The sequence below is a fragment of the Hippopotamus amphibius genome, chromosome 7 (assembly GCF_030028045.1).
Source record: "Hippopotamus amphibius kiboko isolate mHipAmp2 chromosome 7, mHipAmp2.hap2, whole genome shotgun sequence".
In the NCBI taxonomy this organism is placed as follows: domain Eukaryota; kingdom Metazoa; phylum Chordata; class Mammalia; order Artiodactyla; family Hippopotamidae; genus Hippopotamus; species Hippopotamus amphibius.
The window spans coordinates 58717390-58861568 of record NC_080192.1 but is presented as its reverse complement, the minus strand read 5'-3'; the positions used below and the strand labels follow the sequence as shown (position 1 = coordinate 58861568).

The following is a 144179-nucleotide window of genomic DNA, read 5'->3' as shown; positions in this document are numbered from 1 at the left end:
TGTATGTTATTTCTAATCTTCATGATCACTCTATTGGTAGGTATTTATTACACCCATTTTGCAGATGAGTAAAGTGTGGCTCAGAAAAGTCACCAGTCCAGTGTCACACAGCTAGTTATTAGTGGATTTGGAATTCACACCCAGATCTTAGGACACTACAACTCATTCTCTTCCCATTATTCACATTGCCTCTCAAGAATAGTGTCCATCTTGGAAGATGGATGGCAAGGAGAAGGTGGCTGGGAATGGATCTTGCCATATTGCAGGATTCCTTGAGAGATTTCAAATTTACAAAAAATGATAGCTTTGCCTATGAGTCAACAATTAAAATTATTCTTATCTACCGTCCCTGGAAGAAAAAGTGGTGGAAGCCAAGGGCACAGAATAAATGTGAGCACTTCTTTTCCTAACACCTCTTGTTAATCTGGCATCCTCTTTCATGTCTCTGTGCCTTTGCCCCCACTGCTCCTCTGCCTGGAGTTACCTTCAAACCCCACCTTGCTTCATGTGGGGAAAAAGTCTCACTATCTCCTCTGCAGAAGAAGGCTTTCTTTTCCTGTTGGGGCCCCCAGTACACAGGTGCAGTTAGACACTCTCTCATCTGTGTCCCCATGGTTCCTGTGCAGGCACCAGTACAGCATTATTCAAATCACACTCATTGTTTAAGCCTTGGACTAAACATGATGGCAGGGGAGCTATTTTTTAGACAAGACAAAAGCAGATGCCAGGAATGCTCAGAGCTCCAACCAGTCAAGAACAGAGGGTTCTGAAGGGAGTCTGAATGGCCCAAAGGCAGCCATGGTTAGGGAGTGAAGCTGGGGCCAGGAGCCAGGAACCTGGAGAGCATGATGGAAGCAAGTGCTGGCATGCCAAACTGGAAGTGCAGCACCTAGTGTGGGGCCTGCATGTAGACAGTTGGTCCTCAGTAAGCAGGTGGGGAATTGGAGAGGAGCCAGAGAAGTATGATGAACAGCCTGTCTTAAACCAAACCTGAGGCTGTATTTGTTACAGGCAGTTGCTGGAGTCAGGATTGAAACCATAATCCTCCCAAGAACTCATCATGCTCCTGGAACCTCCCCTGTGTTTCCCAATGACTTCCCCACAGATTTGACCAAAGACCTGGGCCTCTTGAACTGGTAAACATACCAACCATCCTGGCCAGCCACACTCTGAGCAACACTTCCCTGTTTAGATGCCTGCTTGCAGATCTAGAATTAGCTGAACCCAAAATGACAGCTCAGGATAACTCAACCCCTTCATTTGGGAGCCAGCCTTTATTCCTGGCCATGAATCTAATTGTGTCCAATACCTCTTTGTTTTTCTCGGAGATGGGACTTTCCTCAAGCCTCAAGGTCTTCCCTATTTCTGCATTTAATGAGCTCATTTCTTTTTCACTTAACAGGTTTTAGGGCTGGTTAATGAGTGGTGGGGTTCTCTTTAACAGCCAAATTGGGCCAAGCTCAAGGCACTTTCCTTGCTATTTCCAGATCTCAAGTCCCCAGCATTGTAACAGGGAAGAGCCAAATTTGATTACATGTTGGATCTGTTTCTTTTACTTTAATCTTTGCTTCTCCTTTGCTTTTGTTCACTAAAAGGATGCTATCTATACATAATGGCCTGCCTCCAGGAACACTACATCTCTGCCTGAATGTTAAACCAAAGTACCTTTGTTCAGGGAAACATCCTGACTCTGTCCACCTGTGGGTGGCTGCAAGAAAGAAGAAATTAACACATCCCCTCCACAAGGCTGACATTCCAGGGGACATTTGCAAAACTTATGTCCAAAAAGGATTTCCTCATTCCCCTCCCCCTCTCTGTGCTATAAAAGAAACTGGCATAGAAACCCGGATAAGATGGTTATTTTGAGACACTAGTCTGACATCTTCTTGGTCTGCCAGCTTTCTGAATAAAGTCATATTCCTAGCCTCAATACCTTGTCTCTGATTTACTGGCCTGTCCTGCGGTGAGCAGAGCGAGCTTGGACTTAATAACAGCATCTCTTGCAATCTCTCCCCAACTCTGGCAATTGCCCTTTTCAGTACAGTTCCAATCTGTGAAAGTTTCTGGAGTGCAATGACTTATAGATCTCAAGGTTTTGTTTTGTTTATCCACATATCATCCCTGGGACAGTTGTTTCAAGATGAGCTTATACTTTTTAAAAAGAAGAAGCTGTTGAAGTATCAGGGAAAGAGATTGGTTTTTATTTTCTATTTATTTTTTGAGAGTTATATTTTTTTTGGCAGGAATTTTTAGTTCTTCAAGTCCCAGAGGCAACATTTCAACTAACCCTGAGAGAACTGCTCCAAGGAGGGGAGGAGAGGAGCCAGGTTATATAGAAGTTTTGCAACATAGAGTAGGTACTCAGAACATCAAAACATTACTGTTAATTAAAGAAAACCAGATATGGCAAGTTAAGGAAGATAAGAATGTGTGTATTCAGTAAAAAAGCTATGAGGAATGAAATTACACTTTATTGAGGGGAAACAAATTTCTGCATTTTTAGAGTTAACTAAATTTAGATTAAGTTAATTAAGTAAATGGATTTTGTTGTTTAGTAAGGTAATACAAGACTGGAATTTGATTTCTCTCTCTGTTAGTGTGCTCCTTTTTGATAACAGATTGTGTGAGTTTCTGGGCCCTTAAGTGATCTGTATTTAGTTGTTTTTTTTTTTTTAATCTTTTTGTGACTTTGGTTAAATGAATAAGTATTGTTTCATAGAGACCTACAATCCTGTTGTGTTTTCAAACATTTTTGATGTTTTTAACAAACTTCCCAAATGTCAAAATCTAACTAAAATTCTTTGAGATTTGTTTTTAAATAGAGTTTCTTCTCTGGATTTTGTCTGAAGCTTTTGGTCAATTTTGGGATGGGGGCTGGCTGTGAATTCCTAGGAAACTTGCCAGAGGCTGTTTCAGCTTCCTTTGTGGGAAGCATTGTAAAGAGCAGCCAGGAGGGAGCATTAATGAAAGGGAACTTGGAAGCCTTGCTGTGGTGATTGGCATCTGGGGAATTCTCAGCCTAGAGAGAATGATAAAGAGTGTAGGGTCCCTGTGGCAAAAACCAAAATCTACAGTGACTCAACAGCTGACTCAGTTCCTAGTAGCTCCTTGTGGTAATGACATCACAGCTGCTTTGTTGAATCATGTACCACAGAAAGTTTAGCTCAAAGAATCTCCTCATATGTTTGCCCATCCAACCATCCCTCTTCATCCATTGATCTTCCATCCATTGATCTTCTATCTGTCCAGCTATCTATCCATCCAATAAATGAAGACTGAGCACTTACTGTGAGGCAGGCACTGAGGTAGGTATGGGAGTGGCAGGAGGAATTGTTGGACATAGCCTAATGAATAACCACAGATCATCTTTGCACATTCCAGAGTGAGGATTCTTGTGTGGTAGAGGCCAAAAGACAGTAGGGAGCACTACAGCATAATTCACAGAAACCTCAGCATGCCATGCTCAGGTAGTTCACAGAGTGGCGGTCAACTCCTCATCTGAAGCTTGGACACAACAGTCCTCTCCTGAGCTCTGCTACCCCTGTGAAGTCCTGGCTTCCAGCCTGCTTCTGCATGGGGTCTAGGTTGTGGGTGGCCTCAGGGAGTTTGAGGTGCTTCCAGCCCAGGTGAGAGCAGAAAGATGAGCTCAGGTGGGGAGGCAGTCTGCCTTCATCTCTGCTGGGCTGCATATGTGTATTAGTTTGCTAAGGCTGATGTGACAGAGCACCACAATCTGGGTGGCTTAAACAACAAAAATTTATTTTCTCACAGTTCTGGAGGCTAGGAATCCAAGATCAAAGTGTCAGTAGGGTTGGTTCCTCCTGAGGGCTGTGAGGGAGAATCTGTTCCAGGCATTCATCTGGCTTCTGGTGGTTTGCTGACAACCTTTGGTTGTCCTTGGCTTTTAGAAGCAGCACCCCGATCTCTGCCTTCATTTTCACATGGCATTCTCTGTGTGTGTGTGTTTCTCAGTCTAAATTTTTATTTTTGGTAAGAACATCAGGGACTTCCCTGGTAGAGCAGTGGGTAAGACTCCATGTTCCCAATGCAGGGGGCCCAGGTTCCACCCCCAGTCAAGGAACTAGATCCCACACACATGCCATGATTAAAAGTTGGTATGCCACAACTAAGGAGCCTATGAGCTGCAACTAAGAAGCCCACCTGCTGCAAATAAGGAGCCCATGTGCCTCTACTAAGGAGCTGGTGAGCCACAACTAAGGCACCCTGAAGCCACAACTAAGGAGCCCACCTGCCACAATTAAGACCTGGCACAACTAAATAAATAAATAAATAAATAAATAAATATTAAAAAAAATAAGGATACTAGTCATATTGGATGAAGGCCCACTCTAATGACTTAACTAATTTTATTTATAACGACCCTATTTCCAAATAAGTCACATTCTAAGGTACTGGGGGTTAGACTTTAGTGTATAAATTTTAGGGGAACACAGTTCTACCCAGAGCATCGTGCTTCTGACTTTATCCTCTTCTTCCTGCCATCAGCAGTACTTATGAAAAGGAGGCCAGGGTGAATGTGTTGGAGAGCAGCACGGCCCACAGGCAACTGTAGAAATGTGGAGAAGCAGCTAAATGGGTGCCAGGGATGTGGTCCTCTATACTTTTGTGCTCAGAGACAGCAGGAACCTGAAGGGGAGGAAAATGCCAAGCATGTAGCCCTTTAGCCTGGGATAGAGTTACCAGAGGAGAGCAGGGGGCAGGTTGCCCCTAGGATCTGGGTGAGGCAGTCCCTGGGAGCATAGGGGTCAGGGCCCAAAGTTCTGTAAGACTTCAGGGGATCTTGTGGGCAGGATTTGGAGTATGAAACTGCTCACAGGGGCACCTGGGGTGACTGAGGCTGTGTAAATGACTTGGTGTTCACGTGTGCAGCTATCCAGGACCCACTGAGGTTCTCTTAACTACATCCTCTTTGAAACATAGATGCATTTAATTAAAATCATAATTATAGTGGAGCATTGTAATAGAGTACTTTTATTTAAAAAAAAAAATAGGGGACAGTTGCCGTACAAATATTAAAGTTTAAGATAAAGTTATTGTCATCTAAAGAATATGTTTTGGCACATGAATGAATTTCTCAATGGAATAGGCTAGATTTCAGAATTGGACACAGTATGTTTACATACTTAAAATTTAGTAAAGCTGATATTTCAACGCAGTGGGAAACTTATGATTGATTCAAGAAATGGTGTTGACCTGATTGGCCCTCCATCTGGGGGAAAATTTGAGGTAGACCCCATCTCATATTATATCCAACAATAAATCCAGATGGGTCTGGGTCCAAGAGCTAACTTAAGTAAATAGATAAACACATACATTAAATATTTGAAGAAAATTTAGTGGAAAGTTCATTTTTCAAATTTCTAAATTTGTATAGCTTTGCAGTATTTTTAATAATTTTTAATAAAAATAAAGTGATATTTTTATTAATTGTTGAAATAAAAAAAAACTGTGAAGGGAAAAAGAAAAGGATACATGTTCCTACATTTTTTTACAAATTTTAAGGAAAAAAGCCACCATAAAATCAAATGACAAATTTTAGATTCAGATAAACATTTGCAGAATGTATGAAAGGTTATTATCCCTAATTTATCCAAAGCTCACATAAATTGGTAATAAAACGACAAAAAACAATAGGACTATAGGTAAAAAAAAATATGAACAGGCAACTTACAGAAAAGGAAATGAAATTTCAAATGGAGTTAAGAATTAGTCAGGCAAAATCAAATTTAATTATTTAAGGAGTTCCCTGGTGGTCTAATGGTTAGGATTTAGTGCTTTCACTGCTGTGGCCTGCATTTACTCCCTGGTCGGGAACTGAGATCCCATAAGCTGCCTGGTGTGGCCAAAAAAAAATTAATTATTTATTCATCAGATTGGCCAAAATTAAAAAGACCAGTGACATCCTGTGCTAGAGAGAATGCAGGGAAATGAGCATTTTATACCTTGTTGGTAGGAGTGTGAGGTGTTGAAACCTCCAGGGAAAAATAATCTGGCAATGGTTATTAGAGTTCAAAATGCACACCATTGACTCAGCAATCCCATTTTTCTTTTACTTTAATCATTTAATACCATTAAATCCATTATGTACCTTTTAATTTTTTTATTGAAGTACAGTTGATTTACAATGTTGTGTTCATTTCAGGTGTAGAGCAAAGTGATTCAGTTTTATATATATATTCTTTTTCAGATTCTTTTCCCTTATAGGTTATTACAAAATATTGAGCATTGTTCTCTGTGTCATAGAGTAGATCCTCATTGGTTATTTATTTTATGTATAGTAGTGTGTATATGTTAATCCCGAACTCCTAATTTATCCATTCCCCCCTTCCCCTTTGGTAACCATAACTTTGTTTTCTATGTCTGTGGGTCTATTCTGTTTTGTATATAAGTTCATTTGTATCATTTTCTTTTTAAATTCCACATACAAGCAATATCATATAATATTTGTCTTTGTCTGGATTACTTTACTTAGTATGGTAATCTCTAGGTCCATACATGTTGCTGCAAATGACATTATTTTGTTCTTTTTTATGGTTGAGTAATATTCCTTTATATATTATAAAGGAATATATACCTTTAAACATACACACACCACATCTTCTTTATCCATTTATCTGTTGATGGCCATTTAGGTTGCTTCCCATGCCTTGGCTATTACAAGTAGTGCTGCAATAAACATTGGGTTGCAAGTATTTTTTCAAATTATGTTTTTCTCCGGATATATGCCCAGGAGTGGGATTGCAGGATCATATGGTAATTCTATTTTTAGTTTTTAAAGGAACCTCCGTAGTGTTCCCCATAGTGACTGAACAAATTTACATTCCCACCAACAAAGCAGGAGGGTTCCTTTTTCTCCACACCCTCTCCAGCATTTATCATTTGTAGATTTTTTGAGGATGGCCATTCTGACCTGTGTGCAGTGATAACTTATTGTGGTTTTGATTTGTGTTTCTCTAATAATTAGTAATGTTGAGCATCTTTTCATGTGCCTGTTAGCCATCTATATGTCTTCTTTGAAGAAAGTCTGTTTAGATCTTCTGCCCATTTTTTGATTTTTTTTTTTATATTGAGCTGTATGTTTGTATATTTTGGAGATCAATCCCTTGCATTGTTTCAGCAACCCCATTTTAAGCTGTCATTCCAGTAGATATAAAAGTACCAGAACCTAAGAATATATGACAGAGGTGTTCATGGAAGCACTGTTTGCTGTGGCAAAATATTGGGCAATGCACAATTATCTGTAAATGATCAAATAAACATGATGCCTCCATGCTATGGCATATCATCTAACTATCACAAAGAGTAAATAAGTTAGATCTATCAACATATTCACATAGAGAAATGTCAGTGTATTAAGTGCAAAAGCAAGTTGTTTCCAAATGTGCATACAATAAGTGCATTTTTGTAAAAAAGTTGAATAAGTAAATAAAACCCAATATTCATGTCTGTTCTGTGTTTCCATGTGTTTATAACAGCTTGGAGAAGCATGGCTTTAACAGCATGAGTTGCCTCAGGGAATAGGAATGAGAGGGAGTGGTTTTTAACTTAATGTTTCTATCCTTTTGGTTGTTTTGCTTTTTACGAGAATCATGCTTTTGCATTTTAAATTAAAAGCAATTGGTTAAAGGCAATTTTAAAAGAAAAAAAGGACAGCACTTAAATCATTTCTATGACTTATTGGGCCCTCAGGTTAAAGTCCACTCTCTTTAATGGACTCACAAGGCCCCTGGGATCTGATGTCTATATACAGCAGCAGCCTTTTCCCCCTTTATCCTGCTCTTTCTCCTCTGTTCCACAGTTGTACGGGATCAGGAGCATTCTTCCCTCCCCACACAGCTGGATCTCACTTCCCATGGGAATCCCTGAGACTGGGCAAAGTATACACCTAACTATTCCCGTAGTTCCTTGTGCCTATGTCCCTGATGGTATTGCTATAATTGACTGCTTATTTAGTTTTATCCACACTGGATGGTAAGTACCAAGAAGGGAGGAATAGCTTTTGTCATGGTGTCCCCAGTGCCTTGTCTAGTTCATTGTAGGTACTAAGTACAATAAATGTTTGTTGAATGAATAAAGGAAAGAAGAACAAAATGAATGAATGCCAACATTAGAGACACAAAGAAGAAAACGTAGTCTGTGTCCTCAAAATTGTGTGATGGAGAGACAGGCATTTAAACAGCCCAGTTATAAAAGAAAGAGATGATTATTGTCATAGGACAGAGGGAACATAAGCTACCTAAAATTACCTGGAGAAGGTCTGGAAGACTTCATAAGTGAGGAAACATTTAATCAGAGATTTGAAGGATAAATAGACATTCACCAGGAAAATAAGAGGGTGAGTGACGTTTCTGACACATGGACCAGCCCCTGCAAGGGCACAGAGGCATGAAAAAGCATAATATATTCTGAAAAATTTCAATGGATTTAGTATTGCTTAAGTGTAAGTTCAAGTTTGAGAAAAGCAGTATGTGAAAGGTCATAAATGGAAGCAGTTATATTGGAACCAAATCATTAATGATGGTCCCTGCTTGGCCATGCCCATTAGTTTAGAATTCACATGGGGAAACACTGAGGAAGATTTTAAGCAGGGGTGTGACATGAGAGGTTTTAGATCATACTGACAAGATGTGAAGTTTGGGAAAGGAGATGATTATCATATAAAGGAAGATTGACCAGGAGTACAACAGAAAGGAGGTTACTACAATCTTCTCCTGGAGAAGTAATCTGGGATGAACCACGACAGAGACTAGGCTTCAAAGAGGAGGGGCTGGTGAAGTACTAAGGATGTCAAGTTGACATGACTCAGTGCTTGATGGGCTGCAGTGGTCAAAAGTCAAAGTGACCCCTCAAATTTTTGGTTTGGCAACTTTGGAAATATCACCACAAGAAATATTAAAGGAGAAAGAAGTCTGAGAAAGGTAGAAAACAAACTCAGTCTGGGCCGTGTTGAGAGTATTCATTTCCTAGGGCTTAAGTTCCAAAAACTGCATGGCTCAAATCAACAGCAATTTATTCTTTCAGTTTTGGAGGCTGGAAGGTCAAAATCAAGATGTTAGCAGGGCCATGCTCCCTCTGAAGGCTATAGAGGAGAACCCTTCTTTTCTTCCTAGCTTCCTGGTGGTCATGCTCAATCTTCAGTGTTTCTTGGCTTGCATCTCCAATCTCTGCCTCTGTCACCACGTGAATTCTCCCCGTGTGTCTCTATCTCCATGTGGCATTTTCCTCTTTTTATAAGGGTTAGTCATATTTGATTAGGACCCACCCTACCAACCTCATCTTAACCTGATTATATCTGCAAAGACCCTATTTCCAAATAAGGTCACATACACAGGTACTGGGAGTTAAGACTTCAACATTATTTTGGGGAGATGCAATTCAATCCATTTCTGAGTTTAAAGGGTTGTGGGACCCTTGATGGAGGTGTCCAGGAGGCCTCTTGATGGAGGGCTCATGGGAGAAGCCTGGGCTGCATATCTTTAATTAGAATCTACCAGCAAAGAGATAGCATGGATTGATCACAGCAAATACATAAGTGGCCTGAGAAGAGAAATCTTGGGGAAGGTCAAGGTTACAGAGATGCAAGGGCAGGGGATCCCATACAAGAGATGACTGAGAAGGAAGGGCCAGAGTGTGAGTGTCTGCAAGAGACCCTTGTGGGTATGGCTGTAACAGAATGAATGGCCTGCGTCCATCCTCTGCTAACTGTCACCCACTGGAGCACCAGACTGTGTTTCCTGTTGCCTGTTTCTTTCATGTCTGAATCTCTTCCCCCATTTAACATAGCTTTTCTCTCTTATTCAGGAAGAATTGGAGCCCTGCAGCCACCTTCTGGAGTCAGCAGGGAATTTTTGGGGGCAGTCACCTTCCTAAACTCAGCACTACAGTATAGCATTGGCAGAATAAACAAGGCCAGCTTGTCTGTGTTTTGCATTTCTTCAGAAATAAGCTGGCAGTTTTGTAATAACATTGAGGAATTACACTTTATCATATCACCAAAATATTCCAACATGGTCATAAAAGTGTTGTCAGGGTGTACATGGTCTTTCCCTTTCAATTACACTCCTCCACCCCTAAGAGAGGGGGCGAAGCGAGCTTTCAGTCATCAGAGAAAGCTTCAGATTCTATAAAGTGAGACTGAAGGTAAGGGCAGACCAGAATAACTCACCCAAAGTCTGACCAGCAATGTTCACCTGATGTAGAACTCCCACCCTCATGCTAAGTGAGCAGGAGTGCTTGCAGCACTGGTCTTTTCTTTTCCTTTGTGGGGACAGCAGTTGTCAATGGTCAGACCTACTGCAGGTTGGCAATTCTGAGCCAAATCTTGCTTGCTCCAGCAAGATTCATTTTCTCTGGCTCTAGAAACTGTTGCATTTTTTACAAAATTAATTTTATTATTTTTATTTATTTATTTTTGGCTGCATTGGATCTTAGTTGCTGTGTGTAGGCTTTCTCTAGTTGTGGCAAGCAGGGACTACTCTTCGTTGTGGTGCTGGGGCTTCTCATTGTGGTGGCTTCTCTTGTTGCAGAGCACGGGCCCTAGGCACATGGGCTCCAGTAGTTGTGGTACTCAGGCTCAGTAGTTGTGGCTCACTGGCTCTAGAACACAGGCTCAGTAGTTGTGGTACACTGGCTTGGTTGCTCTGCGACATGTCAGATCTTACCACGCCAGGGATCGAAACTGTGTCCCCTGCAGGTGGATTCTTAACCACTGCACCATCAGGAAAGTCCCAGTATTCTTGAGGCCCACCCTAGTTGTATATTGAATTATAATCCTTAAGTGTGTGAGGTTTCTAATTTTTAAAGCTTCTCAGGTGATTCTGATGATCAGCCAGCTTTGGAAACCATCAGTCATGATTTATGTGTGAGCAACTTGCAGAAAAGTCCCAACATCACTGACATGTGCAGATTATCCTAAAGTAGACATTTCTCAAATTTTTCCACTGTGTTAGGGTTCCTGGACAGAATGAGTTATTTCTACTTCCTGGTTAAGCCAGTCTGGGGCCAAGTTCTTAGCACAGTTACCCTTCATTTAACTTGGTGTTGGCCTAGAATCTTCAGTGTAGATTATTACTGATGACCCTGAACCAGGCTAATGTGTGTATCTTTTTTTTTTTTTGGCACACGGGCTTAGTTGCTCCGCTGCATGTGGGATCTTCCTGGAGCTGGGATCGAACCCATGACCTCTGCATTGGCAGGCGGATTCATAACCACTGCGCCACCTAGGAAGCCCCAGGCTAATGTGTGTAAATAAAAGGAAGGCACTCAATAGTCATTAGTGTTGTTTGCCAAATATTTATTTGAAGAGGCTCTCTCTTTTTCTTGGCATATAATAGGATTGCTTTTCCTGGCCCCTGCAATTGAGTAGAACCAAATAAGCAACGCTGGCCGATGAACAGAAGTGATGTGTGTCACTTTTGCGCCAGCACATTTTATTACAAGTCCAAGACCCCCCAGAATTCTCTTTTTGTATGCATTATGAGTAGCAATGTTCCAGATGGTGCTTGTTCTATCAGCATGGGCTCCTGAGTGACAGTGATGCACAGGGCTTCCTTGTTTAACCTACAAAGGACACACAGTATTAGCAAAAAAGGAAGTTTAATTGTTTGAAGCCATTGAAATTTGGGAGATGTTTGTTATTGTAGCATAATCCAGGCTAGTTTGACTGACACAGCTAGAAATGGTAGACTTATCTCTCTGAAGCCTCCTTTCTCTTCTATGTTCACTGGTTAGAAGCATACTCTATAACCAATTTGAATTTTTATGTTTTTCCACTTTAAACACTTATTGATTACAAAGTTCTATTCCCATTCTTGCATGAACAAACACTTTTCCTCCCAGCAAACTTGTCAGGGGCCTGTCTGTATTCTCAGAACAGACAGTAAGTATGGAGAACTTGATGTTACCCATTTATGGCTTTTGTTTACCTATTACATGGGACTGATTATTATGAATGCTGGGGCATAACTTATAGAAAATTCTACTTAAGTGTTTCAAATGCTTTGTTGAATATTGTCTTTTTTAAAGGCTGTCTTACATGGCATGTTTCCTGATTTTTCTGTAAAGCTGGTTGTGTGAAATAATCTGTCAGTGAAATGAGTATAGGTTTTCTACACCCAGCAATGGTGTGCTGTATATTAAGATTTTAAGATGTCATTTTTCTCTCACATTGTGATAGAGAAATTGAGATCCCTGATATTCAAAAGGAGGAAGTGTTACTGTCTCCTGAGCCAGCATATAGGGCTGAATCCATGCAGCTGTGATTTGTCACTGATGATTATTCTTTTCCATAGAAGAACATAAAATGAGAGGTTACTTTCTTTCATCTTGTTTGCAAAAACAGTCACCAATGCTTTCTTATATCCTGGATGGTAGGTTTTCTTTATCATTTAACAAGTAATTAAGTCTCTCCCTACTTGATCTACACTTGAATTTAGCTTCTGAACTTGGAAGTTTTAACAATTTATTCAAGTAATGTGTATATATTCTGTTAATAATTCAAATATTGAGAATAATGCTGAAATCCCTCTTTGCCACATCCCAGTTTCCATTCTCCTTCCCAGGGTGGATTGCCATTACTGATTTTATGTGTACCTCTTTAAATTTTTATACACATATTTATATGTAATAAATGTACCTTCAAAATTATATAGTATTTTTGTGTTTTAATTTTCTTTACATACGTGGAATTTGTTGTACATACTGTCTGCAAATTGCTTTCTTCACTTAACATAGCTTGGGGGTTTTTCAAGTCAGTATAAATAGAGAAATCTTATTGTTTTCTGTTTGTTTTCTATAATGTGGATGTATCATGGTACATTTAATAATTTCCCTATTTAAAGACATTAAGATTATTTCCCAGATTTTGTATTACAAACAGTGTGACTTCAAGTATCTTTATATACGTGACTTTATGCACATACATGAATGTTGCCTTAGAGTTGATACAGAAAAATGTAATAGCGTTGTCAAAGCTTTCATTTTATTTTATTAAAAAATATTTTTTAAAATGTGGCAAAATACACATAATATAAAATTTACAATTTTAATCATTTTTAAGTGTATAGTTCAGTAGCATTAAACTCATTCACATACTGTTAAAACATCACCACAATCTAGCCATAGAAATTTTTTCATCTTGCAAAATCGAAACTCTGTACCTGTTACACATTAAACCCATTTCCCCTTACCCTAAGCCCCAGGCCACCGCCATTCTACTTTCTGACTCTGAATTTGACTACTTTAAGTACATCCTTTGGGTGGAATCATACAGTATTTGTCCTTTTGTTATTGGCTTATCTCACATGTCATAATGTCTTCAGTGTTCATCTGTGTTGTAGAATTTGTCAGAATTTCCTTCCTTTTTAAGGCTGAATAATATTTTGTCGTATGTATATACCTCATTTTGTTTTGGAACTTTCATCTTAATAGATTCTACTCAACCTCCCTCCAAGTGACTGGATCATTACATAAGAGCACCCATTTCCCCCTATTTTTGCCATCATTCTATATTAGAAAACTTTTATCTTGGAGATAAAAGTGGTATTTCATTTAAATTTGCATTTCTCCAATTAATAGTGAGATTAAACTCTTTTTATATTTTTATTTCTGTAAATTACTTCTTTACAATCTTTTCTCATTTTCTTATTGGATTATCTTTTTCTCATTGATTTATTGGAGTTTATATATTCTGCATACTCTCCTTTGTCTGTCATATTCATTGCAATTATTTTCTCTGAGCGTGTCTCTTTTAACTTTGTGGCTGTTTTTCTGCTTGCCCCTTTATCTCTGTTTTTCATTAGTCAAGTTCTTCTATTCCTTGAGTTTGGTGCTTCTTTTCAATGGTGTTAGCTTTCCTCAAATGTTTAATGATTTGTGATTGTGAGCGATTCTTTGTAATTTTTCCCTTTTAACTGGTATGCATACATTATTGTTTGCAAGCCTGCAAAGGATAGGTGAGAGGAAGGAGAGAGGGGCATTCCGTGCTGCTGTGCTTGTACTCTAGTGTGCATAAAGTGAGCCTAGGGAGAAGCAAATTGCTGCCAGGTGTGTTACTCTGATAGCCTCCTGGGCAGTAGAGCTCCTCATACTTGCAAGGGGTTGTGAGTTGCCCAAAGCAAGTCTGCTTTTCTATCCAAGCACACATGCTCATTGCTCATCTCTAACTGCAGACAGCTCTATTGTCTACTGCCTGATCCAAGCAGATCAGTTCAAGTAAGACAAAGTGGTGGGGGGGTGGGGAGGTGAGAGGGTGGAAGGAGAGGAAGGTTTCCACAAGCCTGTTGGCTCTTACTGTGGAACTTTAGATACTAACCCTGTCAGTGACTCCTGGACTCCTCCTTCTCTACCCTCCTGGTACACTGTGTCTTATCTTTGCTTCACTTTTTGTAGTTGCCTATGTGCATTTTGGTTGTGGTTTCCTTCTTCAATCCAATCCTAACTGTATCCCAGGTTTTAGTAATTTTTTTTCTGATATCTGGTCCACTGAGGGTACATATTGTTTTCCAGAGTGGATCCTCTTAAGAACTTAGGGTGGAAGGAGATGTTGCCATGTGAACTCTGTCAGCTATCTTGAATCAGAAGATCAAAAGTCATCCTACCTGATTTATATTGCAATATTTGGTCTGATATTTCTGAAATATTAAATGCTGCTCTTGAGCAAGAGAGAACAGAGGAAGATTGGAGGGTTTGCCTCATTAATGTAAATATCCTCATCTAGCGGTAGTTGTGCTAAACTATACAAGCTAGGGAGGGTAAATAAAAAGAAGAAACACAGACAGCATAGCAAAAATCTATCCTCAGATTTATCTCTGACAATACTGTCTACTTGAATTTCCCCAAGGCCCTATCCAGACTCACACGTGGCATATGCCAATTGTGTTTGAATGTAATGTACATATTCACATCCATAATATATTTATATTTCAAGTTGCAACATGTCTACAGCCCTTACTCACTAATAAGTGTTCTGGGAATGAAACTGTCTTCCACCAAAACTGGCTGAGTGAAGTAGAAACAGACCATAAATCTCATAGAGCAGCCTTGGCACATGGCTTGTGGCTCAGGGGCAGTATTTTTATAAGTTGTTCATGCTGATGACAAATGTGTGCCCTTGCAACTTCTGCTTGATCAGGCCTTGCTGCAGGTGGACAGGGGACATCCTGCTTATGGACTGTGGGCCTTGGCAAACAGCTCTTAATTTTTCCTCTCTCTCTTCCTCACTTTCAGGAACCCAGGCTTTCTATGAGAGCCAAGGGACCTATAAGAATAGCGAAGGATCAAAAAGATTAACTCATTTCAGTGAGTTTCAGTCAATGTGTTATTTAATCCTGGGGTGACATCTACTGCATTGAGCTCCTCTTTACCAATACACACAATACCTTGGAAAAATTTAGTTCACATGGGCCATTACAATGAAAAATAGAACTGGCATCTATATTTATGATAACAGAGAAGGTGGGTGCCCCCAGCTTCCATTAATCTCCTATCAGGAAACTTTCTCTTGTGAATGTTTATATCAGTTTTCTTACATGATAAGAAAAAATGAGCAAGGCTGAATTTCCTTTAAGACTACACGTTGAAAGATACTTAAATAAGTTGAAGCAGAGAATAGAAGTTTATATAATCAGAGGAGTTTTATGGACTTTGTTCTTGGATCCAGAATTTTGAGAAAAGAATATTACCCCTAAGATTTATCCATCTCTCAATGGCTAAGAGAATTTTTCATCCTTGGTGAAATGACATGACATCCAAACACATTAATCTTTAAATTGCAAGGGGGGAAAGTCAAGAGTACCTCTCATTTATTGAAGAAAGTGAAGGTATTCAGATTTAAACTAGATATATTTTCCTTTATAAAACTGCCCTGAGTTCAGTAGGAATACAGATGCATGGAAATTAAAAACATTTGATGGAAATGAATTCACAGTATTAGTCCTAGATTTTTTAATGCATACAAGTCATTTTTTAATGCATACAAGTTTCTTTAGCTGCTCGTAGAATGGAAACTTCAGGATCTTCAGAAATGATGAAGATTTGCTCTAACAGATTGACTGCTAAAAGTATGTTGTATCCACTGGGAAGAAGTCACAATCCTGGAGTTTTGGAGATAGAAATGCATACTAGACTAAACTATGAATATATTCCAAAGGCTTGATAACAACTTAGCCTGTTGATACCAGTTCTGTAATTAACAGGGCAAAAATTGAACTGATACCAGTAACAGACCTATAAATGTTTTACAGAAGCAACATTTATCAAAATGTGTTTTGATTTGCTTTGGTATTAGAGCTAAAAAGCCCATATTTTGGGCTAGCAGCAGACAGCAGACTATGAGTGAAATTTATAGTTTATACGTTTTTCCACTTCATTGGAAAAATGAAATGCCCAGCTGGATGGGGTGCCTTTGGAGGGTTACTGACCTATGGCTAGTCTGTGCAACAGTTTCTGGATTCCTGAATACCCAAGGATAGTTGTGCTCGATGGGCACAGGCACCAGCATCATCTGGCCAGACTACTTTTTCCCCAACATAAAAAGGATGATGCTCTCTTTCATCTTTCTGCATGAGATTGTTTTCATCAGCATTCTGTGAGGAGCCCTCATGGAGAGGGAATGACTGGCTCATCCAAACAAAATCTCTCCATGACACAGTGCAGTCCCTGTATACTTTGTGTTCAGTGTTTTATCTGTGGCATCTCAGTTCCCTAACTTGGATTTTCTGTGCTCTGTATTTGATGGTTGCATGAAGCATTTTTGGTAATGAAACTTGAATCTTTGTTCTGGGTAAATGTCGTCTGTAAGTATATGCTTTGTAGCTTGGATTACACAGCCTTATTTATTTTATGAACATTATGTACACTAAGATATAATGTTTTGTTTTTTTGTCCAGGGTCTGCGGCAGATTCTAATTCCTCTCTCTGTAGCTTGTTTTATGTCTTTGTGTACAGAACACTCATTTCCAGCTGAGATATCTTTGGCACACCCTTTTATCTTGTGGGCCCTCCTGCCTCTAAGCCATTTGTGACTGCTTAGAAGCACATAGACAATTTTTTTCCAGGTCTAATGGATTGCCATAGTTCATGTTTTAAAAAAAATCCTTGTAAGTTATTTTATGCTGTGCAATTTTCAGACTTTCATTCTCAGTCCTTTAACATTCTGTAGTCAGGCAAAGCCTGGAGGAGAGAGGAGAGAGGTTGACTTAGAGGTTGAAACTAGCTCAAATCTTATGAATATTTTATTACAAAAGTATTGTACATCTATTAGAGAAACCCAGAAAATAGAGAAAAGAATACACTATCCAGAGAAAATGTGCATTAGTGTTGAGAGTTTTTTTCCTAAAGTTTTTTCTATTCACTTAAATTGTATAGTAATTAGGGCTACAGCTCAGATTTGTACCCAGCTTTCAAATTTCATTTTACAATATAATTTCCTCATGTTAATACCAACTTCATAAACATCTGTAATGGCTTCAAGACAATTAATCATGGAGATGTGCCATAACTTAATAACTCCTACAGTGCTGAACACTTTGTTTCCAGATGTCCATGAGTGTACATCATCATGTAATGAACATCTTTGTGCAAGTGGCTTTTTAAAATTATTTTCTTAAGTTGGTAGTTTGCTGACCATAACTAGACTCAAAATTCCAGAAGTCCCTCCAATACAAAGTTCAAATGTTTAAAGAAGAAAAATGGGGAAATCTGAATAACCCTCTTATATAACCATGGTACATTTAACAAAACTAAGAATTTGACATAGGTGTCATACATTAACAAAGGTATAGACTTTTTCAGTATTTCCCCCATTTTTCACCCATGTCTTTTTTCTTTTTATTAATTTTATTTATTTATTTATTTATTTATTTATTTATTTATTTATTGTCGTATTGCGTCTTCCTTGCTGTGTGCAGGCTTTTCTCTAGTTGTGACAAATGGGTGCTACTCTTCATTGAGGTTTGTGGGCTTCTCAGTGCAGTGACTTCTCTTGTGGAGTGCAGGCTCTAGGTGCGCGAGGGCTTCAGTAGTTAAGGCACTCAGGCTCAGTAGTTGTGGCTCGTGGGCTCTAGAGCACAGGCTCAGTAGCTGTGGTGCACGGCTTGGTTGCTCCGTGGCATGTGGGATCTTCCTGGACCTGTGTCCCCTGCATTGGCAGGCGGATTCTTAACCACTGTGCCACCAGGGAAGTCCCACTCATGTCTTTTTTCTGTTGTACGATGCCATCCAGGATGCCATATTATTTTTAGGATTCAGCTTTTAGAAAATGGTGACAGTAGCTTATTCAGAAAGGGAGCTGAGTTATGCATTTTGTGGGTCCTTATTTAGCTAACGTCTTCCTCTTACTGAGTCATAAATGACAACCTTGTTGTGGGTGGGACTCTTGAGTCTTAGTTTTCCTCCTTTGAACATTTGAATATATTATCATGTTCCTTACACATTTGTTTTCCTTCAGTCTAGTCATTATGGGCCCTTGAGTTTCCCTTCTCTGATCTGGCTGTCTGTGTGAACTGGCTTCTCGTAGGACATTTGGCAAGGTTTCATAGCTCTGATTGCTTCAGCTGGTCAGAACCTCACTGTCACCTGCCTTCAGGAACTCGATCAATACTCAGCAAGTCTCACCAACATAAAGTATATTCCATCTTCAACACTTGGCTTTTGACACAGCCCACTATTATCATACATCCTTTAGCAGCTGTATTTTCTCCTTGACTGAATGTCTATTCAAATAAAATGTTAATACCAAATAAAAAGTTGGTTTTAATATGAGGAAATGCTTATGACATAATATGAATTTGAATATTCCCATTTCAAATGAAATAAAATGCATGGATTACTTACCCTAGTCTTAACCCATGCATTCTCAATGGGAGTAAGCAGTGAAAAAAGTCTCTGTTACAATGGTTGTGGTTTTCCAAAGTTCAGCCTTACCTAATAAAATCTTATTCCTCAGTATTTAATTTCTCTCAGGGAGAGATTAAATCAAATTAAAATGTTCTCTTTAAGGGGTGGTGATAATGAAAGTTATACAGTTATGATCTTCAACAAAATATAAATTGTCCCGATCTGATAAGACAATCTCAATTCTTTGGAGGCTTAAATGTATAACTGTCTTTATTATGAATTGATCCAAACCATCAATAAACAATAAACAAGGCAGCACTTTGGTCATAAACACTTTGGCTACCCTCAAGACTGACCTAAAGTTAGTGGCTTAGTCTGATTATTCACAGACCAAAGATTCCTCCTCAGAGATAACATGATATTATTTTGAATACAAACATTATGATATAATGAAAGACTCTGCCAAATGCTTAATAAAATGAAGACAAATTAGGGTTAATGATATTTCCTTGGTTTATTAACTTAATAACCCAAATTAAAAAGAACATGAAATTAGTCTGGAACAACTATTAACACATCTTTCATAGTCCCTAATGATCATTGCATTCTCCCTCACTGCTTAAAAATCACCATCCTCATCATCACCATCATAATCAGTATGATCACCTCTTTTTATTGAGCAACCGGTATGTGAAGGCTCAATGCTAAATGCCCTACATTCATTATCACCTTAGATACTGTTATTTTTTCCAATCAATCTGGAATTTATTTTTTTAATGGTGTTAAGTGGATAGTCAGTGGTATTTTCCAGATTTGGAAATTTCCATATGGAAATCAAGTTGTCTCAGTTCCACTTATTAAATAGCCCATCTTTCCCCCAATGATTTACAATGCCTTATCTACCTTTATACCAAGGACTCATTTATACTTGGGTCTATTTCTGGGCTCTTTATTTTCCATGGGTCTATTTGTCCATTTCTAGGCTGTTATTATCTTAACATTTTATTTGCTGTCTTACTTTTCAGTAAAGCTATATAGCTTGTGGGGCAAGTTCTTTGCTTAAGAATTATCTTGGCTACATCTTGACATCTTTGTGTGCTCTTGGTAAGTGAATTCTGATCTTTCTTCCTCTTCCTGTAAGGACACTAATCCCATGTGAGGACTCTACCCTCATGGCCTTATCTAAACCTAATTGCATCCCAAATATTCTACCTCCTAATGCCATCACATTGGGGATGAGGGCTTCAACACATGGATTTGGGGGAACACAAACATTCAGTCCCTAACATTTCTGAAGGAGTAGAATTTTAAACTTCTCTGCCAATTTCTGGACCCATAGGTTCATGGCTGTGGCCCCTGTTTAATCTCTTTCACAGAAATGTTTATCTTGTTTGTGAGCATGCTTTACCTTACTTAAAAACATTTTTTAACGGTTTTGTTTTTTTTTTTACTATCTTTTGGGCAGATTGGAGAATTTCAAGCCAAAATGCTTGAAATAGTACCATGCATGTATCATTGACTGAAACCTCCCTGAAGCCTCAGCTGGGTTGTCTGTGCTCAGCTCAGCATCTCCACCACCTGCATCCCTGCATTAAGAAAGAGAAGTTAGCAATGACATTCCCCAGAATCCCTTTCTCTCTGTGACTCCAGGGTAGCATCAGTCAATGAGAGGCATTTGCGTGAGACTGGAAGGCAGGGGAGTAGGTGGGGCCACATTCTCTGGAAGCAGTTGTGAGGCTCTCAGCAACTTCAGGGTACTCTTCCGAATGAATCTCTTGGGCACTGTGGGCCCTTGAGACAGCCAGTGGTAGCCTCTGGAGAGTCTCTCACTTCATAGTTGCTGGAGCAGATGCATGGTAGGAATATGTCAAAATTTTTGGATATTTGAAGCAGTGTCCAAATGAACGCTTCAGAACCTCTTATGATGGTGATGCAGGCTGAGATGGTCACAAAGAGCCTGCTTAACCTTTGCCCCCTAGTCCTGCAAACAGATGTGAAAGCCTGAAATACCCCACTTTAAAGCCTTTAGTCCTTGGAGTAGATCAAGCAATGTGTAATCAGCCTGCAAGATGGCCCCCAAAGATTGCCTGTGAACCCCCCCACCCCCCACCCCAGACTGTATCATGGATGGCTCTGTGCAACCCAGAGATTCAGGGGGAAGGGATGTTGTGTGACTTCTGAGGCTAGGTCAAGAAAGGTGTTGTGGCTTGCGTGTTGGCCTTTGGAAAGTTTGCTCTGGAGGAAGCCAGTTTTCAGTGCATGAGGACACTCACACAGCCCTGTGGAGAGGCCCACTGGAACAACTGAGGCCTCCCACTAACAACCAGCTCCAACCTGCCGGCCATGGAGTGACTTGCTTTGAATGGACCCTCTGGTTATAAGCAAATCTGCAGATGACTTAAACCCAGTCAAGTTCATGAGAGACAGCAAGATAGTATTTCCCAGTGGAGCCACCTCCAGATTCCTGGCCCATAGAAACAGATAATAAATTATTATTGTTATTATAAGCCACTAGCTTTTTTTTTGGGAAGGGGTGATTACACAGAAATAGATAACTAATGCAAGTGGTTTCCATCTTCCTGAATCCAAAGCTTATTTAAAAACTTGAACAAAAACTTATTTAAAAACTTCTCATTTTAATTCTTCTCAACTTATCTTATGTACCTATACAGTCACTGTGCAATGTGGGGTCAGATCCATTGTCATGTTCTTGCCTGGAATTAAGTCAAGGTGGCTTGTGTTTTTCAAACTGGTTGCCAGTTCCCAGCTGGAAGAGTTGTTTGCATCCCCCAAGATGCAACAATAAAGAAAGATGGCAGGTTTGAGAGCTGTCAGAATGTACCTGGTTCAATCCCATCTCTACTATTTTCTGGCTGTATAATCTTGAGCAAATTTCCAAAGATTTCTAAACTTTAGTTTTCTATCAAGTATGAATAATAATACCTACCACAAAAGTTTATAAACAGGTTAAGTTTTAAAAATATATTAAAAGTTTACAATATAGTGTGCGGCACATAGTGAGCATTTGATAACAGTCTTTTTGATGATGATGGTGACAGCCATGAGGATAATGATGAAGTGTGGACTCTGGTGTTCAGAGTACAAGGCCTCCCACAAGCCCCTTCCTGTGTCAAATTATTGTGTAACATACCACTTCTAAAATTTGCATCTAACAGCAGACCATTTTATTATCTCTTGCGATTCTACGGGTTGACTGGGATCAGCTGAGTGTACCATGGTTTTTTTGTCTTTTTTTAAATAAATTTATTTATTTATTGGCTGTGTTGGGTGTTTGTTGCTGTGCACCAGCATTCTCTAGTTACAGAGAGTGGCGGCTTCTCTTGTTGTGGAGCACAGGCTCTAAGCACAGAGGCTTCAATAGTTGAGGCACATGGGGTCAGTAGTTGTAGTTTACAGGCTCTAGAGCACAGGATCAGCAGTTGTGGTGCACGGGCTTAGTTGCTCCATGGCACGTGAGATCTTCCTGGACCAGGGTTTGAACTCGTGTACCCTGCATTGGCAGACGAACTCTTAACCACTGAACCACCAGGGAAATCCCGACCATGTAGCATTGACTGCAGTCATCTGGGGGCTTCACTGGGTTGGAATATGCAAGATGGCTCATTCACTTGGCTGGTCTTAATATTGTTTGTTGGCTGGGAGCCCAGTTGGGGCTTTGATAAAAGAACTTACACAGGGTTTCTCTATATGACTTGAGCTTCTCACAGCTTGGTGGCTGGATTCAAAGACACAGCATCTTATGAGAAAAAGTTCCAAGAAACAAGAAGTGAAAGCAATTTATTCTCTTAAAGCCTAGACCCCAAACTTGCATGGCATTATTTTTGCTACATTCAGTTTGTTAATCAGTCACAGAACCAGCTCAGACTCAAAATTAGGAGCAGCAAATTCTACCTCTGGATAGAGATAGAGACAAAGAATTTGCCTTCATCTTTAAGCCACCACATTCTCTAATTTCCATTCCAAATATCTCCCCAAATCACTCAAAATGATCCTATGAAGCAAGGTAAGTCTATTAGCTTTCAAAAATACATCTGGTTCGTTCGTTCTTCCTTCCTTCCTTCTTTCCTTCCTTCCTTCCTTGCTTCCTTCCTTTCTTTTTCTTTCTTTCTTTCACAGTGTTTATTTCATCTACATCTCACGCCCCCACACACATACCCACACACACAGGAACAACTACTTTTTAAGAATTTATTTATATGTATTTATTTATTGACTGCATTGGGTCTTTGTTGCTGTGTGCAGGCTTTCTCTAGTTGTGGCAAGCAGGAGCTACTCTTCGTTATGGTGTATGGGCTTTTCATTACAGTGGCTTCTCTTGTTGCAGAGCACAGGCTCCAGGCATACAGGCTTCAGTAGTTGTGGCACATGAGCTCAATAGTTGTGGCTCATGGGCTCTGGAGCACAGGCTTAATAGTTGTGGCACACGGGTTTAGTTGCTCCACAACATGTGAGATCTTCCTGGAGCAGGGATTGAACCCACGTCCCCTGCATTGGCAGGCAGATTCTTAACCTCTGCGCCACCACTGCACCACCAGGGAAGTTCCTTTCTGGTTCTTTTTTATCTCTCTGTTGAGCAAGACTATCCCTCTTCATAAAGTTTTCCTTCAGATACCTCTACTCTCTGGGGATCCTAAAACTGACTGTCAGGATTGGCCAATGATCAGTGCCTCCTGTGAAGTTTTCTGACAATACAGTCACCCATTGGTATCCTCAGGGGATTGGTTCCAGGACTCTTCACAGTTACCAAAATCTTAGGATGCTCGATTACCTTATATAAAATGGTGTAGTATTTCCATATGACCGTTGCATAGTCTCCTGTGTAATCTCTAGATTACTTAACACTTTCCAGATCTGAATACACATTTTGTATGTAGTTTCCCACTGAGTGGGGTTTATATGTGTTGGCTTTCAGTGTTGATTAGTTCTTAGTAAGTATTTTCTGATTTGACTGCTATATTGTGGAGAGGCAGTGGTAGAAGGGAATTGGTATTTATTGAACACTTAGAGCCAAGCACAATGCTAAGTTTACACATATTGTTTCACATGTTATTTTATTTTATTTTATTTTATTTCTTTAAGTTTTATTTTTTATTAAGGCATAGTTGATTAACAAGGTTGTGTTAGTTTCAGGTATACAGCAAAGTAATTCAGTTATACATATACATATATCAATTCTTTTTCAAATTCTTTTCCCATTTAGTTTATTACAGAATTTTTTTTTTACAATAAACTGCATATATTTAGAGTGTACAATTTGGTATCCCAATCTCCCAATTAATTCCCCTCAACCCTCCCCACTTTCGCCACTTGGTGTTGATATGTTTGTTTTCTACGTCTGTGTCTCTATTTCTGCCTTGCAAACCGGTTCATTTACACCATTTTTCTATAGTCCGCATATATGTGTTAATATATGATATTTGTTTTTCTCTTTCTGACTCATTTCACTCTGTATGACAGTCTCTAGGTCCATCCATGTCTCTAAAATTTTGCCAGTTTCATTGCTTTTTACAGCTGAGAAATATTCCATTGTATATATGTACCACATCTTTTTTATCCATTCATCTGTTGATGGACATTTAGGTTGCTTCCATGTCATGGCTATTGTAAATAGTGCTGCAATGAACACTGGAGTGCATGTGTGTTTTTGAATTATGGTGTTCTCTGGGTATATGCCCAGTAGTGGGATTGCTGGGTCATATGATGATGCCCATTCTAACTGGTGTGATGTGATACCTCATTGTCATTTTGATTTGCATTTCTCTAATAATTAGTGATGTTGAGCAGCTTTTCATGTGCCTCTTGGCCATCTGTATGTCTTCTTTGGAGAAATGCCTATTTAGGACTTCTGCCCATTTTTCAATTGGGTTGTTTGTTTTTTTGATATTGAGGTGGATGAACTGTTTATATATTTTGGAGATTAATCCTTTGCCTTCTGATTTGTTTGCAAATATTTCTCCCATTGTCTTTTCGTCTTGCTTATACTTTCCTTTGCTGTGCAGAAGCTTTGGTGTTTCATTAGGTCCCATTTATTTATTTTTGCTTTTATTTCCATTATTCTAGGGGGTGTATCAAAAAAGATCTTGCTGTTATTTACGTTGAAGAGTGTTCTTCCTATGATTACCTCTAGGAGTTTTATAGTGTCTGGCCTTACATTTAGGTCTTGAATCCATTTGGAGTTTATTTTTGTGTGTGGTGTTAAGGAATGTTCTAATTTCATTCTTTTACATGTAGCTGTCCAGTTTTCCCAGCACCGCTTATTGAAGAGGCTGCCTTTTCTCCATTGTATATCCCTGGCTCGTTTCTCATAGATTAGTTGACCATAGTTTATCTCTGGGCTTTCTATTCTGTTCCATTGATCTATATTTCTGTTTTTGTGCCAGTACCATACTGTCTTGATCACTGTAGCCTTGTAGTATAGCCTGAAGTCAGGAAGCCTGATTCCACCAACTCTGACTTTCCTTCTCAAGATTGCTTTGGCTATTCAGGGTCTTTTGCGTTTCAATACAAATCATAAAATTTCTTGTTCTAGTTCTGTGAAAAATGCCATTGGTAATTTGACGGGGATTGCATTGAATCTGTAAATTGCTTTTGGGAATATAGTCATTTTCACAATGTTGATTCTCCCAATCCAAGAACATTATATGTCTCTCCATCTGTTTGTGCCATCTTTGATTTCTTTCATTAGTGTCTTATAGTTTTCTGAGTACAGCTCTTTTACCTCCTTTTTTAGCTTTATTCCTAGGTATTTTATTATTTTTGATGTGATGGTAAATGAGATTGTTTCCTTAATTTCTCTTTCTGATCTCTCATTGTTAGTGTATAGAAATGCAAGAGATTTCTGTTAACATCAACTTTACCAAATTCATTGATTAGCTCAAGTATTTTTCTGGTGGCATCTTTAGGATTTTCTATGTAAAGTATCATGTCATCTATGAACAGTGACAGTTTTACTTCTTTTCCAATTTGGATCCCTTTTATTTCCTTTTCTTCTCTGATTGCTGTGGCTGAATAGTAGTGGTGAGAGTGGACATCCTTGTCTTGTTCCTGATCTTAGAGGGAATGCTTGCAATTTTTCACCATTGAGAATGATGTTTGCTGTGGGTTTGTCATATATGGCCTTTATTATGTTGAGGTAGATTCCCTCTATGCCCATCTTCTGAATAGTTTTTATCATAAATGGGTGTTGAATTTTGTCAAAAGCTTTTTCTGCATCTATTGAGATGATCATGTGGTTTTATCCTTCAGTTTGTTAATATGGTGTATCATGTTGAATGATTTGCGTATATTGAAGAATCCTTGCATTCCAGGGATAAACCCCACTTGATCATGGTGTATGATCCTTTGAATGTGTTGTTGGATTCTGTTGGCTAGTATTTTGTTAAGGATTTGTGCATCTAAATTCATCAGTGATATTGGTCTGTAGTTTTCTTTTTTTTGTAGTATCTTTGTCTGGTTTTGATATCAGGGTGATGGTGGCCTCATAAAATGAGTTTGGGAGTGTTCCTTCCTCTGCAATTTTTTTTGGAAGAGCTTGAGAAGGATGGGTGTTAGCTCTTCTCTAAATGTTTGATAAAATTCACCTGTGAATCCCTCTGGTCCTGGACTTCTGTTTGTTGGAAGATTTTTAATCACAGTTTCAATTTCTTTACTTGTGACTGTTCTGTTCATATTTTCTATGTCTTCCTGATTCAGTCTTGGAAGTTTATACCTTTCTAAGAATCTGTCCATTTCCTCCAGGTTGTCCATTTTATTGGCATGTAGTTGCTTGTAGTAGTCTCTTATGGTGCTTTTTATTTCTGCAGTGTCTGTTGTAACTTCTGCTGTTTCATTTCTAATTTTATTGATTTGAGTCCTCTCCCTCTTTTTCTTGATGAGTCTTGCTAGAGGTTTTTCAATTTTATTTATCTTCTCAAAGAACCAGCCTTTAGTTTTATTAATTTTTGCTATTGTTTTCTTTGTTTCTATTTCATTTATTTCTGCTCTGATCTTTATGATTTCTCTGCATCTACTAACTTTGGGTTTTGTTTGCTCTTCTTTCTCTAGTTTCTTTAGGTGTAAGGTTAGATTGTTTATTTGGGATGTTTCTTGTTTCTTAAGGTAGGATTGTATTGCTATAAGCTTCCCTCTTAGAACTGCCTTTGCTGCATCCCATAGGTTTTGGATCATTGTGTTTTCATTGTCATTTATCTCTAGGTATTTTTTGATTTCCTCTTTGATTTCTTCACTGATCAGTTGGTTATTTAGTAGTGTATTGTTTAGGCTCCATGTGTTTGTGTTTTTTACACTTTTTTTTTTCCTGTAATTGATTTCTAATTACATAGCATTCTGGTCAGAAAAGATGCCTGATATGATTTCAATTTTCTTGAATTTAGCAAGGGTTGATTTTTGACCCAAAATGTGATCTATCCTGAAGAATGTTCCATGTGCACTTGGGAAGAATGTGTAATCTGCTGTTTTTGGATGTAATGTCCTATAGATAACTGTTAAATCAAGCTGATTTATTGTGTCATTTAAAGCTTGTTTCCTTATTAATTTTCTGTGTGGATGATCTATCCATTGGTGTAAGTGGGGTGTTAAAGTCCCCCACTATGACTGTGTTACTCTCGATTTCCTCTTTCATAGTTGTTAGCATTTGCCTTATGTATTGTGGTGCTCCTACACTGGGTGCATATATATTAATAATTGTTTTCTCTTCTTCTTGGATTGATCCCTCAATCTTTATGTACTGTCCTTTCTTGTCTCTTGTAACATTTTTTATGTTAAAGTCTATTTTATCTGATATGAGTATCACTACTCCAGCTTTCTTTTGATTTCCATTTGCGTGGAATATATTTTTCCATCCCCTCAATTTCCATCTGTATGTGTCCCTGGGTCTGGAGTGGGTCTCTTGTAGACATCATATATGTGGGTCTTATTTTTGTATCCATTCAGCCAGTATGTGTCTTTTGGTTAGAGTATTTAGTCCTTTTACATTCAAGATAATTATTGATATGTATGTTCCTATTACCATTTTTGTAATTGTTTTGTTTTTGTTTTTGTAGGTCCTTTTCTTCTCCTATGTTTCCCACTTAGAGAAGTTCCTTTAGCATTTGTTGTAAGGCTGGTTTTGTGGTGCTGAATTCTCTTAGCTGTTGCTTGTCTGTGAAGCTTTAGATTTCTCCATCAAATCTGAATGAGATCCTTGCTGGGTAGAGTATTCTTGGTTGTAGGTTCTTCCCTTTCATCACTTTAAGTATATCATGCCAGTCCCTTCTGGCTTGCAGAGTTTCTGCTGAGAAATCAGCGGTTAACCTTATAGGAGTTCCCTTGTATGCTATTTGTCGTTTTTCTCTTGTTGCTTTTAAAAACTTTTTCCTGTCTTTAATTTTTATCAGTTTGACTACTATATGTCTTGGCATGTTTCTCCTTGGGTTTATCCTGCCTGGGACTCTCTGCACTTCCTGGACTTGGGTAGCTATTTCCTTTCCCTTGTTAGGGAAGTTTTCAACTATAATCTCTTCCAGTATTTTCTCAGGTCCTTTCTCTCTCTCATCTCCTTCTGGGACCCCTATAATGCGAATGCTGGTGCATTTAACGTTGTCCAAGAGGTTTCTTAGGCTGTCTTCAGTTCTTTTCATTCTTTTTTCTTTATTCTTTTCTGCATCAGTGATTATCACCATTCTGTCTTCCAGCTCACTTATTCGCCCTTCTGCCTCAGTTAATCTGCTGTTGGTTCCTTCTAGTGTATTTTTCATTTCAGATATTGTGTTGCATATCTTTGTTTGTTTGGTCTTTAATTCTTCTAGGTCTTTGGTAAACTTTTCTTGCAACTTTTCGATCTTTGCATCCAGTCTTTTTTCAAAGTCCTGGATCATCTTCACCATCATTATTCTGAATTCTTTTTCTGGAAGGATGCCTATCTCCTCTTCATTTAGTTGTTTTTCTGGCATTTTATCTTGTCCCTTCATCTGGTACAAAGTCTTCTGCCTTTTCATTTTCTCTGTCTTTCTGTGGCTGTGGTTTTCAGTTCCACAAGATGTAATATTGCTGATACTGCTTGATAGTGCTGTCTGCCCTCTTGTGGAGGAAGCTATCTAGGAGGCTCATGGGTGCTTCCTGATGGGAGGGACTGATGGTGGGTTGGGCTGGGTGAGCAGAACTCAGTAAAACTTTAATCTGATTTGGTGAGTGGAGCTCAGTGACACTTTAATCTGTTTGTCTGCCCCGATGTGTGGGGCTGTCTTCCCACCTTGGTGGTCGTTTGCCCTGAGGGCACCCAGCACTGGAGCTTACAGGTTCTTTGGTAGGGCTAATGATGGACTCTGGGAGAGGTCATGCCAATGAGCACTTATCAGAACCCCTGCTGCCAGTGCCCCTGTCTCCTCAGTGAGCCACAGCCGCCCCCCACCTCTGCAGGCAACCCTCCAACACCGGCAGGTAGGTCTGGTTCAGTCTCCTATGGAGTCACTGCTCCTTCCCCCTGGGTCCTGGTGAGCACACTTTTTATGTGCCCTCCAAGAGTGGAGTCTCCATTTCCCCCAGTCTTGTGGAGGTCCTGCAATCAAATCCCTTTCAAAGTCTGATTCTCTGCGGATTCCTCTTCCAGTTGCTGGACCCCTAGGTTAGGAAGCTTGATGTGAGTCTCAGAACCCTCAGGACTTCTGTGGTATAACTGTTCTCCAGCTTGTGAGTCACCCACCCAGCATTTATGGGATTTGATTTTAATGTGATTGCACCCCTCCTACCATCTCATTGTGGCTTCTCCTTTGTCTCTGGATGTGGAGTGTTTTTTTTTTTTTTTTTTGATGAGTTTCAGTGTCTTTCTGTTGATGATTTTTCAGCAGTTAGTTGTAATTCTGGCACTCTTGCAAGAGGGAGTGAGCACACTTCCTCCTACTTTGCCATCTTGATTCCTTCTTCCTTTCATATATTCTTGGTGATGATTCTATAAGGTAAGTATTATTATTCCCATCTGACAGACAAGGAAACCAAGCATGTACTTTGCTTTATTTCACAACCAGCAAGTGGAAAAACCAGAACTGAATGCAGATTTGTTTGAGGCCAAGGCCCTTGTCTTTCACTGGTATCGTCCTGCCTACAACTCCCTTGAAATGAAGCTGTCTGGGAAAAGAGGGTGAAACTATTTAAGTAGGAACTATGGGTTCTAGAACATTTGCACCATACACTCCCATGGTGAGGGCATGCTCTAGTAGTTTTATCTGCATACAGACATTTACAGCTGGCTCGGACTAAAAATAAACATTAACCCACTTGTGATCTGCTTTTTCTTTTACTTTTCAAACTCCCATGACTCTCAGTGGCCTTGTTCACAGACCTGTTCAGTTATTATTCCCTTTTAAACAGCTTCTGGGTGTCATGGTGGCATGTTTCAAAACCCCATGGCATATTTGTGGTGATTAAACTTCAATAAGTTGTCTGGATTCTAGGCTTCCACAGGCTTCTTGGCTCCAGCATTGCCTGGCAGCCCCTGTTTATGTCTCCATTTGAGGAATCTCAAGAGAGTGCTTGTGGCTCCTTCTCTCCAACCTCAGAGGGGAGAAAAATTGCTGGGTAGGCATTTCCAGAGGGCTTCAAGGGGATCAAAGAGAGAAAAGCAAACACTGAGGGAAAATGTGCTATTTTTTCTTGGAACAAAGTTACCTTGGCAGCTTGCTCCTTTCCAGTAATAATTGTTTTCCTGAAAGGATTATACATATGCTTGCTTCCTCGCATAGGATTTAACTACCACTCAGCTTGTGACCTGCAACTTCTATCTCTCACCCCCTCTCAACTGTTTTGAGTTTTCTCACTGGCTGGGCAAAATTTAAAAAGATTAAAATCAACCATGAGAGAAAGTGGGTTAATACAGCTGTGCAAATGCCCATGTCAGCAATCCAAGTCAGCAGCTTAAATTACCTTGGCCATGTGAGTGGTGTTCCTGTGCCATAGATGGGAGGACCCCAGAGATGTTAGACCTCCATCCCCAGGGAAGGAATGAAGAGGCTTAGACTAAGTGAGAAGGGCTGCTAAGTGGATGTGTCTTTCTTTGGGAGAGTGATTTCATTCACGTTTTTTTCATGGACGTTTCTGCCTTTAATTGATTGAACAAATTCATTGAGTGTATGTACAGGGTAATTTATTGAGAAATTCTTTTGTATCTTCTTCTCTTTGTTGTAAGTGCCCTTTTGTCTTCTGCCTCAAGAAGGTAGGAAGACTCTTGTCTTTGGGGGCTTTTTTGTTGCAAGGTTGAAAACAGACTTTCTAGTAGAAGAAGAAGCCCTTTGTCTTGGCTTTGTTTCAGTCACCTATGCTCATTGAGGGGCAGGAGTGGGAGTTTTGGATTTCTGAGGGTGCACATCCTGCCTGAAGGCTAAGGAAGTCCCTGAAAAGGAAAGAAAGAAGATGGTTACTGAGGATGTTCATGAACTCTGAATTCCTGGACTCTGCTTTCCCACAGCACCCACAATGAGCACTGCTGAAGGGCAGGAGGGGAAAGGGGTAGACGTTAGAGGCTGTGGCCTTGAGAACCCTTGTGAAAAAAGTCTCGAGTCTCAGGCTTCAGAAGTACCTGCCTTTTGGTTCCATGCAGGCTTGGAAAATAAGCCTGGGTGTGGTAATCAGTGTAGACAGAGGAGGGCCCTCTTTGCATGGTCTATATGGAACCAGTTGCCAGGGACCTACCCTGACCCTGGGAAGTACCTAATAATGACTGGGATTAAATTTCCCTATGGAAGGAGTAAAGAGCTCAGGGTGAATTAAATTCAATTTAGAGAAATAAGAGAAGTGTGATGGTTCTTGCATCCTAATCATGTGGTAGCAACTACTAGGTGCTAGGCACTGTGCAAATTCTGGAGACAAAGAGATGAACAAGCACCCATTGCCCTCACAGGTGAGGAAACACATAGCAGAGTTCACAATGAAGACACATCACAGACACCAGGGACACAGGAGGGAGCACTGCCTCTATTTGGGAGCAAGGAAGGCTTTCCAGAATTGCTCACCTTTGTTCTTAGTCTTAAAAGATGAGTTGGAATTCCTCAGTGGAGGATGGGGGTGTAGCTGAGAACATTCTGTACAAAGGTACAGAGTGTGGAATAGCATGATATGTTCGGGAGATGGTAAAGAAGCTGATGCAGCTGAAGCGTGACAAGTTGTCATAGAATGGGTGGGGCTGACCCTGAAGGGCTTTAATCCCTTGCTGAGAAGTCTAGACATTATCCTGTTCAAGATGGGGAACCTCCAAAGGTTGTCAGTAATGTGAACAAATGCAGTTATTGTAAATCAAAGCCAGTTAAGGGAGGTCGCAAAGGAGGAATGACCACAAAGGTAGGAAGGAATCTAGGAGATGGGGAAGTGCAGAACTGAAGGGAAAAGAGTTTATGAAGAAGAAAGTGGCCAACAGTGTACAATACTGCAGAGAGGTACCAACACAGCTCAGGGACAGCTACTGGATTTGGAAATTTGGAGGCTATTTTTGACTCCAACGAGGGCAGTTTCAGTGGTGTGTTGGAGTCAGAAACCAGACTACAGTGAGCTGATGACTCAACAGAGGTTGAGAAAGTGATAATAAATATTTGTTTGAGAAATTTTGGGAAAAATAAAGCTATGGAAAAATATCTATAAATTGGTAATTTATTTATGTGTTTCAAATGGTGAGGAGGGCTCAAGCATGTTCAAGATTTAGAGGAAGGAGCCAAGATCAAAGATAAGGGAAGAGAAAGTAGAGCAAGGAAGGAAAGTTTGGCAAGCAGGTGCTTGAAGCGTAGAGAAGACCCCCCTGTTGACCGACCAAACCTCCCACGTGCCAAAGGAGGTTGAGGTCACACATCTGTGTGGAAGCTCTTACTCTGTACGTCTCACTACAAGTAAACTGTACGTTTCTGAGAAGTATAGTAAACCATTTAAACATAAATGGGTCATACTGTAAATGCATTAATCAAACTTGTTAATTTAAAGGATTTTAAGTATGACCTTCTGTTGAAACAAATGAATCAGCTTTTCATTTATGATCCCTTCTTCTGTTAGGACCATAATCTTAAACTCCTTGTTCACATCCAAAGTAGATCCTCAACTCCATGAGCTGTGTCCGGACACAGGAGGCTGACTGTTTGCTGGATGCAGACATCAGTTTAGGAATCACTGGTGTAATGAACAGAGTGCCATCCATTTGGTTTGATTAGATATTGCACACCTGTGCATAAGGACACCATGTTCCAGAACTTGCTGCTTTGGAATCTATGAATTAGAGAACTGATTAAATTAATGCACTGCAGGGTTCAGGGTCACCTCAACCATCTGCTCTGTTTAGTGCACACTCTTCAAAGAAACAAATAGTTTGGTATATTTTGTCCTCTGTCCTGTGTTTTCCTATTTATCTTTCAGACCAAATCACTCTACTAATTTCTCAAGCTCACACCTTTCAGAGAGTTACAGTAAACAAGTCTTTTAGGAATTTGGAAAAGTTGTAGGCAGTCTTGAAAAGGAGTGCTGAAATAGGGCTCAGAGTTTAGTTCAGTCATGCTGTTAGGCTGAGCTACTGGAACAAATTTTATACTTTTATTTATTTTACTTTTTTGGCTGTGTTGGGTCTTCATTGCTGCACACAGGCTTTTTTTTCTCCAGTTGTGGTGAGTGGGGGCTACTCTTCATTGTGGTGTGCAGGCTTCTCATTGTGGTGGCTTCTCTTGTTGTGGAGCATGGGCTCTAGGCACGTGGGCTTTAGTAGTTGCAGTGTGTGGGCTCCGTAGCTGTGGCATGTGGGCTCTAGGGTAAGTGGGCTTCAGTAGTTGTAGTGCAGGCTCAGTAGTTGTGGCTTGTGGGCTCTGGAGAGCAGGCTCAGTAGTTGTGGCACACGGGATTAGTTGCTTTGGGGCATGTGAGATCTTCCTGGCCCAGGCATCGAACCCATGTTCCCTGCATTGGCAGGCAGATTCTTAACCACTGCACCCCAGGGAAGTCCTATACTTTATTTTGAACTCTACTAATTCTTATTCCTCTAAAAATGACTTTTAGTAGTTTGCTACATATGAAGTGTATTTTTTAATAGGTTGTGGGACTAAAATTACTTATAGCAGAATGTCTCAGTTTTATAATGAGTCAACAGTACTTTCAATATACAAAAAAACTTATAGACAACTTATAGACAATCAAAGACAACTGTTTAGGATTGTATATGTTGTGGATAGAGATATAACTTGCATTTTCTTAAAGCACAACTGTTAGCAATTTTACTAGGCATGTTTCGTGGTTCCAAAGTCTCATTTCTTATAATTAAAATATCTCAGTTTTACAGTGACTTCTTTTTGGTTAGAAAGAGAGTGTTTTGGGGCTTCCCTGGTGGTGCAGTGGTGAAGAATTCGCCTGGCAATACAGGGGACATGGGTTCGAGCCCTGGTCGGGGAGGATCCCACATGCCAGCGGAGCAACTAAGCCCGTGCGCCACGACTACTGAGCCTGCGCGCTAGAGCCCATGAGTCACAACTACTGAGGCCACACGCCGTAACTACTGAAGCCCGAGTGCCTAGAGCCCACGCTCCGCAAGAGAAGCCACAGCAATGAGAAGCCTGCACACCACAACGAAGAGTAGCCCCCACTTTCTGCAGCTAGAGAAAGCCCGGGCGCGGCAACAAAGACCGAACACAGCCAATAAATAAAATAAATAAAAATAAATTTATATAAGGAAAGACAGTGTTTTGTATGAATGATTTATTAAAATTCTGCTTATGATTACTTAACCTTGTTAGCCACAATGCAAAATGTAAAGGGGGTCTCAGCCAAAGGATGAGACTCTCCCTATAGAAAATAAAGGGAATAAAAGAGAAGCAAAATGTACTCTCAGCTATGTTTATGGTTTAACTGGTGAATATGTTTTGGTTTAAAACCTATCATTAATCAGAGGTAATGTTGTATTGGGCAGCAGAGACCGGCTAGAGAAATGTTTTGATTTCTACTCTGTTACCTCAAGCAAGATAAAGGGGTTGAGCGAAGAGAATTTAGATTTCTACTCTTCTGACTGGGCCCCGAGGAAACAACAATGAGAGACACGCTTCCACTTCATGGTGCAGTAAAGACGTGTTTAGTTGATGCTTGCTTCTCATCACTTCACCCCTTTTGGGCACATAACGTGTTAAGATGGAGGAGGTGATGAGAACACAGGGATCCACGGGGGAGGTGCCCGGCTGTGTGGCTCAGGCTCCCTGTGCTTTTTTAGTTTTATTACAACTGTTTTCACTAGTGCGTCCAGCACGCCCTTATACTCCGCTATACAGGGAAAACCGCACTTTCTGAAAAGGAAGCCAAGGCATGGGAACATGGACTTGGTGATCTCCCTCTGGAAGCTCAGGAGGCATAACTGTCAATATTGATTTATTTGGCAATTAAAGGCATCCATTAGACCTTGTAAAAAGTTGGTGAAAGGTCTGGCTGTAAATGTGTGGTGCTGCATTCTTCAACCTTTGGCGTTTAGGAGGTGTTAGTAGCTAATACTATCTATCGCACGACCAGTGTTGTTTCAGCGGGAAGTGGTGAGGTGAATGAATTCAAATGTCACTTGGGTAATGACTATCCATGGGCCTTAAGAGAATTCCTATTACTTTGCCAGGGAATGTAATGGCAAAGGTGAGAACATGGATTTAAACAAAAGGAGGAAAGGAGGGAGGAAGGAAAAAGGGAAGGAAGAAATGAAGAGAGAGACAGAAATTGTCCTGCTTCCCCTAATCTTTTAAACAATATTTTCAGTCTTATTTTTGTTAAGATGAATAAATATGAAATGATTGTAGGGTAGAACATTTAAAAAAAGTTTCTCAGCCTCCTTATTTTCCTAAAGTGACATCATGTGACACATTGATGTATCTGTCTGCATATCCATTAGCCTCTCATCAGGCCATGAGGCAATTTCCTCTGTCTTTCATTATTCAGTTTACGTGACTGCCTTGCTCTGACACTTCTGGAGATCATTTACTGCTTCTGGAATTCACAAGTGCTTGATGTTTGAATGCTTCTTGTAGATAGCACTGCTAGATCATTTTGGACCATGAGAAGGAATGGAAATTAGGCTGGTGCATTTTGCGGTTCCCTGAAGTTCTGCAAAAGATTTTAAATGACTTATGTAGATAGCACTGCTATCTACAAGAAGCATTCAAGGGATAAGAATTCTGTTTTCAGTCATTTGTACTTTCTTGGGATGGAACCAGATTTTCCACTCGTGATCATTTGGTGATGAACTCACCCACTCAAAGCTGAGAAATAATCCAGGGATTTTTGTTAGTTTGATATTATCTTAACATGCTTTGGTCAAGAGAGAAATTTTGATATTTTCCTTTTCCTGATGACTTTTGGCGACCATCCATTACTAAACTGAGTGTCTTACTGTTTTGCAAACTCCTCATTTATTAGGACCTAGGCTCCGTCCCTGCATTTCCTACAGAAGTGGTTCTTAATCCTGACTGTACATTTTAATTACCTGCAGAGGTTAAAAAAAAGGGCCCTACCCCTAGAGATTCTGATTCTGGACTAGATCCTAGGTTAGGGTTGAGTGTAATGTGTAGCAAGGTTGCCTACAGTGTTTCGGACGATTCCTTGTAAAGGGCAGGTGGTCTCCAGGAAATGGCAGTTCAATGGAACCTCACTGATAAACAGGCTACATAGGGCCAGGTGATTTTGGGCAAGGACATATCTGGACATACGTCACTGTGAGCATCATGTAGTACTTTAAGCAGCTCATCCTTTGGGGGTAAAACCACAGGGGCCTGACGGTCTCACCTTAGCTGAGTTGGTAGCTTGGTTTTGTTTTGTTGTCCCCCCCTTGGGTGCTGTGCCTTAGTTTCCTCATCAGTAAAATGGTAATAACCAAAGTTTGAGGTCATATTTTTGTTTGAGCCAAACACCAGTACCTATAAAAATTCACTACAATGAGCTTTGAGTAAAATCACCAAATTGCTGTCGTGCAAACACAGATGGATATTTGGGAAGTGGAAGCAGCAGAAATGCATCTGGGGTCCTTGTTAAAGTTGATCGATAGGGCTCAGCAATAATGTGGACTTAGGGATTCTCCTACCAAATTGCAGCATCACAGCATTAGTGTCGCTGAAGAAATGCCACAGCCTCCCCTGACTGAGAGTTAAAACTACCACTTCTCTTTTGTGTTAAATCAAGGGGCTCTGGGGATTAGACCTCTTCCATGAGTCAGATGTCCTGCTGCTGGCCAGGACACCAGTGTGCAGGATGGTGGAGCCCTGCTCTTACTACCAGCACCTTGGGAGCCCTGCATACTCTACAGGGAGGCCCAAGTATGCTGACACTCACATTAGCAAGCTCTTACACTGAGAGCTTAGTTCACAGCCTGGGCCTGGACCCAGACATGAAGCAATTACTTCAGATCCTGGTTTACTGGGATGAACACTTTTCCTAGTGTAACCCCCATCCCTGTCTGTACCTGGAGCTGCAGGCTGTACCTGTGCACACGGGCTCCTCCTGCATCTGCTCCTGCTCATCCTGTGGATCTCAACCCCAGATTGTGTTCCTGTCCACCTCAGCCTTAAGGCCAGTCCAGCAGGCCCATAACCAGGGGGAGTGTCATAAGATAGCCACTGAGCATCTGCCCTGGTCTAGCAGAGGACTCAGTGCCCCTCCTCACATCTGATCCAAAGTCTGAGATCCTATGTATAGCTATTCTTTAGCTATGTTCCCCTAGAGATGGAACATAGAGGGTTCCCTGTTTCATCATAGTTGAAGTGAAGTAGTGGACCCTCTCATGTTGGGATAAATCTCCCCAACACACTGGGTTTCTTGTAACAGTCTGTGGTTTGTCTCTCCTCGTCTCATCTCAGGCTGTGGAGGATGGAGCCACACACAGTGTCTTAGTCAAAGGGCAATCAAGGACATCTTATTTTACAAGTGGGAAAATGGGGCACAGAGAGTTTTGATGATATGTAACTGTAACAAGTGAATGGGACCTGAAATGAGGACTATCCTTTTTATTGAAGGGGTGGGGGGGTGGGGGGACAAAAGGGTGGTGGTGAATGCAGACAATCGTGGTAGTAAAGTGTACCACTTGAGAAACTTGGGTTGCAGGGACAAACAGATCTTCACTTCATGACATCTCCGTTTTCTCATTTATAAAATATGAGAACAAGAGTACTTAACATGTCAGGATGCTGTGAGGGTTAAGAGAAATATACGTGAAAAGGACTGGTGCAGGGTTTGGCTCTTGTAAGTAAATAAGGCAGTAAGTGCACACACATGCAACCAGGAAGTGGGTAGCTTTGAAGAGTCCCTTTCCAAGGCTTAACCATAGTCCAAAGGTCTCCTGAGATAGCTTCTGGGAACATCAGTTTCTATAGGACCCTGGAGCAGTCACTCCAAAGGCCTTCCCTCATGTTGGTCTCTATGCAAGGATTCTCTTTGGAGAATGACCCCTAAGACCCCCAAGAGGGCTCTCTGGCCACTTACGCCCAGTTGTACAACTAGAGGCAGGGGCTGCCTAGACTGCAGGTCTCATCCCTTTACATTGATGATTCCTGAAACCAAATGGACTGCAGAGGTTCAGCAGTATCTTCTGCCTTACAGTGAAATCAGGTGATCCTTAGCAGAGCATTTAGCCCAATGCCTGGTGTGTACTAAGCATTCAACAAATGTTAGTAGTTCTTAATAGCAGTAGTTTTAAATCCAAAGCTAGGTTCATGGGTCAGAGTGCTTCCAAATTCCAGAGTCCTTCCTTTAAATTAGGAAGCAAGTAAATACACTCTGGGTTAGGGCCAATACATGGAAAGTCTATGCCACCAACTGATATTTATTCATTCATATATATATTTAGTGCACATTTACTGAGCAACACTTATGTGCGCTGCCCTGCTTAGCACACAACTCTCTGATCGCCCGTGTTCATGCATGGCAGTTGCACTGGGCTGGTACAAATAGTGTTACACCAGGAAAACCCACTTCTCAATGTTACTTTTCTGTCTACCTGCTGATAAAGCTAGAGAGTTATGAGGAGCTCTGATCATGGCTCCTTACAAGCTGGGGTGTGAAATCTGGAGTTAGTCATGTGTGTATTTTACAGATAAGAAAACTGAGGCCTGAGAGGGGAGTACTTGCTCCAAGTCCAGACAGTACTTTAGCGGCCATCTGAGGCCAGAATCTGGTTCCCTGATAATTTTAGGAAACAAGGGCCATTTCCAGCAGACCAGTTTCCTCTGTAAGAGAGTGAGATAATCAGTCTTTACATTTTCATTTACATAATAGGTGTTCTTTTGCTTTCTGAAGAGGTGCGTTTCAAGGTTAAATGAAATAGCATTTGAATAAGTCTAGAACAGTGGTCCTTAACTCTGACTGTATTAGTTCATCTGAAAAGCATTTTAAATATACTGATTTTGAGCCCTATCCCAGACTAATTAAATAAGCATTTGTGGGAGCAGGGGCCTCATGTTTGCTTTTAAAACTCTCCAGGTGTTTCTAATGACAGTCAGGGCTCCACATTCTAATGTCCAGTCATTCTAGTACATCAGTGGTCCCCAGCCTTTCTGGCAGCAGGGACCGGTTTCCTGGAAGACAGTTTTTCCATGGACATGGGAGTGGGGGGGATGGTTCAGGTGGTAATGTGATCAATGGGGCGCAGAAGATGATGGCAGCCGCTCACCTCCTGCTGTGTGGCCTGGTTCCTAACAGTCTTGGGGACCCTGTAATACACAGTCAGTGGTCTAGAGATCAGTGCTTCCAAAATTCTAATGCACATTTGAATTATCTGGGGATCTGTTTAAAATTCAGACTCTGATTCAGTAGGTCAAGTGGGGCTGGAAAGTTCCCATTTCTAACAAGCTCCCAGTTCATGTTAATACTACCGGTCCTCAGACCACACTTAGAATAGCATCTCCAGAAGGTGTTCTGGGCTTGGAAATTATCTCTTTCCTTCATCCACCCATCTGCACTCTATCAGCTCGGTCACTAGTTCTTGTCAATTCCACCCCACTGTTCTCTGCAGCTCCTATCCTTTCTTGGTAGACTGGTCAACATTCCCTTCCATGTTCATCACTCCCCATTCTGGCTGTGTTCTCTGCTAGACCCCCTCCTGATGGGGCTTTTCCATTTCTTCTTGGCTCTGCATATGCCATTTTTACTCTGTAGAAAGCTCTTCCAGTCCTTGACCTAACTCTTAGGAGACCACAGAATCCCTGGACCTCTTCTCTGTCTGCACTAATTACATAAGACGATTGTCTAGTGGAACAACATGCCTTACTGGTTCTTTTCTAAGTTCCCAGAGCCCAGCTCAGCACCTATCAGGCTCTTAAATAAAATAGGTGTTGTATTTAAGATAGAAAACCCCAACTCTGAATGAGCAAGGTCAAAGATTTCAGCTGCTCTCCTTCGGATCAAAATGAACATTCCTTCTAGATTATGTATTAGGTTTGAAACTCCCCGGTTGGAAAAAAAAATGATCAAATTCAACAAAGTATTATTTCCTGCAGTTTAATAGGGGCTCAGGGACTTCCCTGGTGGTCCAGTGGTTAAGACTCCTCCCTGCCACTGCAGGGGGCACAGTTCGATCCCTCTGCGGGGAACTAAGATCCTGCATGCCCAAAACCAACCAACCAACCAACCAACCAAACAAACAAGGGGCTCAAAGCAGGCGAGGGGACAGGAAGGAGAGGATGGATACTGGAAGCAGTTTGGAGGTCTGATTTCAAGTCTGGGCTTGTCCCAGCAGGGGGAAAGGGAAGAGCTCCGGGACAGGGTGGAGACAGATTATGGAGAGCCTTCCAGGGCCCTGGGGGCTGTTAGAAAGGCGCGGGGGAGGCCGGAGTTCCGGAGCTTGAACTAACTTTACGCGGAGGGAGGCGCCGCATGCCACAGCCATTCAGTTTTCATGTTTTTCCAGCGCCCACATGGGCCGCTGGCTTGGGGAAGGGGGCGGGGGGAGGGCGGGCAGGTCCGGAGCAGAGTGGGTGGAGTGGAGGGGAAGACCGAAGGAAATGAGACAACCTTTTCCTTCCACTGGGTCGCGCTCCTCCAGCGTCTGCGGGGCTCACCACGGCTGCTCGGGAGCGCCGAGGCCGGGACCCCGCGGCCAGTGCCCCGCGCCTGCCCCGGCGTGTCTCCACTGGGATTTCTTTCCGAGGCGCCAGCGCGGCCCAAGCCCTGGCCACAGCTTTGTTGCGTCCTCTCCTTAGTGCTCGGCTCCCGGTCCCCGGGCTCGGGCTCCCGCACCCTGAGCCAGGACCCCGGAAGTGCGCGTCGGTGGCTCTGGCGAAGGTAAGCGGCGCTGGTGAGCGCGCGCACAGGGCGTTAGGGGCGCGTGGCATCCCCAGCGGGCCCTGGTTTGCCCGGAACACTCCTTTTTCTGAGACACCCAGAGCACTTCTGACCCGACCGAAGCCGCGGCTTTGTTCCTGACCTCCTGCCAGGTGTTGCCTCCTGGGTCCACCAGGGAACTTTGCTTCCCAGCGCTTGCTTTCTCTCTCTCTTCCACTGACTTTCCTGTTGCTCCTCGTCCTCCCCCCACGGTTCTTTTTCTGGATCCAACAACTCCCTGCGCCTTGCTTATGCAGCCGCCTGGCTTCGGAGAGCGAGCCCTTCCTCATCTCAGCGCCCCTCTCCTCCGCCTCTGGGACCAGGGGCTGAGCGTGTGGCCCGCGACAGTGGCTGGCCTTGACCCGGGCCTGCCGGCTGCGGATCTGTCCGAAATGTTCATGGCTCTCCTTAATCTTATTTACCCGCTCCTTTCGAGGCACTCAGGTGGCCTTGTGCTTTCGGCGACCCCCAGGACCCCGAAATCAAAGCGGGTGGGGAGTGAAGATGTCGTTGCCGCCCCCTAAATCCTCAGGAGGACGCTCTGCTCGTGAAGGGGGGCGCAGTCAGCTTCTTGCACCTCTGACTGGGGTTCCCAAGGATTGGGGTGAGGGTGGGGAGGAGCACTGGGTATGGGACGCACTTGGGGCCTGGAGGTAATGAGGCTGACTTGGAAGGAGAGGCGAGGAAACCACTTCATGCTGGTTTGCCGTTTTGCTCTTATTAACTGCCTAAGTTCTCACATCAAGCCTCTGAGTAGGGACTCCTATTCCTGTTTTACAAAGGGGCAAAATGAGATGCACGGAGGTTAAGGCCACGTAGCTGGGAAGGGGCCCAGCCAGGATTTGGGAATCAGCTGGTTTGTACCACACATCCCACATCCAGTGCTACAGAGAGTTCCTCTATCCATTCAGAGCAGAATCCCAACACCTACCGCTGCAGCATTCCGCGGGGACCAGGCTTTTTCCATTTTGAGCCAATACATCTTGATTCTATTCAAATCTGAATGATTTATTTAGTACCTGGTATCCTCACAATTCAGCGGCAAGCACTAAAGTTTCACCTTAGAACTTCACCCTTTCATCCTCTATCCGTCACCCAGTCTGTTACCAAATATGTGATTCTTCCCCAGAAGGCTGGCTTGAATCTCTCTCCCCAAAAGGCAGTTAGGTTGTTGGCTAACCCAGAGTTGGAGTGAGCCCACCGGCGTTTGAACCTGGGTGAGGCCTTTCTGTAGTTTTTTGGGACTGGATTTCCTCATCTGTAAAGTCGGGATGGGAGAATTTAAGGCAGTGGCTCTGCTCATTGCCTCCCAAGTGGCATCTGGCAATGTCTGGAAACATTTTTGGCTGTTAACATGTAAGTGTTGCCCACCCCCCCCCCCACCCCCCCTCAACAGAAGGGGTGGGAATCTGCATGTTTTACAAGCACCACAGGTAGGTCCTGTGCATATTACAGTTTGAGAATCACTGTCTTACAGAATAAAATGTAACTTTAGACATTGGTCTACATGCCTGTGCACAGTGGCCTCAACTTACCTTCCCAGCCTCACCTATGACACTTCCTGGGTGCACTTTCCATTCCACCCCACTCACTGTTCTTCTGGTATTCTAGGTCTTGACTTTTTGGAATGCTTTTCTACCTCCATGGCTGGCAAATTCCTCATTATTCTTTGAGACTAGAGCTCAAGTCCCCTGCTGGGTGAAGTATCATTCAGATCCTGCAGATGGTTTGGTTCTGTCCCTCCCTCCTCCCCCAGCCCCAGCCCTCCTCCCCTGCTTTTTCTTTCAGTGTGTCTCTTGTAGTGTTTACTGTTCTGCATAGAGATCTCTTGTTCACTCCCTGACTGGTCTCTGTGTACTTGCTGTCCTCATGCTGGTGGTGAAGCTTCCTAGTTCTGCTGCTTAACTCTGTGACCTTGAGCACATTAACTCAGTCTCTCAAAGCCTTATTAACAAAATAGGAAGAAATAGTCTGCCTTCTCAGCAGAGGAGTGTGATTAACTAATGGGATAATACTTGTTCATCTTAGTACTGAGGTCCCACTCTGTGCCAGGATGTGGCTCAGTTTTAGCATTTTATATTTTTATTCATTTAATTTTTATGAGGACCTTATTAAGTTACTACTGGTATTACCCTATTTTCTAGGTAAAGAAGTGGAGGCACAGAGAGGCTAAGTAGTTTGCCCAAAGTCACACAGCTAATGAGTGGTAGGCCAGGATTCACACAGACATCTGGACTGCAAAACACACACTCTTCACACTGTGCAGGCAAAGTGCTAAACCAGTGTTGCACATATAGTAAGTGCTCTGTAAACTTGAGCTGGAATTTGTTGTGTACATCGATAAGAGCCAAAGTACTTTGGGTTTTTCACCTGCACCACACTTGTGATCTAAGACTGTGCCATTATTTTTACAATTCCTTTTCCTTTCCTCTCCTTCTTGCCCCTAACTCAGTCTCAGAGGGACAGGACATTGGGTCAGTCTCGTGTCACAGTTCTAGGTCAGCACCAATGAACTTGATGCTAGATAGAGCTTTATGTGTGCCAGGTCGGGGTTAGAACACCATTAACTCTTTGGGGATGGGCCCTTGGAATCCACATGCCTGCCTTGAGGTGAGAGGTGCAGGCGAGGGGTCTGGAGCTACCTGACTCCAGCTTTGTCCTTTCTAAGCCTGTGCTCTTTGCAGTGTGCACCTGGCACATAAACACTGGGTTAACTCAATCAACAAATGTGGGATGGATGGACGAATGGTACCAGGCGGGTCTCCTACCTTACACTTGATGATGCAGAATGTGCTTTCTCTCCAGGTGTTACATATTAAAGGTAACACTTGTTAAGAGAATTTAATGACTCATATGGAGTTTTGGAGAACCAGGTTTGGAACCAGTCACTGACCCTCTATCTGAGTTACGTGTGACACTGGATCTAGGTTACAGCTGATCGCTTCACTAACTTGGTATCTTTTTCTCTGAGTGCAGCTCTGCCTTTGAAAGCTGAACTCCTTCCTTGCTAGTCCATTGGCCACTTGCTGTTTAGGCCAGACTGCTTTACACAAGTACCTGCACATTTGTGTACTCTGGCTTCTTCTACAGCTGACTCACACCTGTGATCCCCCGGAGTTTAATTGTTTTGGCAGGTTATCCCCCAAAGTTTCTTGGAATGAGGTTACCTGGGGTGTGCAAGGCCTTGAGGTTTTGTTAGGTGGTCACAGAAATACTCTAGTAAGGCTGCTTTTGAGGATGGAGCAGCGTGAGAACCTCCCAGTCCATCGACACAACAGAGACCACTCAGACCCCCTGTAGCACTTCCTTTCCCCTTCAGATAGCAGACTCCTACTGCCTCTGGCATGGTCCCCTCTCCTTGGTCACCGGATGGCTGATCTGAGACACAGATTCCCCTAGGATGCTAATGACTAGAGTAAAAGTCTGACTCAAGATTTTTGGGGCATCAGTTGCATTTTCACTGAAGTGTTTAAGGCCTGATGCAGAAGATTAACCCAGGAGGGGAATGTCAGGCCCAGCACTAGGTTTTCAGGCCTCTGATGTCACGGCTTGGCTGCCTCTTAACTGACCAGCAGGTAGATTCTTAACGAAGCTGGTTTCTGTTTGTGTGTCTGGTTCTAAGGAGAGACACCTCACCCTGCTGAGGTCTTGGGCTGTGTTCTGTGAAACGTACCTCCATTATTTGACTCTATGTGAAATCCTGTTTTGTTTTGTTTTTTAATAGGGGGAATTCAGTCTAGACTAGACTAGACTATACCGGTGACGCGATCTTGAGGAATTAGGGGGAGTTTGGAATCTAGGTGGGGTAAATAGCTCTGTGCTGGGTGACAGAGAGACAAACATGAGGAACACATGCTCCTTGTTGTCAAGGTCGTAGTTCATAATGTGTGATAGATACACAAACAGGTCATCAAAGTGTGTTAAGTGGAATAAAAGAGATCTGAGCAGAGAACTGGGAGCTCAAAGGAACCAGCCACTATCTCTGCTAAGGAAGTCAGGAAAGGCTTCAGGGAGAAGAGAATCCTTGAGCTGGGTCTTAATGGAGAAGTAGAAGCTTTCTGGGTTTGGGGGACTGGTTGGTAATTGTGGGTGTGACAGACAGGAAACTGTGTGTATGTGGTATAGAGCCACAGAAGGGCCTGGCAGTTGCACAGGTGTATGGTGATTGGCGGACTAGAGATGGGCCTGGGAGATGGGTCTGACTTTCCAGCAGCCCAGGAATTTGTTTCTGTATGTTGGGAGACAATGGAGTGGGCTCAGATGTGCTGAGCTCTTTGAATGGTGGCTCTGCCTCCTGTTTCCTCCTGGGGCAGTGGAATCAGAGCCCAGGGGCTGGGGAAGGGACACTCTGTCCAGTAAACAAAGAAGCCACAGTCACAAAGTGTGCTCAGTGGTTGTGGGTGGTGGTTTTGTTTTGATTTTTTTTTTTTTCAAAGCCCTGGCTGATGAGCTATGTGAATGGCTGCTCCCACGTCTGGGCTTTTGAACATTACCTTTAGAGCAGCCAGAAGTCTGTATGAATTGTAAGTAATTGCTAAGTTTCTCTGGACTTAGGGAGGAAGAAAGGAGGGGGAGAGGGTCTGTTTTACATAAAATCAAGCACGTGACCTAGCAGACCGACTGTCATGACTGATACATTTCCTGGAAATCATGTTCGTAGTTGCAGTCCTCTTCTTTTATCCCAAAGCCTTTTTGCCAAAGCTCACCACAGGTACATATGCTTGTTGATTGGACAGTTGATATAGGTGTTCTATAGGTCATTCCCAGACTTCCTTAATTTATTTATCACTTAGTGACCTCCCCTGGCATGTAGGAGACACTTAGTAAGTGATAAATTAGTGAATGAATGCCCTAGCATGAAGGTCACATCTTGCCCTTCAAGATGCTTATGGCCTGAATGGGGGGATAGACAAGAAAACTAGCACAGCACATGCAGAGGAAGACTCCATCCAGCCAGGGATCAGGGAATGGAGGCACAGGGAAGAGAGGTCTCTTTTGAGGAACATCCTTCCTCCATGGAAAGTGGTCCCATAGGTGGTTCCCAGTAGTCAGTTACAATAGGAGTACTTGGGGTAGGTGCCGGAACCCATGTTAAGGATTTTGTATGCCTTTATTGCATTGATCCTCACAACTGTCTTCTGAGGTTAGTATTAGAGGAGGAATCAGGATCCCACCCTTAGCTTAAAGGCAGACCTGGGGTCAGATCCAGGCCCCCGCACTCTAGCCCTCCACCATTGCTCCAGTCAGTGTTGGCATGGTCATATTATCATCAAAGACACTTTTAGAAAATCTGGTTTTCAAAAAAGAAAGTACAGGTGTGTGGGTGGCTGTGGTCCAGGTGTGAATGGCTTTTTCCTCCATGTTTTTCCCCTTTCCCTCTCCTCTGCCTGATGCCTGAGGCCTTGCCTTGTTAGATCTTAGAAGCAGTTAGAAGCTCTCTGCTCTGGGGATCAGCACCTCTCTTCCCCCTCTTGCCCCCGCTTTGATCACCTAGAAGTCTTGCACTTTGTCCTCCTAGGTGAGAAGAGGCAGAAATTCTGCTCAGCAGAGAAGTAAAGTAAACTTTTGAAGAAAAGAAGTCTTTTTACAAAAAACCTGCTGTAATTTAAGCCTTTCCCCTCTTGCCTGTGTCATGCAGATGGTCAGTAGCAGGAGGGAACTGACTTCAGGGGGTTCTGTTTCTACATAGGGACCCCCGATCAGAAGGGCTGCCTAAACCTGTCTTACCCTAAGGACCTACACAAAGAACAACCTGACTTGTCCTTTCACTCGCTCATCTCAGCAAGACAGGCCCCAGCAGCCCAGGAGAAGGGACTGAAGGGCCTCTTATTGGAACACACATGCAATTCTTTCCTGAAGTGCCTATCCTGTGTTCCACTTGGCTGAACAACCTCTGATACTATAGTTTCTTTCCTTGCTGGAGTGTACTTTGAGGACCTCATTAAAATACAGAAAACAATGACTTGGTCATATTAGAGTCTGGAAAAGACACACATGAAAGTGAAGAGTGTGTCTGTAGATGGCCTTGTGTGCTCACAGAGATACCTTGGTGGCCTTGGTTTGTCTCCTTAGCGCAAGCTGTGAGTGTTTACTGACACCCTTACGTGCCAGGCATTGTTTACTGACACTCTTACGTGCCAGGCATAGTTCTAAGCTCTGGGGACACAGAGATGAACAAGGAAGGTGAACTCTTCCTGCCCAAAGACCTCTGAAATCTAGTGTGCAGACAGGGGAATCAAAGATAGTAGTGAGGCATTTTGCTGCTCATCTCTCTCATTAAAGTAAGTTCTCTGAAAGCAAGGCATGTCTTATTGATTCCTAAGTCACTAGAGCTCACCACGAATTCTTGCATATTGTAGGTGCTCAATCAGTGATTGTTGCAGCACTCTAAAATTCAGTGCTAGAGGCAATGCAGAGTGCTGCAGTGTCCAGAGGAGGAACACCTAAACTCAGCTTGGACAGCACGTGGGCCCAAGAGCATCTAGGAGGCTGAGCTGGAGGCACATAGGCTGATGAGAAAGGCGGAGGGACTGGAGAGAAATACAGCATGGCCAGGTGAGTGTGCTCCGAGAAGGGAGGAGAGGTAGGTGTGGTTGGAGAGAAGGAAGGTGTATCTCTAAATGCGCGAAGTGGCGCACCAGGGAAAGCCTTGCTAAAGAATTTGAATTTTATTCTGAAGGTACTAGGGAGCTACTACAGGATATCACAGAGGAGAGACTAGGTCAGAGTTTCATTGTAAAAATAGACCCCTCTGGCAATAGATGTTGAAGAGGAATAAGACAGGTGGCATGAAGACCATGTTAGGACACCACTGCAGTTTATTTATTTATTTTTATTTTATTTTAATTTTTAGAATAAATTTATTTATTTATTTATTTATTTATTTATTTATTGGCTGTGTTGGGTCTTCGTTACTGAGCACGGGCTTTCTCTAGTTACAGGGAGCAGGGCTGCTCTTCATTGTGGTGTGCGGGCTTCTCGTTGCGGTGGCTTCTCCTGTTGCGGAGTGCAGGCTCTAGGCATGTGGGTTTCAGTAGCTATGGCACTTGGGCTCAATAGTTGTGGCTCGCAGCCTATAGAGCTCAGTAGTTGTGGTGCACAGGCTTAGTTGCTCCACGGTATGTGCGATCCTCCTGGGCCAGGGCTTGAACCCATGTCCCCTGCATTGGCAGGTGGATTCTTTTTTTTTTTTTTTTTTTTTTTGGCAGGTGGATTCTTAACCACTGCATCACCAGGGAAGCCCCACCATTGCAGTTTAGAGAGTAGAAAAGGCCTGGAGTTTGGAGTCAGACCAACTTCAGTATATAAACCAGCCCCCCACAACATCTTTGTGTAATTTAGGCTATTTATTAAGTGCCTCTGAGCTTCTGTCTTTCTCATCTAAAACAGGGGTGGATGATCTCTTCCTTCATGGATAGATGACTGTCGAGACTGGACAGTGAAGTTTGTGAAGTGTCTGCTGCAGTAATTGATCCATAATTGGCATGTGAAAATAGTGGTGAATATTATTATTATTATTTTTTTAAATTTATTTTAAAGTGTACAATTTGATTGTTTTTCTTTTTAGTAATGTATATATGGCAATCCCAATCTCCCAATTCATTCCTCCCCAGTGAATATTATTTTTAAATTATTGTTACTTATCCAGGTGAAAAAAATGAGGCTCTATCTAAGACACGGGTAATAGGAGTGGAGAATTGGGCACAGACTCAAGAAATATTTTGGCAATAAAGTCGACACAATTTGGTGACTGATTGTGAGTGGAGTTTGGGCCAGGGGCAGGCGTCTAGGACTGAGTGGGATTTTGGCCTGGGCAACCAAGAGTAAGGGTAGTGGAGCTACTCGTTGGGAGGGGTTATGGGTGAGGAGAAGCATTTGCAGGAAAAGTTGGTGGGCTCAGTTTCAGACAAACTGAATTTGAAGCATTTTAGGGACAGCCAGAGAGACATGTCTAGTGGGCAAAGGGTTTAATAGATTTGGCATCCATGAGAGAAGTCTTAAAGAAGATGCAAGGGCAAACTTCTCACAAGAGGTAAAGAAGTCATGGTGTTCAAGGAGAGCATAGAGCACGCGAAGAGGAATTATAATGGTCAGTGCTTACTAAGTGTATACTGTGTGCTCTAAATACTTTATGTGTGTTAATGCCCTGAATAACCATTGCCAGAGAAGACTGTTAGTATACCTACTTTACAAATGAATAAACTGAGACACGGGATAGCAAGAAACTTGCCCAAGGTCACACAACCATAAGTATTGGACCTAGGATTTTAGCCAAGGCAGTCAGGATTGGGGGCCTGTGCTGTTAATGTCTTTGCCAGGCTGTCTCTGAGAGTGGGGGCCTAGGGTGCAACACTGACCTCTGAGGAAGGGGAAGGAGAGGCTCTAGTGAAGGCAACAGGAGTAGGAACTGGGCAGAAAAGAGGAGGAAATGGAAGACTAGAGTATAGGAGAGTTTCCAGGAGGGAGGAATCAATAGCATTAAATTATCTGCAAATCCACCAAGAGAAGAAATATCCATGGATTTGGGAACAAGAAAGTTATTGATGCCTCAGTGAGGGGAATTTGATAGATGAGGTGGGTTGAGGAACAAATGTGAGGTGAGGAGCTAGAGAAACCAAGCATAGGCAATTCTTTCCAGAAGCTTGGCTGTAAAAGTGACAAGAGAGGGAAGATGGTAATTAGAGGTATTAGGTAGAGGGAACGTTTTAGAGATGGAAAAGACCTGTCAGTATATATGGGGAGGGACAGAGCCAGAGGAGGCCCCACGGAGTGGCCACAAACGCACTATGGACACTGGGAAAAGTATCTCTATGTTCACTTTTCTTTTTTATACAGATTTTTAATATTTCTCCCCATGTTCTGGACAGCTGCCATGTTGAAGGTTAGGACTCACTAAATAAGCCCCTGATAGCATGTTTCAGATCCTCAGCTTTTGTTAGGTGGAGTAGAGAAAATTTCTTTCATAGTGCCCGATGGTGAATCATCACCACATTGTTAAATCCAGACCATATCAAATTTATGTACAGTACATCATCTACTGAATTTATCTTTGAAATATTCTGTGAGAGAGCACAATGTCTTAGGGCTCCCTGTTATGCACTCAGAGTTGCTGTGTGGTCTGTAGACACCAGAGTAGTGAGAATGATGGGTGGCAGAAAGCCTGGAGAGGAAGGAAAGTGACTCAGAGCACAGGGGGTGGGAGGAAGGGAGGGGACACTGATTTTGAACTGGACATGTGACAATGTGATCCTGTGAACAGAGGGAAAGGTGATTGGAGATTAAGATAAATCTATAGAAGGAAACAGAGAGTTGCCTGGATTTTATAGGAAATGGAAGACATATTTTATAAGGTGGTTTGCTGGGGCGACAATCCTATGCTTAAAATGAATCTAGATGATTTGTAGATGATTTGGCTGCTGCCATTTAAGTTTTTTTTAAATTAATTAATGTATTTATTGGCTGCATTGGGTCTTCATTGCTGCACATGGGCTTTCTGTAGTTGCAGAGAATGGGGGCTACTCTTCGTTGTGGTGCATGGGCTTCTCATTGCGGTGGCTTCTCTTGTTGCAGAGCACAGTCTCTAGGTGCATGGGCTTCAGTAGTTGCGGCACATGGGCTCAATAGTTGTGGCTCACAGGCTCTAGAGAACAGGCTCAGTAGTTGTGGTGCACAGGCTTAGTTGTTCCACGGCATGTGGGATCTTCCCCGACCCAGGGTTTGAACCTGTGTCCCCTGCATTGGCAGGTGGATTCTTAACCACTGCACCACCAGGGAAGCCCCATTTAAGTTCTTAATAATGGGAAAGACTGACGTTTCCTTATGGATGCTTTGTTACCAAACTTAAAGGACAGGTCCAACAAGCTCTGAGAAGTGTTTATCTAGATCCAAAGACAATCTCTGTGTTTTAATACATAGGATTATTTTGTTGTTCAGACCAGAGGTAGATGCCATAGAGGGTTAAAAGCTTGACTTAAACAAGAAATTCAGCTTTGCCTCCATTCATGGAACTGATGTCCCTGAGGCCGCAGGCTAGAAATAGGGTTTTGCTTCCAACTTCATACATTTGCCTTTGTTGAAATGGTGTCTTTGCTCTTCTTGGAAACACCTCAGGGAAATGCACACACATCTCCACAGCAGGCCTTCATGGATGAGGCTCTCTTGCGAAGAGACACTGTCCAGGATCAGAAAGGCCACACAGGAAATGGCCTTGGGGTATTTTTTCCCCCCCACACGAAGCAGCAGCTCAGCTGAATTATTTGCTCGATCTTGAGCTTCAGTTATTAGGAAAAATGAACAGTACAACTTTCAAGAGTCACATCTTAAGGCTTGAAGATTCCCTCTCTATGAGTCAAGGAAGGATCATTCCAACCTAACTCCCTCCTTAACCCTTCCCGCCCAGGTCCCTGTCTGGGTGCGGGCATGGTGTAGGGAGCCGTTGGCTGGGTGTGGGTGTGATGCACAGACAGGACACTTCCTTATGGACAGGGGGAAGAAGTTTCAGTAGTCTTGCCCACCTTTCCTGAGTAGACAAGGAGTAGAAGATATCCTTCTCCAGAAGGGCATGGTCGGGATACTGTATGGTTCAGTGAAAATGTGCACTCAGTGGTATAAACTTACATGTGGCTTTATTCCAGTTTCATGGGGTCTGAATTTGCTCTCATGGAAAGAGCTATGTGAACGTTCCACACAGATTCCAAGCACGAGTGAATAGGGCTGTATACCTGCGCCAAATATCCACATCAAAGCTATTAGTGGTGCTTATACCTGTCCAGTCTTCTGGACCATGGCAGTGCCAGAGGGTCTGAGGGGCAATATCTGGCGTGCTCAGAAAGTAACAGCTGTGCAAGGCAGAAATAGAGACACAGATGTAGAGAACAAACATATGGACACCAAGTGGGGAAAGCGGGGAGCGTGGGGTGGGGGATGAATCGGGAGATTGGGATTGCCATATATACATTACTAAGAAAAAAATACCAAATTGTACACTAAATATATGCAGTTTATTGTCTGTTAACTGTATCTCAATAAAAGTTCTTAAAAAAAAAAAAAAGAAAGTAACAGCTATGATTCCTTACATTATTTCATTTGTATTTGGTTTATTAGTAAAATCTCTCTCTCTCTCTTTTTCCTTTCATTCATCCAGTCGTTTGTTCATTGAACAGACTGAATTACTCTGTGGCTGGCTCCAGGATATGTGACGGTGGTATGGTATGAATGCAGCAGTCCTAGCTCCTGTCTTCTTGGAGCTCACTGTTACTAGGGGACAGACATTAAAGGAATAAATGCACAAAGAAATATATGGTTACAAACTATGGTAAGTGCTGTGTCAGAAAAGAACAGGGTGCTCCAGGAGGGAAGGAGAGGAGACAGTTTAGCTTGGGGGTGTCTGGTGAAGAAGACAGGTATGCACACCCGTATCTACTGTGTATGACATACCATTTATTGGTGGGATACTGTTTCCAAGGAAGGAGTCCCTGACCCTTGAAAAGGGCTGAGGGGGCAATTCTAGAAGGCTTCATAAAGGAAGGGATATTTAAGAAGAATCTTGAAGAATAGGTAGAAGGTTTTTTTTTTCTCTAATGTGTAAAGGGAGTAGTGTTGTTCTAGGTGAAGAGAACCTGGTGTGTTTATAGGACCCTCATTCAGCAAGGAGTTTAGGCTGTAAGTAGGGGAGTAGTGAGAGATGAGCCAGGAAAGATTGGTAAGAGCCAAACTAACACAGCTGAGACTTTACCTTTTTATTTATTTATTTATTATTTATTTATTTATTGGCTGCATTGGGTCTTCATTGCTGCACGCAGGCTTTCTCTAGTTGCAACGAGTGGGGGCTACTCTTGGTTGCAGTGTGCAAGCTTCTCATTGCAGTGGCTTCTCTTGTTGCAGAGCATGGGCTCTAGGCGCGTGGGTTTCAGTAGTTGTGGCACAAGGGCTCAGTCGTTTTGGCACATGGGCTTAGTTGCTCCGTGGCACGTGGGATCTTCCTGGACCAGGGCTCGAACCCACGTCCCTTGCACTGGCAGGCGGATTCTTAACCACTGTGCCACCAGGGAAGTCCCAGCTTAGACTTTATCTTCGAAGCAAGTCACTGGAGGGAGTGATGAGTTACCGAGGGGAGTGTTCTAGAACAAGTTACCAAGGCTGCAGCAAACTTTTTCTGTAAAGGCCCAGATAGTAAATATTTTAAGCTTTGCAGGCCATCCAGTTTCTGCTGTAGCTACTCAGCTTTGCCAGTATAGTGCGAAAGCAGTTATAGATGATATGTAAACAAATGAGCATGGCTCTGTTGCAATAAAATTTTATTGACACAAACAGGCAGTGGGCTTGACTTATCTGTGAATTTACCAATCCCTGTTCTAGAATGATAACTCTAGGGGCTCACTGGAGATTGGACTGGAGCATGGGGAAAGAATGGAGGCAGGGAGGCCACTTATGAGCCACTGCTTTAATTCAGGGGAACTAAGAAGGAGGGACCGTGAAGAGAAATGGCATGTGACATGCTCCAAGCTAAAAATGACAGGATGACATAACCAATTTGATGGGAACATGTCTGGTTGTTTCTTTAATGCTCAGTGGACTGATTCTTCCAGTGAAGAAAAAAAAATTGTAGACATTCTGTACTTGTGACTCAGAATCATGTGCATATCCTGGGAGGCTGCCTGTTGGTCACAAGACACTATGCTGGGTGCATTATATAGATTATTAATGTCCAAGATCAACTAAATTATATCGTGGATACAGCAGCAGTGAGACCTGTTGGACAGTGTTGGATCGTGTGGTACACGGAATGGCAGAGAGGCCTCCATGACTGAAGTGAATCCATTGCATGGCCCATACCTTGGGCCACGGAGAATGGACACACAAGGTGGGGCTCTTGCAGCAGCAGGTAAGGAGGAGCACGTGTTGGAGACAAACACCAGGGCCTGCCACACTTGTGGATCTGTGTTGACCACCAGCCGGTGTTAGTTTCGTAGGGCTGCCATGACAAAGTGCTGCAAACCTGATGGCCTGTGACCACAGAAATCTACTGTCTCACAGTCAGGGAGGCCAGAAACGGTGTCAGCAGGGCCATGCTCCCTCTGAAGGTATTAGGGACGTGTCTCTGCCAGGTTTCTGCCCTGGCTTCTGGTAGCTTTAGGCATTTTTGTTTTCTCCCTGTGTCTCTTCACATTGTCTTCCCTCTGTGTATGTCTGCATCTAAATTTCCCCGTTTTATAAGGACACTGCTCATATGGAAGGGCCCACTCTAATGACCTCATTTTAACTTGGTTAAACCTGTAAAGATCCTACTTCCAAATAAGGTCACATTCTGAGACTTCACTATATCTTTTTTGAGGGACACCATTCCACCTATAACACTGCCCTTTCTCAGGGAGAGTTCAGGACTCCTTCCTCATACCAGGGTGACTGGGTGGGTCGACTCTAAGGTATCTTCATCTGTGGTCATTTTTCTGTTCACATCCTTTATATGCTGCTTAGAACATAGGGATTCTGTTTCTATTTACTCCTAGTTCATTATATTTCAGACGGTTTCTCAGCCTTTGCACTTGCTAGTGTTCTCTAGGCCAAACTCACTGCATTTGTCCTTCCAGCCTCTCCTTTTCTTATTTGAACTTTGTTCATTTATTTAGCAGTGAGTGTTCATATAACAGTAACTGCTGAGTTCCTATTGCATCCCAGGTACTGTGCTGAGCTTCGAGGATGTGAGGATGAAAAAGGTGAACAAGACAATTTCTGCTCTTGGAGTTCTCATTGGAGGCTACACAGGCAAACAGCGTGAAACGACTGAAGAGGGAGGTGTGTGTGCAGATTCTGAGCACTGTGCTGTCCCCAGCATAGTGTCTTCCTTGTCTCCCTAGTGCTGATGGGAGCGTCCCAAGTCACTTCAACAGCTTCATCTGTTTGCTGTTCCTTTCCTTTCACTTTGTGCTTCATCCACTTTGATCCACCAGCTTTTCCCCAACTATATAGGTTTCCATCTCAAATCTGGTCTTTCTATGTGAATGCTGTGTCTGTTTAATATGTTCCCCTCCCCCATCCTCAGCCATTATGTAGTTGACTAACTCCTGTTTCTTCTTTGAGACTCATCTCTGGGGTTTCCTCTTCCAGGGAGCTGACTATGCCCCCCTACCATCCTCTCTTCACTCCCTGTACTTCCCTTTGGAAACAGTACTACTTTCCCCCAAAGAGACACTGACCAAGGCTTGTTTGTCTTCATAACTCCATTACTAGCATCATTCCTGTGTTAATAGGTGATTTATCAATAAACAAGTGAATGAATGAATCATTGAATGATTCCTAGACTAGGCTTTGCTTCTGCTTTCCAGGCTGCATTTTTCCTTTGGCTTCCTTCCCTCAAAATCATGTCTAGTCACCACTGTTTTCCTACCACATGTCCAGAGCAGTAGCTCATGCCATTCTTTCCAATATGCTGACACCTCAGCTATGCTGGCCCTTATGGTCAGTGGATACATTTGGCTACCCATTGACCACCATCTCTTTGGTCTGTCCTGTTTCACACAAAGAAGCCCTACTTACTTGCCTGCAGGAAGATGGTTCTCATAGGAAAAGCAAAACTTTTTCCATGGTCTTCCCTGTTTCTCCATTTCTAAAGTTTCCACCTCTCCCAATTCTAGAAGTAAGGGACATATCATTCCTGCTACATTGATTCTTTCAACAAGTATTTTCTTGAGCCCCAAGTTTATATACCTGGGCTATGCTTGAAGCACATTAACTCTTATCTTGCTTCTGCCTTTCTAATAAAAAAGACCTGCTTCTTTAACTCCTTCCTGCTTAATATATTGGGTTTCTCCTATGTATTGAAGAACACAGTGATTTTCAGATTTTTTTTTTAGCATTAATACTCTTCAAATGAAATCTTATAATGGAATGTCAGTGAGTAAAAGAGAAGAAACCAAAATTTTATTGTATATATATAATTATTTTATTTGATAATTCTAGTTTATAACATATAGTTAACTAACGAAAACAATGCCTCATAGCCTCCTCACTCTTAATGCTTCCCTGTATTTTGCATTGGCTTTACAGCCTTGAGAAAATTATGACAGCCAGACATTCAAAGTGATAGCACTTTTAAACAGATACCTCGCAGATTCAGGTTATTCTGATTAAAATGATCCAGAAACTTGAAATAAGAATATAGAAAAGTTTGGTTTTAATGTTGACTTATTAATACTATGTAATACTGTTTGTATTATTTAATTATAAGGGATCTAATTGAAAGGAATAGATGAACAGGTTCTTCAACCAATTTTTGTCTTCCTTTGACAGAAAATACTTCCCCCAAACATACTGTGCCATTATGAGATGTTAATTATGTTATTAAAACTATTGTGAGAAACTTCAGTGCCTGTTTCTCTTTAGTAATCACTTAAAGCCTTTAACACAGCAAAAAATATTTAATTTGGCATGTTGAGGCCAAACTTCAGTTGTCATTTTCATCACTGACACTTTGGTTCTACATTGCTGAGTTGGTCTTATTTGGATTTATAAAAGCCTTTGAAGCACTCTAAGAATAAAACAAGCACTAAAGCTACCAATAATACCGCAGTGCAACAGGTACTGTGGTCACTTAGTACTGTACAGTTTACTGTTACATCTTTATGTGAGCATGCACTCAGTGGGTATCCCTGAGTCCTGCCTGACATTTAATTGAACACGGCACACTTGAGCCAGGGTGGTGATAGTGTACTTGCTTGTTCAGTGTTTAATTTAAAAAAGTTTAAAAAATTTTAAACTTGAAAAATTAAAAAAAATTTTTTTGAATATTTATTTATTTATTTATTTATTTATTGACTGCATTGGGTCTTTGTTGCTGCATGTGAGCTTTCTCTAGTTGTGGCAAGCAGGGGCTACTCTTCTTTGCATTGTGTGGGCTTCTCATTGCAGTGGCTTCTCTTGTGAAACATGGGCTCTAGGCATGCGGGCTTCAGTAGTTGTGGCTTGTGGGCTCAGTAGTTGTGGCTTATGGGGTCTAGAGCGCAGGCTCAGTAGTTGTGGTGCAGGGGCTTAGTTGCTTCTCACCATGTGGGATCTTCCTGGACCAGAACTTGAACCTGTGTTCCCTGCATTGGCAGGCGAATTCTTAACCACTGTGCCGCAACACCTTGCTTGTTCAGTTTTATAGCATGAGAAGACTTGTATGAATCTGAATCGTTTAAAGACATTTTCAGAACTACAGCTTTCCTAATTAATGACGTATCTAATGTGTTCAAACATATTCACTTTTTTGGCAGGAGAACCTTTATCCTGTGATTGTTCACATTTGGTCTATCACACACTGAATATATCTGTTTATAGCCTAAAAACTATTTTAAAAAACGTAATTTGAATCAAACATTTGTAGAAGCCTTGAAACAAATAGGTTGAACTCAAGTGTGTTGGAGTATGTGCAAGATAATGGTGGGTTCAAGGAAGCTGCAGAGCTGACATGAGAGGGCCTCTCTGTTAGCCTCAGGTGGATGTCTGCCAGCTCACGGCTGTGCGCCTCCCGGGTGCTCAGGAGTTTGTCTGTGCTGTGTTGAACTGAGTTGGTACAGAGTAGGTCCTCCAGAGGGGAGACATCTGGAAGGGCTCAGGGGAAGCTGCCCACCTTCTCAAGAATCCATACAGGTCCCCTACCTAGAATTTCCCTTTTCTCCAGCTTGCTGAGGGACTTCCCTGGGTTTTCAGACTCCACCTTGTTTTTGATCCACTCTTCTGATTTCCTCAGTGTCCCTGTACTTATGCTCTGGTTTTAATAATTATAATGGACCTAGAAGTCAGCTTGGGACTGGGAGGCCAGAATGGAAAAGAATCAGATGACCAGCAACACTTCTTGTTCCTGTTTGCATGTTCCTCGGCGAGGCATGATTTTTGTGCGTTATCCACATTTGCAGATGTCTCAGGTGTACTGGGCCCAGGAAGCCCCACTAGTGGCAGACTGGAGCCTTTGCTTGAGCAACACTGGCTGGGAATACAATGGCAAGTGGGTCACCTTTTTTAATGGCCTGGATTAAGGATCCAGAAGTCTGCCTTCTTGTTCTGTCCTACTTGTAATTCTAGAGAGAAAATCACACAGCATTTGGTTAGAATTATTCAAGCATGTGCTGGTTGGCTGACCGTGAGGGCTGAAATTCTTTTCCTTCCTGTTGTGGTTTGAGTGTTGTGATGCTGTTTGACTGCTTCCTGCCAGTCTCCATGACAGTTTCTTCTTTCTCCATCAAACACCGGCAAGATGGTTTTCTCAGGGTTCAGCCATGAACTTTTCCCGCTACCTTCGGTGTTCTTTCTCATTATTGCCTCATCTGTTTTCTTACTTCAGCTGATGACTCTCAAATGCCTTTAATTATCCTGGAGTGATAGTTAAAGTCACACCATGACTCTGCCAGATTTCCTTTAGGATGTTATTCCCCCAAACCCCTTTACATTTCTTACAAGCTGGCCAAATTCTATGTTCTTGGGTCTCCCAACACTTCCTTTATGAAGGAGAATCTGATGTAAGGTCCCTAATTTCATAGAACTTATAGCTTCATGCAAAAATATAGAAAACACATACTTTTACCATATGCAAAAGATTGGCACACAGGGTTACAGGGCTGCAAAAGAGGGAGCACTTATATATGGAGGGGAGAATCAGAGAACGTTCTTGCAGGAGGTGATGTGATCTGGATCTTGAAGGGTGGGTAGGACTCAGAAATGCATTAATATAGAGAAGTGCATTCAGCAGAGCAAAACCAGAGGTAGAGGGTGGGAAGTATATGAAGAAGAACGTGATTCCATTTGCTTGGACTTTGGCTGTGTTGGAAAGGTAGGTCGGGAAGAACCTACGAAGGGCCTTGATTTACAGGCTCACACTTGAATTGTAGTCCGCAGGTGATGATTTTAGAACAGAGGAGTGGCATTATTAGAACATTGTTTCTGAATGCTCAGTCTGGCACCAGTATATAATCTTGGGGTATGGGAAGAAGAAAAGGGAAGAACTCCTAAGTTAGGTGAGTAATAATGGGAACAAAAGAATTAAATGAGGTAGAATTTTCAGGGCAAGGGAGAGGAGGGGTGCAAGATGACTCCCAAGTGTAAGCATGAGTGATGGAGAGTCTCAGGATATTGTGAACACTGTGGGGAAATAGGAAGTAGGTATGTGGGGTGATGAACTTCAGACACATTGGGCTGGAGAGATCTCTGGGAAATCCAAGTGGAGACTCCCATCCTACCTTGTTCATCCTCAGTATTCCAGACTCCCCTTTCAGGTTAACATAGTCTGGCTCCCTGCCCTGCACCTTCCAGCTCAGGTCAGCCCTGCCTTGGTATGCCCAGGCCTATCTGACTTGAGGCAGTAAATGCTTCAGAGGGTCCCCTGACCCCCTTGGCATATATATTGGGGCATCATTCCTAATAGGCCAACCTAGGGCTGACCATGAGAACCTTGCAGACCATCTCCAACCCACGTGTTTCTCTTCACAGGACATGTTTTTGTTTGCCTCCTTTTCAAATTCTTGTCCCCTTTCTTATGTTCTCACCTATATAGGCCCTCCTGGGACAGAAACCCCTTCTCCCAGGCTAGTGCCAGGGTCCTGATATCCATGGACAGAACCCAGAGGCTGAAAGCTAGTCTTTAAAGATAACTTCCTGGATTTTGACCATTTTTAAGGCCCATAGGGTTGACTCAACCCTTCTGTCTACAAGGTAAAACCCTTAGTGCCTGTTTCATCATTAGGGATGGGCCCTGGTTCTCTCCCTACTCCCAGGTGCTACTTCAAGTCCAGCTACTTCAAGTCCACACTTCCCCAGTGACTTCCAGGAAATGTGAGGTGTCCCCCACATGCACGGCACACTCTGCATCCTGTATCTCTCTGGGACCTTTATGAAAGCATCTTGCATCTTGCCTCCCAAGTTTTGAACATTCCTTTAGATTCTCACTCCTCTCTCTATTCTGCCTTGGTTGTCCTCCCATGCAACTGCACACCTGACCTTCATGTTACACTGGAGGTCTTTGGATTGCTGCTGCTGCTATTTCCTGTATTGGTTGTTTCTGCTGCTGGTTGCCCCTTGGTTCTGACAGTGTCGTCATCCAATTTCATGGGCACTTCCTTTGTGTTTATGGTTTGGGGACTTCAGAAATAAGCCAAAACTGGGGAGGGTTCTGGGAGTATCCAGAGCCTTTGTGACTTAGTCAAACATCTTCAGTCACATTCTTCTCATTCTGAAGACTTCACATAATTAAAACCATTCCTGGCCAACACCAAATAAATTTTGCACATGCTGCTTGAATTACTATGCAATTTTAACCCAGTGTGGCTTTCTCAGAAATTAATATTTCACTGAAATTATTCCTCTGGGTAGGCTGAAGCCAGCAGCTGTGGAAATTCAACATTTGCCTTGTATAATGAAACTTTAGGGAAGGATTTTTTTCCCCCACATTTCTCAGATATGTAGCTCATTTGGAAAAAAACAAAAAACAAAAAAAAAAGAAGAAAAAACAAGCAGTCTTGGCAGAACCCATGTGGCATGAGCCAAGCATCGAAGCTCCTGTTTCTGTGTACTCAGACATAAACCGATGAGAAAATGCAGTTCTACATGCCCATCATAGAGCATTGGCATATAAAAGTTAGGATCACAATTTATTGAGTACCTACTGTGTGCCAGGCATCTTACCATGATCTGCATCCTCAAAAACGCCCTGTGAGTGTGCCAGACCTGGGCCTGTTGGCCTTCTGATCCACACTCTGCCCTGGATAGGAGGGACTAAACTGGAGGCTGCCTTTCTCAGGCTTAAGGGTGCTCTGGCTTCCTGCTAGGTTTGGCCAGTGGAGTCACCAGTGAGAGGTTGGAAGGTGAGGAAAGAAGGAACATGGAGTATTTCCTCCTTCTCTCTTTTCCTCAAGCATCTCCTCCAGTAGTGGCTGCATGTCCATCGATCCAGCTTCCACTCTTTGAGTCCTCCATGGTTCCAGATTCTTCCAGGTGCCCTTGGTTCCTGGGTAGCACTGCCTTCTCCCTTTGTCCCTTCAATTGCCTTCTGCTTCTTGTTGCTAATCTCTGGTTTACCTCATAGTCCCATCTCATACAATATTACTCCAACTAACTTCCTCTTTTTAAAGTTCATACCAATTTGAAAAGATCTTTAAATTTCTTGACTTTGTCATCTATTGTAGCAGTCTTCAACTTGGCTTCTCTGTCTCCTTCGATCTGTATTTCTGTCTTTATCACATGTAACCAATTTCCTGCATTAAATTTCTTTTGTTGTAAATACTTGAAGCAGTTTTTGTTTCTCTGGTTAGAAGCTGATTGATGGATTGAGGCAGGAATCATTAGCATCATTTTAAGGATGAGGAAACAGGATCAGAGAGGTTAACTAACTTGCTCAGTTAAGACAGGAAGTAGTAGAGCTCTGGTTTAAACTCAGGCCTGCTCAGTCCTGAAGCTTGTGCCCTTCTCCCTGCATACGCCTGCATTGTGTTTACTGTGACCACATGAATGTAGTCATTTATTTCTCCTATATAGTCCCTTCATATTCTGGAAAAACAAAACTCTCATAACCTCCTTCTTCAAGATTTCTCCATGTGTGAAGCTACTACAGAGCACAGGGAGACCAGCCTGATGCTTTGTGAAGACCTAAAGGGGTGGGATAGGGAGGGTGGGAGGAAGGCTTAAGAGGGAGGGGATATGGGGATAAACGCATACATGTGGCTGATTCACTTTGTTGTACAGCAGAAACTGACACAATACTGTAAAGCAATTATACTCCAATAAAGGTTAAAAAAAAGAAAAAGATTTCCCCAGTCTCTTCAACTGTTTCTCATGAAAAAAGAATTTTGAATTTCCCCTAACATCCTGGTTGAGTCCTCTAGATTAGTGCTTCTTAAACTTTAATGTGAAGATTATGATTCAGGGCAACTCTGGAGATCATACATTAAAATTTATTTAAGGTAGACTTTTTAAAATATAATTTTATATTTAGATGCAGTTGCAAGAAATAGTACAGAGATCCCATGTTCCATTTTACCAGTTTCCCCAAAGATAAATTCTTGCAAAACGATAGTACAATGTCACAGCCAGGATGTTGACATGATACAATCAAAATACAGAACATTTCCATCATCATAAGGATCCCACTGTACCCCTTTTATTGCCACACTCACTTCCCTTCTGACCATAACCCTTCCTTAATCTCTGAAACGACTAATTTATTTACCATTTCTATAGTTTTGAGATTTTAAGAATGTTATATAAATGAAGTCATACAATATGCAACGTTTTTGAATTGAGTTTTTCACTCAATATAATTTTTTTGGAGATTTATACAGGTTGTTGCGTATATTAAAAGTCTGTTCCCCTTTTCTTGCTGAGTAGTTTCCATGGCATGAAAATACCACAGTTTGTTTGAACATTCACTCCTTGAAGGAAATTCGGGTTGTTAACAGTTTTTGGATATTACAAATAAAACTGCTTTAAATATCTGAGTGGCAGAACTAGAACAAAAAATTATACAATTTATATGGAAACACAAAAGACCCTGAATAGCCAAAGTAATCTTGAGAAGAAAAAACGGAGTTGGAGGAATCAGGCTTCCTGACTCCAGACTATACTACAAAGCTACAATAATCAAGACAGTATGGTGCTGGCACAAAAGCAGAAATTTAGATCAATGGAACAGGATAGAAAGCCCAGAGATAAACCCATGTACATATGGTCACCTTATCTTTGAGAAAGGAGGCAAGAATATACAATGGAGAAAAGACAGCCTCCTCAGTAAATGGTGCTGGGAAAACTGGACAGCACTTGTTAAAGAATGAATTTAGGACATTTCCTAACACCATACACAAAAATAAACTCAAAATAGATTAAAGACCTAAATGTAAGACCTGAAACTGTAAAACTCTTAGAGGGAAACATAGGCAGAACACTCTGTGACATAAATGATAGCAATATCTTTTTTGACCCACCTCCTAGAGTAAAGGAAATAAAAACAAAAATAAACAAATGGGACCTAATGAAACAAAAGTTTTTGCACAGCAAAGGAAACCATAAATATGATGAAAAGACAACCCTCAGAGTGGGAGAAAATATTTGCCAATGAAGCAACTGTCAAAGGAGCAATCTCCAAAATATATAAGCAACTCATGCAGCTTAATATCAAAAAAACAAAAACCCCATCCAAAAATGGGTGGACGACCTAAACAGACATTTCTCCAAAGAAGACATACAGATGGCCAACAAACACATGAAAAGAAGTTCAGCATCACTAATCATTAGAGAAATGCAAATCAAAGCCACAATGAGGTATCACCTCCCACCAGTCAGATCGGCCATCATCAAAAAATCTAGGAACAATAAATGCTAGAGAGACTGTGGAGAAAAGGGAACCCTCCTGCACTGATGGTGGGACTGTAAAGTGATACAACCACTATGGAAAACAGTTTGGAGATTCTTCAAAAAGCTAAAAATAGAACTACCATATGACCAGCAGTCCCACTACTAGACATATACCTGGAGAAAACCATAATTCAAAAAGAAACATGTACCAAAATGTTCATTGCAGCATTATTTACAATAGCCAGGACATGGAAGCAACCTAAGTGTCCATCAACAGATGAATGGATGAAGATGTGGCACATATATACAATGAAATGTTACTCATCCATAAAAAGGAATGAAATTGAGTTATTTGTAGTGAGATGGATGGACCTAAAGTCTGTTATACAGAGTGAAGTAAGCCAGAAAGAGAAAAACAAATACTGTATGCTAACTTATATATATGGAATCTAAAAAAATGGTACTGATGGACCCAGTGGCAGAGGAAGAATAAAGATGCAAATGTAGAGAACAGACTTGAGGACACAGGGAGGGTGGGAAGGAGAAGCTGGGACAAAATGAAAGAGTAGTATTGACATTTATACACTACCAAATGTAAAATAGATAGCTAGTGGGAAGCAACTGCATAACACAGGGAAATCAACTCGATGATGGGTGATGACCTAGAGGGGTGGGATAGGGAGGGTGGTAGGGAGGCTCATGAGGGAGGGGATATGGGGATATATGTATAAATACAGCTGATTCACTTTGTTGTACAACAGAAACTAGCACAACAGTGTAGAGCAATTATAGTCCAATAAAGATCAAAAGAAAGAAAAAAGTACTTATCAAAACACAGAAGACATTTTAAATGCCTCCTCTGCATAAACAAAAAACAGAATCCCCCAAAACTATTAAGACTGTGATACAAGCCAGTAGGCAGCAAAATACTCTGTTAATTTTGGTAGACTACCATATGTCAGAATATTGTTTTAATGGCTCTCTTAGCATACCCTCTAGTGTTTGAGTGTTGGATGACACAGCATCTTTCTGATGTAATTGTGCATTTCCTTGCTTCCTTTTGTTTTTGTCTGTCAAAATAGAAGTATTCTAATGTTATGCATATAAATATAAAAATTTAATAGTTAATAATGGAACAATTTCATCTGCTTCAGACATTTTTAAAACTCAAAGCAAAGCATACATAAAATATTGTAAATTTTTTCCATAGGCACCTCTAAAAACAGTTTTCTGTGTTAATAATTTATCTTCTAAATTAGATACAGGGAGAGAGGTTTTAAGATGGTTATTCAAACTATGTACAATGGGTAATTATTAAAATGGATGTAAAAAAATAGAAGTCACTAGCTCTGAAGAAATGAGTTAAATTATGTAAAAAATAATAGTAAATGGCATTAAATTGTTAACTTGTAAAACTGAGTACCATAAATGTTAAATGTACATTTATGATATCTTAACACAATAATTTGTATTTACTGAAAGTACTTTTCCTTGTGGAAAATATCTGAATAGTTGTGCTTTAATCATTTATAAATGCATACACTATATGCATTAAAAAAAGATCTGTGTGGGTTTTTGTGTGAATATAAGTCTTCACGTATTTGGAATAAATGCCTAGGAGTAATGCAATTGTTTGGTTATGTGATAGTTGCATGTCTAGTTTTTTGAGAAATTTCCAAACTGTTTTCCAGAGTGGCTGCTTCATTTTACATTCCCACTAGCAATGTATGAGTGATCCCATTTCTCCTTATCTTTGTCAATAATTGGTGTTGTCTCTTGTTTTTTAGTTTAGCCATGCTGGTAGAAGTGTAGTGATATCTCATTTTAATTTGCATTTTCCTAGTGAGTAATGATGTTGAATATCTTTTCATGTGCTTATTTGCTATTTCAGCATCTTTGGTGAAATGTCTCTTCATGACTTTATCCCTGTTCTGAATGGATTCTTTGCTTTTTTTTTTTAACTGTTGAGTTTTGAGGGTTCTTTATGTATTCTAGATACTAGGCCCTTTGCCATATATATGATTTGCACATTTTTCCCCACTCTCCAGTTTGTCTTTTCATCCTCTTAATACAGAGAAAATGTTTTTAATTTTGATGAAGGCCAGATTATCAATTTTTCCTGTGATTTTCATTGTGATTTTGATATCAAGTCTAAGAATTCTTTGCATAGTGCTAGATCCCCAAGATTTTCTATTTTTTTTTCTAAAAGTTTTGTAGTTTCATGTTTTACATTTGGTCTCTGGTCCATTCTGAGTAAATTTTTATAGAAGATGTGAAGCTTAGGTCAAGGCTCACTTTTTTGCCTATGGCTGTCCGGTTTCTACAGCACCATTTGTGAAAAGGCTCATTTCTCCATTGAATTGCAAAGCACCTTTGTCAAAAATTAGTTGGGCATATTTGCATGGGTCTATTTCTGGGTTATCTATTGATCTGTTTCTTCTTTCAGAAGTAACACACACCCTTGATTAATGTAGCTGTATGCTAATAAGCTTTGAAATTAGGTGGACTTATTCCTCCTACTTTATTCTTTTTCAAACTTGTTTTAAGCATTCTAATTCCATTGCATTTTGATAAAAATTTTAGCATAATCTTATTTATATCTATCAAAAATCTTGCTTTTTCTTTTTTTGATTAGTTGGGTTTTGTTTTTGTTTTGGCTGGGGTTTTAATAGGAATTGCGTTATACTTGCATATCACTTTGGGAGAATTAGTATCTTTACTATGTTGAGTCTTTCTGTCCACAGCCACAGTCCCCTTTCATTTATTTAGATCTTTTATTTCTCTCCATACCATTGTGTAGTTTTCAGCATTCGATTTCTGTACACGTTATGTTACATTTATATCTGTTCCATTTTTTGAGCAATTGTAAATGGTATTGTATTTTTAATTTCAGTGTCTACATGTTCATTACTAGCTTATAGAAATAAACTTGATTTCTGTATGTTTTGTCTATTTATCTTGCCTGTGACCTTACTGAACTCACTTATTAGTTTTAGGGGTTTGTTGTTTGCTTTCTTGTTTTTGTTTTGGGTTTTTAGGTTCCTTGGTATGGTCTATGTAGACCATCATGTCACCTGCAAATAGGGACAGTTCTGTTTCTTCTTTCTGATCTGTATTTGATCTATAGGTAAAGCTCAGTCTGCTTTCAAGATTTCTGTCTTCATTTTTAATTCTTAGAAGTTTAATTAAAATGTGTTTTGGCATGGCTTTTTTGATAATAGCTATTTTTATTTATTTATTGATGTTTAAATTTTTATTGGAGTATAGTTGATTTACAATGTTGTGTTAGTTTCAGTTGTACAGCAAAGTGAATCAGTTATACATATACATGTATCCACTCTTTTTTAGATTCTTTTCCCATGTAGACCATTAGAGTATTGAGTAGAGTTCCCTGTAATATACAGTAGATCATTATTAGTTATGTATTTTATATATAGTAATGTGTATATGTCGATCCCAGTCTCCCAATTTATCCCTCCCACTCTCTTCCCCCTAGTAACCATAAATTTGTTTTCTACATCTGTGACTCTATTACTGTTTTGTAAATAAGTTCATTTGTACCATTTTTTTTGATTCCACGTATAAGTGATATCATACAATATCTGTCTTTCTCTGTCTGACTCACTTCACTCAGTATGACAATCTCTATGTCCATCCATGTCTCTAAAAATGACCCAATTTCATTCCTTTTTATGTCTGAGTAATATTCCATTGTACCACATCTTCTTTATCCATTCCTCTGCTGATGGACATTCAGGTTGCGTCCATGTCCTGGCTATTGTAAATAGGGCTGCAATGAACATTGGGGTGCATGTGTCTTTTCAAATTATGGTTTTCTACACATATATGCCCAGTAGTGGGATTATTGGATCATATGGTAGCTCTGTTTTTTTTGTTTTTTTTTTTTAAGGAACTTCCATACTGTTCTTCATAGTGGCTGCACCAATTTACATTCCCACCAACAGTGTAGGAGGGTTCCCTTTCCTCCACACCCTCTCTGACATTGTTTGTAGATTTTCTGATGATGGTCATTTTGATTGGTATGAGGTGATACCTTAAGTAATTTTGATTTGCATTTCTCTAATAATTGGTGATTTTGAGCATCTTTTCATGTGCTTTTTGGCCATCTGTAAGTTTTCTTTTGAGAAATATCAATTTAGATCTTCCACCCATTTTTGGATTGGGTTGTTTGTTTTTTTTGATATTGAGTTGTATTAACTATTTTTATTTTTAAACAGACAATAAACAGCATATATTTAGAGTGTACAATTTGGTATCCCAATTTCCCAATTCATTCCCCCCCAACCCTCCCCACTTTCCCCACTTGTTGTCCATGTGTTTGTTCTCTACACCTGTGTCTCTTTTTCTGCCTTGCACTTCCTTTTCATAGTTGTTAGCATTTGCCTTATGTATTGAGGTGCTCCTATACTGGGTGCATATATATTTATAATTGTTATCTCCTCTTCTTGGATGGATCCCTTGATCTTTATGTAATGTCCTTTATTGTCTCTTGTAACATTTTTTATTTTAAAGTCTATTTTACCTGATATGAGTATTGCTACTCCAGCTTTCTTTTGATTTTCATTTGCGTGGAATATATTTTTCCATCCCCTCACTTTCAGTCTGTATGTGTGCCTAGGTCTGCAGTGGGTCTCTTTGAGACAGCATACATATGGGTCTTGTTTTTGCATCTATTTAGCCAGTCTGTGTGTTCTGGTTGATGCATTTAGTCCATTTACATTCAAGGTGATTATCGATATGTATGTTCCTATTACCATTTTCTTAATTGTTTTGTGTTTGTTTTTGTAGGTCCTTTTCTTCTCTTATGTTTCCCTCTTAGAGAAGTTCCTTTAGCATTTGTTGTAGGGCTGGTTTGGTGGTGCTGAGTTCTCTTAGCTGTTGCTTGTCTGGAAAGCTTTTGGTTTCTCAATTGAATCTGAATGAGATCCTTGCTGGGTAGAGTATTCTTGGTTGTAGGTTCTTCCCTGTCATCACTTGAAATATATCATGCCACTCCCTTCTGGCTTGCAGAGTTTCTGCTGAGAAATCAGCTGTTACCCTTATGGGAGTTCCCTTGTATGTTATTTGTCGTTTTTCCCTTGTTGCTTTTAATAACATTTCTCTGTCTTTAATTTTTGTCAGCTTGACTACTATATGTCTTGGCATGTTTCTCCTTGGGTTTATCCTGCCTGGGACTCTCTGCACTTCCTGGACTTGGGTAGCTATTTCCTTTCCCAGGTTAGGGAAGTTTTCAACTATAATCTCTTCCAGTATTTTCTCAGGTGCTTTCTCTCTCTCGTCTCCTTCTGGAACCCCTATAATGTGAATGTTGGTGCGTTTAACATTGTCCCAGAGGTCTCTTAGGCTGTCTTCAGTTCTTTTCATTCTTTTTTCTTTATTCTTTTCTGCATCATTGATTATCACCATTCTGTCTTCCAGGTCACTTATTTGCCCTTCTGCCTCCGTTAATCTGCTATTGGTTCTTTCTAGTGTATTTTTCATTTCAGTTATTGTGTTGCATATCTCTGTTTGTTTGGTCTTTAATTCTTCTAGGTCTTTGGTAAACTTTTCAATCTTTGCATCCAATCTTTTTTCAAAGTCCTGGATCATCTTCACCATCATTATTCTGAATTCTTTTTCTGGAAGGGTGCCTATCTCCTCTTCATTTAGTTGTTTTTCTGGGGCTTTATCCTGTCCCTTCATCTGGTACAAAGTCCTCTGCTTTTTCATTTTCTCTGTCTTTCTGTGGCTGTGGTTTTCAGTTTTGCAAGACGAAATACTGCTGATACTGCTTGATAGTGCTGTCTGCCCTCTTGTGGAGGAAGCTATCTAGGAGGCTGGTGGGTGCTTCCTGATGGGAGGGACTGATGGTGGGTAGGGCTGGGTGGGCGGAGCTCAGTAAAACTTTAATCTGCTTGTCTGCTAATGGGTGGGGCTGTGTTCACACCTTGTTGGTTGTTTGGCCTGAGGCTACCTAGCACTGGAGCCCAAAGAGTCTTTGGTGGGGCTAATGGTGGACTCTGGGAGGGCTCACACCAATGAGCATTTCCCAGAACCCCTGCTGCCAGTGCCCCTGTCTCCTCAGTGAGCCACAGCTGCCCCCCACCTCGGCAGGCAACCCTCCAACACCAGCAGGTAGGTCTGGTTCAGTCTCCTATGGGGTCACTGCTCCTTCCCCCTGGGTCCTGGTGAGCACAATTTTTGTGTGCGCTCCAAGAGTGGAGTCTCTGCTTCCACCAGTCCTGTGGAGGCCCTGCAATCAAATCCCGCTGGCTTTCAGGGTCTGATTCTCTGGGGATTTCTCCTCCTGTTGCTGGACTCCCAAGTTGGGAAGCCTGATGTGGGGCTCAGAACCCTCACTTTAGTGGGTGGACTTCTGCAGTATAACTGTTCTCCAGTTTGTGAGTCACCCACCCAGCATTTATGGGATTTGATTGTAACGCGATTTCGCCCCTCCTACTGTCTCATTGCAGCTTCTCCTTTGTCTCTGGATGTGGGGTGTCTTTTTTTGGTGAGCTCCAGTGTCTTTCTGTCGATGATTGTTCAGCAGTTGGTTGTAATTCTGGTGCTCTTACAAGAGGGAGTGAGTGCACGTCCTCCTACTCCACCATCTTAATCCTTCAGTGTGACTTATTAAAGGCTGTAAGATTTGACTGGTTGGAAATAAGGATAGGTTCTCTAGCTATTTTTATATTTTGGAGTTTAATGCCTTGCTGGTTCCTTCATTTGCAAATATTTTCTCCCATTCTGAAGGTTTTTTCATTTTGTTTATGGTTTCCTTTGCTGTGCAAAAACTTTTAAGCTTGCTTAGGCCCCATTTACTTATTTTTGTTTTTATATTCACTACTGTAGGAGGTGGATCAAAAAGGATCTTGCTGCAATTTCTGTCAGAGAGGTTTCTGTCTATGTTTTCCTCTAAGAGTTTTGTAGTATCTGGCCTTACATTTAGGTCTTTAATCCATTTTGAGTTTATTTTGGTGTATGGTGTTAGGGAGTGTTCTAATTTCATTTTTTTCCATGTAGCTGTCCAGTTTTCCCAGCACCACTTACTGAAGAGACTGTCTTTTCTCCATTGTACCTTCTTGCCTCTTTTGTCATAAATTAGGTGACCATAGTTGCATGGGTTTATCTCTGGACTTTCTATCCTGTCCCATTTATTTATATTTCTTTTCTTGTGCCAGTACCATAGTGTTTTGATGATTATAGCTTTGTAGTAGTCTGAAGTCAAGGAGCCTGATTCCTCCAGCTCCATTTTTCTTTCTCAAGATTTTTTTTTGGCTATTCAGGATCTTTTTTGTTTCCATACAAATTGTAAAAATTTTTCTTCTAATTCTGTGAAAAATACCATTGGCAATGTGATAGGGAAATTCAATTTGCATTGAATCTGTAGGTTGCTTTGGGTAGAGTAGTCATATTAACAATATTGATTCTTCCAACCCAAGAACATGGTATTCTCTCCATCTGTTTGTGTCATCTTTGATTTCTTTCATCTGTATCTTATAGTTTTCTAAGTGCAGGTCTTTTGTCTCCTTGGGTAGGTTTATTCCTAGGTATTTTATTCTTTTTGATGTGATGGTAAATGAGATTGTTTCCTTAATTTATTTTTCTGATGTTTTGTTGTTAGTGTGTAGGAATACAGGAGATGTCTGTGTATTAATTTTGTATCCTGAAAATTTACCAAATTCATTCATTAGCTGTAATAGCTTTCTGGTGGCATCTTTAGGATATTCTATATATAGTATCATGTCATCTGCAAGCAGTGACTGTTTTACTTCTTCTTTTCCAATTTGGATTCCTTTTATTTCTTTTTCTTTTCTGATTCATATGGATAGGAGTTCCAAAACTATGTTGAATAAAGATGGCGAGAGTGGAAACATCCTTGTCTTGTTTCTGACCTTAGTGGAAATGCTTTCAGTTTTTCACCATTGAGAATAATGTTTGCTGTGGGTTTGTCATATATGGACTTTATTACGTTGAGATAGGTTCCCTCTATGCCCACTTTCTGGAGGGTTTTGTTTTGTTTTTTTTTAATCACAAATGGATGTTGAATTTTGTCAAAAGCTTTTTATGCATCTATTGAGATGATCATACGGTTTTTATTCTTCATTTGTTCATGTGGAGTGTCACATTGATTGATTTGCATATATTGAAGAATCCTTGCATCCCTGGGATAAATCCCACTTGATCATGGTATATGATCCTTTTAATGTGTGGTTAGATTCAGTTTGCTAGTATTTTGTTGAGGATCTTTGCATCTATGTTCATCAGTGATACTGGCCTATAATTTTGTGTGTGTGTGTGATATCTTTGGTTTTGGTAACAGGGTAATGATGGCCTCATAAAATGAGCTTGGGAGTCTTCCTTTGCAATATTTTGGAAAAGTTTGAGAAGAATAGGTATTAACTATTCTGTGAATGTTTGATAGAATTCACCTGTGAAGCCATCTGGTCCTGGACTTTTGTTTGTTGGAGTTATTTAAAATAACAGTTTCAATTTCAGTACTTATGATTGCTCAGTTCATATTTTCTGCTTCTTCCTGGTTCATTCTTGGAAGGTTATACTTTTATAAGAATTTGTCCATTTTTTCTAGGTTGTCCATTTGATTGGCATATAGTTGCTTGTAGTACTCTCTTATCCTTTGTATTTCTTTTTTTTTTTCTAATAAAGTATTTTATTTTATTTTTTCTAAAAATTTATTTTTAATTTATTTACTTTTGGCTGTGTTGGGTCTTCGTCACTGCATGGGCTTTCTCTAGTTGCAGGGAGCGGGTGCTGCTCTTTGTTACAGTGCATAGGCTTCTCATTGCAATGGCTTCTCTTGATGCAGAGCATGGGCTCTTGGCACATGGGCTTCAGCAGTTGTGGCTCGAGGGCTCTAGAGCACAGGCTCGGTAGTTGTGTACGGGCTTAGTTGCTCCACTGCATGTGGGATCTTTCAGGACCAGGGCTCGAATCCGTGTCCCTTGCATTGCCAGGCGGATTCTTAACCACTGCACCACCAAGGAAGTCCTGATCCTTTGTATTTGTGTGGCGTCAGTTGTAACTGTTCCTTTTTCATTTCTAATTTTATTAATTTGAATCTTCTTCCTTTTTTCTTAATGAGTTTGGCTGAAGTTTTATCAATTTTGTTCATCTTCTTACAGAACTAGCTTTTATTTTCATTGATCTTTTCTCTTGTTTTCTTTATCTGTTTCATTTATTTCTGTTCTGATTTTTATGATTTCTTTCCTTCTAGTAACTTTGGGTTTTGTTTGTTCCTCTTCCTCTAGTTGCTTCAGGTGTAAGGTTTGGTTGTTTATTTGAGATTTTTCTTGTTTCTTGAGATGACATTGTATTGCTATAAACTTCTTTCCTAGAACTGCTTTTGCTGTGTCCCATAGATTTTGGATTGTCATGTTCTCATTATCATTTGTCTCTAGGTGTTTTTGGATTTTCTCTTTGATTCTCCAGTGATCCATTGGTTATTTAGTAACATATTGTTTAGCCTACATGTGTTTGTGTTTTTTACAGTTTTTTTTTTTCCCTGTAATTGATTTCTAATCTCATAGCGTTGTGTTTGGAAAAGATGCTTAATATGATTTCAATTTTCTTGAATTTACCAAGACTCAATTTGTGACCCAAGATGTGATCTATCCTGGAGAATGTTTTGTGTGCACTTGAGAAGAAAGTTTGTTCTGTTGCTTTTGGATGGAACGTTCTATAAATATCAATTAACTCTATCTGGTGTAATGTATCATTTAAGGCTTATTTTCCCTTACTCATTTTCTGTCTGGATGATCTGTCCTTTGGTATAAGTGCAGTTTAAAGTCCCTGACTGTTATTGTGTTACTGTTGATTTCCCCTTTTATGGCTGTTAGCATTTGGCTTATATATTGAGGTGCTTCTATGTTGGGTGCATAGATATTTACAATTGTTATATCTTATTGTATTGACCCCTTGATCATTATGTTGTGTCCTTCCTTGTCTCTTGTAACAGTCTTCATTTTAAAGTCTAATTTGTCTGATATGAGTATTGCTACCCCCCCTTTTCTTTGATTTCCATTTGCATGGAATATGTTTTTTCCATCTCCTCATTTTCAGTCTGTATGTGTCCTTAGGTCTGAAGTGGTACTCTTTTAGATAGCATACATACCAGTCTTATTTTTGCATCCATCCAGCCAGTTTGTGTCCTTTGGTTGGAGCATTTAATCCATTTACATTTACAGTAATTATCAATATGCATGTTCCTATTTCCATTTTCTTAATTGTTTGGGTTTGTTTTGGTAGGTCTTTTTTCTTCCCTTCCTCTTTTGTTCTCTTGTGGTTTGTTGACTATCTTCAGTGTTGTGTTTGTGTTACCTTTTCTTTTTTGTGTGTGTATCTTTTGTAGCCTTTTGGTTTGCATTTCCCATGTGGTTTTGATATAGCAGTCTGTAGAAATACAAGGTTATTTTAAGTTGCTGGTCTCTTAATTTCAAATGCAATTCCCATTTCCTGCATTTGTACTCACATCTTATGGTTGCTGGTTTTGATATCATATTTGTGTGTAGATGATTTCCTGTTTTTATTGTATGTTTGTTTTTACCAGTGAGCTTTCCCATTTGTGATTTTCTTGTTTCTAGTTGTGGCCTCTTTTTTTTCTTTTTTCTTTTTTTTTTTTTTAACCTCTTCTGCCTAGAGACATTCCTGTAGCAGTCATTGTAAAACTTGTTTGATGTTGCTGAATTCTCTTAGTTTTTTTCTCATCTGTAAAGCTTTTAATTTCCTCCTCAAACTTTAATGAGAGCCTTGCTGGATAGAGTATTTTTGGTTATAGGTTTTTCCCTTTCATCACTTTAAATATGTCATGCCACTGCTTTCTGGCCTGCAGAGTTTTTGCTGATAAATCAGCTGATAACCTTATGAGATTTCCCTTGTATGTTGTTGCTTTTCCCTTGTTCCTTTTAATATTTTTTTCTTTGTATTTAATTATTTTTCATTTGATTAATATGTGTCTTGGCATGTTTCTCCTTGAGTTTATCCTATATGGGACTCTCTGTGCTTCCTGGACTTTGGTGACTATTTCCTTTCCCGTGTTAAGGAAGTTTTTGGCTATAATCTCTTCAAATATTTTCTCAGGCTCTTCTTTCTCTCTTCTTCTGGGACCCCTATAATTCAAATGTTGGTGCATTTAATATTGTTCCAGAGGTCTTTGAGGGTATCTTCATTTCTTTTCATTCCTTTTTCTTTATTCTATTCCATGGCAGTGAATTCCTACTTTGTCTTCCTGCTCACTTATCTGTTCTTCTGCCTCAGTTATTCTGCTATGAAGTCCTTCTAGTGTATTTTTCATTGCAGTTATTATATTGTTCCTCTCTGTTTGTTTGTCCTTTATTTCTTCTAGGTCTTTGTTAAACATTTCTTTTATCTTGTTGATCCGTGCCTCCATTCTTTTTCTGAGATCTTGGATCATATTTACTGTCATTACTCTGAATTCTTTTTCAGGTAGATTGTCTATCTCCTCTTCATTTAGTTGTTCTTGTAGGTTTTTACCTTGCTCCTTCCTCTGCAACATATTCTTCTGTCATCTCATTTTATTTAACTTTTTGTGTTTGTGGTCTTTTTTCCACAGGTGGCAGGATAGTAGTTCCTCTTGCTTCTAGTGTCTGCCTCCTGGTTGGTGAGGTTGGTCCAGGGGCTTGTGCAGGCTTTCTGGTGAGAGGGCCAGGTTCCTGTCTCTGTTGGGTGGAGCTGGGTCTTGTCCCTCTTGTGGGCAGAGCCATGTCAAGAGGTGTGTATTGGGGTGTCTTTTAGCTTATTATCACTTTAGACAGCCTCTCTGCTGATGGGTGGGGCTGTGTTCCTGTCTTGGTGGTTGCTTGGCCTGAGTTGTTCCAGCAGTGGAGCCTTCAGGCTGTTGGGTGGGGCCCAGTCTTGGTGCTGAAATGGGGACCTCTGGGAGAGCACATGATGATTAACATTCCCTGGGCTTCTGCTACCAGTTCTCTTGCCCCACAGTGAGCTGCTGCCAATGCCTGCTCCCCAGGAGACCCTCCAAGAACCCTAGGTGGGTCTAGCCCAGGTTCCTATGGAGGTACTGCTTTATGTTGGGTCCCAGTGCATGTGAGACCTTGTGTGTGCCCTCTGAGGGTGGAGTCTCTGTTTCCCCAGCCCTGTGGAGCTCCTGCACTCAAGCCCCACTGACCTTCAAAGCTAAATGCTCTGGGGGTTCTCCCTGCAGATGCAAGACCCTCAGACTGTCTTGGAGGGCTATTTTTATGTGGGAAGTTCCCTATGTGGCCTGTGTGGGTTATACATGTATATAGAGGCTGTTTTTCTGGATGGATGGCTGCCACCTCTTTCGTCAGTAGTTGCTGGCCATCCTCCCCTTGATAGGGGGTTTGACTGGTGTATCATGACCAGAGCCTGGTCTGGATATTGAGCGGGGCCTGCCCTTTGCTTGGTGGTTGTCACTGTCCTGTCAGGGGCGTGGTCTGCTCCCTAGTTGTTGGAGTAGAGGCCCCCAGATCTGTTTCTTAGCTGTGTTTCTGATCTGCAGTGTGAGGTAGGTGGGATTGGGGCACTCCCACTGGGAGAGAAGCCACTGAGTGTTCCTCCTCTGGAGTTTTCACCTGTGAGTGCTCGGTTGTGTCCCCTTTCACTCATTGTGTGGGCTCACAAGGGACACTGTTTTTGGCACTGCTTTCGGTCCCACATTAACTGTGGATATGCCAGCACTTGGCCCTGGGGATTCTCAGACGTTGTTTCAGGCCTGGATTTCTCAGGCTACCATCAGAGATCTACTGAGGTCAGGTCTCAGGACTGCAGTAATTGTGTACCTGGACCTGCCATGGAGGCAGCTCAGACTCTGGCCCAGCCGAACTCCTGTGTGTACATGCCCACAAAGCCCACATCTGCTAAAGCGAGACCCGTCTCAGCTTTAGGAGCACTTGTACTTTTGGATATTCCACAGGGACTGAATTTAGGAAGCTATCTGTGGAGGTGTAACTCCACAGTTTGCACAGCAGCAAGGAGAGATTTCAGCTTTTTTTCCTTAGTCACACAGACCCTGGGGCTCAGCAGTGATTTCAGCCCCACCTCTGAGTGTGGGCCACCCACCAGCCTCTGCTCCTGAGGCTGCCAGAGGAACCTACCAGGAGGGAGGGAGCCAAGGTGGCGCTTCAGGGTGAGTGGGCCACCTAGGCGATTGGGGTGAGCAGGTTGCCCAGGCAGGGAGGGGACAGAGGGCCCAGGGACATGCGAGCCTGTTCCTGTGGGAGCCTTCCCTTGTGCCTCTGGAGGCAGGGGCTGGCGCATGAGGAGAGAGGCTGCAATGGTGGCCCTGCTGTTTGCATGTCACTCAGCAGTGGTGCTTTGCTTCTATCATGGTCTGGGTTTCCTCCAGGAGCATTCCTGGTTGTGGAGCTCCTCACTCCTATCCCCTCAGGCTGTCTTTTCATAGCCAACAGCCGTCGCCCCCCCACCCCCACCCCCCTGGTCTGCTCTCCAAACCCCATGTTTTAGCATCCAGGCCTCCATCCGCACTGGTGGACACATGTCTTAGGCTGGGTCACGTAGGCCTGTGGCACGGACCGTCTGTGTAGGTCTCACTCTGTCCTGCCTGCCACAGACTGGTGACTACGTTCTCCTCTGAGGACCCAAAGCTCCCCTTCTGTCCAGGTGATCTCCTCACCAGTGAGCGGGCTTCCTCGGATGCGGAAGCCTCTCCTTACCTTCAGCTCTGGCCCCAGGGGTGCAGGTCCCATCCTCCTTCCTCTCCTCTTCCTTTTCCCTTCTTTCTTTCATCCTACCTGGTTACATGGGGATTCTTTTTGTCTTTTTAGGTGTCTAAGATCCTCTGCTAGTGCTCGGCAGATGCTCTGTGAGAATTGTTCCATTTGTAGATATATCCTTGATACGTTTGTGGGAGAGAGAAACTCCACGTCCTTCCACCCCTCTGCCATCTTGACCCTTCCGATTGGCATGGATTTCTTTGAGTCTATCCTGTATGGGATTTGCTCAGCTTCTCAAATCTATAGATTTTTGCCTCTTCCTAAATTGGGGAATTTTACAGCCATTATTTCTTAATTTTTTAAAATACTTTTTCATTTCTCCTCTCCTTCTTTGATTCCAATGACACAAACATTAGAGCTTTTGTTATAGTCTCACAGGTCCCTAAGACTCTGTTCAGTTTTTTTTTTTTTAATCTGTTTTTTCTCTGTTGCCCAACTGAATAAGTTCTATTGTTCTATCTTCCAGTTCACTGATTCTTTCCTTTGTCCTTTCCATTCTACTGTTGATCTCATTTACTGAGTTTTTAATTTTGGATATATTTTCTCAATTCTAAAATTTTCACTTTTTTCTTTATATCTTCCATTTCTTTGCTGAGGCTTTCTATTTCTTTGCTGAGGCATTCCATTTTTTAAAATTCATTTCAAGCATATTCATTGTTGCTATTTGAAGTGTTTTTATCATGGCTGCTCTAGAATCCTTGTCAGATAATTCCAACATCTCTGTCATCTTGGTTTTGGCATCTGTTGACTTGCTTCTTATTACTGCTGTGTGAGAATGAGAGTTCTAGATCCCATGTGGTCTCCACTGACATGATGTTGGTGATGGTGGGGCTTGTAACCACTGGGGTTGGTGAAAGTCCTTACTCTTCACTGGGTCTCCTGTTATACTACTCCAGTAGGGAGGGAGAGGAGCATCTAGTTACTGCTGGGTGGGGGTGGAAGTCCAGGCTTTCTGTTTGTTCTCCACTGATACTGCCAGGAACAGTGGCTCATTATCAGCTGCCTGGGATGAAAGTTCCCTTTCCCTACTTGGTCTTGTCTAATGCCACTCTGAAGGAGATGTTAGGGTGTCTTGTTTTAGTCTCTCAAGGATGCACGTCTAGGCTCCCCACTCAGCCTTTGCTGGTATGGGTGTAAGCTGGGGTCACAGTTTTTTCTATGGTGTTTGACTGAGGTAGAGTAGTTATTGTGTAAGAGTTTTCTGTCTTGCTAGACTGCCCCTTAACTGGTCTTTTGAGTAGAGAGCATGCATTTGGTGGTTTTTTGGTTTTGTTTTGTTTTGGTCTGCACCTGTTGGGTTTGGTTTCTGGGTTGCTGACTTCTTCAGTAACTTCATCCCCATTTTATTTCAGCCATCTTTGTTTCAGGTACTTATCATCCTTTATCTGGCCTATTGAGTTAACCCCTAGTGAGTCTTTCAGCCTCCACTTTTGCCAGTGTTTTCTTCCTAGGAAGAAGAACTGACCATGTCACTCTTCTTCTTCTTTTCTTTTTTAATAAATTTATTTATTTATTTATTTATTTATTTTATTGGCTATGTTGGGTCTTTTTTGCTGTGCGCGGGCTTTCTTTTAGTTGCGGTGAGTGGGGGCTACTTTTCGTTGTGGTGCGTGAGCTCCTCATTGCCGTGGCTTCTCATTGCGGAGCATGGGCCCTAGGTGCGTGGGTTTCAGTAATTGCAGCACATGGGCTCAATAGTTGTGGCTCACGGGCTCTAAAGCACAGGCTCAATAGTTGTGGTGCATGGGCTCAGTTGCTTCGTGGCATGTGGGATCTTCCGGAAACAGGGATCAAACCCATGTCCCCTGCATTGGCAGGCGGATTCTTAACCACTGCACAGCCTAGGAAGCCCATGTCACTCTTCTTTTAATATCATCGTTCATAAAATAAAATTCCATCTCCTTTGGAAGGCACTGCAGATCCTCCAAGATCCAATTCCAGCTTTGCCTTTCCATCTTTAATTTCTAATAAGTCCTTCTGCTTACCTTTTTGCTCTAGACATGCCATATACTTTAGCTCACATTCTTCCTTTTGTCTCTAGTACCTTTCTCTACTCTGCAGAAGTATAGTTTAGAAGTTAAAAGCACTAGAGATGGGCTGCCTAAGTTTAAATTCCATCTCCAGTATTTTCTAGCTGAGTGATCTTGGACAGCGCTACCTCTCTGTGCCTCAATTTTCCCATCTGAAAAATGGGAATAATAATAGCACAGGGCTGTTATAAATTAATATTCTTAAATTAAATATTCTATATAAAGTGTTGCCTGGTTACAGAGGAAGGTCTCTATAAATATGAGCTGTTAGTATAATTTGTTATTAAATTAATACTCAGTAATTCAGGGTTCAATTTAAATCTTACCTCTCTGTGAAGTTTTTGAGTCCTGCCCACTGCTCTCCCATTATCGGAATTAGTTGCTTTTTCCCATCTGCACCCACACCACTTAATTTACATTGCTTTTATACTTCATTCTGTGTGCTTTGTAGGTAGCTAGGTTGCAGATCTCTCTCACTAACCATGTTTGTTCATTTTTAGATTCATGCAGTCAAAGGAAGCATTCACAATGAGCCAAGCACTGGATCACAGAGGTGGCTCAAACATTGACTTTTATCTCATTTCCATGACAGATTTATCTGAAAGAACTTATGTGCCAGACACTGTTCTAGGCAACATAAATGGAGAAGGATGGAACATGAGATCCCCAAGGATTGAATGATGGTAAAAAAAAAAAAAAGGAGAGAGGAAGTGTAAGTCTAGCAGGGAGGCTGAGCAAAGGGAAGGTCATTTAAGGGTGAGGGCAGTTAAGCAAATTTATTGTAAATAAGATCAGCAAATTGAAAGAAAGAGATTTTGAGAGTGATTAGGGAAAGAATGAGAAAATATTTGAAGGAAAAAGAAATATAGGTGTGTGTGTATACATACATGTATCTGTTCATATGTGCATGTGTTTTTGCATAAGCACATCTCAGTGTGTATATATATGTAAATATGTGACTTATATACATACCACACACACACACATACACAGGAAAGTGGGGGAGAGAAGGGAAGAAGAAAAGGAGAAACAGCAAGTTTGAGAGAGAGAATTGTACACATGTATAACCTCTCTTTCACTGCTTCTCCCTCTGTCTCTCTCTGTGTAGTATAGAAATCTATCTGTCCATCTTTCTTTTTTTTTTTTAAGCTCTTTATTGGAATATAATTGCTTTACATTCTTGTACCAGCTTTTGAGGTACACCAAAGTGCATCAGCTGTATTTATACATATATCCCCATATCCCTTCCTTCCCATGACTCCCTCCTGCTCTCCCTGTCCTGGCCCTCTAAAGCATCACGCATCATTGAGTGGATCTCCCTTCGCTATACAGCAACTTCCCACTAGCTATCCATTTTACAGTTGGTAGTTAGTGTATATAGGCCTATGCTACTCTCTCACTTCATCCCAGCTTCCCCTTCGCCCCCTGCCCGCCCAACCCCATGTCCTCCAGTCCATGCTCTGCATCTGCATCCTTTTTCTTGCCCTGTCACTGGGTTCATCAGAACTTTTTTTTTTTTTTTTTTTTAGATTCCGTATATATGAGTTAGCATACAGTATTTGTTTTTCTCTCTCTGGCCTACCCCACTCTGTATGACAGACTCCAGGTCCATCCACCTCATTACATATAGCTCCATTTCATTCCATTTTTTTTTTCTTCAGAAATTTTATTGAGGTATAGTTAACAGACAACAAACAACATACATTTAGAGTGTACAATTTGGTATCCCAATCTCCCAATTCGTCCCCACCCCCAATGCTCCCCGCTTTCCCCACTTGGTGTCCATGTGTTTGTTCTCTACAACTGTGTCTCTATTTCTGCCTTGCATTTCCTCTTTCAAAGTTGTTAGCATTTGCCTTGTGTATTGAGATCCTCCTATATTGGGTGCATATATATTTATAATTGTTATCTCCTCTTCTTGGATGGATCCCTTGATCTTTATGTTATGTCCTTTCTTGTCTCTTGTAACATTTTTTATTTTAAAGTCTATTTTATCTGATGTGACTATTGCTACTCCAGCTTTCTTTTTTTTTTATTATTTTTTTTGGGGGTACACCAAGTTCAATCATCTGTTTTTATACACATATCCCCGTATTCCCTCCCTTCCTTGACTCCCCCCCCCTCGAGTCCCCGCCACCCTCCCTGCCCCAGTCCTCTAAGGCATCTTCCATCCTCGAGTTGGACTCCCTTTGTTATACAACAACTTTCCACTGACTATTTTACAGTTGGTAGTATATATATGTCTGTGCTACTCTCTCCCTTCGTCTCAGTTTCCCCTTCACCCTCCGCCCCTTCCCATACCTCGAGTTCTCCAGTCCATTCTCTGTATCTGCATCCTTGTTCTTGTCACTGAGTTCATCAGTACCATTTTTAGATTCCATATATGTGAGTTAGCATACAATATTTGTCCTTCTCTTTCTGACTTACTTCACTCTGTATGACAGATTGTAGTTCTATCCACCTCATTACATATAGCTCCATCTCATCCCTTTTTATAGCTGAGTAATATTCCATTGTATGTATATGCCACATCTTCTTTATCCATTCATTTGTTGATGGGCATTTCGGTTGCTTCCATGTCCTGGCTATTGTAAATAGTGCTGCAATAAACATTATGGTACATGTTTCTTTTTGGATTATGGTGTTCTCTGGGTATATGCCCAGTAGTGGGATTATTGGATCATATGGTAGTTCTATTTGTAGTTTTTTAAGGAACCTCCAAACTGTTTTCCATAGTGGCTGTGCCAACTTACATTCCCACCAACAGTGCAGGAGAGTTCCCTTTTCTCCACACCCTCTCCAACATTTATTGTTTCTAGATTTTGTGATGATGGCCATTCTGATTGGTGTGAGGTGATACCTCATTGTGGCCTTGACTTGCATTTCTCTGATGATGAGTGATGTTGAGCATCTTTTCATGTGTGTGTTGGCCATCTGTATGTCTTCTTTGGAGAAATGTCTATTTAGGTCTTCCGCCCATTTGTGGATTGGGTTATTTGCTTTTTTGGTATTAAGCTGCATGAGCTGCTTGTATATTTTGGAGGTTAATCCTTTGTCCGTTGCTTCATTGGCAAGTATTTTCTCCCATTCTGAGGGTTGCCTTCTAGTCTTGTTTATGGTTTCTTTTGCTGTGCAAAAGCTTTTAAGTTTCATGAGGTCCCATTTGTTTATTCTTGATTTTATTTCCATGATTGTAGGAGGTGGGTCCAAAAGGATCTTGCTTTGATGTATGTCATAGAGTATTCTGCCTACGTTTTCCTCTAGGAGTTTAATACTGTCTGGCCTTACATTTATGTCTTTAATCTATTTTGAGTTTATTTTTGTGTGCAGTGTTAGGAAGTGTTCTAATTTCATTCTTTTACATGTTGCTGTCCAATTTTCTCAGCACCACTTATTGAAGAGGCTCTCTTTCTTCTATTGTGTATTCTTGCCTCCTTTGTCAAAGATAGGTTGCCCATATGTGCTTGGGTTTACCTCTGTGATCTCTATTCTATTCCATTGATCTTCCTTTCTGTTTTTGTGCCAGTACCATACTGTCTTGATCACTGTGGCCTTGTAGTATAATTTGAAGTCAGGAAGCCTCATTGCACCAACTCCATCTTTCTTTCTCAAGATTGCTTTGACTATTCGGGGTCTTTTATGTTTCCATACAAATCGTAAGATTTCTTGTTCTAGTTCTGTGAAAAATGCCATTGGTAATTTGATAGGGATTGCGTTGAATCTGTAAATTGCATTCGGTAATATAGTCATTTTCACAATGTTGATTCTTCCAATCCAGGAACATGGTATGTCTCTCCATCTGTGTGTATCAGCTTTGATTTCTTTCATCAGTGTCTTAAAGTTTTTTGCATACAGGTCTTTCACCTCCTTAAGCAGGTTTATTCCTAGGTATTTCATTCTTTTTGTTGCAATGGGTGATGGGGGAGTTTCCTTAATTTCTCTTTCTGCTTTTCATTGTCAGTGTGTGGGTATGCAAGAGATTTCTGTGCATTAATTTTGTATCCTGCTACTTGACTAAATCCATCAATTAATGCTAGCAATTTTCTGGTATAGTCTTTAGGGTTTTCTGTGTATAGTATGTCATCTGCAAAGAGTGACAATTTTACTTCTTCTTTTCCAATTTGGATTCCTTTTATTTCTTTTTCTTTTTTGATTGCTGTGGCTAAAAATTCCAAAACTATGTTGAATAATAATGGTGAGAGTGGACACCCTTGTCTTGTTCTGTTCTTAGAGGGAATTCTTTCAGTTTTTCACCATTTAGAACGATGTTAGCTTCTGGTTTTTCATATATGGCTTTTATTATGTTGAGGTAATTTCCTTCTATGCCCTTTCTGGATAATTTTTATCATAAATGGATGTTGAATTTTGTCAAAAGCTTTTTCTGAATCTATTGACATTATTATATGGTTTTTATCCTTCAATTTGTTGATCTGATGTATATCACATTGAGTGATTTGCATATATTGAAGAGTCGTTGCATCCCAGTGATAAACGCCCCTTGATCATGGTGTATGATCTTTCTAATGTGCTGTTGGATTCTGTTAGCTAGTATTTTGTTGAGGATTTTTGCATCTATCAGTTATATTGGCCTATAATGTTCTTTTTTTGTGATATCTTTGCCTGGTTTTGGTATCAGGGTGATGGTGGCCTCGTAGAATGAGTTTGGGAGTGTTCCTCCTTCTGCTATATTTTGGAAGAGTTTGAGGATAGGTGCTAGCTCTTCTCTAAATGTTTGATAGAATTCGCCTGTGAAGCTATCTGGCCCTGGGCTTTTGTTTGCCGGTAGATTTTTAATCACAGTCTCAATTTCCATACGTGTGATTGGTCTATTCATATTTTCTATTTCTTCCTCGTTTATCTGTCCATCTTTCTATCTGTCTACCTCTGTACAGACAGATGGAGATCAAACGAGAAGGTGAAATAAGGATGACTCACTGATGGAGTGAAATCTTATAGGAAGAAGGAGGAAATTATTTGATCAAAAGCACAAGAAAAAACTCCCTTAGAGATACGAGGGAGGAAGGTCAGCATCAGATGGAAGAGAAGGGAGTTATGGTTCATATAGGTTGGCCTCTGCTTGCTCTGGGGAGATGGGAAGCATATAGGGGTGAGGATAGAGAATGGGGCTAGAAGAAAGGGGTAGAGGTTTGGTACATTTTCTCTTGGAAATGTGAAAGGGTGATGCAGGGGGCCTGGAAATTTACCTAGTGACATAGGGGCCTCACTGAGGGTGTAATACAGATGAATTTTTTTTTTTCAGAAGTACTTAGCCTTTGGACAGGAAAGCTGGCAGGTGAGGGTTAGAGTTGTCTTGGGGTTAGGTCTGGGGGTGGGAGGGCAGCACAAAGGTCCTGGTAAGAGCCAAGAGTGCAGTTACAGTAGCCAGGCAGTGTGAGAAAAGGGAATGAGGATGAGACTGATAAACTGGGTCAGCTGGAGAGTATAAGAAGCTTGAAGTTCCAGAGAGGTTGGAGAGTACATTTACCTTGATTCTAGGGATAAGAGTAGTGGGAAGACAGAAAGATCTGGTTGAGGAGTGGGATTTCTGAGTGTGAGTCATTCCTCCAACAGTCAGTAAACATTGGCTTTGTCCATTTACAGCCAGAGGCTCTAGGAACAAAGGGAAGAATGGAGGCAAGGTGGTCCCTGCCCTTAAGAAGCTCACAGCCCAGACTTCAGAGGTGGTGCTTTTCTAAGTGAAACCAAAGTCCAGGATATGTCCTTGGAAGTGATTTGCTGCAGTGGGTTGGATGGGAAGGTTGGTGGAGCAAAGAAAGCCAAGCAGCTGGTTGGCTAGCATGTTGATGTGTCATCCTTAGGTGTTTATCTGTCCTGTAGAGAAAATCGGGGTTTCTCTTTGGGCAGTCATTTCTCCAGGGCCATGTGTATCCTCTTACCATCCTCTGAGGTGGGAGCTATTTTTTCTTCTCTTCTCTTCTCTTTTTTTTCTTTTCTGCTGTGTCACTTGGCTTCTGGGATCTTAGTTCCCTGACTAGAGATTGAACCTGTGCCCCCTGCAGTGGAAGTGAAAAGTCCTAACCACTAGATCACCAGGGAAGTCCCTAGGAGCTATTTTTTCATTCAAGCTTTTGCATCTCAGACTCCACATGACCACAATGGGGTCAGTCCTTGCTTGATTTTCTATAGTGTAGAATGGAGAGCGAGTGGGTCTCAAAGACCTGATTCCATGCTTTGGTGCACAAGTCTCTAAAATACTGATCTTGTGCTTTTTGGCCCTTACTTTCTTGCCCTTACCAGTGAAATGGAGATAGGAAGATGCCACAAATCCTTTGTGAGGCAGAGGCAGCTGGGATAAACAAGAAAAGTGGGATGCTGCAGGAGCTGGCAGGAGGAGTGACGACAAATGAATGAGTGTGTATGCATGGGGCAAGGGGCTGCTCAGTGCTCCGGGATCTCTGGGACTGATTTTGTTCTTTCTACACAATTCTAAACGAAACTGGCAACCTAAAGGTGCTGTGTGTGATATAGGTCTTTCAGAAACCCCCAGTGGCTTTTCTAGCTGGGTTGAGCAGAGGCCTTGAGATTTCTGGATGGAAGATACAGGCTGTGGGAATCTGCTTAGCAGCATGTCCAGGTTTTTTGTGCTCACAGAGCTGCATGAGACTTCATTTCATGAGCCATCTGGGCATTAATCTCTGGAAACTAAATTTCCTCCCTTCCCATTCCAGAGAGGCTGGCCTGCAAATGTCACTGTTGAAGGGCCACCCAGGGACGTCCCACTATAGCTGTTTTGTGGGTTTTGGCTGATAGGAGGGAAGAGGAAGCATACATCTTTCGATCTTTTACCCTTTGCTTCCCTTTTGCTATGACCTTGGGAGGTTGGTTTCTCTGGCTGTCTGGTTCAAATTCCAGATTAAAATCTGGCAATGGGCTTTATCCTCTCAGGGAATTCTATTTCATATCTTCAGGGGTCTGGACAAACACCACCAAGGTTTCTCTGCTAAGCAGTTCATAACAAATCAGGTCTAAGGTGTGATGTGATCTCTCAGCCATGTGATGGCTCTCTGATTTTTTTAATGCCATTTTTCTTTTTTTTCAGAGCTTGAGAAGCCAACTGAGACCAATCAAGTTTCAGAACCTCTACTATCTGACACCAGCATCTCCAAGGATGAACTGTTATAACCAGATACTCCCCTACTCTTGATGGTACACCTCTCCCCAGGTAGCTAAGGGGATAATACGATTTTTTGTTTGTTTGTTTGGCTGCACTGTGCAGCATGTGGGATCTTAGTTTCCTGACCAGGGATTGAACCCATGTCGCCTGCATTAGAACTGCAGAGTCTTAGCCACTGGACCACCAGGGAAGTCCCAATAATAAGAATTTTTTACGATCCTTTACACACTGCATAATGAAATAGTCATCTGCATGGTGGCTTAGGTACCAGGAACACTCACTGCTGCTACTGAAATATAAATATCACCAGGCATGCTTCATGTTGTATATCCAGTGGTTACACTCAATATAAGTGGGTAGACTCAAAGTTCCAGAGAATATGAACTTGCAGTACTGGGAAAGAGGTTATCTCTAATATGGAAACCAGTGAAAATGGTATACAGTGTATGTGATCAGCCGTTTGGTTTAAGAGATGGTCCTCTAAGCCAGCTTGTCAACTTCATCAAGACCAGCATGTGTTCAGGAAGACAAAATTCTGAGAGGTGGGTGATGGAAAGAAGCTGTCTCTTCAAGTATGCCACAGGTTGTCAGTAATTAGATGAAGGAGCTTTGGGTGATGGATGAAAGGACGCTGTCAAAGAGTAAGAAATATAAGAATTAGTAGGTGCTGTCCAAAGAAAGTGTGTGGCAGTGCTGGTTTATTGGCCCTAGAGTGTTCTCTAGACATCATTTTCCCCTAGAATGGTGTAGGGTTAATCCAATGGAGAATCACAGGGAGAAAACCCTGGCTTTGAAGATATATGGCTTCTTAGTTGTAATTATGCCCTAGCCAAGATAATCCCCAGGGTCAGCTTGTCTAGAAGAGAATCTGGTCTAGATCTTGTGCCAGATGGCTCTCCAGGTATGAATTAATAAACTGACATTGGTTGATGTTATATTTTCTGGAGGTTTTGGTTGATAAGACCTGTTGTCCAAGAGCTTATTCACTTCTGGTCATGGAACACTGAATTGCTGGCCTGGGGCTTGGACCTGTGGTGAGCCCTCTCTCTAACACCTTTCTCACCGTATTGGTGATATGCATGAGGTTCACAAACACTGAGAGTTTCTTAGGTTGCTCAGTGAGCTAATGATGTTTGTTTAGGACAGGGTTTCTCAACCTCGATGTATTAACATTTGGGGCCAGGTAGTTCTTTGTTGTGGGGGTGCTGTCCTATACACTGTAGGATTTTTAGCAGTATCTTTGCCTCCTACTAGATGCCAATATCAGCCCCCATTGCAGTTGTGACAACCAAACATTTCCCGGGGAGCACACTGCCCGAGGCTGAGAATTACTGTTTTAGGAACTAGCCAGTGATAAGGGACTTCCTTGAGGAATGAGCACAAAATTTCACTTGTAGGTGGATGAGTGCTTCATTCCCTTTACCTTTATATCAGTTAAGTATATTAGTCAGGGTTCTCCAGAGAAACAGAACTAGTAGGAGGTATATATATATATATCATATATATATATTACATAAATATATATCAATATATTACTATTATGAGGAATTGGCTCACACAATCATAGAGGCTGAGAAGTCCCATGATCTGCCACCCACAACCTTGCAACGTGGAGACACAGGAAAGCCAGCGATGTAGTTCAGTCCAAGTCCGAAGGCCTGAGAACCAGGGGAGCCAATGGTGTAAATCTCAGTCTGCGGTCAGAGATAAGATGATGAAATGCTCCCACTCAGAGTGAGGCAGGAAAAAAGAGCTGAGTTCCTCCTCCCTCCGCCTGTTGTTCTATTCAGGCTCTCAGTGGATTGGATAAGGCCATTCCTATTGGGGAGGGCAGTCTATTTTAGTGAATCTGCCTGTTAAAATGCTAATCTCATCTGGAAACACCTTCATAGACACACCTAGAAATAATGTTTAATCTGGACATCCCATGACCAGTCAAGTTGACTCATGAAATTAACTATCACAGTAGGAGATGCAGAAGTGTTTTAATTACAGGGCAAATTACAAGTTGAAAGTGTCTAGAACTACCTGGAATTGTTTCATCACTATTAAGGGAGGACTCAGGGAGAGGGTTTAGTAGTAGAGTCATCACTTACCTAACTTTTGCAGACCTTGTCTCATTGGCAGCTGCCCTGAACAGAACCTCATGTGCTGAGTCCTAGGGCTTGCCCTCCTACCCTAGACGAGATTTATAAAGGATGCATTAAGTGAAACTCTTCCTAAGCCTACGCTGTTGTTGTATCTGAGTGCTCAGACTGAAGGGGATCACAGAAGTCAGGGAGAGCATTTTACAGACTCTGTTGGATTTGATTCTGAAGGTCTGGGTGCCGAAGATTATGCAGATCTAGTAAGCTCCCAAGTGATGTCAATCCTGCTGGTCCTTGTCCCATCCTTTGGGTAGTAAGAATCCAAGCCAGAGAGCTGAAGACTACTATGGTCCGTGGGCCAAACTGGGCCCACCACCTATTTCTGAAGATAAGGTTTTATTGTAACAGACACACTCATTCATTTATGGATTGTTTGTGGTAGTTTTGACACCATGACGGCAAAAGTTGGGTAGTTGAGACAGAGCCCTGTAAATGGACCATAGAGGATTTTCTTGATCATCTTTAGGATGGCCCACCCAGCAGTTGTCTTTCCTGACCCTTGGCCTGCCTTCTTTGGCCCTCTTTCTCTTTCCTCTGGCTCCTGCAACCCTCTCCATTAGTGCCTGCGGCATGAGAGACTTGCGGGAAGAATTTCTGTGCCATGGTTAAGCTTCTGTCTTGCATGTGGTCCTCTCATAGTCCCGAGGAGTCACCCTGCTGGGTACCCCACTCAGTGCCAGTCAGCCCTGGTGTCCTTTCAGTCTTCAAAGTGGCTCACTCTAAGATCTGTTCAGAAATACTCTCTGAGACTTACTCATGCATACAAAACTCATGCCTAATTGCTCTTCCTGTTTTTCAGCCAGCCAGAATTTACTGAGAACCTCCTCTTATCAGGCACCATGCTAGTTACCAGGGTAGTAAGCACTTGTAAGATGTCTCTTCAGTAAGCCAATAATTCCAATTGCAATATCATAGGTGCAATATTAGAAAAATATTTGAGTACTTTGATAGACAAGAAGAGTCTGGAGGATTTGGAGCTTTACTGCATTAGACCTTTCTTTAAAAAAAAAAAATCATGAATTTTAAATGAATTTTTACACAAACCCATTTTTACATCCATTGACATGATATGTTTTTCTTCTTAATCTATAAATGTGATAGATTGCAATTATTTACATTTGATTTTTTATAAGTGAAATAATAACATCTTTTACTTAAAATTAAGCCATATTCACAATTTGATATAAATTAGAATTTTATTGACTTCAATTTTTTAAATCGAAGTGTAGTTCATGTACAATATTCTATAAATTACAGGTGTCACTATATAGTGATTCACTATATCACCCCTCCCTACTTCCCTCTCCCCACTGGTAAGCACTAGTTTGTTCTCTATATCTGTGAGTCAGCTTCTTTTTTGTTATATTCACTAGTTTGTTGTCTTTTTTAGATTATACATATAAGTGATATCACATAGTATTTTGACTTCAATTTTAATATCACTACAATTATACTACCATTCCTGTTAATTGAAAATCAATATTTGATTACAAGAATCAATCCCTAAAGAATCTTTAAAATTTAACCTTTAAAATTTAACATTTAAAATTTATTGTTGTACCCTATCAATGCCTTATATTTATTATTATTATTATTAATTAAAAAAATTGTGGTACAATACATATAACATGAACTTTGCTGTTTTAACTTGATGCCACAGCTCAGTGACATCAAGTACATTTACTTTGTTGTGCAACAGTTATCATTACCCATGCCCAGAACAGTCTTGCAAAACTGAAACTTTGTACTCTGTACCCATTAAACAATAATTTCCCATTCCTCCCTTCTCCTGACCCCTGACAACCACCATTCTGCCTTCTACCTATGAGTCTGACTATTCTAGGTACTGCATGTAAATAGAATCATACCATGTTTATTCTTTTGTGACTGCTTTATTGCACTTAGCATAATGTCCTCAAAGTTCATCCATGTTGTTGCATGTGTCAAAATTTCATTCCTTTTTAAGACTGTGAGTGATGTTTCATTGTCTGCATATACCACACTTTGTTTATACACTTGTGTGTGGATGGATACTTTTGACTTATCTTTAGACTGCCATAATAATGTTTCATCATAATTGGTGTACAATATCTGTTCAGGTCCCTGCTTTCAATTCTTTTGGGTATAGACCCAGAGGTAAATTGCTGAATCGTATGGTAATTCTATTTTTAATTTTTTGAGAAACTGCCACACTGTTTTGCATAGTGGCTCCACAGTTTACCTTCCCACCAACAGTATAAGGGTTCTTCTCCAATCCTCTACAACACTTGCAATTTTCTGTTTTGTTGTTGTTGTTGTTGTTGATAGTAGGCATCCTAATATCCTAATGGATGTGGGTGGTATCTCATTGTGTTTTTGATTTGTGTTTCGCTAATGATTAGTGACATTGAACATCTTTTCATATGCTTATTGGCCATTCATAAATCTTCCTTAGAGAAAGGTCTGGCAAGTCCTTTGCCCATTTTTTAATCAGGTTGTTTGTTTTTTGTTTTTGTTGAGTTGTAGGAGTTCTTTATATAATCTAGATATTAAGCCCTCATCGGATTTATGATTTGTAAATATTTTCTCCCATTCCATGGGTTACCTTTCACTCTGTTGGTTGTATCCTTGGATGCACAGAAGTTTTAAGTTTTGATGTAGTCCAACTTATCTATTTTTATTTTGCTGCCTGTGCTTTTGGTGTCAAATCCAAGAAATCATTGCCAAATCCAGTGTCATGAAACTTTTCCTCTATGTTTTCTTCTAAGAACTTTATAGTTTTAGATCTTCCATTTAAGTCTTCGACCTATTTTTAGTAATTTTTTTTTAATGTGGTGTAAGATAAGGGTTCAACTTCATTCTTTTGCATGTGCATATCCAGTTTTCTCAACAAGACTATTCTTTCCAAATTGAATGGTCTTGGCTCCCTTGTTGAAAATAATTTAACCATATATGTAAGGTTTTATTTCTAGGCTCTCTATTTTATTCAATTTATCCATATGCCTGTCCTTAATCAAGTCCTACACTGTTTTGATTCCTATAGCTTTGTAATACGTTTTGAAATCAGGAAGTGGGAGACTTCCAGCTTTTTTTTTTTAATTAAAGTTGTGTTGGTTGTTTGGATTGCTTGATATTCCATATGAATTTTAGTATGGATTTTTCTATTTCTGGAAAAAGGAAGTCTTTGGGATTTTGAGACTATGGTAGAACTTTTGAATTCTCTCTTAAAAGAAACATTAGCCAGACAGACAAGAGGAGGAGGGGCATTTAGGCAAAAGGAGCAGCACAACCAAAAGCATGAATAGATAAAAGAGCTTAGTATATTTGGGGAACTGAAAGTAATCTGGTGTGTTGAAGCATTAGGCATACTTGTATCTCTGTATGTATTTGTAAGAGTGTAGACTTGGGTAGGAGATGAATTAAGTGCTAAAACAGAGGTCAGATATTGTGAAAGTGGATGTGTGTTGTGTTGAGAAGTTTAATGGGGATTAGTTGAAGGGTTGGACTGTGGAATGAAGTTATTGGATTTGTACTTTATAAAGATAGCCTTGTTGGTGAGAGTGGGTGCTAGATTGAATAGGAGGAGGTATTGGCAGAAGCATCAGGTAGGAGACTTGGAAAATGCACAGAAATGAAATTATGAGACTTGCACTACAGTAGAATTAGTGGGAACAAAAAGGAGGGAATGGACCTGACACAGCTTTGTCCCACTACATACTCAGAAATATTCCAGTGGCTTCACTCTCTTCCTAGGTCCTGAAGTCCTCAGACCTGCAGAACAGTCTGAACTCAGGGTGGTGGTTCCAGGTCTTCACCTGTGTCATGTAGTTGTCATCTTTTAAGAACTCAGATGGCTCTCGAGGGCTCAGAGGTACAGGGGTCCCTCAGCAGTAGCTAGCCCCTTCTCAGAGCCCCAAGCTCCCACTCCTCATCCTGCCACTGTCTGAGCCTCTGGCTGCTTCAAGAACCTTGTGTTCATTTCTGTCTTACCTATGGGTTGGTCTGTCTTTTCTTGCTTTGGTCTTCTCTAAGCTCACTGGAATTCACCAGAGTGAGAGTTGTCTTATGTGTTGTGACCCATTCCATCCGCTTATGGAAGTACAGTTCTCCAGGCCCTCTAAATGTGATCAATGTTACCAGTGTCTGTGACCCACCTGAGAACCTGTTTTTTCTGCAAGGACCTGAGCTTTCTGCTTCTCTAGCTTTCCCAACCTGACATCCTTCCATACCCTGTGACTCAGTTCCCTGTCGTCAGCTAGAATGGCATTGAATAGGAGTCATTAAGATCTTTACCGCTTGAAATCCTCTGCTCACTGCCAGGGCTTCACTGAGTGTACTGGGTAATGATAATGCAGCAGCAGCTGGGGAAGGAATGTGCTCCCCCAGCCACAGGTTGAACACTGAATCCTGAGACCCCAAGTTCCTGGTCTGAACCCTGGTGATACAGTTCCTTTGATGGGCAGTTCGTGGCAGTACATGTGTGTTTGGTTGACCCATCACAGTCACAGGTGGAGTCATGGAGCTAGGGGCAGGTAGTGGGCTTGAGCTCCCAAGTTCTTGGGGGAATTTTAAAACTGGAACCACTTTGGCAGTTCTGAAATAGCCAGCTCTGACCCATTGCCAAGAATGCACATTTGGTGATATGTGGGATGAGGCAAACGGATCAAAGTACACAAGTGCCATCATCCGTACGGGGGAAAGCAGAGCCAGGTGAAGAGCAGGCTGTGGCTAGGGCTTAAAATGCAGTGATTAAAGTGATGATGGACTGCATCTCTTAGGCAAACCAGGGAGAATGCAATAAAAAGTATCAAGGAAAGGTGAGGGAGAAGTGATAAAATGGGAAATTGGGAGGAGGTGAGGATGAGAAAGGAAGGCCAGGAAAAAGAGATTTAAGGAGTTGCTGCTTCTTTGAAAGCCAAGAAGCTGTCAGAGCAGAGAGAACAAGATCTCAGATCTTTGCAGCCCCCTGGCTGGGGAGATTGGACTGGCTTTTATTCTTGAGCCCAGGCTACCTGGAACACAGCCTCAGGAAATCAGGACATGTTCTCATCACTCACTTTGTGTTCCCAAACAGAAGAGAAGAAAGGGAGGGTGGCCACCTTGATCCAGCTGAAGCATCTCCAGGAGGCCTTCTCTGGATGTCACATTGAGGCTGCCCTTCTGCCACAACACAGAGCTGGTGATCCCCAAGCGTGTGGACATGGCTTCGCTCAGCAACATCCTAGCGGCCTATTCCTTTGTCTCAGGTAGTTGTCCAGTCTCAGCTGGGTCAGGTCTGAGGCTTGGGGCTGGGCAGAGCCATCTCCTGGGTGGCCATCTCTGGCCTTATACTCAGGAGAGAAATGCTATGCAGTCAAAACAGAGGGGCTCTGTGGTACTGAGTTTTAAAATGAAAAGTCTTCTGGTTTGAAAGTTAAGCTTTCTCTAATTTGGAAAATGGGGGGTTCAAAGAGCTTAATCTTTATGAAAATGTTTGGTTTCCTTTTGAGCTGGAGTGAATGAAGTAGCCTAGGGCTCCTGTTGGCTTCTATCATTAAGCATTTAACTCTGATATGAAAGACCAGAATGCAGTATCCTCAGCCTGATTACTTCTATGCAGTGGTTCTCAACCCTACCCAGGGTGTATGTGTGTATGTGTGTGTGTGTGTCTGTATGTGTGGTCTGTGATGGGGGGCTGTGTGAGGAGTTTGATAACCTGCTGGGAGATATGGAGACAGAAAGTATGTGAATCTGGAAGAGTTTGATATTTGCCCCTTCCTTGGTTTAAAGTTGTTTTCTGTTAAGAAGATGGCTGACTTTCTCCTCAAGATTATTTCCTAAGAACAGGTGCTATTCATAAAAAAAGGAGTCATTTAAAAATATGTGAAACTATACCTCAATAAAGCTGAAATTTAAAAAAAAAATACATGAAAATGCTCAATGGTTTGAATGACCAAACTGATTTTCTGCTGCTTGAGTGCGTTTTTAAGGTTTTGGTAGTTTGCTTTTCTTTATTTTATTTTGCCTTATATCTCTGTTGTATAAAAGGAAGGGACTGAGGTTCTGATTAGATTTCCCCTGGGGGACTGGTTTTACTTTCTAGTTCTTTAGTCAGGGTTGATATGTGGTGACCTCAGAGTTCAGATGCAAAATCTGACATTTCTATTTACAATGACAAATCTGAGCCAGGGTTGAGGATAAAGGAATTTCATGGCGTTTTGTTGAGAGAGCATCTTGGATAGCATGCAATCTGATTTTAGAAAGTAGGACTTCGCAGGAGTCTGGCTGGCTCCTCTGTGGTTGGCAAGATGTGGCATGTAGTATTTATTTATTTAGTTAGTTTTATTTTTGGCTGTGTCGGGTCTTCGTTGCTGCACGTGGGCTTTCTCTAGTTGTGGTGAGTGGAGGCTTCTCTTTGTTGCAGTGCACAGGCTTCTCATTGTGGTGGCTTCTCTTCTAGAGCCTCTTTGTGGTGGCTTCTCTTCTAGAGCACAGGCTCTAGGCACATGGGCTTCAGCAGTTGTGGCACATGGGCTCAGTAGTTGTGGCACACGGGCTTAGTTGCTCCGCGGCATGTGGGATCTTCCTGGACCAGGGATCAACCTTTGTTCCCCGCATTGGCAGGTGAATTCTTAACCACTGCACCACGAGGGAAGCCCCGGCATGCAGTCTTCACTTGCCTCAAGTCCAGGCTTCTCCCTTCTCACATCAGCAAAGGCTCAGGTCATCAGTCAGTTCTTCACCTCCCAAAGGAAGTTTAGTCGTGGGGCCTCCTTACCTGGGCACCCACACATCAGAAGAAGCTCAGTTCTACTCTTTCTTCTAGGCTATTCTGGGGAGAAAGGACACTGGAGTTGGAAAAAAAATGTTTGAAACTCTGGTATCATGTTTTCACAAGCACCTGAATTGACAATCTCCTCAACTCTATAGCAGAGACACCCCAAAATGAAGTGGGGTATGGCAGGGAGGGTCTGGAGTTTCCAAGGCCTCAGATGACACTTGCAAATAGGCTGTTGTAAGAAAATATGTTGGGTGAGAGCAAACAGGCTACTGGACTTTGGAACTCTACTTAGCACAAGAAGTACCTGGCAGCTTTCCATTTTGGCCAGCATGACCCTGAATTGTGATCAGTGAACGTGGTAACTCAGTGAATGCCCTGGTATTTAACATGTGATCTTGGTAAAGTGAAAAGGGTACATGGCCCTGTTTTTCTCTCCCCTTCAACTGTTTTCCTTCCCACTCCATGTTCTGGAGTTAAATACTGCTTAGGATGCAAGAAGATAGTGCTGTGAGGAAATACAGGCTGAGATAGAAAGAGAAGGCAAGGAAATGGAGAGTAGTGTGGCTAAAATAAAACGCATTAGATCTAGCAAATAGACTTGGTGGCTAAAAATTCATTCCAGGTGTGATGCAGAACACTGCCTGACTATAAAGGAAATAAATTAAAAATTTAAAAATATGAAGGTGAATATAACAGCATCTAATCTCTCCTATTTTTTCCCAGTTTATCAGTTGCCTTGTCCATGTGGTCCATCATTTCGGCAACACACTTGCTAATACACATAACTCCCTTATTCCTTTGTCTAGTTTCTGATTAAACCAACAGGCAAAATCCCAACTCTTAAATACACCCTTCTTTCTCCCCTTTCTCCCTCTGTACTCAAGTAACTAAATACTGTTACAATTTTGCATATTGAAACCATTAGAAATTCATGGAATCCAGCCTTAGCTGATCCTTTATATTGCATCATTCTTTCTGTTCGCTTTTGGATACATCTTGTTCCCATTCTTCACAATAGCCATTTCAAACCTTGACCATTGCAGTGATTTAAAATATCTGTTTATCAAAATGTACCCTTAGTTGGCAAATGCAAGCTAGGAACAAAATGTAGCATTAGTGAAGAAGAGTTGAAGTTAATATACAAAGAGCTCTTACAAATCAATAAAAGATAAGTGTCTCAAAAGAAAAGTGGACAAAGGATAAGAATCGGCAGTTTGCCGAAGAAGAAATACAAATTGCTGGTAAAACATAAGCAGCTTAAGTTCTAGCAATTAAACAAATGTGAAATGAAAACAACAGTGAGGTTAACATTTTTATTTTATAAAATTCTCAAATATTTGAGGGATTATATTTATAATTTCAGTTTTGGAGAAAGTGTACGGAGATAAGTACTTGCACATATGCTGATCGGATTATAAATTGCTCCAGCCTCTCTAGAAAATGATTTGGGAACAACTGTCAAAAGCCTTAAAACCACATATACCATTTAGCCAGCAATTCCACAGCTAGGAATTTATCCTAGTGAAATAATTAGAAATATGAGTCAAAATTTTGCTGTGAAGACAGTTTATCTCAGAACTGTTTATAATGGTAAAAAAAAAAAATCATAAAAGTAGGTGAATATTAATTTAAGTAGAAAGATATTTCTGATGTGCTGTTAAGTAAACAAAGCCTGTTACCCCACAGCATATACAGTATAATCCCATTATGTGTACATATTCATATGGATATATAACCATATTTTACTACAAACTATATCTGGATGTGGGATTGTATGAGTATGTGTCTGTGTATTTTTAATTCTCTTTTGCTTAGCTGTATTTTAAAGTTTTCTATACTTCATTGATATTATTTTGCAATAAGTAATGTTATTTTATTGGAAATTAAAAATTTGAAATATATACCTATATATATATAAAATTACCACTGCCTTACTCTTTTCTGACTTCTCTAGCTGAGTATCTAAATGCTCTGAACATTACCACTTAGATGTGCCATAAGCATTTCAAATTGAACCTGGTCTGGAATGAAATATCATCCTCTTTAAATATGCTGCTTTTTAAAAAATTGAAGTATAGTTAATTTGTGTTAGTTTCAAGTGTACGGAAAAGTGATTCAGATTCTTTTCCATTATAGGTTATCACAAGATATTGAGTATAGTTCCCTGTGCTATACAGTAGGACCTTGTTGTTTACCTATTTTATATATAGTAGTGTGTATATGTTAATCCCAAATTCCTAATTTATCCCTCCCCCTCTTTCCCCTTTGGTAACCATAAGTTTGTTTTCTATGTCTGTGAGTCTATTTCTGTATTGTAAATAAGTTAATTTGTGTCATATTTTTAGATTCCATGTATAAGTGTTATCGTATGATATTTGTCTTTTTCTGATTTGCTTCACTTAGTATGATCATCTCTAGGTCCATCCATGTTGCTGCAAATGACATCATTTCATTCTTTTTTTTGTGGCTGAGTAATATTCCATTGTGTGTGTGTGTGTGTGTGTGTGTGTATACGTATACATACATACATATATATTAGAGTTTTCTCCAGATATATGCTGAGAGTGGTATGCCAGGATTATATGGTAACTCTATTTTTAGTTTTTTAAGGAACCTCTATACCGTTCTCCACAGTGACTGCACCAATTTACATTCCTATCAACAGTGTAGGAGGGTTCCCTTTTCTCCACACCCTCTCCAGCATTTATTATTTGCAGGCTTTCTAATGATGGCCATTCTGACTGATGTGAGGTGATACCTCATTAGAGTTTTGATTTGCATTTTTCTAATAATTAGCGATGTGGAGCATCTTTTCATGTGTCTGTTAGCCATCTGTATGTCTTCTTTGGAGAAATGTCTATTTAGGTCTTCTGCCCATTTTTTGATTGGGTTGTTTGTTTTTTTGTTATTAAGCTGTATGAGCTGTTTGTGTATTTTGGAAATTAATCCCTTGTCAGCAGCATCGTTTACAAATTGAATATGCTCCTTATTTTGTGTACCATCTAGGGCATCACCAGCACTAGAAACATGATGCCTTTGATGCATCTTCTTCACTGCCCATATCCAGTCACTACAGTCGGTCCATTTCGCCTTTCAATGTTCCTGAAATGCCTCCCTTCTACTTTATTCCCACTAGCACTGAGTTGGTTTAAGCTCATTCATGTTTCTTCCTGCTTTGCTATAATGGCATTTTCTATGGTCTACCAATCTCCAGACTGTTTTGTAGTGAAACAGTCTTTCTAAAATGTAGGTGTGATAATGGAATTCTTTTTACTTTTTAGAATCTTTTAGTGGATCCTCATTATATCTAGGATAAAATCCAAACACTTTTGTATGGTTTAACAGTTAGGATTGTTTTCAGCTGCAAATAACAGAAACCTTCAATTTGGTGGCCTAAACACATAGGAGTTACCTTACCCACATAACAAAAAGTCTGGAGGTAGGTGGTTGCTAGCATTAGCTCAAAAAGGTAGGGGCCAGCTTCTCTGTGATTCTCATGACCTTTCTTTTATGCTTATGATCTCGTGGCTGCAAAATGACTGCTGTTGCTCTTGCTTTTCAATTCAAGATTGAAAGAAGGATGAAGAAGGAGGTTCCAGTAGATTTCCTCTCATGTTTCATTCACTAGACCTGTGTCACACGGCCATTTCTAGCTGTAAGGGAGGCTGGAAAAATGAGAATTCTAGCCTTTTCAACCTCCAGACCAGTGTTTCATAATCAGGGGTGATTTTGCCCTATGGGGGGATTTTTGACAATGTCTGGAGACATTGTTGTTTGCAACAACAGGTGAGGGGGGATGCTACTGGCGTCTAGTGGGTGGGGAGACATACGGCAATGCATAGGACAACTGCTATGGCACGCCAAGGTTTAGAAGACATACTGGAATAGAGATAAGCAAGGGAGAAGGGACTTAGGGATGGTTTGAGGTACTCCAACCTGCAGTTTTTTATGTGGCTTACCAGGATTTTTAGTGTCTAACCTTGACTTCTCCATGCTCTTATTTAATTATAGTCCTCCCTGAGCAAGGCCTCACTTCGGTTATTCTAACCACCTGTCTGGCCTTTTCTCATCTCTTTGCTTTTGCACAGTCATTTCCTTTTCCAAGAATTCTCCCATTCAGTCTTGGACTGGCTGACTCCTTCCCAGTGGTTAGAACTCTCAGTCCTCTTCTCCTCTCACTCCTCACTGGCTTAGTGCCCAGCCACCTAAGAAACAGCCGTGGGTGGGGCTGTTTAGTTTACTCTATCTCAGCACTTGGATTGGAGCAGGAAACACTGCTTGTTTAAACTACTTGAAAGCAACTCTTGGGATCATAATATAATAATTTAAAACGAGGATAATCTCATTAATAATAATAACCTCATTAATAACTTCTAAGAGGGCTGTTAGAAAGATTAAGCTGAAAAAAAAAAGATTAAGCTGAAGATTGCTCTTTTTAATTTAATGTTTTGAATTGATCATGCATTCTCCAGCCTCACCCTTCCATTCTTTTTAGATTTTTTCTTAAAAATCACCTTCTTAGTGAGATTCCTTCTGGTCACTCTGTCTACCTCCTTCCCTCCAGCACACGTTATCTTCCTATTTTTTTTCTGTTTTCTTCTTTTCACCACCTAACATACCACCTATTTTATTTATTTATCTTGTTTATTATCTATCTCCTTACTAGTTTACTTGAATGTAAGCTCCTAGGAGCACAGAGATTTGTGTTTCTTTTATTGACTGCCATATCCTGGCATCTAGAATAGTGCCTGCACCTCTTAGATGCTCAACAAGGTAGTGAATGAATATTGCTCAAACAATATAAAAGGACATGTAGTAAGAGGTCTTACTCCAAAGCTACCTCCTTCTTCTAGTCCCCAAGTTTGATCCATTACCAGGCTTTTCTGCATCTTTCCAGAATTCTTTGTGCAGATGTAAGAAAATATGAGCATACAGTCTCATCCTCCCCACTTTTAGACACAGGCAGCATATCCTATATACTCTTCTGTACTTTGCTTTTTTCACTGAACAATATATTTTAAAAATATTGAATATTTATTATTAGTGTATAGAGTGCTTTCTCATTCTTTTAGACAACTACATACTGCTCCATTGTATAGAAGAATCATAGTTTAACCAGCCCTCTATTGATGGCCAGTGGTAATGGTTCAAATCTTTTTGAACAGGATAACAAACCTGCAGTAAATAACCATGGCATACATACGTGTTCAAGTGTATTTGTAGAATAAATTTTCAAAAGTAGAATTGCTGGGTCAGATGTATAATAATTACTACTTAAGTATTACCAAATTGTCATTTAAAGAGTTTCACAAATTTACTGCTTATAAAATGTGTGAGAAGACCCTATTGGAGTATTTTCAAACTGTTGGATTTTTGACAGTGTGATAGATAAAAAATAATATCTAAATGTCATTTAACTTTTGTTTCTCTAGGTCACAGGTCAGCAAACTTTTTCTTTAAAGAGCTAGATAGTAAATATTTTCAGCTTTGTAGGCCATACAGTCTCTATTCTAACTCTCAACTCTGTCTTGTAGCATGCAAGCAGACAGACAAAAAGTAAATGTATGGGCATGACTATGTGCCAATAACAAAACAGACAGCTGGCCAAATTTGGCTTATGAGCCACAGTGTGCCAACCCCTGTTTTCAGTGAGCAAGCATCTTTTCATATATTTAAGAGCCATTTAAACATATTTACTTTTCTGTGAACCATTAATATTTTTTCTCCATTTCCTTTATTGGTTGTCTTTTTCTTAATGCTCTTTTTAGGTGCTCTTTATATATTAGCTTTTTGTCTGTGTTGCATATTTCAAATATTTTTCCCAATTTGGCATTTGTTATTTAACTTTGCTTACAGTAATTTTTTCTTCAATCAATAAGTTTTGGGGGGTTATTTGTTTTTTTAATTGATCAGTATTCTTTGGATGTTTAACTGCCACTATAGCTGTGCAGATCATGTAGTATTTAACCAGAATTTGAATTACTTTTCCTATGAGATTGGCATGAGGGTGGTGGTCTCAGCAATGAGGGAGTGTAGCCCACCGTTACTCAATTGATAGTCACAAATTGGGGGATTTAAGAAAGTATTGTAATTTCTGTTTTCCATTATTCTCCTTTTTATGGGAATCTGGTGAGGGCTGAGAACCTTTATGTCTCGAGGCCAGAGGCATTGTAGAGTCACAGTAAATTTTTGTGGAATAAAGTAACCATTTATTGACTTATAAAATTAAAAAAAAATAGCGTTGGAATATCCCCTCTTGAAGAGTTGGGTGAAAGTGTTTCTTTCATACACAGCTGTTGGCAAGATAAATGTACCATTTTTGAACGTTCACTTAGCAATTTGTATCAATAGGTATAAAAATATATACTCTTTTGACATGAAGATTTCTATTCTGAGAATCCATTATAAAAGCAGTTAGTGAAATAAACAAGCAAAAAAGGAAGTAGTGTTAAGCACAAAAATGTTCCTTCCATCATTTTTTAATGAAAAAGAAATTTGCAACAACCTAAGTATGCAAAGGTAAGAAACTGTTCTTGTAACCTATGGTGCATTCACTGGGTAGAATACTGTGTAGCCATTGTTCAGTATCATTGATTGGAAGACTTCGAAGCAATGCAGAAAGATATTTACGTTATATGAAATGCATATCCTTGGGGATAAGAATGAATAGGTAGAGCACAGAGGATTTTTAGGGCAGTGAAAATACTGTGTAAGATGAATACATGTCATTATACATTTTTTGAAACTGATAGAAGGTATACCACCAAGAGTGAACCCTAATATAAACTCTGGATTTTGGGTTATTATGTGTCTATGTAGGTTCATGTAACAGATGTAAAAATTGTACCAAATTATACTAAATGTAGCAAATGTACTGCTCTGCTTGGAGATGTTGATAATGGGGGAAGCTATTGCATGTGTGGCGGTGGGAGGTATATGGGAAATCTTTGTACCTTCCTCTTAATTTTGCTTAAAAAAATCATCTTAAAAACAAACAAAAAGGACTTCCTAGGTGGCGCAGTGGTTAAGAATCTGCCTGACAATGCAGAGGTCATGGGTTCGATCCCAGCTCCAGGAAGATCCCACATGCCACGGAGCAACTAAGCCCGTGTGCCAAAAAAAAAAAAAAAAAACAAACAAAAAGTATATCCAGAGAAAAATATACAAGTTGTATATAAACTGACTATAACCAAGTGAATATAAATTTATATAAGAGAAAGAAAGAAGAAACTTCATTTTACTGCACTTCATAGTGTGTAGTTATTTTCAAGTTGTGAGATTATGGTGATTTGATAGATTTTTTCCTATTTCCTACTCTTTTAATATTGTACTATTATATATAAATCATTTGTCAGATATATATATATATATATATATATATATATATATATGTACTTGCCTATATTTATTTATCCACATATAATAACTGAACTTATGGAAATTGTATATCATGATTTAATTCAGTAAATACTTTTTTAAAATTTAATTTAATTTAATTTATTTATTGGCTGTGTTGGGTCTTTGTTGCTGTGTGCAGGCTTTCTCTAGTTATGGCGAGCGGGGGCTACACTTCGTGGTGGTATGCAGGCTTCTCATTGAGGTGGCTTCTCTTATTGCGGAGCATGGGCTTTAGGTGTGTGGGCTTCAGTAGTTGCGGCACACGGGCTCAATAGTTGTGGCTCGTGGGCTTCGTTACTCCTCAGCGTGTGGAATCTTCCTGGAGCAGGGATCGAATCCATGCCCCCTGCCCTGGCAGGCGGATTCTTAACCACTGAGCCACCAGGGAAGTCTCTTCAGTAAATACTTGAGAGATAGACATCACGAGAGCCAAGCACTGGCTGGAAGCTGTGAATATCCAAAGTGAATCCTATGGATTTTCTCTGTTGTGTGGGGAATATGATGGTTACATAACTAATTATAATACAACTATATAAAGTACTTCCTAGATTGGGGGAGCTAATTACATGCCTCCCTGCCATACTCAAGGAGCCAGGAAGCATCAGAATACAGTATAAACTTCCCCAGTAATTAAGCCAGATCAGAGTATGTGTTTCAGGGCCTTCTGCCTAGCTGCCCTTGAGTCCTGGGCTATAGGACAGCAGGTCTTTCCTGCTGCAGGTAAAGAAAAGTGAGTAGGGTGGATTAGGATGAGGTGGAATATGAAAGGCCTCTTCTGGGGTGCTTGTTTCCTGGGGGCAGGAGAGGGGGAGTAGGGAAAGAGGGGAGAAGCAGAAAGAGGTGAAAGCAAAGGAGTATATACCAGAGCCAGCCTAGTGAGCACAGTGATTCTTCGAGAAGGAAGCTTTCTCCAGCATTTCAGAGGAGGCAGAAGTGTTAATGGGAGTCTTTGTTTTTCTGTAGGGAGGGTCAGAATCCCACAAAGGGACATCCTTTGCAGTGCCTTAAGAGTTCAGAGAAAAGTTTGTGTTGAATACTCCCTGATTCTACACAAGCCCCACTGTTCTCTTTAAAGCCTATTTTAAAAACCTTTTCTTGTCCACTCAAGGGATTGCAGGCTGTAGGGCCAACAAGAAAGTCCAGGCAGGGAAAAGGTTATGTTTGCATGGACATCAGCTGAACTAGCCTGGACTGGTGTTACTGTCTCTACTACAGAGTGTTGGCCATGATCTGAACTCCAAGGGTGCAAATGAAATTAGCCCCAGGACCTCCCCATAGTGTCTCTTCCCGCCAGTGAAAACAATGCGGGAAGCAAGATATAGCAATACATTTATTTTTATTTATTGAGGGAAAGCAACCAACAATAGCCCCCCCTACTCTGCTTCTTGGGCGATTAACAGCTATCTGGCTCTTGTCAAGATGAGGGTCACTTCCTCATTGGCTAAGGGGAAGTGACCTGGAACAGAGAGAGAAAAAGCAGCCACAGTAGAGCTACAGTTTGATTTTTATAGAGGAATGATGAAGAGAAACAACACAAATTATATCAGCTGTGAAAGTCAGTCCTGAGTCACCTGCTCAGGGCCCAGTGAGCTCATTAGAAACTCCCTTGCCCTCTCTGGTTGCCTTTACTGGGCTTCTCTGAGAATCCATGTCTGAGACAACTGTAGGCTTTCTGATCTGGGAAATAAGACAGGACAGGATGGACTAGTTATGCTAGACGGAGAATAGTGGTTTCCAAGATTCAGTTCAGAAACCATCTTCAAAGTTAACTTATGTTATAGGTTGGGTGAGTGTGGGGTGTGAAAGAGAGACATACACTCACAAGGAAAGGAGGATAGGATGAGAAAAGAAAGGAAGGGAAGAAGAGAGAGAGGGAAAGAGGGAGGAAGACAGATTACATGAATAGAGGAATGCGGGAGAGGGAGGGGAAGGGAGATGGGAGAGAGAAAGGAGAAAGGGAAGGAAGGAAGGAAAGGAGGAAGGGAGGGAAGGAGGAAGGAAGGAAGGAAGAAAAAGAAAGAAGGAAAGAAAAGAAAGAAAGAAAGAGAGAGAGAGAAAGAAAGAAAGAGGAAGAAAATAAAGAGAGTGGGAGTGAGTTATCATTTATTGCCAGGATCTGGGATTATCCCTTTATGCTTGTCATCTGTCATACCTTTACCACAAGGTATTGGCAGTGTTTTCTTGTTTGAAAGATGAGTCTGAGATGAGGCTTCAAATACAGATCTCCCTGATGGTTCTGCACCGTGATAAAAGTTTGAATTTGTGCATCTTTTTTCAGATTCCCATATCTGAACTTAGCTTTTCCACTCGCCTTTGCATTTCCAGAAATCCTTCTTCATGTTTCTATAGTTGCACTTCCCTTTGGTACTACAATGGATAGGCCATCTTCCCTACTGGGCTGTTAAGCTCCTCAAGGTGGGAGCCCCCTCAGTCCTCTCAGTGTTTGCTGAATATCTGTTTGCTGAATGTTGGTTGGGCAGAGTTCAGTTTCAGCCTCCTGCTCTCTCCCTTTCTTTCTTTGCTTTCTCTCTCTGACTTGTTTCATTTAGCATAATGCCCTTGAGGTTCCATCCGTGTTATAAATGGCAGGATCTACTTTTTTATGGCTGAATAATATTGTAGTATATATCACATTGTCTTTCTCCATTCATCTGCTGATAGATACTTAGGTTGTTTCCATAATTTGGTTATTGTGAATAATGCTGCCATAAACATGGGAATATAGCTATGTCTTTAAGATGGTGATTTCATCTCATCTATTTCCTTGATCATCTTAATAGATGCAGAAAAAGCATTTGACAAAATACAACTTTCTTTAATGATAAACCCTCAACAAATTGGATATAAGAGGAATGTATCACAGTATAATGAAGGCACTATATGACAAGCCCACAGCTAACGTCATACTAATTAGTGAAAGATTGAAAGCTTTTTGATCACATAGAATGCCTCCACCCTTTTGCTCCCCTCTGCATTTTTGATGTCACGATTTACCTCTTTTTATATTGTGTAGTCTTTCACAGACTATAGTGGTTATAGTTATTTTTAACCACTATATTTACTCTTTTCCTGTTACCTTTATACTACAGTTAAGTGGTTAACACACCATCGTAGCACAGAATTAGAGTTTTCTAAATCTGAAACTGTATATTTACTGTATATTTACCTTTACCAGTGTGTTGTATACTTTAATATGTTTTCATGTCACTAATTAGCATATTTTCTCCTTCATACCTGAAAGATAATTTTGCCAGATAAAGTATTCTTGGGTGGAAATTTTTTTCTTTTTTTTTTCTCATTTTATTTATTATATTTTTTCGGGGTACACCAAGTTCAATCATCTGTTTTTATACACATATCCCTGTATTCCCTCCCTCCCTCGACTCCCCCTACCCTCCCCGTCCCAGTCCTCTAAGGCATCATCCGGAAATTTTTTTCTTTCAACAATTTGTCATTCCACTCTCTCCTTGCCTGTAGCATTTCTGCTGACAAATCCTCTGACAGCCAAATGAGGGTTCCTTTGTAAGTTTACTATCTTTTTTCCTCTGGCTTTTTTAGGATTCTTTCTTTTTCTTTGATTTGTGACAATTTCATTATAATGTTCTTGGTGGTCTTTTGCATTGAGATAGTGGGATGATCTATTAGTTCCGTAAACTTAGATGTCTAAGTCTCTCCCTAGGTTTGTGAAGTTCTCAACTTGTGTTTCTTTAAATGAACTTTCTGCCCCTCTCCTTCTGGAACTCCAGTTATACTGTATATTTGTATGTTTGATTGAATCCCATGGATCATGTGCACTTTCTTCTCTCTTTTTCATTCTTTTTTCTCTGTTCACCTCTGATTGGGTTATTTCAAAATTACTGTCTTTCTGGTTGCTCATTTTGTCTTCCATTTAATCTGCCCTCCTGCAGATTCTCTCTATTGCATTTTTCATTTTAATCATCAAATTCTTCAGCTCCAGAATTTCTGTTTGGTCCTTTTTTATGGTTTTTAATTTTTTTGCTAAATTTCCCATTTTGTACCTGTATTTTTTTCCTGATTTCATTGAATTGTCTTCTATGTTTCCTGTATCTCATTGTTTCCTCAAAACAGCTATCTTGAATTCTTTATTGGTTAGATAAGATTTTTTTGTTTTTGAGCTCAGTTATTGAAGGATTATTATCTTTTGGTGATGATATGTTTTCCTGGTTCTTCCTCTTTCTTGTAGTTCAGACACCTCCCCAAATCTTTACTAGTTGCCTTCAGATAGGGTATCCTGTTTGTTGATCTTGTTCTTTCTGGTGTTCTCTCTGACCTGGTATTTATACACCTGCCCTGCACTTCTTGCTCCCTCTTGTGGCAGAATTCTTAAGCTTTTATGTCTTCTGTGGTTCTTACAACTCACCTGGCTGGCTGCTAGAAATCTCTCTTGTTTTCCAGAAGGTAGCGCTATAGCTCAGGTTTGTGTTTTCTCACTTGCCCACAGATCCTGGTCTGTTTTTCTGATAGCACTCCATTTACTCTACTCACTCCTGCTGCCAATCTCCGAGTGCAAACAAGGAGCCACTGCAGATTGAGGCAAGCTGTGGATTTAGTACTTGGGGCATTGGGGGTAACCACCAACTGGAGGGGAGATCCTTGGCTGAAGTTCTCCCAGGGGCTCTTGGGTGGACTTCCTGATGAAGCCCTGAGCAGACAGCAGGAAGCATGTCCCTTTAATGCCTTTTGATATTCTTATTAGCCTTTCCTGATCTCTTCTCTTCCCCCAGTCATGGAGGTTCTGCTTCCAGTACTCTTAGTGTTGCTGGAGAAAAATGGGTTTCTCTTGCAGCACCCAGCATAGCTGGGGTAGCCAGACACTCACACACTACTCTCCTTTCCACCTGTGGAGAAGTCTGCACGGGATAGTTCAGTCTCTTATTGTGTCAACTTTTGGGGAGAGGCAGAGCTGAAAAAGTTCCTCTTTCCCTCTCCAGTGCATTCAGACATTCAAGCATGCGTGTGTTTTGTTTTTTCCCTACAGTGGTGTGCTTTAATCACCTCCAGGGGGCTGGAATTTTACAAATTCTCTCTCATCTGTGAGTATTTGCCTAAGTCAACACTCTCCAGGTTTTCCCCAATCATGGCAGGGAGTTGTTGGGGCAGATTTCCTCACTCTGCTGATTCTACAGCCCAAACCAAGGTTTGTCTGTCTATTAACAGATGAACAGGTAGGCAAGACTCCTCCTTGGTCCCTTGGTGTACGTCAGTTAGATCACACAATTCCCACAGAGGCACTCTTGTTTGTGGATAGATACCTCATTGGTATCTATGAGGTAGGTAGAAACCATCTGTTTTTTTTTTTTTAAGCTCTTTATTGGAATATAATTGCTTTACACTCTCATACCAGTTTTTGAAGTACACCCAAGTGAATCAGCTGTATTTATACATATATCCCCATATCTCCTCCCTCCCACGACTCCCTCCCACCCTCCCTGTCCTGATCCTCTAAGGCATCACCCATCATCCAGTTGATCTCCCTTTGTTATACAGCAACTTCCCACTAGCTACCTATTTTACAGTTGGTAGTGTATATATGTCTATGCTACTCTCTCACTTCGTCCCAGCTTCCCCTTCGCTCTGCCCCCCCCAAACCCCGTGTCCTCAAGTCCATTCTCTGCATCTGCATCTTTATTCTTGCCCTGTCACTGGCTTCATCAGTACCAATTTTTTTAGATTCCATATATATGAGTTAGCATATGGATGCCATCTACTTTTAAACAAAGCAGGAACAAAAAGTAAGGACATCTTACACGACCATGATGTTGATGTCACTCCCTTTTTAGTATGTTATATTGTTTGTCTACTACTCTTATGTTGACTGTTTGTGTTTTCTTTTTTTTTTAAAGTTTTTATTTCACATCGTCGCGCTTTGTATTCAGTCATATGCATACATTTCTTCCCTTGAAGTAAACATTGGACTATTCGTGTTTTCTGTTTTCTTTTCTATTCTTTTCTTTGTACCTATAATTTGTATCTATTTTATTCCCATCACTGTCATTTCAGTGGGGGTTTCAGAGAGAAGGAGGCATCATAAGCATATGTTCAGTATGCTGTGTTCGGATGGATGGAAACTTTTTTGGGTACAATTTGAAATGTATGAAACCTGAAAATGCTTAAGCCCTTTCATGCAGCTGTTCTGTTTCTAGGTTAAGCTGTAGAAATAATTCTGCATATGCATAAAGAGATATTATACAGGGACACAAAGATATTGACTCTGGTATTGATTGTAACAGTGAAAAACTGGAAACAGTTTTTATGCTATCAGCAAGGAAAAGGTTAAATAAACTTTGATGTCTATACTACAGAAAAATATGCAGCAGTCAAAAAGAATGCTATTGACATATGTTGAAATCTAAGAAATATTCTTTTTTTAATTATTTATTTTATTTATTTATTGGCTGCATTGGGTCTTCGTTGCTGCACACGGGCTTTCTCTAGTTGCTGCGAGCGGGGGCTACTCTTCATTGTGGTGTGCGGGGCTCCTCATTGTAGTGGCTTCTCTTGTTTTGGAGCACAGGCCCTAGGCGCGTGAGTTTCAATAGTTGCAGCACATGGGCTCAATAGTTGTGGCTCATGGGCTCTAGAGCACAGGCTCAATAGTTGTGGCGCATGGGCTTAGTTGCTCCGTGGCATGTGGAATCTTCCCAGGGCAGGGCTCGAACCCGTGTCCCCTGCATTGGTAGGCAGATTCTTTACCACTGCGCCACCTAGGAAGTCCTAAGAAATAGTCTTAAATTTAAAAAGCAAATATAAATCATGTGTGATCCCACTTATATTCTTTAAAAAAGCACAAAATAATATATATACATTTTTTGATTCATACTTACAAGTGAATATAGATTATGAATCTAATTTGCTGATGTCAATTGTGGATCCTGTCAGATTGCCCATGCCCTTGACTCAAGGCCAGGCATGTCCCAGTGTTCTCACACATAACTAGAAAGCGAGGGCTGTTCACTCAGAGGCTCTCACTCTGTTGAGCACATCATGTGGGGGTCATCACTGGGCCCACTAAATACATTGCTCATCAGCAGAACAATTATTTTCTTCTCTCACCAAGGAAGGGCTTAAATTACTCCACCACAAATTAACCTGATGAGATCATTCAAAGATGCCCACACTGGCCTTCAATCTGTGATTGTATAAGTTATCTATTGCTGCGCAACAAATTATAGATCTTCCTCTCTTACCCATTGTAAGTTGAAAATATCATGTCAAAAATGCATTAATTTAAAAAAAATATTTCATATTGGACTGTAGTTGATTTACCATATTGCATTAGATTTAGGTGTACAGCAAAGTGATTCAGTTATATACATACATATATCTATCCTTTTTCAAATTATTTTCCCATTTAGATTATTACACAATATTGCTCAGAGTTCCCTGTGCTACACAGTAGGTCCCTGTTGGTTATTATATATCTAGTAGTTTGTATATGTCAATCCCACACTCCTTATCCCTCCCCTCCAGCTTTCCCCTTTGGTAGCTGTATGTTTTTTTCTAAGTCTGTGAGTCTGTTTCTGTTTTGTAAATAAGCTCATTTGTATCATTTTTTTTTGGTTCTGCATATAAATGATATCATATGATATTTATCTTTCTCTATCTGACTTACTTCACTTAGTATGATAAACTCCAGGTCTGTCCATATTGCTGCAGATGGCATTATTTCATCCTTTTTAATGGTTGACTTATATTCCATTTTATATATATATGTATACATATATATCTATCCATCTGTCAATGGACATTTAGGTGGCTTCCAAGTCTTGTCTATTGTAAACAGTGCTGCAGTGATCATTGGGGTACATGTATCCTTTCGAACCATAATTTTCTCCAGATATATGCCCAGGAGTGGGATTGCTGAATCATATGTTAGCTCTATTTTTTAGTTTCTTTTTTTTTTAAATAAATTCATTTATTGATTGGCTGCATTGGGTCTTTGTTGCTGCACACGGGCTTTCTCTAGTTGTGGTGAGTGGGAGCTACTCTTCATTGTGGTGCATGGGCTTCTCATTGTGGTAGCTTCTCTTGTTGTGGAGCACAGGTTCTAGGCATGTGGGCTTCAGTAGTTGTGGCACATGGGCTCCATAGTTGTGGCTTGGAGGCTCTAGAGCACAGGCTCAGTAACCGTGGCACACGGGCTTTGTTGCTCGGCAGCATGTGGGATCTTCCTGGAGCAGGGATCAAACCCATGTCCTCTGCACTGGCAGGTGGATTCTTAACCATTGCACCACCAGGGAAGTCCTATTTTTTAGTTTCTTAAGGAACCTCCATACTGTTCTCCATAGTGGTTGTACCAATTTACATTCCCACCAACAGTGTAGGAGGGTTCCCTTTTATCCTCACTCTTCCCAGCATTTATTGTTTGTAGACTTTTTGATGATGGCCATTCTAACTGGTGTGAGGTGATATCTCAATGTAGTTTTGATTTACATTTCTCTCATAATGAGCGATGTTGAGCATCTTTTCACATGCTTCTTGGCCATCTGTATGTCTTCTTTGGAGAAATGTCTATTTAGGTCTTCTACCCATTTTTTGATTGGGTTGGGTTTTGTTTTGCTTTGTTTTGTTTCTTGATATTGACAGAAATGCATTTAATACACCTCACCTGCAGAACAGCATAGTTTAGCATAACCTACCTCAAAAGTGTTCAGAACACTTACATTAATCTGTAGTTGGGCAAAATCATTTAACACAAAGCCTATTTTATAATAAAGTGTTTAATCTCTCATATAATTTATTGATTACTGTACTGAAAGTGAAAAAGCGAATGGTTGTCTGGGTTCGGAATGGCTCTAAGTGGGAGTAACAGAATGGCTGAACAGTACAGCTCCCTGCCACTGCCCAACATCAGGAGGGAGTATTGTACTGCATATTGCTAGCACAGGGAAAGAACAAAATTCAAAATTAGAAGTACGATTTCTACTTGAATGCATATTGTTTTCACTCCATTGTGAAGTTAAAAAATTGTTAAGTCTAGCCATTGTAATTCAGGGACTATCTGTACCTCAAAGCAACACATATTATCTCTCTGTTCCTGTAAGTCAGGAATCTGTGATTGGCACAGCTAGATTCTCTGGTTCAATGTGTCCCATAAGGTTGCTGCATGGCCAGGATTGTAACCACCTCAATGCTCCACCAGGGTATGATTCACTTCAAAATTTTAAATTCCAGTAAAGTAACATTACTTATTACAAAAGTAATATCAATGAGTATAGAATACTTAAAAATACAGCTAAGCAGGGCTGATACTTTCCAAAAAAAAAAAAATACAGCTAAGCAAAAGAAAATTTAAAATACACAGACACATATTCATACACTTCCAAGCTCACTTACATGTCTGTTGTTTACAGTCCACTTCTTTGAAGGCTGTTAGAGGCCACCCTTAGTTCCTCACTCTGCAGGCCTCTCTGTACTACAGCTCATAGCATGGGAGTTGACTGCATCAGAGCAAGTGAGTGATAAAGTTAGAGAGAGAAAGAGTGAGAGCATGAGTAAATTGGAAGTCAGTTACCTAATCTCAAATTAGGTTACCTAATCTCTAGTCATCCATCACTTTTGTTAGAAGTAAATCACTAGGTCTAGTCCACTAGGTCCAGCCCTTGGAGAGAAGGGCTTGTGTAAGAGTATGAATACCAAGAGGTGGGGGTCATCTCAGAAGTTGCCTACAACTATGATTAAAAGGTAATTCAAGGAGTTGCAGGACCAAATTCAGAAGCAACAATTTTTCTGGTACAAGCAAGTGGCATCTAAGTACAGTTACTTGCTTCTAGTAAATGCTAAATAATATATTTGTATTAACTTTTCATTTTGAAATTTCAAAGTTAAAGTTACAAGAACAGTAAAACAATTTTGTCAAAAGCTTTTTCTGCATCTGTGGAATCTAGAAAAATGGTACTGATGAACCTAGTGGCAGGGCAAGAATAGAGATGCAGACGTAGAGAACGGACTTAAGGACACCAGGGGGCAGGGAAGCTGGGACCTAGTGAGAGAGTAGCACTGACATACACACACTACCAAGTGTAAAATAGATAGCTAGTGGGAAGCTGCTACAGAGCACAGGGAGATCAGCTTGATACTTTGTGAGGACTTAAAAGGGTGGGATAGGGAGGTTGGGAGGGAGGCTTAAGAGGGAGGGTATATGGGGTTATATGTATGCACACAGCTGATTCACTTTGTTGTACAGCAGAAACTAACATTACAGTATAACTGTAAAGCAATTATACTTCAATAAAGAAAAAAAATAGTAAAATAATTCCATGCACTCTTTACCCACATTCACCATTTGTTGAAAATTATATTTTGAATGCATTATTGCGATTTGTCATGTGGGAAGGCAATATTTGTAACCATCAAAGCTTTGGGGTCTGGTGAGAGGTGTATGTCCTGTGCTGGAATCATATTTTCTCTCTGCATGTGTAGTTGTTGTCTCTGAAATGTTCTCTTCTTCCTCTTCCTCCTCCAGAAAATCCTGAGCGAGCAGCTCTGTACTTTGTCTCTGGTGTGTGCATCGGGCTGGTTTTTACCCTAGCTGCCTTGGTGGTGAGGATCTCTTGCCACACAGACTGTCGGCAGCATCCTCAGAAGAAGTTCCTGCAGGACCAAGAAAGCAGCAGCAACAGCAGCGACAGTGAGAATGGCAGCTCGGACGCGGCATCAGACATCTCAGTCAGGAGACATCGCCGCTTTGAGAGGACTTTGAACAAGAACATCTTCACCTCAGCGGAGGAGCTGGAGCGCGCCCAGCGGCTAGAGGAGCGGGAACGCATCATCAGGGAGATTTGGATGAATGGTCAGCCTGAGGTTCCTTGCACCAGGAGCCTGAACCGCTACTACTAGAGGCAGGAGCTGGAACCCACACGCAGCTGTTGGCCGCCTGGGAGAGGAAGGGTCTGGGCACAAAGTGTTGAATGCAGTTCCGCTAATGTTATGGTGGCAGAGATAAGGACACTCCCATTTTCTAGCCAGGAGGACTGATTTCTCCCTTTTTACTAAATTTATGAAGTAGAAAAACCAAGCTGGTTCGTCAACCTTTTCAGTTCTTGGGATGCTGCTGAAAACCCTCTCCAAAAATGTGGATGGAGATTAGAGAAATGGAACTCGTGTTTTCTCTGATTACTGAGGATCTTGGAAGTTTCTGCAGACTTCATTGCTATGTGTTATTTCTTTACAAAAGGAAATATTATTATAGCATGAGGGCTAGGAAGAGCAGAGTTCACTTAACCCAGTAAATGCAAATATCTGAATGACTCCAGGCTATGGAGGTGATTTTGATCCAGACAGCATGATCCATGCTTATTATTTAAGGCCCAGTCTCTAAATCTTGTGTTGCAATGGCAACCTCAGGGATTAAAATCCTGTTTTTTATTATAGTTCCCACTTCACTCATGAAAATGAATAATGTGTCAGAAGATGTGTCAATGAACTAGAAAAATGTCAATAATCTCAAAGGATGACGGGTTTTATTTTAAATAGCTTATAAAGAGTATACTAACATGCAATTAATGTTGTGTGCATTTGAAAATGCAGCACAAGAATAAAAGCTGTGTTTTTCCCCCTTTTGAGAGAAGAAAATTTTATTGTAACTCTAGATAATCATGCCTTTAAACATTTTCTTTAAAAAAAAGTTTGGATTTCTAATAAAAGAATGGAAATGTGAGGTGAGGAATAAAGCCAAAATTAGGTTGGGATAAAAAAATAAATGTTACATAAAATCTTTTCTGTTTTCTGTTTATCTCTGTGGTTACACTTACCTTAAACAGCAGCCCTTTTATATAGGTGGGTATGGTCTTTTGCCAGGCTCTTCAAACAACTGGAGAATTGTGAGAAATGGAGAAACACAGAATGGAGAAATGGCCCCTGGTGACTTTTCATTTTCTGTATGTTTCTATTATGGTTACAGTACAGTTGAGTGATTATTAAGCTGCTAGAGGAATAGAAGACTTACCTAAGGCTAGAAATAATATGATGGACTCATACAGAGAGGGGAAGGTGGTAAGGAAGGAAGAGAGGCAAGACTGAGCCACGTTTAGAAATGGGTTTACAGAGGAAGAAGCAGCATCCTCCAGCCTGACAGTACTAATGCATTCTGTCTATCGAGTCCCTTCTCATGCGATGCAGTGGGTTGCTTAGTCAGCCTGTCTGGATGCTCCAGAGCCTTCCTACAGGATTTCTGCTGTTCATTGGCTTTGTCATCATACCTGAGAGGATGGTTGGGAGACTTCCTCTGCTGGACTGTCTATTACTTTGGAAACCCACTGTCTATGATAGGGGCTTGGAAGGCTGTCTTGAGAACTGAACAATTAAAAATATGTTTCCTAAGGGGGCAATAGTTTGCTTGAAACCTTCAGTGGCTGGCTTGGTTATACCTTTTTGAGTGACCTCATTGAAGTAACAACTGCCAAAAATTTTGTTAAATCAGTGTCTCTGAATCTGAGTTCTTAACCTTGTGGTTTCAGTCCTTTAGCAACAAGTATAGGAATCATCTTATTCCCCTGGGCTTTAGATTAACATTATCTATATTGGTTTGTGCCTCTTTTGTATTTTTATTGGAGTATAGTTGCTTTACAATGTTGTGTTACTTCCTTGCTGTACAGCAAAGGAACTAATCAGTCATACGTACACATATATCCACTCTTTTTTCAATTTCCTTCCCATTTAGGTTACCACAGAGCACTGAGTGGAGTTTCCTGTGCTATACAGTAGGTTCTCATTAGTTATCTATTTTATACATAGTATTGTATATATGTCACTCCAGTCTCCCAACCCCACCCCCTGCTTTGTAACCATAAATTCATTCTCTACATCTGACTCTATTTCTGCTTTGCAAATAAGTTCATCTCTACCATTTTTCTAGATTCCACCTATAAGTGATATTATACAATGTTCATTTTTCTCTTTTTGACTTATTTCACTCTGTATGACAGTCTCTAGGTCCATCCATGACTCTGCAAATGGCACTATTTCATTGCTTTTTATGACAGTAATATTCCACTGTATATATATACTGCAACCTCTTTATCCATCCCTCTGTCGATGGACATTTAGGTTGCTTCCATGTGCTGGCTATTGTAAATTGTGCTGCAATGAACATTGGGGTGCATGTATCCTTTCAAATTATGGTCTTCTCCGGATACATGGCTAGGAGTGGGATTCCTGGGTCATATTGTAGTTCTATTTTTAGGCTTTTAAGGAACCTCCATAGTGTTCTGCATAGTGTCTGTACCAATTTACATTCCCACCAAGAGTGCAGGAAGGTTCCCTTTTCTCCACACCCTCTCCAGCATTTATTGTTTGTAGAATTTTTGATGATGCCCATTCTGACCAATGTGAGGTGATACCTCACTGCAGTTTTGATTTGCATTTCTCTGATAATTAGTAATGTTGAGCATTTTTTCTTATGTTTGTTGACCATCTGTATGTCTTCTTTGGAGAAATGTCTATTTAGGTCTTCCTTTTTTTTTTTCTTTTTCTTTTGATCTTTATTGGAGTATAATAGCTTCACACTGTTGTGCCAATTTCCACTGTACAACAAAGCGAATCATCTGTATTTATATGTATATCCCCATTTCCACTTCCTCTTGAGACTCCCGCCCACTCTCCCTATCCTACCCCTCTAGGTCATCACCCATCATCGAGCTGATCTCCCTGTGTTATGCAGTTGCTTCCCACTAGCTATCTGTTTTACATTTGGTAGTGTATATATGGCAATACTACTCTTTCACTTTGTCCCAGCTTCTCCTTCCCACCCTCCCCACATCCTCAAGTCTATTCTCTACAACTGCGTCTTTATTCTTCCTCTGCCACTGAGTTCATCAGTACTGCGTTTTAGATTCCGTATATATGTGTTAGCATACGGTATTTGTTTTTCTCTTTCTGAGTTACTTCACTCTGTATGACAATCACTAGATCCATCCACCTCACTACAAATAACTCAATTTCATTCCTTTTTATGGCTGAGTAATAGTCCATTGTATGTATATGCAACATCTTCTTTATCCATTCATCTGTCAATGGACATTTAGGTTGCTTCCATGTCCTGGCTATTGTAAATAGTGCTGCAATAAACATTGTGGTACATGTTTCTTTTTAGATTATGGTTTTCTCAGGGTACATGCTCAGCAGTGGGATTGCTGGGTCATATGCTGGTTCTATTTTTAGTTTTTTGAAGAATCTCCATACTGTTCTCCATAGCGGCTGTATCACTTTACAGTCCCACCATCAGTACAGGAGGGTTCCCTTTTCTCCACAGCCCCTCCAGCATTTATGGTTCCTAGATTTTTTGATGGTGGCCAATCTGACTGGTGGGAAGTGATATCTCATTGTTTTGATTTGCATTTCTGTAATGATTAGTGATGTTAAGCATCTTTTCATGTATTTGTTGGCCATCTGTATGTCTTCTTTGGAAAAATATCTGTTTAGGTCTTCCACCCATTTTTGAATGGGGTTTTTGTTTTTTTGATATTGAGCTGCATGAGCTGCTTATATATTTTGGAGATTAATTTTTTGTCAGTTGCTTTGTTGGCAAATATTTTCTCCCACCCTGAGGGTTATCTTTTCATCATATTTACGGTTTCCTTTGCTGTGCAAAAACTGTTTAGTTTCATTAGGTCCCATTTGTTTATTTTTGTTTTTATTTCCTTTACTCTAGGAGGTGGGTCAAAAAGGATCTTGCTGTCATTTATGTTATAGAGTGTTCTGCCTATATTTCCCTCTAAGAGTTTTATAGTTTCAGGCCTTACATTTAGGTCTTTGATCCATTTTGAGTTTATTTTTGTGTATGGTGTTAAGGAATGTTCTAAATTCATTCTTTTACAAGTGGGCTGTCCAGTTTTCCCATTACCACTTATTGAAGAGGCTATCTTTTTCCCATTGTATATTTTTGCCTCCTTTGTTGAAGATAAGGTTCATCTCTGGGCTTTCTATCCTGTTCCATTGATCTATATTTCTGTTTTTGTGCCAGTACCATACTGTCTTCATTACTGTAGCTTTGTAGTATAGACTCAAGTCAGGAAGCCTGATTCCTCCAGCTCCGTTTTTTCTTCTCAAGATGGCTTTGGCTATACAGGGTCTTTTGTGTTTCCATATAATTGTATAATTTTTTGTTTTAATTCTGTGAAAAACGCCATTGGTAATTTGATAGGCATTGAATTGAATCTGTCGATTGTTTGGAGTATTACAGTCATTTTCACAATGTTGATTCTTCCAATCCAAGAACATGGTGTATCTCTCCATCTGTTTGTGTTGCCTTGATTTCTTTCATAAGTGTCTTATAATTTGCTGCATATGGGTCTTTTGCCTCCTTAGGTAGATTTATACCTAGGTATTTTATTCTTTTTGAGGAAATGGTAAATTGAATTGTTTCCATAATTTCTCTTTCTGATTTTTCATTGTTGATGTGTAGGAATGCAAGAGATTTCTGTGCATTAATTTTCTATCCTGCAACTTTACCAAATTCTGTGATTAACTCTAGTAGTTTTCTGGTAATATCATTAGGGTTTTGTATATATAGTATCATGTCATCTGCAGACAGTGACAGTTTTACTTCTTCTTTTCCAATTTGGACTCCTTTTATTTCCTTTTCTTCTCTGATTGCTGTGGCTAAAAATTCCAAAACTATGTTGAATAGTAGTGATGAGACTGGGCGCCTTTGTCTTTTTCCTGGTCTAGGAGGAAATGCTTTTGGTTTTTCACCATTGAGGATAATGTTGGCTGTGGGTTTATCATATACGACCCTTATTATGTTGTGGTAGGTTTCCTCTATTCCCACTTTCTGGAGAGTTTTTATCATAAATCAATGTTGAATGTTGTTGAAAGATTTCCCCACATCTATTGAGATGATCATATGGTTTTCATTCTTCAGTTTGTTGATGTGGTGTATCACATTGATTGATTTGCATATATTGAAGAATCTTTGCATCCTTTGGATACATCCCACTTGATCATTGTGTATTATCCTTTTAATGTGTTGTTGGATACAGTTTGCTAGCATTTTGTTGAGGATTTTTGCGTCTATGTTCATCAGTGATATTGGCCTGCAATTTTCTTTTTTGTGATATCTTTGTCTGGTTTTGGTATTAGGGTGATGGTGGCCTCATAGGATGAGCTTGGAAGTGTTCCTTCCTCTGTAATTTTTTGGAAGGATTTGAGGACAGGTGTTAGCTCTTCTCTAAATGTCTGAAAGAATTTGCCTGTGAAGCCATCTGGCTGTGTGCTTTTTTTTTTTGGGGGGGGGGGCTTCACTGGGTCTTAATTGTGGTGCATGGGCTTCTCTCTATTTGCAGTGTGCAGCCTTCTCTACTTGTGTGGGCTCCAGAGTGCACAGCTTCAATAATTGTGGCATGTGGGATCTCTAGTTGTGGCAAAGGGGCTCTAGAGCACATGGGTTCAGTAGTTGTGGCATATGAGCTTCTCTCTAGTTATGGTGCCTAGGCTTAGTTCCTCCACGGCATGTGGGAACTTAGTTCCCTGACCAGGGATTGAACCTGTGTCCCTTGCACTGGAAGATTGGTTCTCAACCACTGGACCACCAGGGACATCCTTGTTGGAAAATGTTTAATCACAGTTTCAATTTCAGTGCTTGTGATTTGTCTTAATATATTTTCTTTTTCTTCCTGGTTCAATCTTGGAAGGTTCTATCTTTCTAAGAATGTGTTCATTTCTTCTAGGTTCTCCATTTTATTGGCATATATTTGCTTGTAGTAATCTCTTATGATCCTTTGTATTTCTGTGCTGTCTACTGTAACTTCTCCTTTCTCCTTTCTCATTTTATTGATTTAAATCCTCTCCCCGTTTTTCTTGATGAGTGTGGCTAGTTTTATCAATTTTTTTTGAGGAACACCAAAGTGAATCAGCTGTATTTATACATATATCCCCATATCCCCTCCCTCCCGTGACTCCCTCCAACCTCCCTATCCCAGCCCTCAAAGTCATCACCCAGCATCGAATCAATCTCCTGATGTTATGCAGCAACTTCCCACTAGCTATCTATTTTACATTTGGTAGTGTATATATGTCAATGCTACTCTCTCACTTTGCCCCAGCTTCCCCTTCGGCCACCACCCCCACCCCATGTCCTCAAGTCCATTCTCTATATCTGCATCTTTATTCTTGCCCCATCACTGGGTTCATCAATACTATTTTTTAAAATTCTGTATATATGAGTCAGCATATCATATTTGTTTTTTCTCTTTCTGGCTTACTTGCTCTGTATGACACTCTCTAGGTCCATCCACCTAAATACAAATAACTCACTTTCATTCCTTTTTTGGCTGAGTAATACTCCATTGTATATATGTGCCACGTTTTCTTTATGCATTCATCTCTTGATGGGCATTTAGTTTGCTTCCATGTCCTGGCTATTGTAAATAGTGCTGCAATAAACATTATGGTACATGTTTATTTTTGCATTGTGGTTTTCTCTGGGTATATTCTCAGTAGTGGAATTGCTGGGTCATGTGGCAGTTCCATTTTTAGTTTTTTTAAGGAACCTCCAAACTGTTTTCCATAGTGGCTGTACCAACTTACATTCCCACCAGCAGTGCAGGAGGGTTCGCTTTTCTCTGTACCCTCTCTAGCATTTGTTGTTTCTAGATTGTTGGATGATGGCCATTCTGACTGGTGTGAGGTGATACCTCATTGTGGCTTTGACTTGCATTTCTCTAATGATTGGTGATGTTGAGCATCTTTTCATATGTTTGTTAGCCATCTGGATGTCTTCTTTGGAGAAATGTCTATTTAGGTCTTCCTCCCATTTGTGGATTGGGTTATTTGCTTTTTTGGTATTAAGCTGCATGAGCTGCTTGTGTATTTTGGAGATTAATCCTTTGTCAGTTGCTTCATAGGTAAGTATTTTCTCCCATTCTGAGAGTTGTCTTCTTGTCTTGTTTATGGTTATTTTGCTGTGCAAAACCTTTTACGTTTCCTTAGGTCCCATTTGTTTATTTTTGATTTTATTTCCATTATTCTAGGAGGAGGGTAAAAAAGAATCCTCCTTTGAGTTATGTCATAGAGTATTCTGCCTATGTTTTCCTCTAAGAGTTTTATCACTTCTGGCCTTACATTTAGGTCTTTAATCCATTTTGAGTCTATTTTTCTGTGCGATGTTAGAAAGTGTTCTAATTTCATTCTTTTACATGTAGCTGTCCAATTTTCCCAGCACCACATATTAAAGAGGCTGTCTTTTTTCCATTGTATATTCTTGCCTCTTTTGTAGGTGACCATATGTGCATTGGTTTATCTCTGGGCTCTCTATTGTAGTCCATTAATCTATATTTCTGTTTCTGTGCCAGTACCATACTGTCTTGATCACTGTAGCCTTGTAGTATAGTTTGAGGTCAGAAAGTCTAATTCCACCAACTCTGTCTTTCCTTCTCAAGATTGCTTTGGCTGTTCGGGGTCTTTTGCATTTTCATACAAATTGTAAAATTTCTTGTTCTAGTTCTGTGAAAAATGCCATTGGTAATTTGATATTGTGTTGAATATGTAAATAGCTTTGGGTAGGAGAGTCATTTTTGCAATGTTGATTCTTCCAGTCCAAGAACATGGTATGTCCCTCCATCTGTTTATATCATCTTTGATTTCTTTGATCAGAGTCTTATAGTTTTCTGAATAGAGGTCTTTTGCCTCCTTAGGCAGGTGTATTCCTAGGTATATTATTCTTTTTCTGCAGTAATAAATGGGAGTGTTTCCTTAATTTCTTTCTGCTCTTTCATTGTTAGTGCAAGAGATTTCTGTGCATTAATTTTGTATCCTGCTACTTTACTAAATTCATTGATTAGTGCTAGCAGTTGTCTGGAAGCTTCTTTAGGGTTTTCTATGTATAATATCATGTCATTTGCAAAGAGTGCCAATTTTACTTCTTCTTTTCCAGTTTGGATTCCTTTTATTTCATTTTCTTAACTGATTGTTGTGGCTAAAACTTCCAAAACTATGTTGAATAATGTGAGAGTGGGCACCTTGTCTTGTTCCTTTCAGTTTTTCACCATTTAGAATGATGTTGACTGTTGGTTTCTCATAGATGGCTTTTATTATGTTGAGGTAATTTCCTTCTATGCCCATATTCTGGAGAGTTTTTATCATAAATCGATGTTGAAATTTGTCAAAAACTTTTTCTGAATCTATTGAGATGATCATATGGTTTTTATCCTTCAACTTGTTAATGTGGTGTATCACATTTATTGATTTGCATATATTGAAGAATCCTTGCATTGCAGGGATAAACCCCCCTTGATCATGGTGTATGATCTTTTTAATGTGCTGTTGGATTCTGTTAGCTAGTATTTTGTTGAGAATTTTTACATCTATATTCATCAGTGATATTGGCCTGTAATTTTCTGTTTTTGTGACATCTTTGCCTAGTTTTGGTATCAGGCTGATGGTGGCCTCATAGAATGAGTTTGGGAATGTACCTCCTCCTGCTATATTTTGGAAGAATTTGAGAAGAATAGATGTTTTCTCTTCCCTAAATGTTTGATAGACTTCACCAGTTAAACCATCCATCCCTGGACTTTTGTTTGTTGGGAGACTTTTAATCACAGTCTCAATTTCAGTGCTTCTGATAGGTATCTTCATATTTTCTATTTCTTCCTGATTCAGTCTTGAAAGATTGTACTTTTCTAAGAATTTACCCATTTCTTCCTGGTTATCCAGTTTATTGGCATAGAGTTGCTTGCAGTAGTCTCTCATGATCTTTTGTATTCCTGCAGTGTCAGTTCTTACTCTCCTTTTTCATTTCTAATTCTGTTTATGTACATCTTCTCTCTTTTTTTCCTGATGAGTCTGGCTAATGGTTTATCAATTTTGTTTATCTTCTTAAAGAACCAGCTTTTAGTTTTATTTATCTTTGCTATTGTTTCTTTCATTCCTTTTTTGTTTATTTATGATATGATCTTTATGATTTCTTTCCTTCTGCTCACTTTGGGGTTTTTTTGTTCTTCTTTCTCTAATTTTTTTAGGTGTAAGGTTAGGTTGTTTATTCGATATTTTTCTTGTTTCCTGAGGTAGGACTGTATTGCTATAAACTTCCCTCTTAGGGCTGCTTTTGCTGCATCCCATAGGTTTTGGGTTGTTGTTTTCACTGTCATTTGTTTCTAGGTATTCTTTTTATTTCCTCTTTGAAATATTCAGTGATTTCTTCTTTGTAACATATTGCTTAGGCGCCATGTATTTGCATTTTTTACAGTTTTTTCCAGTAATTGATATCTAGTCTCATGGTATTGTGGTCAGAGAAGATGCTTGATATGATTTCAATTTTCTTGAATTTACTGAGGCTTGATTATTGACCCAAGATGTGATCTGTCCTGGGGAATATTCCATGTGCACTTGAGAAGAAAGTGTATTCTGTAGTTTTTGGATGGAATGTCTTATAAATATCAATTAAGCCGAGATAGTTTAATGTGTCATTTAAAGCTTGTGTTTATTTATTTTTTTTTCTGTTTGGATGATCTGTCCATTGGTGTAAGTGGGGTGTTAAAGTCTCCTACTGTTATTGTGTTACTGTTGATGTCCCCTTTTATGGCTGTTAGCATTTGCCTTATGTATTGAGGTGCCCCTATGTTGGGTGCATAGATATTTACAGTTATTATATGTTCTCCTTGGATTGATCCCTTGATCATTATGTAGTGTCCTTCCTTTGTCTCTTGGAATAGTCTTTACTTAAGTCAAATTTGTCTGATATGAGTATTGTTATTCCAGCTTTCTTTTGACTTCCATTGGCATGGAATATCTTTATCCATCCCTTTACTTTCAGTCTGTGTGTGTCCCTAGGTCTGAAGTGGGCTTCTTGTAGGCAACATATAGAAGGGTCTTGTTTTTGTATCCATTCAGCCAGTCTGTGTCTTTTGGTTGGAGCATTCAATACATTTACATTTAAGGTAATTATTGACATGTATGTGTATATTGCCATTTTCTTAATTGTTTTGGGTTTGTTTTTTAGGTCTTTTCTTTCTCTTGTGTTTCCTGCCTAGAGAATTTCCTTTAGCAATTGTTATAAGGCTGGTTTGGTGGTCCTGAATTCCCTTAACTTTTGCTTGTCTGTAAAGATTTTGATTTCTCCGTTGAATCTGAATGAGATTCTCCATGGGTCGAGTATTCTTGGCTGTAGGTTTTTCTCTTTCAAGACTTTAAGTATATCCTGCCACTCCCTTCTGGCCTGCAGAGTTTCTGCAGAAAGATCAGCTGTTATCCTTATGGGTTTTCCCTTTATACTATTTGTTGCTTCTCTCTTGCTGCTTTTAATATTTTTTCTGTGTGTTTAATTTTTATTATTTTGATTAATATGTGCCTCAGTGTATTTCTCCTTGGGTTTATTCTGTATGGGACTCTCTGCACTTCTTGGACTTCATTAATTATTTTCTTTCCCATGTTGGGAAATTTTTCCACTATAACCTCTTCAAATATTTTCTCAGACACTTTCCTTTTTTCTTCTTCTTCTGGGATACCTATAATTCAAATGTTGATGTGTTTAATGTTGTCACCAAGCTCTCTGAGACTGTCTTCCATTCTTTTTGTTCTTTTTTCCTTTCCCTGCTCTGTGGTAGTTTTTTTCCCCATTGTATCTTCCAACTCATGTACTCATTCTTCTGCCTCAGTTATTCTGCTGTTTATACCATCTAGAGTATTTTTAATTTCAGTTATTATGTTGTTCATTACTGTTTGTTTGCTCTTTAGTTCTTCTAGTTCCTTATTAAATGTTTCTTGTATTTTCTCTCTTTTGTTTTCAAAATTTTGGATCATCTTTACTATCATTACTCTGAATTCTTTTTCAGGCAATTTTCCTATTTCCTCTTCATTTATTTGGCCTTATGGATTTTTATCTTGCACCTTTGCCTGCATGGTGTTTCTTTGTTTTCTCATTTTGTCTAATTTATAGGATTTTCTGTCTCCTTTTCCTATGCTGCCTAGTAGTAATTCCTCTTGTTTCTCCTCTCTGCTCCCTGTGTTGGGATTGGTCCAGTGTCTTGAGTAGGCTTCCTGGTGAGAGGGTCTGGTGCCTGCTTTCTGGTATGTGGATCTGAGTCTTTTCTCTCTGATGAGCAGGACCATGTCAGGTGGTGTGTTTTAGGGTATCTGTGTGTTTAATATGGCTTTAGGTAGTGTGTGTGCTGATGGGTGGGTTAGTGTTCTTGTCTTCTTTGTAGTTTGGTGTGAGGCATCCAGCACTGGCAGCTGCAGGCAGTTGAGTGAAGCCAAGTCTTAGACTCTGATAGAGGGCTCCTTGAAAATTCTCTGCAGTTAATCTACCTTGGGGCTGAGGAATCTCTAGTGGTCTAGCATCCTAGATTCGGTGCTCCCTCCCCAGAGTCTCCAACTTGACTTCTGGTCAAGTAATCCAGACTTCAGAGGTCACTTGTCCTGGCAATAAAGCAGATTAAAGAAGACCACCCAAGCCCTAGACTACTAGTGGCAAAGGGTTAAGTCAAACAAATACTAAATCAAGGAAACATATGCATGCACAAGACACACAGACACTGAACCCAATAGAACATAAAGCACTAGAAAAACCTGACAGGAGAACCCCAGAATGCAATTAGACAGTCAAAGAGAAAACCAACAAAAATTCAAGACCAAAAAAGAAAAAAAGATACACACAAACACAAAACCAGGGAAATTGTGAAAACAAGGGTCAAATATAATAAAGAGCAAGAGAATCAGACAGACTGAAGATCTCCAAAATGAAATCAAACAATTATAATTAGAATTAAGATAAAGACAAAACATAATAAGAAGAACCAAAGCAGTGTGTCATCTGAAGAATAAAGCAAGAAAACAGAGCAGACCAATAATATTGATTAAAAGTATATTAAGTTAAAAAAGGATAGAAGACAGAGCAAAGGAGCGTAGTATGACTGGAAACATGAAAAGAAAAAGAAAAAAATAGAAATGTATAAAACATAAAGAAGAAAAGAGGATAGGAGAGATAAAGTCAGCACTACAAAAAACTTAGCTAGAAATAGAAATATATAAAAATGCTAAAAATAGAAATAGAAGAAAAAATGAATAAAAATATGTTATAAAACGTGTAGATCCCTTAGGACTAAGTCATAATAATAATAGTAAAAAAAAAAAAAAAAGCCAGAAGTGACCACAGAATGGACCAGATAAATAGAATTAATAATAATAATTCTGTTTCCTTTGGGTCCTAGCTGTAAGTGTCCTTACCCTGCCTTGGACCTAAGGCCAACTTCATGTCCCCAAGAGGCCCTCTTCTGCCTCTGATTTGGAATCTGGACATGCTGTGGGTCCTACAGTGTCCACTTAGGCTCTGATCTGGCCCAATTCCTATGTGTGCTTGCTCCCACAATCCACAGCTTCCAGAGTTAGACCTTTTTCATTTATGGGAACATTCATTGTTTACTCAGATATTCCAAAGACATAGGGCCTACCTAGCTGATCATGAGGATTTAGATTGCAACGTGTATACCTAATGGAGAGATTTTAGAACCTCTTCCTTAGTACCCCTGTCCCTGGTGTTCAGCTTTGATTTTGTCCCTGCTTCTGCATGTGGTCTAACCACCAGAGTCTGGTCCTGAGGCTGCCTTGGAGCTCTTTGGGTCTGCCTTAGTGAGGGTTTCCTTTATTGTTCATCTGCACACACAGGTGTGTGGGGAGAGAGAGGCTTTGATAGCGGCTCCTCTCCTTGTGTGTGACTCAACAGTAGTACCCTGCTTGGATCACGGGAGCCCTGGGGGTGATGCCAAATGCACAGGGATGCTGGTGGCATGGGTATAGGAAATCTGGCCTTAATATGGTTCTTTACTGGTGCCTGGTGCAAGGCTTCTGATGGGCAGCCTTCGGGGGCTTTTTGTATTACTCTGTGACCAGCAGAGCTTGCTTTATTGTTCATCTGTAAGCACTGCTGTGTGCAGAGAGAGAGGGTACAATAGTGGCTCCTTCCTCTGGGAGTGATTGAGCAGTAGAGCCCTGCCTGGGTTGCAGGAGCCCTGGTGTCAGTGTCAGTGCCTATTGAGGAGGGAAGCTGGCAGGCTCAGGTGTAAGCAGAATGTCTGCAGAGTTGGGCTGCTCTGTGGACTTGTTCTGGCTCTCAGCCATAGGCACACCAGGCCAGCCCTGTCAGGGGACTTTTTCTATCCCTTGTTGACTGTGGCTGCCAGGCCCAGAGGGGTCCTCTCTTTGTTTGTCGCAGGCACTGAAAGAGAGACTATAACTGTGGCTCCTCCCCACTACATATGACTCTGCAGTAGTGCCCTGCCTGGGTCACAGGAGCCCTGGTGGCAGTGTCGGTGCCTATTGCAGAGGGAAGCTGGCAGGCTCAGGTGTAAGCAGAATGTCTCCAGAGCTGGGCTACTCTGCAGACTTCTGGCTCTCAGCTGCAGACACACCAGGGCAGCCCTGTCAGAGGCTTTTTCTATCTGTTGTTGACTGCAACAGCCAGACCCAGAGGAGGCCTCCCTTGTTCATTGCAGGAGCCTAGAGAGAGGCCACACCCATGGCTCCTCCCCCCTGCTTGTGAGTCAGCACTAGTGAGCCACCACCATGGCTGCCCAGCTTTCTGCAGTAGGCATTCTCTGCTGCAGATTTCTTCCCTCCTGTCCCCTCAGTCTGTCTCCCCACAGCCAACAGTGTTTCTCACCCTGAACCAGTTCTCAGGTTCCCACGTTGCAGCTCCCAGATTGCCTGTTCAGCTGTGAAACCATGTCTCAGTCCAGAAACACAGAACCATGGTGCAGACCCTCTGTGTGTTTCTCACTCTTTCCTGACTGCCACAGATCAGCTGCTTCACCCTTTTTGAACAGTCCCAAATGCCTCCCATCTGACCCAATGAAATTCCCCATTGGAGAGGGGGCTTCACTGTCAGATAAGGGACATTTCCCCAAATTTGGCAATCTCTCCTCTGTTTCAGCTCCCCCCACCTCAGGGTGTAGGACCTGTCCCTTTTCTTTCTTCTCCTCCTCTTTCTCCATTTTCCCTCCTCTGTCCTACCCAGTTATGTCGGGATCTTTGCAGTCCTTTCTGGTGTCCAAGGTCTTCTGCTGGTGTTCAGCTGGTTTTCTGTGGGAATTATTGCATCTTTTGCTGTATTCCTGATGCATCTGTGGAGAGATATGAATTCCACATGCTTCTACTTTGACACCATGTTTTCCCTCCGGTTTGTACTTAATCCTCTACCTCTATTTTGTCCCTTCCCCTCCCTTTTCCCCACTGGTAACCACTAGTTCATTCTCTATATCTATGATTTCTTTTTTTGTTATTTTTCACTTGTTTGTTTCATTTTCTGGAACGACACAAGTGATAATGTACAGCATTTCTCTTTCTCTGTCTCACTTATTTTACTAAGCATTATACCTTCCAGTCCATTTATGTTCCAAATGACAAAATGTCATTGTTTTTTTATGGCTGAGTAGTATTCTAGTGTGTGTGTGTGTGTGTGTGTGTGTGTGTACCCATATGCATTCATGTGTTGTTGGACACTTAGGTTGCTTCCATATCTTGACTATTGTAAATAATTTGGTATGAACATTAGGGTGCATGTATCTTTTTGTTTTAAGCTCTTTATTGGAGTATAATTGCTTTACACTGTTGTGCCATTTTCTGCTGTACAACAAAGTGAATCAGCTCTATTTGTACATATATCCACATATCACCTCCCTCCCACGACTCCTTCCCACCCTCCCTATCCCACCTTTCTAAGTCATCACCAATCATCAAATTGATCTCCCTGTGTTATGCAGCAGCTTATAGGGTACATATATCTTTTTGAATTAGTGTTTTTGTTTTCTTCAGCTATATACTCAGGAGTGGAACCAATGCATCATATGGTAGGTAGTTCTATTGTTAATTTTTTGAGGAACCTCCATACTGTTTTCCACAGTGGCTGTACCAATTTCATTCCTACCAACATTGTACAGTATTTCCCTTTTCTCCACATCTTTACCAACATTTGTTATTTGTGGTCTTTTTTCTTGATAGCCATTTTGATACTGTGAGGTGATATTTCATTAGGGTTTTAATTTGCATTTCTCTGATGATTAGCAATGTTTAGCATCTTTTCATGTGCTTGTTGGTCATCTGTATGTTGTCTTTGCAAAAATGTCTATTCAGGTCTTCTGCCCATTTTTTAATCAGGTTATTTTTTTAAATATTGAGTTGTGAGTTCTTTATATACTTCGGATATTAACCCCGATTGATCATATCATTTGAAAATATTTTCAGTAGGTTGTCTTTTCCTTTAAGTCAATGGTTTCCTTTACTGTGAAAAAGCTTTTAAGTTTAATTAGGCCCCATTTGTTTGTTTTTACTTTTCTTTCCTTTGCCTTGGGAGACAGATCCAAAAAATTACTGCTACCATTTATGTCAAATAGTGCTCAGCCTTTGTTTTCTTCTGGGAATTGTATGGTTTCCAGTCTTACATTTATGTCTTTAATCCATTTTGAGTTTATTTTTGTGTATGGTGTAAGAAAATATTCTAATTTTAATCTTTTGTATGTGACTGTCCAGTTTTCCCAGCATTGCTTATTGAAGACACTGCCTTTCCTCCATTGTATATACTTGCCTTCATTGACTATAAGTGTGTGGCTTTATTCTGGGCTCTCTATTCTGTTCCATTGATTTATGTGTTTGCTTTTGTGCCAGTAGCATACTGTTTTGATTAATGTGGCTTTGTAGTATAGCCTGAAGTCAGGGAACATTGTTGTTCTTCCTCAAGACTGTTTTGGATATTCAAGGTATTTTGTGTTTCCATACAAATATTGAAATTATTTGTTCTAGCTCTGTAAAAAATGTCATGGGTGTTTTGATAGATATTGCATTGAATCTTTAGATTTCCTTGGGTAGTATGGTCATTTTAACAATTTTAAATCCTCTAATCTGTGAACACAGTATATTGTTCCATCTGTTTATATCATCATCAATTTCTTTTATTTTTAATTATTTTTTATTTTTTTAAAATTTATTTATTATTTTTTTTGGGGGGGTACACCAAGTTCAGTCATCTGTTTTTATACACATATCCCCATATTCCCTCCCTCCCTCGACTCCCCCACCACTCTCCCTCGAGTCCCCCCCATCCTCCCCCTCCCAGTCCTCTAAGGCATCTTCCATCTTCGAGTTGAACACCCATTGTTATATAACAACTTCCCACTGGCTATCTATTTTACAGTTGATAGTATATATATGTCTGTGCTACTCTCTCACTTCATCTCAGCTTCCCCTTTACCACCTGCCCCCTCCCAAACCTCGAGTTCTCTAGTCCATTCTCTGCATCTGCGTCCTTGTTCTTGTCACTGAGTTCATCAGTACCATTTTTAGATCCCGTATATGTGAGTTAGTATACAATATTTGTCTTTCTCTTTCTGACTTACTTCACTCTGTATGACAGACTGTAGGTCTATCCACCTCATTACATGTAGCTCCATCTCATTCCTTTTTATAGCTGAGTAATATTCCATTGTATATATATGCCACATCTTCTTTATCCATTCGTTTGTTGATGGGCATTTTGGTTGCTTCCATGTCCTGGCTATTGTAAAGAGTGCTGCAATAAACATTATGGTACATGTTTCTTTTGGGATTATGGTTTTCTTTGGGTATGTGCCCAGTAGTGGGATTACTGGATCATATGGTAGTTCTATTTGTATTCTTTTTAAGGAACCTCCAAATTGTTTTCCATAGTGGCTGTACCAACTTACAATCCCACCAACAGTGCAGGAGAGTTCCCTTTTCTCCACACCCTCTCCAACATTTGTTGTTTCTAGATTTTGTGATGATGGCCATTCTGATTGGTGTGAGGTGATACCTCATTGTGGCTTTGACTTGCATTTCTCTGATGATTAGTGATGTTGAGCATCTTTTCATGTGTTTGTTGGCCATCTGTATGTCTTCTTTGCTGGTTTGGTGGTGCTGAATTCTCTTAACTTTTGCTTGTCTGGAAAGCTTTTGATTTCTCCCTCAAATCTGAATAAGATTCTTGCTGGGTAGAGTATTCTTGGCTGTAGGTTTCTCTCTTTCAGGACTTGCAGTATATCCTGCCATTCCCTTCTGGCCTGCAGAGTTTCTATAGGAAGGTCAGCTGTTATCCTTATGGGTTTTCCCTTATATGTTATTTGTTGCTTTTCTCTTGCTGCTTTTAATATTTTTTCTTTGTGTTTAATTGATGTTAGTTTGATTAATATGTGCCTTGGTGTATTTCTCTTTGGGTTTATTCTGTATGGGACTCTCTGTGCTTCTTGGACTTGGTTAATTATTTCCTTTCCCATGTTCGGGAAGTTTTCCACTAGAACCTCTTCAAATATTTTCTCAGACCCTTTTTTTTTTCTTCTTCTTCTGGGATGCCTATAATTCGAATGTTGGTATGTTTAATGTTATCACTGAGGTCTCTGAGACTGTCTTCTATTCTTTTTATTCTTTTTTCTTTTTCCTGCTCTGTGGCAGTTATTTCCCCATTCTATCCTCCAACTCACTTATTCATTCTTCAGCCTCAGTTATTCTGCTGGTTATAGCATCTAGAGTATTTTTAATTTCCGTTATTTTGTTATCCATTGCTGTTTGTTTTTCTGAGTTCTTATGAACTGTTTCTTGTACTTTTCTATTTTGTTATCAAGATTTTGTATCATTTTTACTATCATTACTCTGAATTCTTTTTCAGGCATTTTTCCTATTTCCTCCTCATTTATTTGGTCTTGTGGGTTTTTTTCCTGCTCCTTTGTCTGCATGGTGTTTCTTTGTTTCCTCATGGTTGTCCAAACTTTTGGGGTTGCTTGTCCTGGCGATAGAGATGTTTATAGAAGACTGTCCAAGCCTCAGACTAATGTCCAAGTGTTGGGTTAAACAAATATTAAGTCTAGGAAACACATACATGTATAAGACACACAATTACTGAATCCATTAGGACATAAGGCTCTGGATAGACCTGACAGAACCCCAGTATGCCATCAGATATTCAAAGAGAAACCCAACAGAAATTGACAACTGAAGTAGAACAAATCAGAGACAAAAGCAAAAGCAAACTAACAAACAAATAACACCTTACACATACAAACACTAATGCAGGGAGATTTTGTAAGCTAGAATCATATATAGAAAACAGCTAGAGTACCATCCGGCAGAATGGAGATTCTCAGAATGTAATTAGACAACTGTACTAAGAACTAAGATAAAGACAAAAACCTAATATTAAATACCAAGGAGGTGCGTTATCTGGAGAATAGAGCAAGGAGTCTGAGCAGATTGATAGTATTGCTTATAAGTATGCTAAGATAAAATAAAGTAAAAATGAGTGGAAGAAAGGGGAACAGAAGAGCATAGTGTGATTGGAAATATGCAAATAAAAAGAAAGGAATAGAAATGTATAAAAGATAGGGATGAAAGGTAAGTACTAGAGATATATTGTTCGTACTACCAAAAACTTAGCTAGAAATAGAAGTATATAAAAAGGCAAAAAAATAAAAATAGAATAAAAAATAGCATTAAAAAATTATGTTATAAAACTTGTAGATCCCTTAGGACTAAGATCATAATTAATACAGGAAAAAAAAATCCAGAATTGATCCCAGACTGGACCAGTTCAATAGGATTGATACTAATATTTCTGTTTCCTTAGAGTCTCAGCTATAAGTGTCCTTCTACTTGCCTTGGGTTTTTTTTGCATTATTCTGTGACCAGCAGAGCTTCCTCTATTGTTTCTGTAAGAGTCAGTGTTTAGGGAGGGAGAGGATACAATAGTGGCTCCTTTCCCTGGGAGTGAGTGATCAGTGGCGCACTGTTGTTTCAGTCAGGCTTGGAGGTGCCTGTTGCAGAGGGACGCCAGTGGCTCAGGTGTAAACAGAAAGTCTCAGAGTTGGGCCTCTCTCGGGGTTTTTTTTTTTTCTCTGCAGCCTCCCTACTGCCAGCATTCCAAGGGGTTTTAATCTAGCCACACCCGAGTGCCTGAGGGTCCTTGTTATCCCTGAGCGCCTTAGGTGGCCCACAGGGCGTCTCTCCACTGCCTGTTGCAGAGGCACCGAAAAAGAGAGAGAGGCTACGCCCACAGCTCCTCCCCCCCCCCCCCCCCGCCCGTGAGCCCACAGCCTCCAGCCGCCATCATGGCCGGGCAGCTCTCAGTGACGGGCACTCATTGCTGCCGACCTCTTCCCTCCTGTCCTGTCATTCCATCACCTTACTGGCAACAATTTTCTTCATCCTGAACCAGCTCTCTGGTTCCCACACTCCCACTCCTGGACCCTCTGTTCAGCTGTGAATTGACATCGGGGTCTGGGAACGCTGAGCTGCAGTGTGGACCCTCTGTGTGTTTCTCACTCCCTCCCATCTGCCACAGCTCCACCGCTTCACCCACTTGGAGCCATCGTAGATGCCTCCCTACCAGTTATATCGGGCTCCTTGCGGTCCTTGCTGGTGTCTGAGGTCGTCTGCTGGTGTTCAGCTGGCTCTCTGCGGGAATTATTGCATCCTTCAGTGCATTCCCAATGCATCTGTGGAGAAGGATGCATTCCACATCCCTCTACTTCGCCGCCATCTTTTTTTCTCCATCTTCAATTTCTTATATCAGTGTTTCATAGCTTTACAAGTATAGGCCTTTTACATCCTTAGGGAATTTTATTCCTAGGTATTTTATTCTTTTTGATGCTATTGTAAATGAGATTGTTTCCCTAATCTTGCTTTCTGATAGTTCATTGTTAGTGAATAGAAATGCAACAGATTTTTATATATTAATTTTGTATCCTGCATCTTTATCAGATTCACTGATGTGCTCTAGTAGTTTTTTGGTAGCACCTTTAGGGCTTTCTATGTATGGTATCATGTCATCTACAGTGATAGTTTTAGTTCTTCTTTATCAAAATAGATTCCTTTTATCTCTTTTCCTTATTTGATTGCTGTGGCTAGAACTTCAAATACTATGTTTGATAAGAGTGGCGAGTGTAGGCATCCTTATCTTGTTCGTGAGTTAGAGGAAATGCTTTCAGCTTTTCACCACTGAGTATGATGTTAGCTGTGGGCTTATATATGGCCTTTATTAGGTTGAGTTATGTTCCCCTTCTGGAGAGTTTTTTAAATCACAAGTGAATGTTGAATTTTGTCAAACCTCTTTCTACATCTATTGAGATGATCATATGGTTTTTATTCTGCAATTTGTCAATGTGGTGTTGATTCATTTTCAGATATTTAATGATCCTTCCATTTCCAGGATAAATCCTACTTGATCATGATGTATGATCCTTTTAATGTATTGTTGGACTTGGTTTGCTAATATTTTGTTAAGGATTTTTGCCTCTGTATTCATCAGTGATATTAGCCTGTGATTTACATTTTTTTGGTGATATCTTTGTTTGGCTGTGCTATTAGGGTGATATTGCAGAAGCATTCCTTCCTCTGCAATTGTTTGGAATAATTCAAGAAAATACCTAAATATTTGGTAGAATTCACCTGTGAAGCCATCTACTCCTGAACTTTTGTTTGTTGTGAGTTTTTAAAATTACAGATTCAACTTCATTATTGGCAATTTGTTCATATTTTCTATTTCATCCTGGTAGTCTTGGAAGATTATACATTTCTAGGAATTTGTCTATTTCTAATAGGTTTTTATTGGCATATAGTTGTGTATAGTATACTTTTATGATCGTTTGTATTTCTGTGGTGTCATTTGCAACTTCTTTTTTATTGCTGATGTTTTAAAAATATTTATTTATTTACTTTAGTTGCCACATGTGGGCTCATTTAGTTGCGACATGTGGTGTATAGTTCCCTGACCAGGGATCGAACTTGGGTCCCCTACATTGGGATTATGGAGTCTTAACCACTGGACGACCAGGGAAGTCCCTTTATTTATGATTTTATTGATTTAGGCCCTCTTTTTTTCTTGATGAGTCTGGCTAAGGGTTTATTAATTTTGTTTATCTTTTAAAAACTATTAGTTTCAATCATCTTTTCTATTGTTTTTTTGTCTGTATTTCATTTATTTCTGCTTTAATCTATGACTTCTTTCCTTGTACTAACATGGGCTTTGTTTGCTCTTCTTTTTCTAGCTCCTTTAGGTGTAAGGTTAGGTTGTTTATTTGAGATTTTTCTTGTTTCCTGAGGTAAGCTTGTGTCACTATAAACTTCCCTCTTAGAACTGCTTTTCTGCATCCCATAGAATTTGGACCATTTGTTTTCATTTTCATTTGCCTCCAGGTATTTTTTTTAATTAATAAATTAATTTATTTTTATTGGCTGTGTTGGGTCCTTTTTGCTGTGTGTGGGCTTTCTTTTTAGTTGCAGTGAATGGGGGCTACTCTTCATTGCAGTGCATGGGCTCCTCATTGCTGTGGCTTCTCTTGTTGCAGAGCACAGGCTTTAGGTGCATAGGCTTCAGCAGTTGCAGCACATGGACTCAATAGTTGTGGCTCATGGGCTTAGTTGCTCTGAGGCATGTGGGATCCTCCTGGAGCAGGGATCAAACCCATGTCCTCTGCATTGGAAGGCAGATTCTCAACCACTGCACCACCTAGGAAGCCCTGTCTCCAGGTATTTTTTAAATTTCCTCTTTGATTTCCTCAGTTATACTTCAGTTGTTTACCAGCATATTGTTTAGCCTCCACATGTTTGTGTTTTTTGCAGTTTTTTTTTTCTTGTAGTTGATTTCTAGTTTCATAGTGTTGTGGTCAGAAAAGATGCTTGACATTATGTCAATTTTCTTAAATCTACTAAAACTTATTTTATTGCCTAGCATGTGGACTATCCTGGAGAATGTTCTACATGCACTTAAAAAGCACATGTATTCTGTTGCTTTTGAATGAAATGTTATATATATATATATATATATATTTATTTATATATATAATCTCCATCTTGTGTAGTGTGTAGTGTCTTATTGATTTTATGTTTGGATGATCTGTCCATTAATGTAAGTGGGTGTTAAGGTCCCCTACTATTATTGTGTTACTGTCCATTTCTCCCATTTGTGTATTAATATTTATTTTTGTATTTAGGTGCTCCAAAGTTGGGTGCACATATATTTACAATTGTTACATCTTCTTGTATTGATGCCTTGGTTATTATGTAATGTCCTTCTTTGTTTCCTGTAAAAATCTTTATTTTAATCTTTTTTTATGATATAAGTATTGCTACCCCAACTTTCTTTTGTTTATTATTTGCATTGAATAACTTTTTCCATCCCTCACTTTCAGTCTCTGTGTCTTTAGATCTGAAGTAACTTTCTTGTAGGCAGCATATATATGGGTTATGTTTTTGTATCCATTCGGACTTTTGACATGATGCATTCAGACATTTAGTCCGTTTACATGTAAATAATTTTTGCGATATGTTATTATTGCCAGTTTGTTAATTGTTTTTGTGGTTCCTTTTTGTTTCTTTCTCCTTCTTTCTTATCTTCTCTTCTGATCAATGACTATCTTTAGTGTTATGTTTGGATTGTTTTGTGTGTGTGTATCTCCTAGATTTTTTCCTGTTTTATACATCTTTATTGGAGTATAATTGTTTTACAGTGTTGTGTTAGTTTCTGCTGTACAAAAAAGTGAATCAGCTATATGTATACATATATCCCCATATCTCATCCCTCTTGAGCTATCCTCCCAGTCTCCCTATCCCACCCACCTAGTTTGTCACAAAGTACTGAGCTTATCTCCCTGTGTATGCTGCAGCTTCCCACTAGCTGTCTATTTTACATTTGGTACTGTATGTATGTCAATGCTATTCTCTAACTACTTTGCAGCCTCCTGATCCACACCCTGCCATGTTCTCTAGTCCATACTCTACATCTGCATCTCTATTCCTGCTCTGCCATTATGTTAGTGAGTACCATTTTTCTAGATTTCATGTATATGTATTAGCATATGGTATTTGTTTTTCTCTTTCTAACTTACTTCACTCTGTATGACAGTCTCTAGGTCCATCCACCTCACTACAAATAACTCAATTTCATTCTTTTTTATGGCTGAGTAATATTCCATTGTATATATGTATCACATCTTTATCCATTCATGCTTCAATGGACATTTATGTTGTTTCCATGTCCTGGCTATTGTAAATACTCCTGCAATGAACATTGTGGTACTTGTATGTTTTTGAATTATGGTTTTCTCAGGGTTTATGCCCAGTAGTAGGATTTCTGTGTCATATGGTGGTTTTAATTTTAGTGTTTTAGGGAATCTCCTTACTGTTTTCCATAGTGGCTGTATCACTTTACATTCCCATCAACAGTGCAGGAGGGCTCCTTTTCTCCACACCCTCTCTAGCATTTATTGTTCCTAGATTTTTTGATAATAGCCTTTCTGACTAGAGTGAAGTGATACCTCATTGTGGTTTGGATTTGCATTTCTTTAATGATTAGTGGTGTTGAGCATCTTTTCATGTGTTTGTTGTCCATCTGTATGTCTTCTATGGAGAAATGTCTACTTAGGTCTTCTGCCCATTTTTGGAAGGGATTGTTTGTTTGTTTTTTATATTGAGCTGCATGAATTGCTTGTATATTTTGGAGATTAATTCTTTGTCAGTTATTTTGCTTGCAAATATTTTCTCCCATTCTGAGGGTTTTTTTCACTTGTTTATTGTTTCCTTTGCTGTGCAAAAGCTTTTCTTTTTTTAAATATATTTATTTATTTAGTTATTGAATTTATTGGCTATGTTGAGTCTTCTTTGCTGCACATGGGCTTTTTCTAGTTGCTGCGAGTGGGGGCTAGTCTTCATTGTGTTGTGCAGGCTCCTCATTGTAGTGGCTTCTCTTGTTATGGAGCACAGGCTCTAGGTGTGTGGGCTTCAATAGTTGTGACACATGGGCTCAATAGTTGTGGTTCATGGGCTCTAGAGCACAGGCTCAATAGTTGTGGTGCATGGGCTTAGTTGCTTTGCGGCATGTGGAATTTTCCAGAACAGGGCTTGAACCTGTGTCCCCTGCATTGGCAGGAGGATTCTTAACCACTGTTCCACCTAGGAAGTCCTGTGCAAAAACTTTGAAGTTTCATTAGGTCCCATTTGTTTATTTTTGTTTTTATTTCCATTACCCTAGGAGATGGGTCCAAAAGGATCTTGCTGTGATTTATGTCATAGAGGGTTCTGCCTATGTTATCCTCTAAGAGTTCTACAGTGTCTGGCCTTACATTTAGGTCTTTAATCCATTTTGAGTTTATTTTTGTGTACAATGTTAGGGAGTGTTCTAATTTCATTCTTTAACATGTAGCTGTTCAGGTTTCCCAGGGTCACTTATTGAAGAGGATATCTTTTCTCCATTGTATATTCTTGCCTCCTTTGTTAAAGATAAGGTGACCATATATGCATGGACTTATCTCTGGGCTTTCCATCCTGTTCCATTGATCTATATTTCTGTTTTCATGCCAGCACCATACTGTCTTGGTTACTGTAGCTTTGTAGTATAGCTTGAAGTCAGGGAGCCTAATTCCTCCATCTTTGTTTTTCTTTCTCAAGATAGCTTTGGCTATTTGGGGTCTTTTGTGTTTCCATATAAATTGTATTTTTGTTGTTGTTGTTATTCTAGTTCTGCAAAAAATGCCATTGGTAATTTGATCAGGATTGCATTGAATCTGTACATTGTTTTGGGTAGTATAGACATTTTCACAATGTTAATTCTTCCATTCCAAGAATATGGTATATCTCTCCATCTGTTTGTATCATCTTTGATTTCTTTCATCAGTGCCTTATAGCTTGCTGCATACAGGTATTTTGCCCCCTTAGGTAGATTTATTCCCAGGTATTTTATTCTTTTTATTGCAATGGTAAATGGGAGTGTTTCCTTAATTTCTTTCTGATATTTTGTTGTCAGTGTATAGGAATGCAAGAGATTTCTGTGCATTAATATTTTATCCTGATACTTTGCCAGATTCCTTGATTAGCTCTAGTAGTTTTCTGGTAGAATCTCTAGGATTTTCTATATGTAGTATCATATCATCTGCAAACAGTGAGTGCTTGTATATTTTGGAGATTAATCCTTTGTTGGTTGCTTCATTTGCAAATATTATGTCCCATTCTGATGGTTGAATTCTCATCTTATTTATGGTTTCCTTTGCTGTGCAAAAACTTTTAAGTTTCATTAGGTCTCATTTATTTATTTCTGTTTTCATATCCATTACTCTAGGAGGTGGGTCAAAAAGGATCTTGCTGTCATTTATGTCATAGAGTGTTCTGCCTATGTTATCTTCTAAGAGTTTTATAGTGTCTGGCATTACAATTAGATCTTTAATCCATTTTGAGTTGATTTTTGTGTATGGTGCTAGGGAGTGTTCTAATTTCATTCCTTTACATGTAACGGTCCAGTTTTCCTAGCACCACATGTTGAAGAGGGTGTCTTTTCTCCATTGTATATTCTTGCCTCCTTTGTTAAAGATAAGGTGCCCATATATGCATGGGTTTATCTCCGGGCTCTCTATTGTGTCCCATTGATCTATATTTCTGTTTTTCTGCCAGTACCACACTGTCTTGATTACTGTAGCTTTCTAATATAGTCTGAAGTCAGGGAGCATGATTCCTCCAGCTTCGTTTTTCCTTCTCAAGATTGCTTTGGCTATTTGGAGTCTTCTGTGTTTTTATATAAGCTGTATAATTTTTTTCTTCTTTTTCTGTGAAAATGCCATTGGTAATTTCATAGGGATTGCATTGAATCTGTAGATTGTTTTGGGTAGTGTAGTCATTTTCACAATGTTGACTCTCCCAATCTAAGAACACAGTATATCTCTCCATGTGTTTGTATCATCTTTGTTTTCTTTCATCAATGTCATAATTTTCTGCATACAGGTCTTTTGCCTCCTTAAGTAGGTTTATTCCTAGATATTTTGTTCTTTTTGTTGAAATGGTAAATGGAAATGTTTTCTTAATTTCTTTCTTATTTTTCATTGTTAGTGTATAGGAATGCAAGAGATATCTGTGCATTAATTTTGTATGCTGCTACTTTACCAATTTCTTTAATTAGCTTTCATAGTTTTCTGGTAGTGTCTTTAGGGTTTTCTATATATAGTATCATGCCATCTGCAGACAGTGACAGTTTTACTTCTTCTTTTCCAATTTGGATTCCTTTTATTTCATTTTCTTCTCTGATTGCTGTGGCTAAACTTCCAAAACTATGTTGAATAATAGTAATGAGAGTGGGTACCCTTGTCTGTTTCCTGATCTTAGAGGAAATGCTTTCACTTTTTCACCATTGAGAGTGATGTTGGCTGTGGGTTTGTCATATGTGGCCTTTATTATGTTGGTTTCCTCTATGCCCACTTTCTGGAGAATTTTTTCATAAATGGGTGTTGAATTTTGTCAAAAGCTTTTTAACAGCTATTGAGATTATCATATGATTTGCATCCTTCAATTTTTTAATATGGTGTGTCACATTGATGGATTTGTGTGTATTAAAGAATCCTTATCCCAAGAATTTGGGATAAATCCCATTTAATAATGATGTATGATCCTTTTAATGTGCTGGGTTCTGTCTGCTAGTATTTTGTTGAGTAATTTTGCATCTATGTTCATCAGTGACATTGGCCTGTAATTTTCTTTTTTTGTGACATCTTTGTCTGTTTTTTGTATCAGCATGATGATGGCCTCAGAGAGTAAGTCTGGGAGTGTTCCTCCCTCTGCTATATTTTGGAACAGTTTGAGAAGGATAGGTGTTAACTTTTCTCTAAATGTTTTGTGAATTTGCCTGTGAAGCCATCTGGCCCTGGGCTTTTGTTTGTTGGAAATTTTTTTAAAGACTTTATTATTTATTTATTTATTTATTTATTTATTTTCTGTATGTTTATTTTTGGCTGCATTGGGTTTTTGCTGCTGTGTGCAGGCTTTCTCTATTTGGGGCGAGTCGGGACACTCTCTGTTGTGGTGCACAAGCTTCTCATTGCTGTGGATTCTCCTGTTGCAGAGCACAGGCTCTAGGCACGTGGGCTTCAGTAGTTGTGGCACTCAGTCTCAGTAGTTGTGGCTCACAGGCTCTAAAGTGCAGGATCTGTAGTTGTGGTGCACGGGCTAAGTTGCTACATGACATGTGGGATCTTCCTGGACCAGGAATGGAACTGATGTTGCACGCATTGCCAGGTGGATTCTTAACCACTATACCACCAGGGAAGTCCTGTTGGAAGATTTTGAATCACAGTTTCTGTTTCCATGCTTGTGATTGGTCTGTTCATATTTTCTATTTCTTCCTGGTTTAGTCTTCTAAGGTTGTACTTTTCTAAAATTTTTTCCATTTCTTCCTGGTTGTCAATTTTATTGGCATATAGTTGCTTGTAGCAATCTGTCATGATCCTTCACATTTTTACAGTATAAGTTGTTACTTCTCCTGTTTCATTTCTGATTCTGTTGATTTGAATCTTTTCCCTTTTTTCCCTGATGAGTCTGGCTAACGATTTATCAACTTTGTTTATCTTCTCAAAGAACCAGCTTTTAGTTTGAATGATCTTTGTTATTGTTTTCTTCATTTATTTTTCAATTATTTCTTATCTGATTTTATGACTTCTTTCCTTCTGCTAATTTGGGATTTTTTGTTGTTGTTCTTCTCTCTCTACTTGTTTTAGATTAAGGTTAGGTTGTTTATTTGAGATGTTCATTGTTTCTTGAGGTATAAATGTATTGCTATGAACTTCCCTCTTAGAACTGCTTTTGCTGCATCCCATAAGTTTTGGGTCATTGTGTTTTCATTGTAGTTTGTTTCTAGGTATTTTTTATTTCCTCTTTGATTTCTTCAGTGATCTCTTCGTTATTTAGTAACATGTTGTTATGCGTCCATGTGTTTGTATTTTTACAGTTTTTTTCCCCTGTAATTGATATCTGGTGTCATAGCATTTTGGTCCGAAAAAATGCTTGATATGATTCCAATTTTATTAAATTTTTTGAAGCTTGATTTGTGACCCAAGATATAGTCTATCCTGGCGAATGTTACATGTGCACTTGAGAAGAAAATGTATTCTGTTGTTTTTGATTTTTGATTTTGCTTTTTAAAATATTTATTTTTATTTATTTATTTATATTGGCTGCATTGAGTCTTCATTGCTGTGCATGGGCTTTCTCTACTTGTGGAGAGCAGACGCTACTCTTTTTTGTGGTGCTCTGCAACAGGCTCTAGGCACACAAGCTTCAGTAGTTGCAGCACATGGGCTCATTAGTTATGGCTTGTGGGCTCTAGAGTGCAGGCTCAGTAGTTGTGGTGCATGGTCTTAGTTGTTCTGTGGCATGTGGGATCTTTCTGGACAAGGGCTCACGCCTATGTCCCCTGCATTGGTAGGCAGATTCTTAACCACTGTGTCACCAGGGAAGCCCTATTCTGTTCCTTTTGCATGGAGTGTCCTACAAATACTGATTAAGTCCATCTGGTCTAATGTGTCATTTATAGCTTGTGTTTCTTTATTTAATTTCTGTTTTGATTATCTTGTCATTGGTGTAAGAGTGGTGTTAAAGTCCCCTACTACTATTGTGTTACCGTCAATATCCCCTTTTATGGTTGTTACCATTTGCCTTATATATTGAGGTGCTCCAAAGTTGGGTGCATAAATATTTACAATTGTTATATCTTCTTCTTGGATTGAGCCCTTTATCATTATGTAGTGTCCTTCATGTCTCTTGTAATAGTCTTTATTTTAAAGTCTATTTTGCCTGATATGAGTATTGCTGTCCCATCTTTCTTTTTGATTTCCATTTCCGTGGAATATCTTTTTCCATCCCCTCACTTTCAGTCTGTATGTGTCCCTAGTTCTGAAGTGTGTCTCTTGTAGCATCATATATACAGATCTTATTTTTGTATTCATTCTGTGTCTTTTGGTTGGAGCGTTTAATCCATTCACATTTAAGGTAATTATTGATATGTATGTTCCCATTACCTTTTTCTTAATTGTTTTAGGTTTGTTTTTGTAAGTCTTTTCCTTCTCTTCTGTTTCCTGCCTAGAGAAGTTCCTTTAGCATTTGTTGTAAAGCCAGTCTGGTGGTGCTGAATTCTCTTAGTTTTTCCTTCTCTGTAAAGCTTTGGATTTCTTCTTCAAATCTGAATGTGATCCTTGCTTGGTAGAGTAATCTTGGTTGCAGGTTTTTCCCATTCATCACTTTAGATATATGCTGCCACTCCCTTCTGACCTGCAAATTTTCTGCTGAAAGATCAGCTGTTAACCTTATGGGGACTCCCTTATATGTTATTTGTTGCTTTTCCCTTCCCGCTTTTAATATTTTTTCTTTGTAATTAATTTTTGATTGTTTGATTAGTATGTGTCCTGTTGTGTTTCTCTTTGTGTTTGTCCTACATGGGATTCTTTTCACTTCCTGGAGTTGATTGACTATTTCTTTTCACTTGTTTGGGAATTTTTGACTATAATCTCTTTGAATATTTTCTCCGACCCTTTCTTTTTGTCTTCTCCTGGGACCCCTGTAATTCAAATATTGGTGAATTTAATGTTGTCCCAGAGGTCTCTGAGACTGTTTTCATTTCTTTTCATTCCTTCTTCTTTATTCTTCTCCATGGCAGTTATTTCCAACATTATTTCTTCCAGGTCACTTTTCTGTTCTTCTGTCTCAGTTATTCTGCTCTTGAGTCCTTTAGAGTATTTTTAATTTCAGTTATTGTGTTGTATATCACTGTTTGTTTGCTCTGTAGTTCTTCTAGCTCCTTGTTAAATATTTCTTTTATTTTCTCCATCTGTGCCTCCACACTATTTCTGAGGTCTTGGATCACTTTACTATCATTACTCTGAATTCTTTTTTCAGATTACTGACTATCTCTTCTTCATTTGTTTGGTTTTGTAGGTATTTACCCGATTCTTTCATCTGCTGCATCTTTCTCTATCTTCTCATTTTCTTTAACTTATTGTGTGTGTAGTCTCCTTTCCTCAGGCTGCAGGGTCGTAGTTCCTAATTCTATTGTCTGTCTCCAGTGTGAAGGTTAGTTCAGCGGCTTGTGTAGGCTTCCTGGTAGGGCACAGGGGACTGCTGTCTGTGTTCTTGTGTGTGGAGCTAGATCTTGTCCTTCTGATGTGCAGGGCCACATCTGCTGGTGTGTTTTGGTGTGTCTCTGAGTTTAGTATGACTATAGGCACTCTGTCTGCTAATGGGGGCAGTTGTGTTCCTGTCTTGCTAGTTGTTTGGCATGAGGCATCCACCACTGGAACTTGCTGACTGTTGAGTGGAGCTGGATCTTTGTGTCGAGATGGAGACCTCCGGGAGAGCACTCACTGATTATTATTAGTCTGTGGTGTTGGGAGTTCCCTGGTGTTCCAATGCCCTGGACTCAGCTTCCCTGCCTTGGCTGTCCAGGTCTAATCCCCAGCTCAGGCATCAAGCCCCTACAAGTTGCACAGCACAGAAGAAAGGAAGAAGAAGAAGGAAAGAGAAAGAAAGAAAGAAAGAAAGGAAGAGAACACATAAAACCCCAAGACACATGGTAAAAGCAAAACTAAACAAACAAAATCACACAAAAAGATGTACACACATGAGTCACGAAAAGTGGAGAAAGAGAGCAACCTAACCAATAAATAAACCCACACATGAAAGTGTACACTAGTGACTAAGCTAACAAAAACATGGAACCAGGAACAAGTCAAAAGCAGAAAGCAAACTAGGAAATCCTCCAATACTTCTAGG

The 144179-nt window shown here is 40.4% G+C and overlaps 1 protein-coding gene across 17 annotated transcripts; it reads left to right on the top strand.

Annotated features, from left to right (window-relative positions):
- The first annotated feature begins 40805 nt into the window (after positions 1-40805).
- EVA1A (eva-1 homolog A, regulator of programmed cell death) lies at positions 40806-114392 on the top strand. 17 transcript variants are annotated; one of them, XM_057742911.1, is made up of 9 exons: positions 40806-41100; positions 47499-47694; positions 48529-48637; positions 52283-52453; positions 53881-54022; positions 85493-85606; positions 86295-86417; positions 93570-93741; positions 113140-114392. In XM_057742911.1, the coding sequence occupies exons 8-9, from the start codon at positions 93696-93698 to the stop codon at positions 113511-113513; spliced, it is 420 nt and encodes a 139-aa protein (XP_057598894.1). In that variant the 5' UTR covers positions 40806-41100; positions 47499-47694; positions 48529-48637; positions 52283-52453; positions 53881-54022; positions 85493-85606; positions 86295-86417; positions 93570-93695; the 3' UTR covers positions 113514-114392. The 17 variants fall into 17 exon arrangements, with proteins under 17 accessions (XP_057598894.1, XP_057598893.1, XP_057598895.1 ...); XM_057742910.1 differs by having other exon boundaries at positions 53878-54022; XM_057742912.1 differs by adding an exon at positions 45576-45662 and having other exon boundaries at positions 52283-54022.
- The last annotated feature ends 29787 nt before the right edge of the window (positions 114393-144179 follow it).

What these genes read in the sequence shown, in the direction of transcription:
- EVA1A (XM_057742917.1), top strand. Translation starts at nt 93,696, where the DNA reads ATGGCTTCGCTCAGCAACATCCTAGCGGCCTATTCCTTTGTCTCAG. An exon ending in GGCCTATTCCTTTGTCTCAG is followed by an intron (nt 93,742 to 113,139) that starts GTAGTTGTCCAG and finishes TTCCTCCTCCAG; the next exon opens with AAAATCCTGAGCGAGCAGCT.